The sequence below is a fragment of the Anas platyrhynchos genome, chromosome 5, assembly GCF_047663525.1.
Source record: "Anas platyrhynchos isolate ZD024472 breed Pekin duck chromosome 5, IASCAAS_PekinDuck_T2T, whole genome shotgun sequence".
NCBI classification, from domain to species: Eukaryota; Metazoa; Chordata; class Aves; order Anseriformes; family Anatidae; genus Anas; species Anas platyrhynchos.
In genome coordinates, this window is record NC_092591.1 from 2521597 (window position 1) to 2643492 (window position 121896).

General features: G+C 43.7%; 2 long non-coding RNA genes across 3 annotated transcripts; both read right to left on the reverse strand.

Moving 5' to 3' along the window:
* Positions 1-59291: 59291 nt before the first annotated feature.
* Positions 59292-106495, reverse strand: LOC119717238 (uncharacterized). 2 transcript variants are annotated; one of them, XR_005266461.2, is made up of 3 exons: positions 106393-106495; positions 105752-105824; positions 59292-60719 (listed from the first exon to the last, which is right to left on the reverse strand). It is a non-coding gene; the product is annotated as an uncharacterized lncRNA (long non-coding RNA). The 2 variants fall into 2 exon arrangements; XR_011809387.1 differs by lacking the exon at positions 59292-60719 and adding an exon at positions 104227-104440.
* On the reverse strand, positions 91079-98360 carry LOC140002718 (uncharacterized). Its single transcript, XR_011809988.1, has 3 exons — positions 98040-98360; positions 96788-96935; positions 91079-91410 (listed from the first exon to the last, which is right to left on the reverse strand). It is a non-coding gene; the product is annotated as an uncharacterized lncRNA (long non-coding RNA).
* Positions 106496-121896: the final 15401 nt, after the last annotated feature.

Below are 121896 nucleotides of genomic sequence, written 5' to 3' on the forward strand. Positions count from 1 at the left end.
TCCTATGTCTCCGATGTTTCACTAATCTTCATCTAATCTCCTATTCACAAATGGGAAATGATCATAATGCAGTATCATATCACCACTATCATAACTTAATTTTGTTAAAGCACTTCTGCGGGAAGTTTATAATTTATTAAAAACCTTTATCTATTCTTTAATCATCTCTTCATTGTAATTGATCCTCTAGAGCTAACAGAAATTCTTCCAAGAGCCTGTCTGAATAAGATTGCTTCAGAACAATGAAAGGTATAAAGGAGCCCATTAAAATTCCCTTTGGCCTTTTTTTTTTCATTAGATAGAGGTACAGGGTGGGCTTGTCCATTAGGAGAATAATGCTGGGTTGTGCAGCTGGGAGCGGGGAGCTGTGTGACAGGCAGTTCCTGCGGGACTGCTGGGGACACCAGGGAGCAAAGAGAGCATCCAGGTGACCCTTCCAATACGCAAGGGAACAAAGACAAGAAGAGGCAAGGTCTGGAAGCTCACTCTCTGAAGGGACCGAGGCCAGAAAGTTTTGGAGGCTGTAAAGAATGAGATGGAGATTTCCTCTGGTCGTATAACACCCGCTCAGGAACCCTGAGCTGTTGTTAATGGATGAGCATTGGAGGAAGATGAGCACAGGATATTGTGCCATACACCAGCTCCGGGCTGGTCTTGTAGCAATTGCAAATGTCTGCTCGCCGTAGGATCAGAAAGTAAAAATGTGTTGGTGAACTGCAGGTAGAAGAAATGCATCAAAAAGCTGTGATCCTGACTGGCTTTGAGGGTGCAGGATCATTAGCTGGGGGTGCTCTAGAGGTTCAAAGACAGGTTTCACTGAAAAGAAGCACCCAGGCTTCAGATCATTGCCTGGACCCTCCCAGACAACTTGAAAAACTCAGCTGAGTAGCTCGAGCAAATTATCTTCCCCATGAGACTCTCACTAATCCAGTTCAGGTGAGCTGTGTGAAAAATAACATCTTGTTTATCGTGCTCTTACCATTTTCAAAATCAGGTCTTCAAATATTAAAACAAAATTTTCAAAAGTGGTCACAAAGCTGATTTATCATCACATTTTTTTCAGAGAAAAGAAAGCCTCTTCAGTTCTTACTTGACTCTTAGTTCAGAAACTTAATTTATTTCTCCTATCCAAGCTCCTTCTATGGAAGAGTTTTCTTGAAACTTTTTTTTTTTTTTTTTTTAATCAAAGCCAAGCTCCACTGTATGTTTCTTGGTTTAAGAAGCAGAAACTTTCAGAGAAACAGATTTCAAGTGCTGCTTGGAACAATTGAGTCAGATTTGGTAATATTTTAATCCCTGTCCCAACTTATGTGACAGCTCCTGAATTTCTCTGTGTTTTTATACTTCTCAATCCTGTCTTTGGAGGAATCTGAAAATGTCTGAAAATGAAGATCTGCATTTAATTAGCTTTTGCACTCATTTGAATAGGGAAAAAAAAAAAAAAAAAAAAAAAAAAAAAAAAAAAAAGGAAAGAAAAGCTCAGTTCAGATTCAGTTCTAATAATGTGCTGCACCAGGAGGGGAGTTTTTCCAACTTTATTTAAATCCTCTCCTCTATCCTTGCAGTGAACACATTAATATCCCTGTAGTAGAGTGAATTCCCTTGACCTTGGAACAGTAAAACCCTGAGCACGGAAGCGCACAGGCAAGAGAAACCTCGACTTCTATTTAGAGGAGCACTTCAGCGAGCAGGCTCGGACAGAAAGTAACAATATCATCTGAGCCCTGGGCAAAACGCAATCATCCTGGCAAAAACATTGATTTTTTTTTGAAAAAAAAAATTTGCCCCTCTGATTATTATCCGCTCCTGATAATCCAGGCGGGCACTGATGACATTGACAACAGAAGCCTGAAGGCTATCAAAAGAGACTTTAGGGGACTGGGACGGTTAGTGGACGGAGCAGGAGTGCAAGTAGTTTTTTCGTCCGTCCCTATGTTGACAGGGAGGGGTACGGAGAGGACAACGAAAGCCCACCTGTTAAACACGTGGCTCCGGGGCTGGTGCCTACGCAGAAATCTTGGGTTTTTCGACCATGGGGCAGTTTACTCAGCACCTGGTCTGGTGGCCGTAGACGGGTCCCTATCCTTTAGGGGAAAAAGGATCCTGGGCCAGGAGCTGGCGGGGCTCATTGATAGGGCTTTAAACTAGGTAAGAAGGGGGATGGGGCTGGAGCGAGGACTGTTGGGGCTGTACCAGGGGGAGCAGTGGCAAGGCCGGAGGATAAGGTAAAGGCCCAGCTGAAGTGCATCTACACCAATGCACGCAGCATGGGTAACAAACAGGAGGAGCTGGAAGCCATCGTGCAGCGGGCAGGCTACGACTTGGTTGCCATCACGGAAACGTGGTGGGACCAGTCTCATGACTGGAGTGCTGCGATGCCTGGCTATAGGCTCTTCAGAAGGGACAGGCAGCATGGAAGGGGTGGCGGTGTGGCTCTCTATATTAGAGAGTCTTTCGATGTTGTAGAACTCGAGGCTAGGAATGACAAGATCGAGTCCCTTTGGGTTAGGATCGGCAGGGACAACAAGGCTAGTGTCCTGGTCGGGGTCTGCTATAGACCGCCGAACCAGGATGAGGAGACGGATGAGGAGTTCTACAGGCAGCTGACAGAAGTTGAGAAATCGTCAGCGCTTGTACTCGTGGGGGACTTCAACTTCCCAGACATATCCTGGAAGCACAACACAGCCCAGAGGAAGCAGTCTAGGAGGTTTCTGGAGAAAGTGGAAGATAGCTTCCTGACGCAGCTGATTAGTGAACCTACCAGGGGTGGTGCCCTGCTAGACCTTCTCTTCACAAACAGAGAAGGACTGGTGGAGGATGTGATTGTCGGGAACAGTCTTGGGCAGAGTGACCACGAAATGGTGGAGTTCTCTATTCTTGGCGGGGCCAGGAAGGGAACCAGTAAAACCACTGTATTGGACTTTCGGAGGGCTGACTTTAGGCTGCTCAGGACACTGGTTGGTGGAGTCCCATGGGAGGCGGTTCTGAAGGGCAGAGGGGTTCAGGAAGGCTGGGTGCTATTCAAGAGGCAAATCCTAATGGCACAGGAGCGGTCTATCCCCATGTGCCCAAAGATGAGCCAGCGGGGAAGACGACCAGCCTGGCTCAACAGAGAATTGTGGCTTGAGCTTAGGAGGAAAAAGAGGGTTTATAATCTTTGGAAAATTGGGCAGGCCACTAGGGAGGACTATAAGGATGTAGCGAGGCTGTGCAGGGACAAAATTAGGAAGGCCAAAGCTCATCTGGAGCTCAAGCTGGCTACTGCCGTTAAAGATAACAAAAAACGCTTTTATAAATACATCAACACAAAAAGGAGGACTAAGGAGAATCTCCATCCTTTACTGGATGCGGGGGGAAACTTAGTTACAAGAGATGAGGAAAAGGCGGAGGTGCTCAATGCCTTCTTTGCCTCAGTCTTTAGTGGTAAAACCGGTTGCTCTCTGGATACCCAGTACCCAGAACTGGTGGAAGGGGACGGGGAGCAGGATGTGGCCCTCACCATCCACGAAGAACTGGTTGGTGACCTGCTACGGCACTTGGATGTGCACAAGTCGATGGGGCCGGATGGGATCCACCCAAGAGTACTGAGAGAACTGGCAGAGGAGCTGGCCAAGCCCCTATCCATCATTTATCAGCAGTCCTGGCTATCGGGGGAGGTCCCAGCTGACTGGCGGCTAGCAAACGTGACGCCCATCTACAAGAAGGGCCGGAGGGCAGACCCGGGGAACTACAGGCCGGTCAGTTTGACCTCAGTACCAGGGAAGCTCATGGAGCAGATCCTCTTGGGAGTCATCATGCGGCAATTGAAGGGCAAGCAGGCGATCAGGCCCAGTCAGCATGGGTTTATGGAAGGAAGATCCTGCTTGACGAACCTGATCTCCTTCTACGACAAAGTGACGCGCTGGGTGGACGAGGGAAAGGCTGTGGATGTGGTCTACCTTGACTTCAGCAAGGCTTTTGACACCGTTTCCCACAGCATTCTCCTCAAGAAACTGGCTGCTCTTGGCTTGGACTGGCGCACGCTTCGTTGGGTTAGAAACTGGCTGGATAGCCGGGCCCAGAGAGTTGTGGTAAATGGAGCCAAGTCCAGTTGGAGGCCAGTCACTAGTGGCGTCCCCCAGGGCTCGGTGCTGGGGCCGGTCCTCTTTAACATCTTCATCAATGATCTGGATGAGGGCATTGAGTGCACCCTCAGTAAGTTTGCAGATGACACCAAGCTAGGTGCGTGTGTCGATCTGCTCGAGGGTAGGAAGGCGCTGCAGGAGGATCTGGATAGGCTGCACCGATGGGCTGAGGTCAACTGTATGAAGTTTAACAAGGCCAAGTGCCGGGTCCTGCACCTGGGGCGCAATAACCCCAAGAAGAGCTACAGGCTGGGAGAGGAATGGCTGGAGAGCTGCCAGGCAGAGAAGGACCTGGGAGTGATGGTGGACAGTCGGCTGAATATGAGCCAGCAGTGTGCTCAGGTGGCCAAGAAGGCCAACGGCATCCTGGCTTGTATCAGAAACACTGTGACCAGCAGGGCTAGGGAGGTGATTGTCCCCCTGTACTCGGCTCTGGTGAGGCCGCACCTCGAGTACTGTGTTCAGTTCTGGGCCCCTCGCTACAAGAAGGACATCGAGGTGCTTGAGCGGGTCCAGAGAAGGGCGACGAAGCTGGTGAGGGGCCTGGAGAGCAAGTCCTATGAGGAGCGGCTGAAGGAGCTGGGCTTGTTCAGCCTAGAGAAAAGGAGGCTCAGGGGTGACCTTATCACTCTGTATAAGTATATTAAAGGAGGCTCTAGCGAGATGGGGGTTGGCCTGTTCTCCCATGTGCCTGGTGACAGGACGAGGGGGAATGGGCTAAAGTTGCGCCAGGGGAGTTTTAGGTTAGATGTTAGGAAGAATTTCTTTACTGAAAGGGTTGTTAGACATTGGAACAGGCTGCCCAGGGAGGTGGTTGAGTCACCATCCCTGGAAGTCTTCAAAAGACGTTTAGATGTAGAACTTAGGGATATGGTTTAGTGGGGACTGTTAGTGTTAGGTCAGAGGTTGGACTCGATGATCTTGAGGTCTCTTCCAACCTAGAGATTCTGTGATTCTGTGATTCTGTGTGATTCTGTGATTCAGTGGGGACATGCGAGGAGCAGCCCCCTGCAGAACGGGGCTCCGATGGGTTGTGTAACCAGCACACAACCTGAGGCCACCTCCGTGACACAACCTGTGCTTGGGGGGGGGGTTGAAAATAACCTGGCAGCAGGAAAATTAGATGGAGAATGCAAGGCATGGAAGCCTTAGAAACCATCTGAAAAGGTGAAATATTTCTTATTTTAGAGACCACAACCTTTCATATTTCTCTTAGTCTCTTAACCTAAGAGGTGGCATGAGCACCCATAAAAAGATGCTTTGTGTTGTGGCTTAGTTAATAACAACTGGCAGGCATAATTGTCAAGTATCTGTTACATGGGATAAGGACAAGGAACCCTACATGTCACCGAAAACTTTGGAAATGCTGCTTCTCTGGAAACAGCTTATATTTCATGCTGGCCATCATGGTCTTTTATCTAAATGCACGAGATTGGAGTCAGGTGCCCAGACGTATATACAGACTGCCAAAAAGTCATGAGTTGCACAAGGTTTAGGTGTTGCTAGTGAAACTTTCCAAAGTAGTTTTCTCCTGCAATGGTTCTTTAAAGCATTCTCAAGTCTTTTGGAAGATATTCAGAGAAGATCAGGTATCCTACCAGAAGAACCCAGTGGGTCCCTGACTCAGAGGACCAGCACTGAGGAGTTTGTTGTGCCCATGTCCCAGCAGAGCCCCAGGGACTGGATGCTGCTATTGAAGCTGGGTGGGAGCTGAGTGGTCGTGTGCCAGCAGACGACTCAGGTTTGGATGGTGTGGGGGTGTGAAATGAAATCATAACAGGACAGGTGACGGGCACTGCCACTTTCATCAAGTCCAAGACCGAAGCAAAGCATTGAGGCAGCTCTCCTGGTCCTCAGCACAACCTGCCAGGCTCCTGTGATGACCTGCAGGACATCTGCAACCCACACCTGGACCCCAGGAAGAAGAGGCAGGATGCGAGGCAGCCAGCAGGGACTGACACAAGGCACTGAAGGCAAATGCAGGAGGTAAATGTCAACCTGTCAGCCTGTTAATTGAGCCTCAGAAATGAAAACGTCCCAGTTTGATGGCCTTGGACTGCCCCAAGGAGCTGCAGAGTCAAGTTCTTCTCTTTCTCTCAAAGCAGAGAGCAGAGTAGGCTGCAAGCTGAGCTGCTAAAAACTGCCAGCTTCTCGTTTAAAATCCCTGGGCAGGAAAAGGTGGTCAGAAATGGTGAGCTGGCTTTGGCAAGTGGCACCTGCGAATCCTGTGCTAGCTGATGCACCTCAGCTGGTTTTAAAAATATCAAACAGACGTTCAATTTCTCATCAATATTTTAAATCAAACGTCAGGTAGAGGACCTGGGACAACTGGCAAGAGGAGGGAAAGCTGCATTGTTTGGACACGGTACAACGTTAGTGAAAGAGCACTTATAAAAAGCAGAGAACATTAGGCTGTATTTTTTGTCTTTGTGTGAAAGCTTCTAACGACAGCTTTGATGCTAAAATGAGAGGGAAAGCTATTGCCAGATTTGGCATTATTTATTACAGGTATTACCGACTGAGCACTTCCAGACTCACTGAACACCTCGAGCAGATTGCCTCTTCTGCAGCTTGCTCCCCGTAATTGTTATGATCCGTATGTAACTCCGCAGTTGTCTTTTATTTACATAGATATATTGCAGTAAATGAAGGACTTGTGACTTCCACAACATACACGACATGACCTTGTGTGCAAGCAGCAGCTAAGCAGAAAGCAGAGCTCCAGCAAAGTCTTCGGCTGTTTCAGGGAAAGGAGCCGTGCCAAGAATACAGAAATAGGGGAACAATTTCTCTCCGTTCAAAAGAGGTCAAAAGCTGTGGGGCAAACCCTCTGCTATCTGAAGCCTGGTTCTGCACAGAGCTCAACAGAAGGTACCACGCAGGGGCTTCTCTGGAAGCTGGAGAGCCAGAGCTCCACAGAGGAGCTGATTCCACAGGCAAACACACAAATCAGGATCCTACGAACTGCAAAGGAGGGTGTGATTCACACCTAAATTCACCAAGGAGCATAAGGGCTTGCAATGAGTCTGGAGCCTTTGCTCTGTTGAGTTCTGCTCACACTTTTCTGCCTTCCCTCTGCAAACGTTCAATAGCACTTACACGTTCAAACATAGGGGCAACAGCATCTTCCCCTTCCCAACCTCAGAGAGCAAACCTTGGATGTTTAAAAATATCTCCATTTGCAGTGGTCCATAAAAATTTCCTTGGGGAAAAAAAAAGTGTGAAAGGCAAGATACTTGTACAGCAATTTTAATCAGACCAAACTGAGGCAGAGGACTGATTACAAAGTTATTTAGATGATGCGCTTCTGTCTACAGCTTTGTAATCAAATGGCAGCTACTATTCAGCCACGTAATAACCAGACGACTGTACATCTGCCTTGCTGTGCACAGCTATAACGAATGCATGGCTAATGTTTTTGAACTTCTGTGAGCTAAATTCTCCATAATTAGCTCAGATACCGTGAGGATTTTTCAGTGCCCAGGCTAGCCACATTTATATTTACATTGAAGTTGTCCGATCTTTTAATGTCCTTTTGGAAACAGGCAAGGATTTATCAAAAGCACAAAGTACACATGGGATAATCTCAGAATAAATGGACACATCAAGGAAGTTCACTTTCTGTGAATACTCGCTTATTGGAGTCAAAACTGTGCCTGAAGCAGAAAGCAGTGGTTTTTGTGTGCCATGCTCAGATCTAACACAGCCACCAAAAGAGGCCAGCCTTCTGGTAGACATCACAAGTAGACAAAACAGCCAAAAACTGGCAGCAGACTGGAAATCATTTTGCAGAGACTAAGTGATTTGCTGGCTTGCATATGTAGCCTAGAAGGATGAAGGACAAATGCTCATTTCCTCAGAAGATATGAGAAAGTCGGGGTGATTCTTTGGTTGTTTCTTTTTTCTTTTTTCTTTTTTTTTTTTTTCCTTTTGCTGAACCTAACATGGGTGAAAAATAATCCTTTTCAGTTCACCTGACCTAGCTGTAGGCTCCCTCCACTAACACTATTTTGATAACACTGTGCTTGGATTTATTTCAGGTGTTAAGATGTTTAACATGCGTAAAATAGCCACTACAAAAATAAATAAATAAATAAGTAATGGGTTTTCTAGAGACAGAACAAAGCACTTCACAGCAGAAGAAGCTCAGTAGGTGACCAGACACCTTGCTAGAGATGGGATTCCCAAGCTTTGCTAAAGCCAAGACTTCCCACCTAGTGCACAAATAGGACTAAGAGTTATTGATTCAGAGGAGCTATTAAAGGCTGCTTCGCCTGGGTGTATACAGGCAATATTACTGCTATAAAGGCACGTGTTAAGGTATTAAGCAGAGGCCATATCCACGAAGTCACTCACGTCTTCCATAAACTTGTATGCAGAGATGAAATTTCGCTGAGGACAGCAACATCTGTTCCTTTAGATCACATCGTTACTGCTATTCAAACACAAGGCACAAATTGTCTTCAACTTACTTGGGCTGGAAAGCAAGAGGTCTGCTGCTGCTGAAATCACCTCACAGTAACGATACAGCAGTGAGACTTTGGGATGTGCAAGCATGTGAGGCTGTGCCTCGTGGATTAACTCTCAATAATTCAGTGCTTCAGGTGCAAAAGCCAGGCTGCTAACATTGCTAGCCAATGCCTCATAGCTCATAACTCACCACCTGGATGAAGCAGAGGTGGAACACTGTGCTTCCTCCCCTTCCTCTGGAAATTGTCAGTGCCATGGTTTATTTCTAACCTCTTTCAAAACTACAGTGCATTGTAATTTCTAGCACAGCCAAAGAAAAATCCGTCTTCTCTATTTTTTCATGTTCAAACCAAGGAATCCCAAAGGGTTTCATTTTCACACCCGTATTGTTTTTCTTTTATGTGGCTCATATCAGTAGCGATCTGATGTCACATTCCTCATGGTGATAGCATTCTTTGCTCTCAGTATGGATTTAATCTATGAAAATTATACAGGGAGATTGTATTTCCATATGGAAGTTGGTTTAATTAATATTTTCTTAATGCCCCAAAGGCCAAGATCATATTGTTTAGAAAGAGAAATTAAAAAGATGTATTGAAGCTCTTATTAGCAATGTAGTATTGAGATAAAGAGAGAGTGTAGGAAAGAACCAGGTGCACAGATAAGCAAACCCAGACCATTCCCCAAAGCCCAGGTACTTGCACTGATATCAAATGACCTCAGTGTGGACGTGGTTTCTGGCATCATGGAGTACCCCACCCCTTTTCTGGCTTCTGGGAACCATGGGCATAACTGAGATATGTGGCTGGGTTGGCAAAAGGTCAGAGTCTCCACCTGATTTTAGTCTCAGATGAAATGTTGACCCAGTCCTATATGGTATGACAACAACCAGAGAACACATCACTCAGTCCGCTTCTTTCTGTTCCTGGGGAGACGATGGTCGTATGCAAAATGCCACAAATGCAAGCATCCTCAGGGATATTAGAGTCATCTAATTACTCTCGGGGTGGTCAAGGACTGCAGCATGCAGCTGCCTGGAGGACACCCATACAGACCTCCCATGGCAGAAGATACAGGCAGTTCTGTGCCAACCAGGAGCTTCCTGTCCCAAGGAGATTTTCCTTATCCAGCCAACCTCTTTTAAGCCAGTCTGTGTCCATTTTCACCTTGAGCACACACTACACATCTACCCTTAGCACTCCCTTCCTTGGTATCTCCAAAAATGAAGAGACAATGCTGTTTCACTGCTCATGGTGGTTTCCCCTGAACCTCCCACTCCAAAGAGCTGCTTTGGGCTGCAGTGAGGAGCACCTCCCAGCTCCCCTGAATATCAGCACCATGGCTTGCCCACTCTGGCCAAAGCCAAGCAATTTTTTTTTTTCTTTCCGATAGGGCTTAACAGGGCTTAGTCGAATCAAAATCTTGACTTGCCCTTATAAATGGGTGTCTCTGCCCAAAGCATTAGTGGGTTGAAGAGAAAAAATGGTCTCTTTCACTGATGGCTGGATGGTTTGACTATCTTAATTATATCTCCTAGAAATGGGAGCTTTTGCCACATTTATACAATCCCTTTCTGTAGAAGAGAAAAGCATCTTAGGGAGAAAATGTCCTTCAGCAAAAGACCAGTCCCATTTTTCCTGTTAATTGAAATCATTCGGCTGCTGATGTTTGTTAGGCATTGCTTTCAAGAGCTTAACAATGAAAGTGCATTTTAAGCCACAAATGCAATGGTCACTACAAAAGACTACATTAAATGCATGCTGATTTAGTGAGCATCTGTGGCTCTTATTTACAAAATAAATAAATAAATTGTCAATGATATAATGCCAAATGTAAAAATTAAGGAAAGATAAGAGATAAAGTTGCATATGCAGATCTAGCCTCCATGTGGAGCTGTTTCTGATGCCATTTTTAATTTCGTCATACTTTTTCATTATTCCCAGGTCCTCTGGCTCATTCCTTGCACACAGAATGGAGGCCATTGCCTTAATAAGAGAAAATCAATATTTTGCTTTTTAGTATTTTTCAATGTATCCTCTGAATCCTTAGTTATTGTGTGCTCCTCAAACTCTGTTCAAAAAATCAAATGTATTTACCTCCCCAATGAATTTTCTGTGTGAAGGAGGGACGCTTTTACAAACTGAGAGCAGCTGCATAGAGGGCTCAAGGTCGAAAGTCTCCACTAATTGACGACATTGTTTCTGAAACATCAGTTACAGTACTTTTATTTTACTCAGCATTATCAACATGTTCTGGGTCTGGGACTCTGCATGCAGCTGTAAGTGCTTGGCAGTTGTGTAAGTTCACCACCAGGGGCTCAGGATGTGCACCCAGAAATCAAGGAGCACCAAACTGGAGACTGCTCATGGAAAATCTGACTTACGAGACAAATCCACTAAAACACACTGCCACATCTCATGCAGTGGAACACAAAACCTGGGATATTCTGCTCTGCATGACGAAAATCAGGCACTCAAGAAAGGCAACTCTAAAATCCTGGTACATGAGGCAAGAAGGTGCCTCAAGCTAGTCCTAAGGAGATACCAAGCAGAGGAGTGCATCTCTGCAGCTTTGCTGAAGCTAAGGAAAGGTCTGCTGAGGAGACATCTACACCCCTCCATAATCCATAATCAAGAATCCAAAACACAGTTCTAAGGATGCTTCTTAAAGGACATGAACAAGTTTTCCTCTAAATCTCAGAAAGAGGAGGAGAAGGAAGAGGACTCTGGTGTGGTAATGACTTCCCAGCCTGGAGGTGCATCCTCCCCACCACCAGTCCCAATTTGGTCCCATTTCCTTCTCCCTACTCCTGCCAGATAGGATGGGGTTGGAGCTATGGGCATGAGAGCTGTGCAGGGCCAGCCCCACCTGCTCACTGCCTTCCCACTGCCACCAGCTGCAAGCCCAATAACAGAATTTATGGCCAGCCAGATGTCGTTACTGCCAGATGCCAGCCAAAACTGTTTGTTTTCATCCAGAAAAGCGCTGTGAAAGCTGGGAGCCAGAACCCTTCCTGCAGTCAAGACTTGAAACATCTGCTCCGTTTTGATGATGACCCCAGTATAGAAGAGCTCCACTGGTGGGTGCTCCATTCATTAAGCTGACTTACTGCAAGGCTGGGAATGTACCAATTTGCCTGCGTTGCGTCTTAATAAGATGATTAGCATGGAGCACCTTCCTTGCTTAAAGCATAAATCATGACGATCGTAATAAAAGAAAAAAAAAAATATTAGATATGAATGGTGTAAGAGGAACAAGCTGAAAAATCATAACTTTGTGCTGTTGGCTAAATGAAACGACATCCTGCTAAATGAAATGACACACAAGCACAAAGTCAAGACGTGGGCCATAATCTTAATTGGAGGTGGATTTCCTTTGGAGTGCTTTCCCAGACAGGGCTCTAACACTGCTCAGACAACAGCACAGGACAGGGACGTTGCCCAGGAGGCAGAGGCAGGTCTCCAATTCCATTTACTAGCACAGAGATATCTGTATCGATCCACTCTAGCAAAACTTTTGTGTCAGACAGATGACTGTTACCAAGTTGTTATCCACCCATAAGAGTTTGGGAAGACTTTTTCAGCAACAAAGAGGTGCTTAGTTGTTAGAGGCTGTAGATTGGATGCTCAGGGTGAAAAACTACAGTTTGTTACCATTTCTGTGAGTGGCATGCTAAAAAGCCAGGCTCTTCTTGCCAATATCTAGTGCTAAAGAATCAGTTTTGAAAGGGATAGGGGGAAAAATGGTTTGTTTTTACATTTCTGGAAGGTAATTATTTCTGCAGCTGCAGTACTTTGCCATTTATCTCCTTTATTCTTACAGCCTTTCATAGCTCAGGGACAAGGGCAAATGTCTGTGTGACACGGGTGATCGTAAATCAGCCCTGCTGTTCCATCCATCATGGCACTGAATGGCAGCAGTGTGTGTCCTGCCTCCACGCAGCCCGTTGTGGCATGCAAAGCTCCCTGGCATGCAAAGCTCCCTGTGCTGAAACAAAACTCAGACACTGCACAGCCTCTGTGAGGCTTTTAACGTGTCCATACTCTCAGGAGTTGGACTCTGTGATCTTTACAGGTTTCTTCCAACTTGCAATATTCTACAATGCTGTGGTTCTTTCACCCTCCTTCTTGCATTAATAGGTGGTTGTCAAGTTAAGTCACTTCCCAAGGGACTCAGGAGCTACAGCACGTAATGCTGTGTCAGAGACTTGGTGGGGATTGAAGCAGCCCTGAAACAAAAAGGAAAACTCTCATCTCTGGGGGAAATCCTTTTGGAACGTCTGCTCTGTGTGTGTAAGAGCACAAGTTGTTTGCAATAGCGGAGACCAGGAAAATGAGAGGTGGTGAAGTGGCACAAATACCTTTAGCAATTGAAGGGGGGAGGGAGGTATTCACTACTGTCTCCTGTAAAGAGAGACAAATTTCTCAGGGCAGAAATCTTAAGGCTTGAAGAGCGTGAATTTCTGTTTTGAGAGGACCTGTAGGTGACACCTGCATTTCTTCCCATGGCTGTGGAATTTGGCACTACAGAAGGAATAAATTTGGCACTACAGAAGAAACACTACAGAAGGAAAAAGCTTTGGGGCAAAAGCAATGAAAACTATTAGCAGTGGAGAAGCTGGAATCTTGACTGGTGCCTTATCTGCTACTCTTTCAGTAGAACTAATCCTTCATGGCTTTTAGTCTCTAAAATTCAAGCATCTAATCACAACCACGTACCTAGCCTCCCCTTGTACAGAAGGGTGGCACGGAGTTTCAGGAGCTGATTCATCCAAAGCTAAGATGCAAGGAATGAACCACTCTGGAGATGCTCCAGACAAAACTTCTTTCCCAGAGAATCCCCCGTGTATCCCTCCCAAAGTCCTCAGGTCAGTGCCTTTTTACACCAGTTGCCCAGCCCCAACAAGGCCCAGCCACTGCTGAAATTACTGTCTGCGACTTTGCAGATTGTTCAGTGGCTATGACAGAAAAGATCTTAATGGAAATTCCAGTTTGGAACAACAACAACAACAACAAAAAGACTTTACACTTCCCTGACCCTTCACTGCATCAAACTGCCTCATATGTTTCCTGTCCAGCGTAGAAATATCAGATCAGGAAATGCAGCCTGGGGTCCTTAACAGCCCAACAGAGCAAACAGGGACCTCTGGCCTGGTGATGGGAGCAGGTGAGCATCTCTGCCAAAAAGAGTGGGTGCTCAGCACTAGGGAGAATCAGGCCACAGACAGTCCCGAACTTCTCATCTCAGGTTAATGAAAGCACTAGCGTGGATTTCAGATGGCTGCTTCGTCTCAAGAGACCTACCTCCTACACAACAGATTGCTCTTCTGTATTATACATCCCAGGGTGATATTAGCCTGTTTTATTGTGAAAAACACATTACCATTATTTCTTATGTAGTGCCTCCTGAAGTTCATTTCAAGGAAGAAAAAAAAAAAAAAAAAAAGAAAAAAAAGAAAGAATGCTCGGGAGCCATTTTCCAGGCTGATTATGCTGTGTTTCCCCATTATTCCCACCCAATCTTGTAATACTCAGGCATATACAAGGGTCCAAATGATTGCTTGTTTCTCTATACACTTGGAACTGCTAAACACAGACCTTGCAGTACTATCTTCAAACCAAAATTGTCTGGGTTGTTTTAGGTGATGTCCGCAAACTTCATAACACTGCAAATTCTGCTGGTGGCAGCCAAATCCGTGTTCATTTCATGCAGGCAAGACAAAGAACTTTTGTAAGTGTCAACCAAAGGCTTTAATGAGGAAATAGCAAAAAAAGCAACTGAAATGTTAGCTTGTACAGACTGAATACTCTAGGGCTGAAGCAGTATTAAATGCCCATCAATTTTATCCTGTGTAATGGCCTCGGGGATGCTGGCACAAAAGACACTGATAATGAAGACATTCCTATTTGGATATACACCAAAATATTCATTTGTTCCCCTAATTAAACTTTCGTATAGGATTTTTGGTTTGGTCGGTTTCGAAGATTATGCTGTGCTGTGCATTCTGAGTCTGAAATATTCATAGCTGCACAGCCCAAATTCCTCAGATGCTCTGCAGTCTGTATCTTTCACAACAGCAACCACTGCCATTACGATACTGCAAATCTCCTTTATCTGCATGGAGAAGCACCAGAGTCGGATGAGTCTGGGTCTGTTGCCTGCAGGTGATCGAAGTTCAGTACAAGCACAAGGTTTTTTTTTTCCTCCTGACTAGAGTGTTAACAAAACTCAAGTTGATGGCCTGACTTAACACCCCGCTAGCCATGACAACCTTCAGCTTATTTTCACCTTCGGTGATGCTCTTTGGGAGGGAACGGACAGCAGGAAGGTTGTCATTACTGGTCCTGATGCTGTCATTTTGCCATGCCCATTGCATGTCAAAAAGTCTACCTAATTTCCCTCTTTTCTTTTGCCAGACTTCTCTTTGATTTTTACTGGGAAGGAAATGAAGTTCCACTCCCTGTGCTGCAGTCTGTGTAACTCTTCCCAAAAGTGGGAAAAACAGTCTGGGAAGGTTCGAGAACATTACAGTCCTGCTGAACGTACACAGCCCAATGGGGAATATATGGTATGCTGCCCCAAAGCTAAAATTACAGTATTTTTACTCACTGGTATGTGATTTTATGCATAACATTTACCCATGATGGTGTTATATGGAAGACTAGGAAATGTAATTTGTCATTAAATGTGACTATAAAGCTCATCCAATGCATGGAATCACAGGGGTTTCGTGATGGTTTTGAAGTGTTTGCTAGAGTTTTGCTCAGTCTAAAGTAGCGTCTCCAGTGATGAGACACATCCATCCTTTTCTTCTGGGAGATGGCATTACACCATGCATCTCAAAACTTTCTCTTTTCTTTTTCTTCTTCTTCTTTTTTTTTTTTTTTTTTTTTTTTTTTTTTAATATTCCTTTGTATTTAGGGAAGAAGCAACAGAAAAATATCAGGTTGTACAGCAATTATCTTGCTGTGAACCAGGACCTTCTGCAACCTTTCTCTGAGCTTCCCATTTGTATTAATATCAAGGTCAGATGTCTGCCTCTGAAAAATTCTGCTGCCTGTCCCTGCTAAGCCACTGGTCTCGGTAACCTCTCTGGAATCACTTTGTTGTGCTTCGTCTTTCTTTTTTACAGGTGTCGTTGGGGAATGGGGAGTATTTACCGCTCTGTTTCAGATGCGTAAATAGGGATTTTGGAACCTCTGCAATTTTTATGCTGCTTTACCAGGGGCATTGTTTGTTTATTTTTATAGCTACTGAAAGTCATACGGCGTGGTAGCTGGGAGACAGAGCTATTCAAAAGACCAGTTCACATTAACATAGCTCATGAGATATTCCAGCAGTAGAGTTGCACTCACATTAAGCGGCTGATGTGCTCCGACATGAAATGTTCCTAAATCAATTGTTAATATAATGTCACAAAAATATGTAACAAATCCTTAGTGCTGAGCAAATTCAGACAAATGTATTTGAATATGATGCATTGAAGCCTTGAGCAAAAGAGTGAGATGCTTCTGGAGAGCGATGCTTGGTAGGATTTATTGGGGACACAATGTGATATATCAAAGAAGGACTCCAAGGAGCCTCTTATGACTGTAAAATGGCCTTGCATGGGGAATGTGTTGCATGTGAAAGAGAAAAACTATATGCCACTCACCTCATAATGGAAATAGTTCAGTCTTCAATTTGGATGGCAATAGAAATAGTGGAAGGAAAGCAAGACGGCTCAGGAAAGAACATGAGCTGCAAATGAAAGCCCATAAAATGTTGCAGTTTCTTCACATGAGTAATGACTGACTGAGAGCTCCAGCCTCCCCTCTTCCCTCTTCCTCCTTCTCCTTATTTTGTTGCTGTTGTTGTTGTTTTGTTTTGTCTGCTTCAACCAAAGTTTTCTCTTACAAAAATCACAGTGAGAACAACAAAACTTCACTAGTGTCATGCTGCTGAAGGAACACACGAGCTGTCATCATCTATCACTGGCATCTTTCCTTCTCATCTGATGAAGCCATCACTGCCCTGCCTGCTATTCACACCATCTTTTAATCTTTCCACCTTGCCATTTCCTCTGGTGGTGTGATGCCACTGTTTGATCTACTCAAACACCCCAAGTGAACAGTATCCAGCTAGGAAGAAAGGAAAAGGACAATGTATCTGGATTTATAAACCCTGGGCTTCACCATGATGAAAGAGAAAAACCCAGGTTCAAGCTCAGAAATGGTTAAAGAAAATAAAGTCGAGGAATCAAGGAAAAGAAGTCGGTGATGGAAGATAAGAGGCCTCTGTCCCTGATTATAAGCACAGACTGATCTGTGTCACTGCCAGGATGTAGAAGCAGACATACGGATTAGAGTGCTTGAGCTCAGAAAAAAAAAAATAATAATAATAATAAAAAAATCACTGAATCATTTGTATGGCTATCCCAAATAACAAAATACTGAATTACACCTCGTTTTAACTCTAATAACTTGTGCTTAGGTCAAGTGTAACTTCAGGACATCCAGCCCCGGAGTAACCTTGAAGCAATACAAGATGCAAGATGGGATGCAACCGTCACATTAAGACATCCTTTGATCTCACTTTGCTTTTCCTATCACAGCACAGTGACAGAGGAGAAGCCCATATGTCTCCTTTTGACTCCAGGTACCTAGAGCAGCATGATGGCACCATAAAGCACACTGCAATTAGGCAAATGAGGATTCTTAACACATTGCAGTCTTCTACCCCTTTCATTAAGTCAACAAGGGAATAAAGTTGCATATAAAAGTTCATAAAAATCCACTGCTTGAAACCTTCTTTTAACAAAACTGTTACAGCTTAACACTCTTAGAAGCACAACATATCAATCATAAACACAAAGTAAGCTGTCAAAACTCATATTAACTCTTTTCCTCCCTCTTATCTGTGGCAAGCTGTTGCCACTTGTCATATTACAACATCTTCTTACCTTGGGGAAGGAAAAAAAATCATGGCAAAATGGGCGAACCTGCAGAGTCACCAGTGTAAGTGTACACAGGACTCCTGTAACATGGCTATATCATATAAATAGTTGTGAATCAAGCAATGGGACATGTCATGGATGCTCTTACCACTCTATTATAACTTTCTTCAGCTACTAACAGAGTCTGTGCATATTTCCCTGCCCTGCGCTGCTATCTACATTGGGAAAAGGAGGTCATGGGGCACAGCTGTGTCTTTTGCCTATGTTACGCAGAAAATAAAAGGCTGTTGGCATAAACATGGGTGCAGCATTTCATGTTTCATTGGTCAGACCTCGCTTTCTGATTCTATTTTTTTCTCTTCTTCAATTGAAGAACAAACCTAGATGTTTCATTTTGGTTTGCTTTAAAGAGGAGATAAGAGAATCTGAAAATAGGAAGCAAAAATTATACCACTTCCAAAGTTCCCGCAAATCCAACATCAAAGTTGGAATATAACATAATTTCATTTCCAAATTGTAATTGTAACAGATATTTTCATTTGGGGTATTTCTTGTCAGCATTGTATCTTCCAATAGAAAACATTAATGGCAATGGAATCAAACTTTTCTTGCCTTTTTTTTAAGTGAAGAGAACGAACATGCCTTGGTTCTGAATCAACAGATCAACATCTGAATCAATATTGCTCAGATTTTGTCTTTTCTTATGCCACTTTTACTGTCACTTAAGTGATTTCAGAGATATTTTTTTAATGCAGGAACTTTAAAAATGAGGAACTTTAAAAATGGATGAGCATACCCACATTCAGCTAAATTATCATTGAAGAACATCTCCAAAGAAGCTGGGCAAAGAAAGCCTTGAAGTGCAGTCATGTCAGTAGCTCACACAGCTCAGGGGGAACAACATCCAAAGGTCCTCGTGGAAAACAAGGGCAAGAAGAGAAGAGAAAAAATCTGCTTCCTATTTATCTCTGTTATCAGTACCGAGAGAGACCTGTTCTCCAAATATTCCATCAAAACGATAGCTCCTGCTAAATGCCTGGAGTGGTCCAGGCCTCAGCAGTGTTTGGCTGGTGGAATTACAGCCCCTTGAACTGTGCCTCTGCCAGAAATATTTTGATACGAGTCTCAACAAAACCAGACTGAAAACTTCTCTATACAACCTCCAAAAATCATCGATCCACTCCTCAAAGATGAGACTACTGTGTTCTTATCAAAAAAGTAAAATAAATCAAGTTAACACACTACGAATATAGGAAGGCTGCAGGTTTATGGCTGTTTCAGTTTATATTACTACTAATAGATGAAGATGCTCAAGCAGAGCTCTAAAAGACTAATCTGGTAAGAGCTCCGTCCTGAGGGATTTGCAGACCAAAAATAGCTGAACTCTAACATCTCAGCTGCAGAGCTAAATCTGGCAGGCAGGGAATTGGAAGTGCACCAAATTCAGCTCTGGTCCCACTGTGAACACAGGTTTACTCATTGCTGGCGGTAGCCACATGGCCAGGAGACCTGACTGTGGGTGGACAGCCCCACGGGGCCTCCAGAAGAGGTGGGGTGACACCTTCTGATGCCAGAGGTGGGGTGACATCAGAAGGACACCTCAGACACAGCCACCACGGGGACTCTGCTCCAAGTGCCCCCTTGCTCCACACGCAGCACCAAATGATTTCCAGACGCGGGGAAATAAGGGAAGGCATTTGACAAAATCATTAAGGAGATAGGAAATAGCAGGTGGCTTCCCATGAACAAATATGTTCTAATTTGGTTTAATTAGGAGGAAAGCTGCTCTTTGGTGTATTCTCACCTTTCTATTAACTGCATCAATTGAATTTGGGGAACACGCAGAGAACAAATTGTCTGGCTTGATCCAGATCGTATCATGCAGCTCACAGGATTGTTTAGGGGCTGGTTAACAGAAAATGGTTATGTGGAAAAATGGGCAGGCACCTCCCAGCCACCACAAGGACCTGGCTCTGTGTGGGGAAGGAAGAAGCTCCCGACATTCTGGCATCTGTTGAGTGAATTCCCCCTTCCAGCCAAAGATGCCACTCTGACTGCTTTAGCTCGCATCTTCCTCATCCTCTTCTCAAGCCCTTTTATTTCCTTTTCTGCCTTACACCCATAACTCTATTACTATTATTTCCTCTATTTGTAGGCTTCTCCCTTCCTGAACCTTTCTGCCCCAATCCCCCACACATTATTTCTGCTCCTTTCTACTCCAGCAAAATTTCAAGGGACTCTCCTCCTTCTCTGACATTTTGGTGGCACGTATTGACTATTAATTGAGGGTATTAACATGGATTAGAGGGAGATGACGATATAAGTCAAGAGGAATCCATCTTTTCTTGCTCAGATCACAGGAGCTTCATTGCCATGGGTTTGTACAGCTCCTGGCACCACAGTTTGCCGTCTCAGTCACAGCACTGCAGAGAATGAATGAGCACTGCAAAATCTATATGGTGGCTTTACTGCGGTGCTTCTTGTCGAAAGCCAGGTGCCTCCACTAGCTTAATGCAGGATTAACAAAGATTTCTGCCAGCTAATTGAACACCAGTTAGCTGTTGTGTGCCTTTCCCTAATCAATCTCTCTATAACTAAACCCCACAAATCTGCCGATTGCACTTTGCTAAAATAACATCCCAGCTTTAACTCAGAAACCTGAAGCAATTCATAGAGAAAGCCAAACTCGGTGAACATCCAGTTCCTTGTTAAGGATGGCCTTTGAGATGCTTTGTCACAACACGTTGAAGGCAGGATTCAGCTCACCTTCTACTGCGCTTTGGATCTGTTGGTGAGTCTGAAGTTTGTAACGTCATGGATTTGCCCACATGATCACAGGTTGGAAGACTGAATTTACACAAGAACATTGTTTGTAAATCCACTGCATGCTTTTTGCTGGCAGTTATATTCATCACAAACGATGCAGCAGCACATTGATCCAATGATAATGTTTGGGCAAACCTCTCTAGATGGTCTCCAGCCCAGGATCCGCATGATGGGTACCCCACTCATCAGTCATGCAAAACTTGCTGCTAAAGTAACGAAGCTCTGGGTCTAGGGACTTGCAGGCCAGTTGCTAGATGCTGTATGAGACAGCAGCCCATCTTCTGGCCTTTCTGGCTTCTGCATAATCTCCCAGTCTGATACTTCAGTTCTTGCATCCCTTAAATTCTTCAGTCCTCAGCTTGCTGTGACTTTGTACCAGTGTCCTGTGCCTATTCCCAGGTCCAGCCAAATATGCAGTGCCTGGGAGCAGTGCAGACCTCGCTGGGGCACAGGACCAGGCTGGAGTGAAGGACCTGCCTGGAGCTTTCATCAGGCAAATGGAGGGTTGTTGGGTTTGCAAAGGAAAAGAGCAGCCTGCCATCCAGAGGTGCTGATCCTGAGAAACAACGCTTGACCCTGGGCATGGTCCTGCAAAGGGCAACCTGCTGGTAATTCCTTGGTCAAGACACCCCTGGGAAGGGAGGCTGTGGGGATGAGAAAATGACCCTGGGAGTCCCCAGGGGAGGTGTCTGGGAGCAGACTGGTGGGCTGCTGTCTCCCCGTGCCACCCTGTGCAGATCTCCTGGGTCTGCAGGCCTGCCCGACTTCATTAGTGGACGGTGTCACGGGCAGACAGCCCCGCGTCCCAGCTGCCTGCTGGAGTTCATTACACGTCTACGATATAAACCCCAGCACAAGGCAAATATGAGGGACAGAAAGGTATTAATAGCAGGATTCATTAGCTTGACTTCCTCGGTTTTTCTGTGGGCAGCAGGTCACTGTGCTGCTATTACAGAGGTCAGGGCATCTCCATTGCAAATAGGTTCCCTTTAGAAACCGCTTTCTTCAGTTATTCAACAAAAATGCCAGCGATTACTCTGTCATAAACAAAACCACCGTGCTGCATACTAACATCAGCCTTAGGTTTCACCTCCCTTTAAGTCTTCATTCATAGCCTGGCATTTCAGGGCGTAATTTGAATTTATAATAACATCATCCAAGACCTATTTTATGGATTATAGTTCCATTTGGAGCTTTTTGAGTCATACCAGAGTAAATATTGGATCATCTTTGCAAGAAACTCCAAATTAATATATCTGCCAAACTTTCTGACTGAATAAAAATCACTTCCTACTACTGGGAAGTAGGCAACCTCTGTTCTGAGCATGAAGAAAAAGTAAAAGAGAAAAGAAAAGAAAACAAAAAAACACACAATTTTTTCTTTTTTCTTTTTTTTCTCCCTCTTCAGCACTAAATTTATTGACAGCCACTCAGGCCTGGTGAGGAAACCATCCTTTCACTTGTCACTTCTGTGCTGTCTGGGTGGCTTTGCCCATCGGCGGCCTCGGCTGGTGTGTGTCAGAGCTGCTTGGCCATCACACCTCTCCTCCCTGGCAGGAAGGCTGCCCGTGCTCTCTGCCCACCCCAAAACATTCGGAGCGAGGCCCTGGGGTTCATGGGCTTCGGTTCTGCCAAGCTGCCTGCTTTTGATGCAGCTGCTTTGATTTACAGGAGCTGAAAGGCTCTCACCATGGGCACTTGGGCAGCCACATGACAGGTATATTTATGTGGCTTTCATTCAAGATTGTTTTAGCATACCCTTTGTACCAAAGCAGTTACCCTTACTAGGTTAAGAGAATTCAGTCCCAAATATCCCAGAGGATGCATTTTTTAAACAAAAGATTATTGATTTTTTTGGTGTGGTTTTTTTTTTTTTCATCTCTGAATTTTAAAATTTAAACTTTTTTTTTCATTATTTCTCTAAATATGTGTTTAGAAAATCCCCAAGCTCTCCATTGCATGACAGGCATTTTGACCATCCAGCTACAAGCATGTCTTGACTGATATCACTGTCCTTCTGCATTTAATGCACAATCCCACAGCCCACTGCATCCTAGCAGTAGAAAATACTCAGTCTTATCAAGGCCAGATAAGGCCACTGTCCTTATATTTCCGTTATACATAAGACCCAAATATCCTGAAAAAAACAAATCAGGAAGGAGAAGGAGAAGGAGAAGGAGAAGGAGAAGGAGAAGGAGAAGGAGAAGGAGAAGGAGAAGGAGAAGGAGAAGGAGAAGGAGAAGGAGAAGGAGAAGGAGAAGGAGAAGGAGAAGGAGAAGGAGAAGGAGAAGGAGAAGGAGAAGGAGAAGGAGAAGGAGAAGGAGAAGGAGAAGGAGAAGGAGAAGGAGAAAGTTTGAGATTCTTCTATACTCTCTGGACTCCAGGACTTGTGACCTTGTGACTTGAAGAAAAACAGGCACTTATTTTACAAAGCCTAAGCAAGAACATGGGCTCACTCCACAAGCCTCAGCACTGATTTCTGGGTGAGGGGTTTTCTCCTTCCCACTCCACCCCTCTTTCTCAGGGCACTTCTGTTGCTACACGGCTCTTTACTTTCATTCTGACAGGTGATATCCAGCATATGCCTTTGTCACACCACTCCATCAGTCCCTCACGTTGTCTTGGTGTTTTTGCAAAGACCTGGGACTGTATTTGGATAATGCCAGACTAATAGGTAAAGCAAAGACTAACAAGCAAATTTTTATCTTTATGCATCTTTGAAAATTTGATCTGACCATATAAAAGTAAGAGATACCTTTAGAACACCCCTAAATTTAAATGTTGAACATGGTGAAGCAAAATTTTCCATAATATGATTGTCATGCTGCTCGTATGCCAAATCTCAAGCTACCAGCAGCTGGGATTTATTACTTTTTCATTTGCTATGTAAATCAAAGTGAAGTCATCAGAAAGAACAAAGGGAGTGAGGGGAAATGCTGTTCAGAAGGTGTCATGGACTAATCAAATGTAATCCTTTATTCAACATTTAACTGGAAAAAAAAAAAAAAAAACAAAAAAAAAACAGACATTCTGTCACCAAGGCTTGAAGTACATGGAAATACCAAGACAAGACAGTTCCCCTATAAATCTGTAGGAACAGAAGTCAATCTGTACAGTAGGTATGTACAAATGCTAATCAAGCCCCAATATGCAAATGCTACAGACACAAATCATTTTATTCTGGATGTGTTAAAAGAATAACAGAAAAATAGGACTGGATGGGACGATCTGGGGAGGTCATCTGCTCTACCTACATGCCCTAAGGCTGGGTCAAAGATATCTAAAACTATGGGATGCAGCAAGATGAGTATCACATTTATATTTTAATTTCAGATCTTGAGGCCAAAAATAGTCTACAAGATTTTGTCTGAATCTCATACATAGACAAATTTTGGACAATAAAATAGTGATGGACCCACTGGGTGGGGCTTCGAGGCATGAACATGGCAAGGATTAAGTAACAGAGAGCTGGGAACTGTCATCGGTCCTCACCCTGGGAGACGGATTGCACTGGGGACTAAAGGGACGGGGGAGATGCTGTGCTGCAGGACCAAGTCTTCCTGATCTGGAGTGCAGCCCTTTGATGTCAAAGTCCACAAATCTGTGGGAATAAAAACTCCTAAACCTGGAGGATTTTAGAGGTTGGGGGGAGGGGACTGGAAATAAATGTTCTCAGCTTTAGAGAGAAGAAGGAAGGAAAGGTTTGAGAGATGGCAGGAGAATCATGCCCTGGGAAGGAAAGATCTTTAATGAGTGGCTGTAAGGAAAGGCCAGCATAGCGAGCTCTGTAAATCTTCTCTTTTTCATGCATTTTAGTATCTCAAAACACAGGTCAATAAATACTGCTTTCACCAGGGTGTTCAATGTATAATAGAATTTCTCCTGTGCCGCTTTATTTTATGACAGTGGCATGACAGTGGAAAAGTCTGCCTGAGACCTCAGCAGAGGCAACAAGCATTTCCTATAAAAAAGTTTAAGCCTTGTTCCATATCAAGGTATTTTTTAACATGCTTTCACGTTGTATGAGGTGACCCTCAGCACCAGCAAGTGGGAATAACACAGAAGCTGCAGGCAGTTCTCATGCATTGAGCACAAGGCCACCTGAGCTGCGCTACAGCCTCTGGCAACCACTCTCAGAGGATCTTGTGCCACTGCAACAGGAGTTGGAAAACAGAAATAGCTCTGTGTTCTGCTAAGTGTTCTCTCCTGACCTTGCCTCGTGTACTCCTACCATGCACTTGATTAAGGTCCCACAGGAAAGACAACAACTGGGTTTGGTTACTAGTTTCAAGAGAGGATTTGGGGTGAAAGGCAGAACATTGGTGAGGAACTGAAGTCTTCTATGCAGACCTGCAAAATAATCAATTCCTTGGTCCCTAAGATGTTACCAGGTTAAGGCATGCCATCACATTTAATTGTGCAACTCCCTTTAGGGCTAATGGGTCTATAAACCTCCACACTAGCAGCAAAATGTGTCCTGCAGACAGTGTGAGCTTAACATGAGCATCTGTTGTAAGCCCTGTACCCCCTGTTACTATTTGTTACGGGGCCATTATTGCAATGCAGCACTCATCTGAGTGGTTTTCAAAGGAAATGAGTTTAAGGGACATGCTGAAGATAAAAGAGAACTGCCTATCTGGGAGGTCAATGATAGATTAGTAAAACCTCTCTGTGGAAGGCAGGCTACATCTGTACTATGGGGAGATGAAGAAACATGCAGCACGTGCATTGCACAGTCCAGCCATGAAGTTACGGTCATGTTACTCATATCTTCACATTCATCTTCGGTAGTAGCTCACAAAATAAGACATTAAAACAAGGGAGAAAGACTGGAGCCTCGCTATCAGGCCGCGAATCGACAAATGATTGAACTTAGCAGTAATGAACTGAAGACAGAAATTCCTAAAGAGTCAATTCCTAACACGTCTCCAACATTGCTTTGCTTTCTTAATGATGTCATATGGGATCTTTCTATCAAAAATATCTCATCTTCGGAAAGCTGATCACTGCTGGAAGTCAATGTGATGTTTTATTGATTGGCCTCTTACAAGGAAATATCCAATTCGGCAGGCATCCAAACCAAGCTGAAGAGCAGCCTTTGGCAGGACAGGCTTCCAGTTTTGACCATCACGTCTCACAGCATCAAACCCAGAGGAGGGATGGTCTTTCTATCAGGTTTGCCAGCTGCCACGGCTGGAAGTCACTACAGTTCCAGTGTTGTTGCTTCTTCATGCAGTGTTTGAGCTGGTTGAAAGGAGATTTTTGGTCCCAATGCCTTCTCTCTTTTCCTATCATTTCTGTGGCCCCATGCCTTCTTCGCCTGGAACAGGGCTCATGATTTCATGGTTGATTTGCCCTGCACAAGGCATGCTCATTTTGACATTGTCACCACATGGCACCTCTTGCATTTCCAGAGTGAATTTTAAACAGTCACTGTGCTTGCTCTAAGCAGCGTATTTAACCTCAGAGGATCTGGGTGTTGGGAAGGGAAAAGGAATATCTTTATTTTTCTGTTTGCCAGGAATTACTGGAAACCCTCTGCTCAGCTCTTATTGCCTATGTTTGTTTATCCTGCCTGCTTTGCCCCTCAGTTAGCAAAGTCCTTTATCCTGCAAAAATACTGTGTGCAGGAGAAGGAACAAAAAAAGTTCTTGCCATCTGCCAAAAGTAACCTTCTGCCCCTTCCAACCTGGTGTGCCCAGATGGATGGCTGCAGAGCCAGGGGCACATCACATGGACCTCCCCCAGGTCAAACAAGGATCTACAATGTTGCTTCTGTCTGTCCATTCTCATTGAGTTTTGTAGGAGAGGGGAGGAAATTAAACCTTTTTGTGCTTTTTCCTTATATCCCCGATCTGTGCTCCCAGCAATGCAAAAATCCTCATCCCAAAGAATCTGCCCCAAAATTAGCTCAAGAGATGCAAAAAAAATAATATTTCTCCACCTAGCTACAAATGTGGGGATTTTCTCTACAGTTATGCTTGATGGACAGAAATAAATTGTGTTAACCAGAGCTCCACTGTGGCTCTGAAGATCCGCCCCAACATTTGTCACCATCCACCACACCAGCACCATACCTCTTCTCCCTGCGAACACACTGTTTGATCTGCCACTTGCTTTGTTTTTTTGAATGCTGTGTGCTTTCTAGATGTATTTTTGGAAGAACATAGATGTGTGAAAACTTGTCTAATTGAATTTATTGAAAAATGGATCTCAAAAAAAGAACATTATAGAGTAACAATAACTGAATAACTGCTCTCTCTCTCTCTCTCTTTTTTTTTTTTTTTTTTTTTTTTTAAGGGCATCATTGACCTTTAGTTAGATCTGTCCAATTGACAGTTTGGATCCAATTTGAATTGACATCAGTTCTGTCCTAGAAAGCCAGAAGTGGGGCCTCTGATGGGTCCCTGTTACATTTGAATCCCTTGTTATCACAGCATGAAACTTTCACAGAAAGGCTTGGCACCAAATAAAAACAAACAAACAAAGAGAAAGAAAACACCAAAACATGATTTTCCCTAAACTTTTCATGCAGTAATTTTAAGTTAAAAAAAAAAAGAAAGAAAAAAAAAAGAAATTAAATCACATAAAAATATGCTGATGAATATTAAAGAGGACGAGCTTTTCCAGTGAAGAACGAAAGAGCTGAGACTATCTACTCCCAAACTCAATTTTCCATTCACAAAGATTCAGCCAAAAACAATTCAGCCAACGCCAGTTCAACCAGAGGGGAATTCCTATTTTACAGCACAGCAGGGGAGTATCAGTCTTTCACTGAATGATGGAGATGAAGGAGATACAAGTAGATTTCAGCCTTTTCTTAAGCAGCATGACACACCACGCCATATTATGTGTGCTGATGGTATTGCTTGAAATTAGGATTACACCCTCAAATTGGCCCCATTGCCACACTGCATTGCACCTCTGTGCAGAGCCCTGCAATCCCACACCCAGCCAAGCCTTTATCGCACGGTCCTGCCTTTCGCTTAGACACGCTTGTCACTATTCAAGTGATGCATCAGTGCTTGGGGAAAGACAGGGGACATCAGCCCCCCTCATCTAGCACAAAGCTGCACCCTAAAAGCCACGACCCCACCATGCAGAGGATTATCAGCGCTGAGAGCTCTGCTCAAGACAAGCCTCTGAACGGGAGGGAGTGGAAATAACATTTAAAATTATCTTTCCCCCATCCCCACTTCTCCCTCCCCTGGGTCCTTAATATATCTCTTAGCTCTATGCAAAGGTTTAACAAGCTCATGTTTTTAATCAATGAAATCACCCACTTGTAATTAACTAGGAAGCATCAGCCTTGTCAACTGACCTTTCTGTTTGATGGAACAAATATAATTACATTGTCACTTCAGTATGGTTTAACAAACAACCAGAAAATGTTCTTTAATAAGCTGCCACACTGAGATGGCAGTTTATGATGGTTTAAAAGAATGTTTAATCTTAGTTAATTAATACTGTCTAATCTACCAGAACTAATGAACTTTCAACTACAATAGTAGGTCACTGCCATTGTATTCAATGACACATAAACAGTACAAGTTGCAAATTTATCAAAGCAGAAATAACAATGAATAAAAGTAAAATGTGACCTTTGCTAAATTTATATCTATTTTAATGTTCTTATAATTACATGGTAGGAGAAAGAAAAAGATCGACCTACTTACATAAAACATAAAGTTGCCGGCGTTGGAACCCTACACATACAGATAGACAAAGCCCTAAAATTAACAAGCAATTATGCGTTATTATCAATAATCACTATTTATTAAATGATCTGAGTAAGATTTCCCCACCCACTCACCGTCCCCCTAACTGCACGGCACGGCTGTGTTATTCAACAGGGAAAGAAAATGAAAGGGATGGGGGGAAATGCTGGAGGTGCCTTCCAGGACATTCATAAGCCTAATTTTAAAAATATATATAAATAAAAAGGAAAAATAAAAGTCACCTGGGGAATATCTAATTAATCAGTCAAACCCAGGTGAATTTCAGCCAAGAACACTGAAGAAGTTGCTTGAGACAAATCTCTTCCCAACTGCTATCAAGTCTTAATAAGTATGAAAACACAGAAGAAGTTCCAGAACTGGAGAAGTCTGAATTTGGTGTTAACATTCAAAAGGCAATTGTGATGAAACAAGTAACGTACAGGCTGATTAATCTGCCCTCAGTCCCAGGCAAAATAATGAGGAAGCTGATTTGGAAATCAATAAGGATTAAAAGATAGGGATATAATTAATTCCAGTCAACAGAGTTTTATGAAAAATAAGTCATGTCAGACAAATCTGATTTCATTCTTTTATGAGCTTATAAATTTGGTGAATAAAGGTATTTGCATGGAAGCAATGTAGCTGGATTTTTGTAACAGACACGGGCTGATATCCTGCTACAATATTTGCAGTAAAAATCATGAAAGATAATGAGATTATTTCTGAAATTTTATAAACTGCTGTGGTTACCTGTGACCAGATGTCCTGGTTTCAGCAGGGATAGAGTTAATTTTCCTAACAGTGTATGGTGTGGTGCTGTGTTTGGGATTTAGGATGACAATAAGGTTGGTAGCACACCAATGGTTTAGCTGTTGCAGAGCAGTGCTTACATTAGGTCAGGGACTTGTGGCTTCTCGTGCTGCCCTGCCAGCGAGGAGCTGGGGGTGCACAGGGAGCTGGGAGGGGACAGAACCAGGACAGGGATGTCCCGTGATATGTGGCATCATGGGGAAGCATAAAACTGGGGGACTTGGACAGGGGGGATGCCACTGCTTGGGGTCTGGCTGGGCATCAGGTGGTGGGTCGTGGGCTGTGGTGCTGTGAATCACTTGTTTTGTGTGTTCTCTTATTAGTAGTATTATTGTTATCTCTTTCTTTTCTGTCCTGTTAAACTGCCTTTGTCTGAACCAATGGGTTTTAACTTTTTTTTTTCTTTTTTCTCTTTTTTTTTTTTTTGAGAGAGAGAGAGGTTCAAAGAAGTGATTCTGGAATGGAAAAGAAAGAGAAACCACTTAAGACAGGAAACTACAAGACTTGGTGATAGATAAGAAAGACATATGATAAATGGGCAGTTATGTGCAAAAGACTTCCATTGCAAGAACAGTGGTTTTATTTTCTTGGTTTCACCAAGAAAAGGAAAAAAAGACATTCATAAGCAAATAACGATATGCAAGCAGTGGGTATGATTGGATGACTACGGTGATGGCCTGGAAAATTACTTTCTGTCCCATGCTGTCTGCTGTTCCCAAAATGTGAGCCCCTTCCAATGCCTGTAAAGTTCACAGAGAGTGCATGTAGGAACGGCTACATCACAGGCTGGTACTCGTTACCACGAGGGAATGTGCTGAGGAAATCTGCAGATAACCGAGACCAGCAGAATGGAAACAAATGCTGAGGAACAGGTATTTACAGAGAACAAAGGATTTGAATAAGGTAGGGCCACTTAAGCAGTGAATTTAATTTGAGTCTTGTTCAGGGTCATATATCTGAGACAAAGAAATCTGGTCAGACCTGCGAAATAGGGACCATGCTTCGGAAACCAATGACTGGAAATTGTGATGGGTTTATAGTAGAAAATAGCAATTCAGCATAACTTTGCTGTATGCTGCTACTGAGACTGAAACCGCTAATGCAATCTTCGGGTACAAATGTAGGCTTGCAGAAAGCAAGAACAGATAACCTGTTTTCTTCATAGAGCACTGGGGAGACTGCACAGGCATACTGAGCATAGTTCCAGCATTTACATTTCTAAAAAACAGATGAAAAAAAATGGAAAATGTGCACAAAGAAAATGAAAAAGATTCCATGGGCTGGAAACAAGATTCCTTGCAGGGAGTTTTGCTGGTTCACATCAGCAAAGAGACAGGTTGAGAGGCAACGAGCTATTGAATGATTAAATGTTAAGTGTTCCTCTAGCCCAGCTGAGAAAGGAGGAACTGGGACGAAAGGAGACTGAAACGAGGCAAGGTTTCATGGAGAAGTCACCAGTTCCATTGGAAAATGAGAGTGAGTACCACAGGAACAGGGAGGAGTAAAGGCATCTCCATCCCACTCCTCCAGGCCTCGCATGAGTCTCACCGAGAGCAAAAGTGGAGTAAAATGGCCCATGGCAGACCAGCAGCCACTAGCACCAGAATCGTCTCACCAGATCTAAGCTGTATGAGTCTGCCAACAGTATGGTTTTATATTTGCATCATTATATTACATAGGAAGACGAGACATAAATTAGATATCTATATCCCAAGATGTTATATTAACAACAATCAGAAAAATACACTTGCTAACATACTGCACAGTTCCTGGATGGATCTGGAGAGCTCTGTAAAAAAAAAAAAAAAAAAAAAAAAAAAAAAAGAGAGAGAGAGATTAAGAAGGGACTCACTGCCTTAGGTGAATTAGGACTTTTATGTATCTGTGAACAAAAAGCACAGAAGCAAGAGGCAAAGTTCTGCACATATTACACACAAGGTCAGGACTGGGTAATCATTATGGATTCTTCTCACCTTAAAACTTAAAATGTGTGAAAAACAATTATTCCCTTAACTGAACTGGGTATCTGTAGGGGAAAAGAATCGAAAATAAAAGGCTTTCCTTGCAATAATTTAAGGCCAGTTTTACAGTTTGGCACCCATGTCCTGTCATACAAGCTATTTCTATAATCAGACATGAACTTTCAAGTGCTCTTCATTACCAGTTGATGCTCATCTACTTAACCATTACTGGACTACAGATGTACTGGCAGTAGATACAGACTTGATCTAATACTGTTCTCACTGAATTTGTGAGAGATTAGGATACTTGGGACATTTCCATTGGTTGGTTTTATGGTTATTGTGCAATTTTAAAAGCAATTCTGTTTAGCAGTGAGAATACTCTCCTACCACACCTGGTTTGTTCTGTGAAAATGAGCTTGAGGGAAGTATGCACATCGCCTTACATGCTCGCGGGACTGAGCTGGCAACAGGCTGTCTGAATATTCACATTAGTGGGAAGATTTGTTGGTCCTCGAACACCACCTGCTCCATCTTGATATTTATTTTTCTGCAGACATCCCTATAAGGATGGATATAGAGCTATTCCTCCACTTTCCGGCTGCCAGATGTGACATGTTTCCTTAAAAGTTAAATGAAGTTAAATTTCACATGGCCCAGCCCTTAACAGAGGACTACATGAAGACAGAGAAGGAAAGATAGAGGACTGGCTTAGGCTGTACTGGAGCAGAGGAGTTGAAGATAACTCTCTTGGCTTGGCTGACTGCTGTTCATTAGCTTCTAGACTGCAAAGCTGGAAGTCAGAGACACAGCAAGATACGGGGGTCAGCAATATTAACCAGACTATGAGCTACTTTGCAATTCTTTTAATTTTTTTCCTCATCATTTCTCCCACAGCACTGGAAAAGGACACAGATATGAGTGCAGAGAGTGCATCCTGAGAATGACATGCCCTGTGCTTGGATGAGGCAGTAAAGGAAGGTCAGCAAGCAGCATAATCAAAGTCTACAGTACTTGTGAATCAAATGCAGTTAGTTACCATCTCAAGGCCCTCAGCTGGAGCTATCATCCATGTCAGAGCCAACACCACATCACAAGTACTTTGAAGGCAGGTTTACCACAGGATCCTGGGTCAAACACACTCATTTGGAGGAGATGTGTTAGGAAAAACCTGCTCACCTTGAAAACCCAGTATGGGGCTTGACGACTCCTGGGCCAGGCTGCAAGCACAAATTTTCTTTTTGCCCCTTTGGAAGATCCTTACTGAATCATATCCCAGATATTGGGAAGCAAAGGCAAACATGGCCAAGGACATGTTCTGGGAATGACAAGGTTGAGTCCCTTTAGGTTAGGATCAGCGGGCTGCCATTTGCTAGGTCCTGCACTTTTGCCACCTAACCTCACCCATAAAAGTGGCCTAAAAGAAAGCTGGGATTCTATAAAGGAGTGTAGCCATGGAACAAGGAATAACGGCTTTGAACAAATGGAGGGGAGATTTAGATTAGGTATGACGTGGGGAAGAAATTCTTCACTGCACAAGCGCAGATGGGAATTAGGTTTGAAGATGCACCTTGCTTCTCTCCTTCTGTCCTGGTTTCAGTTAGGACAGAGTTAATTTTCTTCCTAGTAGCTGGTAGAATGCTATGCTTTGGCTTAGGATGAGAAGAGTGCTGATAACACCCCGATGTTTTAATTGTTGCAGAGCAGTGCTTACACCAAGCCAAGGACGTCTCAGCTTCTTGTTCTGTCCTGCCAACGGGCAGGCTGGGGGTGCAGCAAGAGCTGGGAGGGGACAGACCCAGGACAGGTGACCCAAATTAGCCAAAGGGGTATTCCATCCCATCTGGGGTCATGCTGAACAATATATAGGGGTGGCTAGCCGGGGGAGGGAGCCGGACTGCTCGGGGTTAGGCAGGGCATCGGTCAGCGAGTGGTGAGCAATTGCATTGTGCATCACTTGTTTGTACACATTATGAGTAGTAGTACTATTATCATCGTTTTTATTATTATTACTGTTATTATTATTTTCCTGTCTTAGTAAACAGTCTTTATCTCAACTCACGGGCTTCACTTTCCCGTTTCTCTCCCCCATCCCAGAGAGGAAGGGGGGAGGGTGAGCAAACGGCTGTGTGGTGTTTAGCTGCCAGCCAGGTTAAACCACTACATTCATAAAGAACAAAATTACCTAAAAAACAATGTTAAAAATAAACCCAGGGCACAGGATGGGAGGTGCAGGGCAGTCCCTGTGACAGAGGGGCAGCCTTTCTCACTGGCGAGCCAAATGGCCCGGGGAAGCCAGCCCCAAAAAAGGGGCCCTCAGCCCCAAAACCCTCCTTCTTCCTCCACCCGAGGGCATCGTCCAGACCACTCCCAACACAGCCCCCCAAATTCGGCCACGCACGGGCCCCTCCATCACAGGGGCTTGCTGAGGTCACAGTGGCCACCACTGCCCCGCCTTTGCTGCGGGCCCTATAAAAGGGCCCCCGTGCCGCTGGCCCGCCACTCGCTGAGCTTCGAGGCCCTCTGACAGCCGCATCCGTGGCAGAAGGAAGAGCCAAAGCAGCAAGGCGAGAGGCGGCCCTCGTTGGTGTGAGCGGACGGCCATGCAGTCGCAGCGAGCACCAGCAAGGAAAGCAGCCGAGGAGGAGAAGAGGAGGAATGGGCAGAGGCAGAGCGCCGGAGGCACAGCAGACACCAGTGCCCAGGGCAGCTCTGGCACCCAGCCCGCAGACACCCGCAAGCGGTCCCAAGGGCACCGCAACGATGCGGGGAACAGGCCGGCCCCTCGACCATCCAGCGACAGGGGGCCTGGGCCTTCTTCCAGCCAAAACGGCGGCGTGAGGCACAGGCAGGACCAGCAGCCGGAGCGCCGCAAGGAGCACAGGCGTGACTACAGCACGCAACGCAGTGCGGGGCCCAGGCGTGGCAGCGTCGGGCCCACACGTGGAGAGGAAGCGCAGAGGGGAGCGGGACCGAGGCGTGGGAGCGAACGACCCCGTGATTTGGCACCCCGCACGGAAAGGTCTCCCGATCAACAGCGTCACGTGCGGCCAGGACCCGGCAAGGGCGGGCTCATAATTCAAGTGCAAGCCGTGCGTCGCCCTTCCCCTAAACCTCACAGCGACTCGGGCCATGGGCCTTACAATGCACGCAATAGTCGCGAGGGGGGAAGGCAGGACCATCGGCCAGACAGCCGCATGCAGCAGAGGCGTGCCCCTAGCCCACAACACAGCGTGGGACCCAGGCACGGCCAGAAATGGGACGTCAGCAGCGGAGCCACAAGGGGAAATCCACCGCTCAGTGGCATGGGACCCAGGTATGAAAGTCGACGACCCCGTGATTCGGCACCCCGCATGGAAACGTCTCCCGATCAAAGGCATCGCGTGCAGCCAGGACCCGGCAAGGATGGGCTCAACCAGCAGCAGCTCCAAGCCGTGCGCCGTCCCTGCCCTCAACCTGACAGCGACTCGGGGCATGGGTCTTCCAGTTGGCACAGCGATGGCATGGGGCGAAGGCAGGCACATCGGCCAGACAGCCGCATGGAGCAGACCCGTGCCTACCGTGCAAGCCCAGACACCTACAAGCAGTACCGTTGGCACCACAGCGATGCAGGGAACAGGCCATCCCCTCAACAATCCAGCGACGGGGCACCTGGGCTTTCCCATGGCCACACCAGCGATACGAGGCAAAGGCAGGACCACCAGCCAGAACGACGCGGGGAGCAGAGGCGTGTCTACTATCCCGAACAGAGCGTGGGACCCAGCCAGGGCCAGAATCCAGTCTTCGGCGTCGGAGCCACGCATCAAAACCAAGCCGACAGTGGCACAGGACCAAGGCGCGGAACTGGCCGACCCCCTGGCTCGGCACCCTGGCCGGAAAACATGACGGATGGAAGGCAGCCCGTCTGGGCAGTCCCGGGCAAGGACTGGCTTAGCCTTCTGCCCAGCACCGAGGAGCCCATGGAGCTGGAAGACGTGGAGGAGCCGATGGAGGTGGATCCCCCTCCGCCAGAAGAGAGCTGGGACCCCCGCAGCGCATCCTTGCTCTCTACTCTGCAAGCACACAAGGAGCGGCGCAGGAGTGCCCGGACCACCCCCTACTCGGTGTCGCGCAGGCTCCATCGCAAGCATTAGCTCGGGATGGGGCCCCCAAACACCATGGACATGCCGCAGGCTTACCTGCGAGACATCCCTGCAATAAATCACTCTGTTGCTGATTCTCAGGGCTTGTGTGAGTGCTTCTTTCCCTTCCTCCAGCCCTTATGCGAGAGGGAGGTGCACAGAGCCTCAAGGGAGGGCACAAGAGAGGACCCAGCTCCCTTCGTGCTGCTGTGCTGGGATGACAGGAGGAGTCCCCAAGGGCCACCATGCACCTCGAACATTTATGAAAATAGACTGAGGGGAGAACATAGTAGTGTGTAAGCAATTCTAGGTGGCTAGTTTCTTACATTAGGAGTGAGTTTCTATCTCTGAGTAATTGGTAACGACAGCCATGGAGAAGGCTGAGGTACTCAGCAACTTCTTTGCCTCCATCTGCTCTGGTAGACGGCCTTCCCAAGTCTTTCATCTCCCTGAACCCATAGATGGAGGCTGGGGGATCAAAATCCCACCCACTGCAAGTGAGGAGCAGGTTCGACACCAGCTGTACCTAAACAGGTACAAGTCTATGGGACCTGATGCCATCACGGAGATGTGGTGGGACCACTCTCATGACTGGAGTGCTGCAGTGACTGGCTATAGGCTCTTCAGAAGGGACAGGCAGCACAGAAGGGGTGGTGGTATGGACTTCTCTTCCAACCTAGAAATTCTGTGTGACAGATGCAAAAGGAAGGCAAAAGGAAGAACATGAGCATAATACTGGTATTACAGAGGCTGTGGGACACTGAAACTAGCATGACTGTGCCCTTGGCACAGACAGAGATATTATTCATCTACATGTCTCATTGCCACATTTCTGCAGTGGAGGAGATAGCCCTTCCCTGGCCTGTTGAGACTTGGAGGTCATTGTAGAAGGGACATTTTCTTTTGGCACTGAGACAATCCAGGAAGTCACTGGAAAGGATCAACCACAAGGCCAGGTCCTACTCAGATATCTTTCCCTCAAGGTTCACTTTCCAAATCAATTATCTATTTTGTGCCAGCTCCTCGGCAGCCTCCATCCATCCTACAAGCACCTCACCTGTATGTGACACACAGCTCACACCCAGCAAGCTGTTCTTCACAGATGTCAAGGTCTCTTCACCAACCGTAGACAAAGCAAAGATTACAGATTCAAGCCAAGTGACAGCTTTTAAGATGGATAAGACAGGATGTAACGAAAGCCACCAGAGATAATTAAAGATAAAAAGGAATCAGGTATTTATGCTGAAGTAAATGAGTTGGGTTTTATTCATTCCTTTTGCCTTCGTAAAGTTCATCATTATATAAAGTTTGAAAACTCACTGGCATGATCAGTTTTGATTATTTTCATTTGATTTTCTTACTGCACTTTTTCCTCTCCACTTCTCTTATTCATTGTGTTATTACATCCTTAAAAGGTATTTTAAATTAATTTACAGCACTCTGTGAACACTAGTAAAAATATTAGCTTTCAAAGAGTTATGTCAATGAGGAAAGCATGTTCATTCTTCCTTGAAGAAAGTATATTATAAAAACTGTAACCCATAAAACAAAAGCTTAGTTGCATTTTTCTGCTCTTTAAATCCATCCCTGAGCTAATGCTATGAAATTTAGCACTTAATTTATAATAAATATGCATGGAAAAAACAGAACACCTCACCAACAGGCATATTTACAGCGTCAGCTGGGAGGAAATTATTAGTATATCAAAGGAAATGGTCACGCTCAGCAGCAAATACAAAGGGTGCTGATGGAAATTTGTATGAAAATGATTTTTTTTCTTTTATGTTACCATGGAAAGCCTTGACGCTGCACCTGACCATGCCACTACAGCTATAATATTGACATGAAAACAGGAATTGACGGCTAATCATTTTTAGCTCCCGGGTTACAAACACCTTTCAACCATGAAATGTATGACTTAAAGCTCTTTCTAGAGTACTGGCCAGAAAGCAAAACCTTTTATTTTATTTTATTTTTACTCCTAAAAATGCCACTGTCCCACCATTATTATTTTTATTTTATGGGGAGCAGAATCAAGGTGTTTTGCATGTGTTTGCCAAAAGGAGGACTAAAAACCTCAGAATCAAGAGTCACTGAGCTCTAACCTTTTTCTCAATTGTTTTCTCCCCTTTTCTCACCTCCATTTCTCTTCCACATAGGTTTGACCAGAAAAAAAAAACCTTTTCATTTTTTCCCAGAAAAACTGTCCCTGTCTGTCATTATCAGCTCTGGAAAATGGAAACAAATAGATATTTGTATAGGGTGATGCTTTCTGGCAGTTTGGTGTACCAGGTAGGAAAAGGTGCATCAGGAACAAATCTGTATGCTTTGAAATAGCTATTACCTACCATCAGGTAAAGATGTGAAGCATTCCAAAAACACAGAGAGGATGAAGTTCACTATGTTTTTGACATCCACTTTGCTTTCAAATATTATAAATGTCAAAAAACTTGTAAGAGCTTCCAAACAACAATAATAATGTGATTACTTGTGACAACCTAGATTTGAGTTAACTGGAAAGTAAAAGGCTTTAAAATAACACAAGTGTCAGAAAAAGAAAGGCATCAGAATGGCCACATTCAGCACATGGACACATCAGGATTGAAGGGACAAAGGAGCAGGTTGACCAGGAGGGCTTCTGAGAGGAAAGAAATCCACCCTAATGTGGTGATGAAGCATAAATGGCAAGAAACACAGATGTACAACCAAATTAGCCCTGAGATGGCCAAAACATGACTGTCATGGCCAGGATTTTAGGGGCATTTACTAACAGCAACAGCCCTGGTGCTCCCAGTCTGTGGGGCTTTGATTGAAAACAGTGGGATTTTGGCTTTAAACTGCTGCTGCAGCTCATGCTATTGCAAACTCCAGCACCAGAGTGGTACACAAATCAGGCCTTCAGAAATGGCTTCTGTACCACTTTTTGGAGAGTGATTTATGATGATCAACCCAGGGGCCATGTTGTGAGCGTGCATGAAGAAGGTGTATTTGAAAGTTGGGTTTGCAGCTTCCCACTGACACATTTCACTTGCTAGCTTTTAAGGTCTAAATGCTTGACCTTCACTCGGAAGTGGCAAGGTAGTGTTTTATACAGGTAGGAAAGAGCTGATCTAAAGTGGAGTGAAGGCGAAAGTTACTTTCGGTGTATTTGTAAACTAATGGGTATTGTGACTGACTTATGAAATTGCTTTCAGCAGGCTCTGCTCATGCAGTATCTTAAAATCTATCAATACGCTAAATTCTGCCTCAAGTTCCTATTCATAGCCTAATAAAGCTGTCAGAATAAAATGTTTGCAAAAGAAATTTCCATTGAAAGTTGCCTTCTGCTAGAGTTTTAAAAGTACAATTGTTTTATCCAAGTCCGTGGTAGCAAAGCAAGTAAATGCAAATTGATTTACAGGGAAAATATGTCAAGAGTGTAATTCTCGTTCTTCAAGTAAATGGATTTCTTTTAATAGGCAGAGAGTTTCAGAGTTATTAATTAAGATGCTGCAAACAGGAGAGGAGTTTATTTTAGAAGGTTTGAGATCAGCTGCAATGTATTAGACTTGACACCGGTGGCTGGAAATTTCGGCAAAAAGCTTTGAAACAGATCTCTGCTTTTCTTTATTTCTTGCTTCCTATATTTTGAAAAAGAATAGAAGACCTGTCCAAGGAAAGGAGCAACCTTTCAGTCTGCCTTTAAAACCTCGCAATATTCTTTTGTTAAGGAAAGGAAAAAATAAAACAAATAAAAAATAAATAACAGATGATAAGCCAGACAGCAAGAAAACAAAGAGAGCATCTCTTTTACTGAACCCAAAAGGCACTTTCCTTGCTGTAGTCGTGTTCATAAGAGCACAGGTGGGTGGGAGTCTGAAAAGCATTAAGACTCCCCAATGATTTTCATTGAAATGGTCATCCTGAAAGTTCTAGCACAGCCCTCACCAAGCCATATGTAAGAAGGCTTATTTTTGTTCTTATTACTTTTATTATTGAATAAAAGTATTGAGTTATAACGAGTTTAGTCTAAGTGAACCAAATCATGTTTGCTGCACTCAGAGAAAGAGGGCACCAGGAAAAAAATTACACCACGCTGAGCGCAGCTAAAACAATACCTTGAGCAAATTATATGCTTCAGTCACTGTTACCAGCTTTCACAGATATATCTTTAAAACTGCAATATATATTATTTTCTTACAGCTCCAAAAGTCCAGAATTTAATTTTAATTTTGCTTTAAACTTCAAAGTTTACAGCTTCTAGTTAAGGGGTAAAATTGGAAAATATGAAACCACAAAGCAAGAGAAGTATTAAGAACTAACATGTATGCTTAAAATACCACTTCTGTCATATTTGTTAAGCCAAATTTATGATCCTGAAGGTGTGAGTCACAAGTTTTAATTCCTATACCCAACAAATTTATGGAGAATAATAATAATTTAAAAAAAAAAAAAATCCTTCTTTGGTCTTATTACAACTGCCAATCTTTTCTAATTGGGTACCAGATATCATACCTTCCCATCTGGCTGTGATAGTTGGGCTGGAAAAGCACAAACCCACCGGTGTGGAATGAACTCTTGGCACTCCTCAATACCCTGAAAATGAGAACTAGGAATATTGATGCTAAATACAACTTTTATTGATTAAAACTGCCTTATTACTTGAGCTATGGACACAGATAATAAATTACCACAAGATGGTAATACATACACTCCAAAAGCAAGCTGGAAGCAGAAAAAATTCCAGTGTGCTTCTGACACACGCATGTCCTCATGGTGTCTGCCTCGCACGGGGCTGTGCTTCTGATCTAACAGCGACTTTGTCAACCTTTTGCTGTTAAACTAGTAACACTAATGCCACCAGGCATGCTACTTGCCACAAAGAGGGCATAGCTGCTTGACCTAAGAAAGCTTATCACTGCCATCGCAATGACAAATACTTGCTTGGTGCATCCCAGGTTTGCACCAAAAGTGACCCTTCCCTAATTTCCCAAAGGTAGAGCATTTATTAAAGACTGATGCCCTGGAGGGACCCTGAAAACTTTGAGAGATTCTGTAAGTATCTCCAACAGTCCAGCAGCTCCCACCCCATGTTATGCCACAGCCACAGCTTCAGGGCAGCCTCTATACCAAATATAACCAATGCTAAATGGGAGGGATGTCATCAAAGCTGCTGTCTTCTCCCTGAAGGCTGCTCCCTAATCTTCTTGACAGGAAATTATCTAGGAAAATGAAAAAAGACACCTACAGGGACACTGCTGAATACTGATAGTATCTAGTTCCAGAGCCACGGCAGGCAGACTTGTGATGTGCTGGGAAAGAAAGTGAGGTGCTGATGGCTCTGGCTTCACTGCACCCTTCTAAGTCTGCACCTAAAGACTGGATTTTAGGAATCTTGTTATAGCAATAACACAAAATGCCCTTGGGCATTAATTTGAAGATAGGCATTTTCATTTCCAATGCACTGTCATTGTACTTATTTTGTACTTATTTATGTCAAGCCAACACAGAGCTGAACACATCAAATAGGATAAGCCGAGTTTCTTCAGGACTGCAGAGATGCAGGTACCACCCAGGCTGCTGCTGACAATGCACCAGATGGCTTTCTGCTGGGTAGGTATGTCTCAGATGAGGTATAACGGTTATACATTAATAATGCGCCCGGTTGAGGCAATAAGAAGAATTGAAAGGGCAGGTTATCATTAGCCCCGTGCAGCAAGCAGGTACCAAAACTGCAGGTCATTATTTCAGCTTGTCCAAATGCTGCTCATCTTAATAGTAATATATAGCTTGCATGTACTTTGTGCAGCCCTGTAAAACGTATTTATTTGGGTGTACGGCTCAGCTGCTGCCATGTTGGGTCTTAGAGGCTGTAGTGGTTTTAATTGTGGGTGAAGCGATCTCTGCACAAAGCAGTTGTGAAGTCATTTTAAGGGAAAGGCGCAATCAGTCGGTCATTATCGAGCTTAAGGGCATGGGAGTTTCAGCCACTTTATTGCAGAATCTGTTCAGTTTCTCTTCAGTAACAATACAGCTATCATTTCTCCATGATTATCTCATTTTAAAGGGCTGTGTGCCTGTTGAAATATTGATAATGAGAACTTTAGAGGAAAAAAAAAAAAAAAAAAAGAAAAAGAGAGAGAAAATAAATTTTCGCTCTTTTAAGCTTCCCTTATTTTTAGTGGAATTGTTCCTTCCTTCATAATGCAAGACCGAGTATTTTCCAGAAATACTGTTAATTATGTTTTTTTCCCAGTACTTGCTATTAAACACTGTAATACTTGGAGAAAATGTAGAGCAGAGGAGAAGTGCAATATTATACCTAAATCTGCCACAGTTCTAGTTGCTGTTCAAAAATGTAGTGAAGCAAAGAAAATGACTCTCATTTTGCTCACTGAGGAATGGATGGGGTTCCTATGGAAAGCAGAAAAAAAAGCAGCCTTCAATTTTTTTCCTCAGAGTTTGGTCTTTTGTCCTTATTCCCTGCCAAGACCCTGCTCTGTCACTCAGACATATATTTTGAGAGACATTCTGCTTCAAGTTACAATTATTTTTGTTTATACATGTAAGTATTTTCTCGGTTTCTGGACAGTTCAGCAAAAAGATTAGATTTAATTGGCATGGTCATGCATGAAATTATTTCTTTTCAGGCAAGTAATGTTACCAATTGACATCAAGAGAAGAAATTATTAGCTCTAAGCTGGTGAAATGTATGAAGTTAAAACCTTTTTGACTCTACCATAGCTACAGAAGTTCTTTGGCATGTTTCTGCAGGAAATAACCAGCAAAATTTTAATTTCTGCCTGAGTCTGTAAGAGCGGTCTGCCTTTACTAAGAAAAAAACAGAAATAAAATATTCTGCCCCTGTAAGGAAACCACATGCAGGTTTGCTTTTTTTGTCTCAAGGCTTCCAAGAACCGGTCAAAAGAAAAAGGAGAGGGTCAAGAAGTTTCCTACAGACACACAGGTATGGGAGGACAGGAGCCAGACGTTGCTGCTCAGGATGTGGCTGTGCTGTCCAGCCAACTGGCTTGTGTGTTCCCATGGCACTTCTGCAAGAAAAGTCAAATTCATAGCCCGCGAGCCACATTTCAGGGGATACTGCTGAACTGCTCTAAGTTTTTGTTCAGGTCGCTTCCTCTATTAAACCCTGAGGGCTTAAAGTGTCCAGTTTCTCTGTAAATCCCCTGCTACTGACAAATACCTTAACCTTGTACCTTCAGTAAATGATGGAGCCAGGTCAGGCACATGGAAATCCTCAGTTTGGTTTTGTTAAGAGACTCCTATAGAGAAAATATGCCTTTCCCAGAAAAGACCCTGGCTATTGCATCTACACAGTTCTAGGTTATCCAGAGAGAATTTAGCTAATAGGAGCAACAGATCTCAAAACTCATTGGGAAATTGATTTGGAGATTATACCAACTGAATGCATAGCATGATCTGATTCAAAGCATTAGAGATAATGCAATCTGTCTGCACACACATCGAACAGACCTGAATTGCCAGGGACCATTCTGCAGTGATCTATGAGATGCAGAATAAATTGTAACTCGGGGAGGCACGTTCCTGAGAGTGGAAATTGGGAGTATCTGTCACAATAGTCTGAAGCTCTGAAACAAAAAAAAATGTTTCTGCAGTTTAGTCAAGAATTATCTCCTAATACTGTCAAAAATCGGTTAAATGCAAGTAAATGTACTTTGTATCAACAAAACGATGTGTCTAGCTGGCTTTCATGTAGGCAGAGACAGTTTGCATTACTATTGTTGATACAAGAAAGTCAAGTAAGATCGAGCTGTGGAAACAAACTTGTTTGCTGTGCCCTTGCTACTGCACAGTGAACACAGTTCAGTTTGGATGCGCATCCAAACAGCAGCACATCTTTGTGTTGGCAAAGAGAATGGAAATTTCCTGAAAGAGCCCTTTCCTCATGCTATATGCTATTTTTCTTGATGTTTTGTTGGATTACAGATACAATGAAATGCACGCCCCCTTTGTTGAAGAAGGCTGGGGCAATAAGAAAACAAGGGTATCCACTTTTGGAGCTTGGCTGAGTAGCTGAAGGGAGCAAACCCACTGGTACTATTAGGGTAAGGACAGTGACTTTGATGCGAGTGTCTAAGAAAAAGTAGTAGGCTGCATGCAACTAATATAAAAATTGGTGATTGGTGACAGCCAACATGGCTTCACTAGGGGCAAATCATGCCTGACAAAGCTGGTGGCCTTCTACAACAGGGTTACAGCACCTGGAGCTGGAGTACCTCTCTTACGAAGAAAGGCTGAAGGAGTTGGGGGTGTTCAACCTGGAGGTCCCTTCCAACCGAAACCATCCTGTGGTTCTATGAAAAATATAAGTCCTTTGATATTGAGGCTGGATCCAGACAGACAATGCAACAGACACGCATGGAGGACCTTGAAAAACCATCACATCTACCACAGTTCCACTTTGCTGGTGAAAACCTGCTAAGTGCAGTCACTATCAGGGTACAGGCTATGAAACTCCAGGATTTTTTTATAAAGGTGCCTGAAAAGCAATTGTAAATCTAACTTCATACTTCCTGCATCCTTGAAGACCAGGAGGCTCTGAGCTTCCTCAAGTATTTTCCCTGCACAAAACCCGTATTACACAAAGGAGTATTAATAACTTCCCAAAGTTTGTTCCAACCTCCAAATTGCAATATTCCATTTCTTTTAAGTCAAATCTTTGGAAATTACTGTAATTACTTGCCTGACATTAATATTTTGTTCTGGCTGAAAAACACTGGGCAAGTACACATAACTAGAGAAAAACAGTATTATTAGTGGTATCTAATGACTTACTAATGACAACGGATAGAAACTTTTGGCCACTACTCATGGCAGTTGTCTTTTTAGTAAGATTCGAGGTAGTAGACTATGAGCAGGAATAGAGATTCTTTTAGGATAAACTATACAGCCATTACAATCCTATTATGGAAAATCAGGCAGAATTCACACATGCAGAGTAGAAATTATCTGTGCTGTCAGCAATCGTGCTAGTTTATGCCAAACAACTTTTATGCTCCTCTAAGAATGAAGGAGGAATTAAACTCTTTATTTTTAATACTAGTGATGGGTATTCATTAATATGACTAATATTAATGAGATAAAACATAAAGATGCTCTCTAAATAGCAAGGATTAGAGGAATTTGAAGTAAAAAAAGGGGATTAAATATAAATTTAAAGAAAATATTAATGTGCTTCTCTCACAAGGGTCTTGCAGTTACTCTGGTTTAGCCTAAATATAGCTTTAGACTGCCAAACGGGGTTCATCCACTTGTCTTGTAGCCTAACGGGGATCATGGATGGATGAGTGAGAGAAATTTCCTTTAAGAAAAGTCTCTTTAAATGTGGCCATGGCTTTTGCTCTGTATTTTGCAGAGTCTGTGGGGCAGTAAAGTGGAAAAGGACTTTGGAAAGTCACATTCATCGCAGGGTGCTGGAAAGCCTTACGCAGCCTTTGGGGTTTGACAGCTTGTGGAAGGGATGCTCTGTAGATCCTTCTGGATGAGATACCCATTACCAGCTTGTCTGCAAGTACCAGGCAGCCACTTCAGAGGCCCTGAGTGTCCTGTTCAGCGACATGTACCTACCACCAGCACAGTCTTACCACTCCGTAGCCTAACAAGTCACTGTCTTCCAGCAACAAATGGAAAGGAAAAATGAAAAAGCATCACAAGGTTACAGCTGCAATCAGGGCACGCAAAACAGGCAGTTTAGGATCTTTACTGAGCTGACCTCTTTATAACCCCTGTTTTTCCCAGACACCAAGTGTGACTGCCCTCCTTAACCTGCTGTGAGATCACAGCTCAGCAGTGGAGAGATTGGCCAGGGGAGGACCTGGGATAAGAGGTCAATTTTGTCAGATGTCGTCCTCTGATTTTCCCCCTGCACCACTCATCGGCTGAGGACCACAAATGTGCTCCAGACTGCAAAAATGACCTTGAAAATATTCACTTCTTCACCTGCTTAAGACTGATGAATGATTGCATGTACCATTATTTCGTGATGACCATGCTTAATCATGAAATCCAACCTTTCTGTGACGTATTTCTTTCTTTTTACTCCAAGCCATTTGCAACAGGGGTCACCATTACCTGTCATTACCTATGTGTTTGCTAAAAGCAAGTAAGCCAGGGGATTTAAAAAGGGAAAAAAATAAAAAATAAAAGTCATTCAAGTAAGGGAAGGCATACTTTTACAGATCTTTCATGCTGCAGCTCATTCAGCTTAGTGATGTCTCACTCATATCCTTTGTCACCTAAGATTTTCTCACTAAGAAAATAAAGTTAAGAAAAGAGAAAGAAAGAAAGAAAGAAAGAAAGAAAGAAAGAAAGAAAGAAAGAAAGAAAGAAAGAAAGAAAGAAAGAAAGAAAGAAAGAAAGAAAGAAAGAAAGAAAGAAAGAAAGAAAGAAAGAAAGAAAGAAAGAAAGAAAGAAAGAAAGAAAGAAAGAAAGAAAGAAAGAAAGAAAGAAAGAAAGAAAGAAAGAAAGAAAGAAAGAAAAGAAAGTTGAAACGGAGATGAGTATCTTTTTATTTGTTATGACAGTTAGAACTGTACTTGAAAGCCTTCTGATTAAAGGTAAAGCCTCAGATTAAGCAGTTTTCTGGGAAATTTGCAGTGATTAACTATCTACATGACCCCAGCTAAGACCAAGTTGTGAACATAGACCTAGGTTGGTAGAACACTGGGATATAATGTTATTAACCTAACTGCATTTCTTATTTTTGCTCCTATTGGTGTATTCAGGGATGCTGAGCATGCTATTTCCAAAGCTCCTTCTTCACTACGGTCAGAGACAGCAAAATTCATTACAGCTGTGATGCATCCTCCTTTTGGCATGGAATTGGGGAAACATCAATTGTATACGCAGCAACACAGCGCTCTGCACTTCTGAATGCTGCATGCAGTGGTTGAGCATCAAAGCAATTCCAAAATCAATGGCACAGCTCAGAAGGAATAGCAAAGCTTCGGGGTAGCAGCATGTGGACAAGCAGAGATACTGAAGCTGAGTACTAATCACTGCAATTCAGTCCCTGGACCACTCCTAAAGAGAAGTTTCTGTAGCATCTTACACGTGGACACAGTAAAAAAATGTCCATTTAAATATAAATGACCATTTCTGTCATTGTTGTTGCTGGGGTAAGATGCAGGTAGGAGAGCAACGGGGACAGGAGCCTAAAAACGGTGCTGCCTTCCCATCATATGCCATGGAGCTTGCAGCACACTGGGCAGTGAGAAGGACATTTCACCTCTCTCACAGTAGGCATATATCTGTAAAGTGCTGCAGCCAGCTCTGAAGACCCAGCATCCTCATGGTTTACATGTTTTATTTTGGCCTAGCTCTGGTACTGTGCCCACAGAAGGAACAGACAACCTACATCTGCGACCTGTGCAGGGCTGAGTTCAGCCTAATACCTGAGAACCCACCTCCTCTTCTATGGCTGCTGTTTGTACAAGCACCACTTCGCAGCACGCCTCTAGCTCAGAATGATTTCCTTTGAATTAAATCTGTGTTCAAGGTACCAGCTAGGGATATTTTAGAAAAATACTGGAAGTCATGCGTTTCAAAGTGAGCTAATAAGAATATACTATATATACTTTCACATATGCGTCTTTATACATAATTTGTTCATCTATTTGTGTTGTCACACTGCGGTAATAACGTACTTTCATGTGTAGCTCATACAAGGATGTTTCAATATGCTACTTGTTAGCACCACAATATGATTAAGAGAAATGTCTCTAATTCTTGACATATAAAATTTCCTTCCTTTTTAAACAGTAAATTCCGTTTAGCAGCAATACATTCTCAGGGGTTTTATTTATTTATTTCTCATGTTGGGGAAAGAAGGAAAAAACCTACCAACAAAGAGAATCTACAGAATTTAACAAGATCAGTAAGCAAGAAACAGGTTTCAAAGTATTTGATTACACCGCCACACACCTCCCTCAGCCTTCATTTCTGCTACACCAACCAGATGAGCGTGCTTTGCTCCTGAAGCTAGGCACAATTAATCAAAGTAGTTAAAGCACAATTAAATTAACATTTTACAAATCCTCCTGCTAACCTATTTAACTTAATAATCCCGTGAAATATCCAGAGGAACAGATACCCAATGCACTTGCAGCATGTTCAACACCGCCATGTACAATACTATAATGCTGGAGCTGCACAAACCATGGAGTAGCAATTCCAGCAGACCAAGGATAATTTACCTCCACTGAGGATCTGGTTCAATTATCCTGACCAGAAATAACTTGCAGTCAAGAGCAGAGAAATTCCCAGCCTGGAACGGAGCCAAACACCTTACTCCTAGCAGCTACCAGCAGAGCAGACTTTTTAAGAGGAGTTACACGAAAGCCCACTAACAGACAGGTGGAATAATCTGCTTCTGACGATAAATTTCATGCTAATCCTAGAAGATGGAGGTTGGTTTAATGCATTGAAAGGGGATTCCCCCTCCTCCTTTAACTATAAGAAATCTAGTTATTTTAATTATCCACCAAAGCACACACGGTAATGCTGATTCTGGCTTTAGCTACATTTTGCAGTTCCACAGTATAAAGTGCATAAAAGAATATGTTTTTCCTTCTCAGCCTTTCAGTTTCACTGAGTTTCCTCCCATTCCGGTGCTCATACACCAGGGGAAGGATGCTTCTGTTAGCAGCCTGTGCCCCTTAGACCAGCCTTTACAGATAAACTCACACCTTGTGTCCTCTCCAAGAACAAAGGTGTTTTCAGATGCTCTTCAGAGAAGAGGTTTTCTTACCGCAGCCTTTATCATTTGTGTTGCTCTTCAAAACCCTTTCCAGTTCTGCAATATCTTTTTCACAAATACCACATAAGGCTCCCACAGAAACCATACCATTGATTTCAAATGTTTTGTGAAATTGCCCTTGAAGGTCTTTCTCACGGCCTTTTTTTCTGCCACTGTCTTGCTTCAGGGTTTTTTTTGACTGCCCTGAGCAGAGACTTTCACCGCACTATCCACACTGACAGCTTGGTCCTATTGCTGAAATAGGAGCTTTATAATATATTTATATGTATATATATATGTATGTTAAACACCACATACCATTGAAGTTTTGCATCAGCTGACACTTCAGGCTCACGTGCCAAAACTCTCCCAGAGTGTTCAGATGTCTTTGATGTCCCATCAGTCTTTCCTTAACATGGCTATCCGATGGCAAGGAATAAATAAAAATAAAAAATATTAAAAAAAATAGAAATAAAATAATAAAAAATAAAAATAAAAACATTTTGCTAGCTCAGAGCTTACCTTTCCAATTATTACCACTTATTAATATGTCCATCAGTGCTTTGGGGTGAATTACTAAAAAAACAATTAAAGCACAATCCCTTGCTACCGAACTTTGCAGCTCCTCCCTAATCTTTTTGCCATGATGAGAATGAGCTTGCTATGCTCAGCCTCATCACTGAGTCCTTGCTTGTGCTATTTCTCCCAGAAGAGGTGGCCAGCAGACTTCATGGCTAGGGAGCCACAGTCCCATGTCGCCTTCTCTCTGTTCCCGTTCCCTTTCTTCGCTAGGCAGAGGTTTGTGTAAGCTCCAAATCACAATGCAGAGGGCTCCTCTGCTCTTTGTGGCTTCTGCAGCTTACATTTCCTTTATACCCGTACCTGGGAAAAGGTCAGCCCTCATCTCCCTACTGCAGCAGGAGCTACCAGAGAGCTACAGTCGTTTCTCTGCATTTTTTTCCATTTCTGTGTGAAAGGAGAGAAATCACCCTCACAATCGATTGCGAACTTGCATAAGGTTCATGAGGAGTGGTGCACCAAGAACTGCTGAATACACAGAAGCCACATCTGACACAGAAAGTCTTTGAACTCATAAGAGCTGGAGACAGGAAGAGCTATCGGGGTAGAGTATCAAATTTAGCTAGGTTTATTTTTCATGTCCTTCTCTGGGCACTCATTTGTGGTCACTGCTGGAGTCAGGAATATTGAGGCAAATGAATCTTTGAACTTGACCACTGGACCCATTTTTGTGTTAGATTGAATTCTGCCTCCCTGTGATAAATCCTTGACAGATACGTCTCACTGTGTTGTTTTTTAACATTTCTTAGCAAGCCAACATAACACTGGCAATTTTTGAGGACCAACACCACAGTTTCCTTTTCCCTGCAATGCTGTCTTGAGACTATTTCCATCCATTAGCATCAACATTTTATTTTTTATTAACAAAGAAGTGTAGGTCAGATCAGCCAGTTTTGGAGGAGAAGACTTTCCTTTTTCTTTCTTTTTTTTTTTTTTTATTTTTAATGAACCATATCCTGCTCGGTTAAAGCTGTCTTTTCCTACTGCAGACTGTGAAATATTCATTTCTTAATAGCAGATCCAGCTCTGTTCAAACCCAATGCAGTGTTATGCAAATGAGTTCCCCTTTTTTCTGCAGACATTCTGGAAAGGAATTCCAATGGTAAAAACTTCAGAATGTTTAAAATATGAGAATATTATAATTGTAGTTTAGTATGCTAATGGGAACTGGGAAGAATTAAAGTAATTTGCCATATATTACTAAACCTGTGACAAGGTAATATGGGAGTTTGGACATCTTTATTAATTGGAAACATAGCATAGAATTTATTGGACATAACTCTAAAGTGGAAACATTCCTTGAGATTGAGTTTAATAAACTCTCCAAACGGGGTTTATCTTCTTAAATTGTTTCTTAAAAACAATTTCAATCATACACAAGCATAAAATAAATAAATAAATAAATATCTGAAAATGCCATTAATCAAAGCCACAGATTTTATTTGGTGTTTTGAATCCTTCAAGGTGAAAGAGATGGAAATTGGACTCAAAGCATCACTATTAAGTATTGAAATTCATTGCATATGCTCACACATCAGGTGCACATTTAGAGAAGCTGGAGATGTCCTTCAGAAGAGTTTCGTCTAACACTACCACACTACCACATGGTGTTCAGGTTCCCACAAGCCCATCACCATGAATCCAACTGCCTAATCCCTCTGCATTAGGACATCTAGAGCAGTAAAGGATTTACAAAGGAAATAACCCCTTTCTGAGGTCCTGATCTTTCCTGGTAATTCACAAAGGATATAAAAAAATGAGCCAAGCCTATCGTAATTTCTCATCTCCTCTTGCCCAAGGTGGGCCAGCCCAAGGAGAGGAAGAAGCAGAGCCTTGGCTGCAGGAGGAGCTCTCCCAAAGGAAGAGTTACCACCCTCCCTTGCAGGGCTTTTCAAAGTGCTCCTCTCCATTAGCAAACTCTTGGGTTATTAGAGGAAAAGGAAGACATCCAAACTATTCAGATTCATGTCCAGTTAGCCAAAGCAGGTGGGTGCTAATACACAGATGTGTCCTGTGAGTGGTTGAGAAGACAAAGAGCCAACACACAGAGAGACCCAATGCTTTTGTCAGCATTGGTGATGTACCATATTTTAACACATGTATTTTTAAGCCGTATTATCTTCATACTGTAAAGGGGAAGCATTTTCAGTGTAATCATACACAGGTTCCTCCTTATTCACAGGAACTGAAATAAAGCCTCTCTGTATTTCTCCTGTTGCCCAAGGATGCAAGACACTTTCTTAAATTATAGTTCTATCTCTGGAAAAAAAAATATATAATTTTCCTGAACATCGCAGGGAGCTTTTCTTTACAATCAATGTGCAAAAAGAGAATGCCATAACCAAAATTACAGCCACTCAAGAGGGAGAAAATGAAAGACATGAGAAAGCATGAAATCCAGGGCTGGTTCAGCAAAAACAGCCATGAATAACCTCCCCAAAATGCATGCTGCCTTCTTACTCCTGGGTGTGTGTGAAGAGAACACATGATACTTTTCTGCGAGCCACCAGGAACCAACACAGGTAAATGTATAATGCAGCCTGAAACCTCGTACATATCTGGGTAACAATCCGTATTTTCTGCTACACAAGCTAGCATCTAGCTAGAGATGGAGAAATGCAACAGAGATCTCTTTCTAAATAGTAATAAAAATAATAAAAAAGTCATACATTTCAGTATTTTTCTGTTTCTAAACGTTACAATACCCACATGCTGCTCTCGTCCCTATTCAGCACACACAGGGACTCTCCCATGTCTAAACATGCGACTCCCACTTGTCTTGTGCTTCAGATCACTGGGATGCCCATGCAAACGTAATGAGATATTGAATCAACCCAAATTGCACTGAGAATTTTCCCCTGATGCTCCGACAGTCCTGATGCTCATGCACAAGTCACCTCAGGTCTGCTTGGAGCGGAGCAGCAGTGCCGCTCTCGCAGATCAGATGTCTGATGGAGATATTGCTTCCCGTCCCTCAGGACCCTGATCAGCAGCTCCAATTTGAAGAGGTTTTTATTTTGTTTGTTTTTGTTTTTTGAAGAGAAGATGTTTGGGAGCTAACAGGATCAAAAATTGGTTCTGGTGTGTAATGTATGGCAGGAGCTGCAACTTCCACAAGCTGAATTTAAATCATTCTCCGCAGTGCTTTCCCCACAATGTGGATGCAATGGGACTTGAAACGTCCACTGACTTACACTAACAGTTCCCTCTTGTCTTTCCAAGGTTTTCCTGAAAGCTAGATCAGGTTTCCAATCACTCAAGAGCAGTGTGGTTCTTTTTAGACCACAGGAAAAAAAAAGGGGGGGAGGAGGGTGGAGAGGGGAAGAAAACACGCTGAAAACCCTGAAAATTAGGAACACCCAAATGCAAAGAACTGAGTGATGAACTAAGGAACCTTCCTCCACGTTCCCTTTCCACAGCCCATTGCGCAGCTCCTCAAGAGCTGACGTGATGGCAAGACTCAGCCTTGGGACAAAGCCACACCAAGTCCATTTTCTGCCTCCTTGCTACACCCACCCCTCTCTGCTGGTCCCCCTGGCTCTCCCTCCCCAGCCTGGCTCTGTGCCCTCTGTACAAGTTCTTGGGTGTGCTTCTGCACAGACCCCCAGATGATGAGAACAGGACCTTCAAAAAGATTACTAGCCCACATTTTCATCCCCCTAGCATTTCTAGCTACCATCTAACCCTCAGCAGAGAACTCCCTCTGAAACAGGCTTCCTTGGGAAAAATGCTGGGCTCCATCTCCAAAATAACAACTTCATCTCTTTCATCAGAGGGAAAGAGAGAGCAAGCTGATCAAGCTGATTTTTTACAAACTTTTTTTTCTTCCTTTGTTTTTTTTGTGGTGATGTTACCAGGAAACTCTCCTTGTTCCACTCAACGAGATGCAAGAAAAGCAAGTGCAATGGAATTTGCTCGCTGTCACGCTGAGAGTCAGGCTGTGGTGTGCAGTCAGCATGCTCCTGGGGCAAAGATCACTTGGCCTGAAATTATTTACAGACAAGTACAAACCAAGAGTATTTTGAATTGTTCTGAGCACACTGTGTTGTATATGGAAGGAAAGCTCTTCCCATAAAGTACAATTACAAAAAAAATTAAAAAAAAAGTAATTAAAAGGTAGAAAGCAATAAAAATGGCCAATATTTTTTATACATTATAAGCTCTGTATTGCCCTCAGATAATGAGTGAAAGTACACAAAATGCATAGCATAAGGGTTAAAGTTAAGAGCAATCCAATGCTTCAATCTCTTCCCACTAGGTTTGTTTTTTCCTGGCACTCCAGGTGCACCTCTCCTGCACACCAAGTTCAGCAGCACACTAGAGATGAAGGTCACTCCTCCAGCCCCTCACACAGGAGCCACTGCAGGGAAGTGAGGGGTTACTCAGAGGTCTTTTTGTAGGTTCACAGACCAGGAGAGAAGGAGGGGAGGCTCTGGCCACCCTTTCCCCATGGGTGAAGGGGCATCAGTTGGGCTCAGCCTGGAGGGGCTCAGCCTGGAGGGGCTCAGCCTGGAGGGGCTCTCAAGCACCCTGAGCATCACGGTGTTGTGGCAGACCTCGAATGTATTTGCAGATGGGTTTCTGTGGTTTTGGACAAAGCACTGGGATTTTGAAATTGGAAGGGATCTGAGAGGGCTGCTGATGGGTGTGCACAGGGATTTCCACCTCTCCCGAGGCTCAGTCCTTGCTGCTGAGGCAGCTGGTGTGCAGGGCTCCCAGCTAACTGGAGTCCCAGTGTGCCGCAACAAATTTGACAAAAGGAGGTTTCGGTCATTCACTCCTGGCCACTCTCCCCAGGCTAAAAAAAAAAAAAAAAAAAGGAAGCTCTCTCAGTCTGCAACCAGATGTTGGAAAACAGGGTTTCTCCAGAGAACAGAACATGCTCTCCCCCATGATTGCCACCAGGGCCACATTCGCTACCCCCAAGGACCCATCCCAGTCCAATCCGCCCTACAGTGAAAGCAGACAGCTAAGCTGCTCACATGCTGTCCCACAGGGGAATTTCTGCCTTCCTCAGCAGTTCCCTGCCAGTTCCCCAGTCACAGATCTTGTTGGAAAAAGCACTTTGTGCGTCAGCTGTGCCATGTTTCAGCTCAATGGCACATTTGTTTCAAAAACCCTGACTTTGACTGCCTTGAAATTGCTCTGCTGACACGTCCCTCATCCTGCTCCTAACAGTGTGCATCTTTCAAACCAGGACTGGCCAAAAGAGGAGGGGAAAGTATCGGGAAGCAAACCTTCAATCTTGTCTAAGTCACAGAGCACAACTGCTGACGGAGGCAGCTGCTCAGAGGGAGTTAAGCCCAAGTCTCTCTATGCAAATAAAAGGTGTGAAAAGCCCTGAGCAAACACACAGTTCTTCCACTCTGTCTGCAACTGCAAAGACATCAAACCACTTGTAGGAGAGCCTGTCCTCTGCCTCAGCACCATCTGACAACAGGGAGCCTCCTCCTCCAGCCCAGGCGCTCGCAGAGCTTTCTCCTTGGCAGCTTCGTGGGCACACTCAGCTGAAGTCTGCCCCCTGCCCCCAGTGCTGCGAAGGTTAAACCCCAGGCCAAACGTCTTACTTTCTAAACACATTTCACTCAAGTTGGGAACCTTTCACAGCAAATAAGGCAGCAGAGGGTTCAGCCGTCAGTCCCGTCACGGGCTGTTAGGAAGCGTGTCAGCGCAGGGCAGCGAGCCAGCAGGTGAGTCTTGTAACACGGCGCTCGAGACAGGGAACGTCCTGGGATTGAAAGGATCTGGATTGAAAAAGCTTACTGTGTCTGGTTCATGTGAGCACAGGTTTTGAGGCCACACCAAAGACAAGCAGGTGCTACAAGCAGGTGGGTCTGCTCTGAGCAGACCAGAACCGCCAGGTGGAGGAGGGTTGTCTCAGAAACTGGACCCAAAACCTTCCAAAATGATCATCAAACAGGGTGTGACGTATCACTGGCTCCCCGAAACAGGCGCCTATAAATGCCAAGAGCTGCCAGCAGGGTGGGATTTGTTCCAGTTCTGGGACATAGTCTGCAAGGCAAGGAAACCTGCAAGACACAGTCAGCCCATATCATCTAAAAGGAGGATTTTCTCTTCCATATTTACCCTTGCCCTTTGCGCCTAAGATATCAAAAGTGATGCCTGCAGACAAGGAAGCCACTCTCAGAAGCAGAACATTTCAGTAAACATTAAAAGTAGCCACCATTTAGGTAGAAGAAGGTGTGTCTTGCTGTTTCTGAAAGGCAGTAAATACTTGAACATGAACTACAAAGCTGAACCATAAAACCAGTGTTACGTCAAAACCCAAGTCAGCATATGGGTGGATGCTCTATCTACGGTAGCTTAATTTAAAATCTTGAGAAAAATAAGACACTTGCAGATCCGTGTGGAAGTCTCAATATTAACAAAGACACAAAGTGAAATGCAGACACTACAAGGGAGGAACCAGGACAGTAACTAACAGCGTTCAGCCACCAGGATCAAGCAATTTTGGGAACAGTGCAAGGTGAGCAGTGTGCTGAGCCACCAGCATGAGGCAGACCACCCCAAATCGCAGACAGGAGGAAAGCAAGGGTGTAAACACAAGTGCTTCCATCCTGCCCACGCAGCAGCACTGCACCGCAGACGTCTGCACAAGAAGCATGGGAGCTGCAGTGTTACCTGAGCCAGAAAAGCAGCAGCCAGCATCAACACTGACATCTCCTGACACGCAGCCAGCTCTGTGCATTAGCAGAGATAATGCACGAGGATGGCATCGGGAGCAGACAGGGGCACAGCACCGGGACCCATCCACGTCTCATGCAGGCAAAGCAGCACACAGGGCAGCCGAGACAATGGGAAAGGTGTGGTTTCCAACAGGTTTCGTGTTAACAACCTCTGACCCAAGCAGATGGAGATCAGTCGGGACTTTGCTGGCACTCCTCTGATAACCTCCTCATGCCTCAGGCTGGAAGACTTGGGGGTTGGACCCGATGATCTCTTGAGGTCCCTTCCAACCCCTACAGCTCTGTGGTTCTGTGAAGACAAGGATGTCATCTATCTGAGAGCTTTGACTCAAAACTGGCCTGCTGTGCTCAGCCCTCATCCACCAGCCCCACTGCAGAAACCATCCTGGTTGCATGAGCTTAGCCCATGGCTACGGACGCTGAAGGCACTTAACGCCTTCCTCATTGCAGACAAGGAAAAGATGAATTTTTAGTATCTAGCACAGTTTGGGTGTACAGATGGAGGCTTTAGCAGTTTGTTATGCTGCAAAAATTTAATCCGGTGTTTCAGGCCAAGGATATTGCTTAGTGGGTAGGGCTATGTACGTGCACAGTACTGTCTGCTGAAAATAATCAATTAGGGTGTTGGGTTTGGTCCGACAAGCTCTTTTATGTGAGCCAGATACCCTCCAGGAATTCCTTGCACACTAAATTTCTGCAGAGAAAGAGACACTTCATATAAATTGCCTGTATGGCTTCAGGTCCCCAAAATGGCACAGCATTCACCTAACACACCCTGTGAGCACAGCAAAATCAGAGTGATCAAGGAGTCAGCAAAAGAGCAGCGTACAAATACAGAGTTCTTTTGCTTAGTGAGGGTGAAATATGTTTTGCATACACATCTGCAAAAACGGAGTATCATGTTTTAATTATTACACTCCAATTATTACATTATTACACTCAATTATGACATTATTACACTCAATTATTACACGAAAGATGTATTTGGGGAAGATAGGCTTAAATTCACTACACTGTGTTGTGCAAGGTTCTCCACTGGCCTTTGAGGTCTGAACAGCTGAGTCAGGATATCTTTCTTCTAAGCTAAGGAAAAAGAGCATTAACTTAAGGAGTCAACAAGAAGGCCAAGGAAAAAGTATTAGCTCTGCTTCTAATCCAGTCCCAGCATGATTAAAGCCACAGATCTGCAAAAAAATTCTTGCAGCAGATCCTTAGTCAGGTTTGAGATGTACTCATTCACATGTGCTCTCATGCTGGTCCCAGTCTCCCCCTACACCCTGAATTCCTCCGATGAGCTTTATGGATCAAGAACTACTTTTTCTATCCAACAGCCTCGCAGGACAGCATCCTGGATGCTCGTGGATACCGCCACCGCTTGTTGAAGTATGTAAAAGTCAGCCCCGCTGTATTGCTGTCTATGAATTAGAGCTTAGCAGAGAATTCACCGGCTCAGCATGTAGATGCTGTCTTTTCCAGACATACTTTAGCAGTTCAATAGTGACTTTAGCAACTTGACTCTGTGTCAAGCCTTACCCTGAGTTCTCAACCCAGCGCATTCAGTTGCCAGGAGCATTCAGGTTGTCATACAGAAACACAACAAAGCAGAACAAAAAGGGCACTAGTCCTGTGTGCGTTTCCCCCCTGGTTTGCAGATCACAAGAAAAAACCCAGCCTTTGAAAACTGAGCGCAGATTTGCCCTTTTTCAATCCATCACCTTGGCAACCCGAGTCACAGCCAGTGGACCACTGTAACTGCCAGACGCCGGCCCCACAGCGCTGTTCAGACCCCAGGATCTGCTCGAGTTCTTCTTGGCCACCCCACAAAGGTGAGTTTGATGGGCAGCTCCTTCCAAGGGCACACCCTGCTCCCAACGCCATGCAGAAACACGCTCCTGGAGGCCCATCCTTCCCAGGGGTCTAAGACAGGCGGTGGGGTTTATTGCATGATAATCAACACCCACCGTCACAGGTCCTCCTGCAGGGCTGCAGTGGGAGGTGTCTCTCTGAGGTTCCAGCACCACACTGGTGGTTTTGAGTTTCTCAGCACACAGGGAGGGGATGCTGCATCTCCGTATCTGCTCGTCGGAGAAGCTCTTCAGCAAAAATCTGCCTGCTGATGAGCTGGAAATGCACCCTCAAAATAGCTGGAACAATGAAAGAAAACAAAGCCTGACACAGGAGAAACATCAGCAACGTGAAAATTTGCAACCTATCTGCTCTCTTCTGATTCAACAGACTTCATGGATTATATCCATAACATCCATTATATCCATATGATTCTGTGGAACAATTCTATGGAACAATTCTCTGTTCTGTGATTCTATTCTATGATTCAAAATGAGTCTGGGACTGAGGTTTCTGGGAGCCACAGGTCTTAGCACTGGCGTTTTTAATCTGAGTGGTTTGAACAGCTGCAGCTTTTACTGAGGTAGGCAGACAGAAAAGGAATGGGCAACAGCAGCTCCTTTACCAGTCCCATAGCACTGCTGCAGGGCTGTGCCAGTGGTGTTCCTCCACAGTGCGAGATCCCCTGGGGAGCTCCTGCTGCCTTTCAGCTACTGCAGTGTCCCCTGCAGCTCCAGGCATGGGGTTGCATCTCCCTCTTCCTCCCAGGTAGACTCAGAGATGCTACAGCTCCTGGTCCAGCTCTTCGGATGCTTTCTGCTTCCTTATGGCCAACATCTGGCCTGTCAGTCTCCAGCTGGGGCAAAGCTTGCTCTCATTCCGAAGATTTCTGCTTGATAACCACCATTCTTCTTCTTCCCCAGCTGAATTACCTGCATCTCTGCAGAGTTTCCGTATTCCCAAGCACTCGTGGTGCAGTTTCACAGGCGGTTTTTCAGGCGTAATGCAGCAGTCAATAACCTCCTAACAGGACAGCAAACAGCTCCTGAGAAAAGTTCCCCGCACCAGAGATGAAATATACTTTTTTGACAGATCATTGCCACTCAGGTGCATGAACCAGCAGGCAAAGCAAACTCCTATTTAAAAGCCAACCGAACGCTGATGAATAATATCCCTGGCTGCTCGTTGCCTTCTCCTCTGAGACCTCTCTCAGAGCTCTTTTCAGCCAGAAGTCAAAGCATTTCCAATTTTTAACCATGTTTGTTTCAAATCATTGTTGATACTCATTTTAATTTAATTAAGGTGCTGGGTTTTTTTTTCCTTTTTAACAAATACAGCTCCTTGGTCCCAAAGGGCACAGCACTGTGTGCAGACATCTGCAGGTAATCGGAACTGAACCTCCTCTCTGTCCTGCTCATTTTCAAGCCTTTCAAAGATCAAAGGGTTATTTTTAACCCAGAGCTTTGTCATTATTAAAATGGCATTAATAGCTAAAGATGGCTGTTTCCAAATGGTTGGGTTTGTATCATGGCTCCGTAATATCCTCACTGGAGGCAGCAGACGACTCAGAGAGCAGATGACTCTGAGTGAAACCTCAGATTTATCCAGATCAATATCTGGATGGACAGCACAAAATGATCTGCTGCTGAAGGAGGTGCGAATACCCGTGAATAGGCATTGCCTGCTCTGCCAAAACTTACAGTAAGGAGTCCCTGAGCACAATGAAAGAGGAATTAAAGCACTCGTTAAACAAATTCCCATCCCAAGTTTTGCTTGCAACAGAGCAGCCAGCCACCCTGACCCCAAAGGCAACGAGCTTGCCACCTCCTTTGCTTATTTGTTTGTTTGAATGGACTCAAAAATGTTTTTTTAAATGAAGCAGCATCTGTAACCACAGCTCTGCTCTGCTGGTACCAGCCCCTGGGGCAGGTTTGAATAATGCCATGTCCTCCCACAAAACCAACCTCTTATCAGTGTAGCCATGTCCACACGCCAGCCCCTCCTGCAGCAGCCACTGCATCAGCTATTCACATCACATCCTGACGCTCCTCGTGCAGAAACGTGTAACATTGACCTAGTTTTTCCTGAGGACCTTCATCATCATACGCTTTGGATGGTGCTTTAGAGCAGTGTTTTGGGAGCCCAGTCTGCACCAGGTAGCAAACAGTGTCATCCTGGACTAAGGAGGGCTCTGAGCTCCTCTGTGCCCAGAATCAGCACTAGGACAACAAGAACAGGACAGGGGGTGGGGTGGGTTGTGTTAACCATCTTGTGACTGCATTTCTCATCACTCGACCTACTCCTTTTTCAAGCATCCTTTTCGTATCTTCCTAATTTTCTTTTTCTTTTTTTTCACAGTTAGAGATTTTCTTCTTTGTTCTCACTGTTCTCAGAAACTCAGTATTATTGTACTACCTTTATGGGGGGGGGGGGGGTAGAGGGGGGAGAACAGCAGAAATTGGAAGCTGCCTTGCCCTTTTGGCTGAGAGCTGTTGCTGTATGACAGTAGTGAGAAAACCTGTTTGGGATATACAGGGAATTTTTTTAAGCCAGTGTCCCATTAGGCCGTAGGATCCCATTTCTGTGATATATCTGGGTTTTGTCTGCCCTGACACATACCATCTATCCCTATTGTCTCTGCATTATGTCGCTGTTTATCATCCACTCACATATTTATTTCCCCTTTCAAACATCATCTAGGAACTGGGCTAGAGTTCTGATAGAGAATTTGCTGCTACGTGTGACTGCATAGATTGGCTCGAGGTAGTGATCAAGGATATCCATCTGGTATTTTAATCTGGGTACAGTCATCCCATCTCTTATTTTCATCCAGGAGAATTCTCTTATTTTTTATTTTTATTTCCTCCAGTCAAAAGCTGCAGCTTTGCGGAAAAGCATTTTTTTCCCCTTTTAACTGAATATTTATTAAATCTTATGTCAGCTCTTTTCAAAAATCATGGGCTGAGATAAGAGCAAATAACAGCATCTCTTTTCCAGCCGCTTCTTTTTCATGGTTCTGTGCACTATGTACATCCTGCAAGATGATGAAGAAAATAAACAGATGTATCAGCTCCCTGCAAGCTGAGTATCGACCAGGCGAAAGAAAAATGAAACCTTCTGCTAAGATTTATTTGGGATATACTCACAGATTTCAGGAAAATAAGTATTTAAAAGGTTATGTCCATCCCCATTGACTCCGTGTGTTTATGTGAAGGATACAAAGCTTTCCTATAGAAGCAATGAAGCCACGCATTTACTAAACCCAGTGTCCCATTAAGGCTTACGTGTGAGCCACTCGAGGAGGCAACGGTGACGTCCTCTATCTTGTCTCACAGCAAAAAAAAAAAAAGGGCCAGGGAGTATGAGGTTGCCCTCAGTTTACAGGATGCGAGGCGTCAGTCGGTGCTGATGAAGTGAGCTGCTTCGCTGACTCACACCTACTGGCCAGCGCAATTCCCTCTTGGAGAGTGCCCGGGAGCCTGTGTAATCCATCCTGCCTGAGGCATCGTGTCAGAGCCCTGAAAGAGCTTGTGAAGCACCATGAGGAATTCTTATTAAATTGTCAGGGATCTTTGTGCTGGAGTCAGACTTCCAATATTTTACGGCTGACACTGCCTTTTTTTACATGCAGCAGATGGGGAGTGCACTGTAAACCAAGGCAGTCGTGAAGACATGACAGATCTCTGCTGCTACAGCTATTAGTCTGCGGAGGAAAAGCTGCTGCTTGCCCTCCATCATCCTCCAGCCTTCAGAGCTACAGATGCAGATGAGGGTAAGTGAACACACGGACTGGGGCTGGCCTCGCAGGCAGCGTGGGCTGAATTCACTCTGGGAGCACGGCCTGGCTCTGAGCAGGGAGACAGCTCCTGGAGGGGAGGAAAATCATTCTGTTCAGCTTCTTGTGTGGAATCTGAGTGTCTGAACCAAACGTGTCACCTACACGATCTCTACAGTCAGGGGAGCACAAAGACCTCTGATGGGATATGCTTTATGCCATCTGTATGTGATACCTGCTTAATGAATCACTCTTTAGAAAGGGATGACCCCTGCTACAAGCTGGAGAGGGATGCAGACAACCAGCTTAGACTGGGTGCCCATTTTCTGGATGTCTGCTGTGAGCCGAGAGCTGCCTTCCTTTGTGCCTGTTCCTGGATGAGTGGCACATAAATATATAAATATAAACATAAATAAACATATCACAGAATCACAGAATCACAGAATTTCTAGGTTGGAAGAGACCTCAAGATCATCGAGTCCAACCTCTGACCTAACGCTAACAGTCCCCACTAAACCATATCCCTAAGCTCTACATCTAAACGTCTTTTAAAGACTTCCAGGGATGATGAGTCCACCACTTCCCTGAGCAATATATATATGCATAAATATAAACATAATTATACATAAATATAAACATAATTAAACATAAATATATATATATATATTTCATCAAAAATCTTCTCCTTCTCTCCCTTCCAATGACAAAGTGTTCAACATTTCTGCCCTCTTTCATCCACCTGTAGCACAGGCTGTAGACCTCTAGCAGGCAAAGCAGCAATTTGTCTCCTGGCTGGGAAATTCGGGGTTGGAAAATCATAGAAGAGATGAGGTAAGAAGGGACAGTCACGCTTTTGATGGCAGAGTTTCTAACCACTGAAGCAGCTTGTAAAGCAGAGCGGTAAACTCTCCAGCCTTCACGCTCTGGGTGATAGAGTGTTTTTCAGAAATAGCAGGTCTGCTTTAATCAGAAGTTATTGGGTTCCACGCAGGTAGCATTGTTAATGACAGACGGCCAGTGAACCGAGGATGTCAGACTGAATGTTCACATGATGAAACACTGCCGTGTTTCCTACTTCAGCCCGGGAGCATTTGTATTGTTTAAGATGCATCTTCAAGATGCTGACTTAATCAAAATTCTCTGCTTTTGCCTTGTTAGGGCTCACGCCTTAGCATTCTAAGAAAGACATACTGCCTGTGGGAGTGGTTTTAGCTTCAATAAAAGAGTTCAAGGCCCAACATTTTTTTTTCCAGAAAAAAAAATAATAAGCAGATTAATAGGCTGCATATGTATTGATTTGGTTATGGCCTACGAGCACCCCCAAATTTAAAAAGTAAAAATAAAATGCAGTAGAAAAGCAATTAGTCTTGCTTTAAAAGACATCCTGAATTCTAGCAATGGGGGATGGAGCACAGAGAAACGCAAACTACAAATAAGACAGGCACTGAAGGTAACCAAACACGAAGATCAGCCTATACCTTTAGAGGTTACCTTTCCTGCAGTCCTGCTGTAGCACAGCTCCAGGTGCCAAAAGGCACCCAAATACATTGTGAAGCCATCAGAATACTAGTTCAGCAACATCGAGCCAGGAGGATGATCCTGAATTAAGTCCAAATCTGATCTTTGCCAGGTTAGGCTCCAAGAAACATTTCCATATATTTTAACCAAAAGCCAATGCATACACACACAATGCCCAATAGATATGACTTTCCCAGTGGAGAAATCTCTGCAGGGTTTCTCCAACAGAAGAGATGAACTACCCCTAACAGTAGTGATGTGATTTCCCACTGGTTTCCATTTGCAGCACCTCCAGTAGTCTCTCCAGCCAGGTTCACCACATATCCTGGCAAGCGGTGGTACTGCTTTCAACACTGACAATATACAGATTTTCACTGATTCCAAAAACGCCCACAAATGCCACGAAGCAATGTAAATCCAGACACAGCAATGAGGGGAAAACAGCGTTCTTCTTGTCCAAAGCCATCCCCTGGTTACAGCCTGATGCACTGCACCTCGTTGTTGCTTGTTTTTTTCCCCACCAAGCAGTTACTGCAGTGTCCATAGGAGAAACCCTTTCCTCATGTTTTCTGGACAAGACAACAGTTTTTATAGCTCCTGAATTGATAAGCCTCTCATAGATTAAAAGAAATTACATTTCGGGTAGGACAAGGAGTCTCAAAATTGCTTTTAAGCTCACCAATATATTTAAAAATCAGACTTCAGAAATATCTGGTTTAACAAATTGCTTTGGGGGGAAGGAGCCAACACTTTCCTAATTTTCCGAGGGAGTTCACTTTGTTTGGCTACATCTCCTCCTTGTAAGCATTGCAGAACACGGGGTGTTTTGTGAGCCTGTGCTTTGCTGTAATTCACAAAACACAGGTGTAAATTAATGATGGTCTAATGAAGTAGACAAGGGAGAGACATGCCGCTAGTGAATCACCTGCTAACGCTGTCTGCAGCTAGGGAAGGAAACCTGTTTGTTTATGTGCCTCACATTTCCTTATGCACCGTGTGGTATAATTTAAGAGATTTTATTTCAACTGTTTGCTTATCTCTAATTACCATATGCTGGGGTTGTGTATTACTTCAGCAACAAACCCTCGCAAATCGCTAACCAGGAGCCATTTTGTCGGCAGGTCGCAGTACAGGCGCTCTGCGTGCTAGCCTGTAATAACAGAGCAGCAAGCTGGAGGTTTTTAAAGGAAAAAAAAACCTTCTTCACATACACCATCAGGTGATAACACTCCTCTTTTCACTACTTGCAGGGTCTCAAGATTTAAGACAAAAAAGACAATAAGCATGAAAAGGAGGGTGAGTTCAGCAAGAAGGGCCCTTGGATTCAAAGAAAATTGGCTGGAGGTACCCACCAGCAAGAAAAGGGCCTCCTCAGCAACGTCCTCAACAGCTTCCTGGGGTGATGGTGGGAACACAGGGACAGCTGAGCCACCCCAGGGGTCTCCAGGTCCCCTGGGAGCCTGTGGCCTCTTGGGCAAGGGGAGCCCCTCCGCACGGGACAGCTTAGGGGCCCCCAGTGTGAGATGAGGGGATCCGATCCTTGCATTGTAGTAGCTTTTTTCTGCTACTGATTTTAAAATTTGAGACGTATAAGAATCATTGTGCTCTTAGAAAACCAGGCAAGAGCTGCGGGCAGACACTGATCTGAGAAGAAAAGGTAATTTGTTGCTGACTGTAATGATGTTAAATCACCAAAGGAGAGCGAGTCTTACCTACCCAGGTTATTGTGCCTGTCAAATTAAGCCAGGAATGTCCTGCACAAAATTAAAAATATAAAACAAAAAAGTAGGTAAACAGAAGCAAAACATGGCAGACAGAGTCCAAAGAGCAATTGTGTTTCATATGCATGATTAATTATCAGAGGAAGCATGCTGAAGGAGGCCACTTGCTGCCATTTTTTTTTAATCAGTTATCCAGACCAACAGCAATGCCTTCTCACTCACCAGCAGCTGCACCCTCCCGCACCCTAGCTTGTACTCAGGAGCTGCAGGACCGTGGTGGCTTCTGCCACCCAGAGCCTTCACCAACCCTGGCCGTGCATCACTCTTCTTCCCTCATGTGAGACACGTTTGCTTAATAATAATAAAGCATAGTTCTACTTCCCCAAGGTGCTCACACACTTTACTTCTACGATCTTAATCTGAAAAAATAAATAAATTACAGCTGACAGAAGAGGGGTTGGAAAAGATTCACCAGCAGCTTATCTAATCTTATTTCTGTAATTGTGTGAGGAGTTTAAGGTATTGTCATGTATGAAGCCACGAAGAGATACCAAACTTCCCTCTGTGACACTGCTTCATTTTAGTTCATTGCATGCTTAACTGTGCAGAAATCAGCACTTGTTAGCCCTGTGATCCACTGCAGCTCACTCTGCTTTGCTCCATCTTTCAGCCAACACGCGATTTGGAAATGAGTAGTTATTTCCTACAGCAGCCTTCCTCTCAGCCAGGAGCTGAGCAGCAGCACTTCACTTAAGTCCCCACTTGCACAGCTGGAGTTAAATCAAAGAGCTGCTTCGCTGCCTTTACATCTGCTGCCATTCCACACCCCGGTGGTGCCGGATGCATACATGAAAGCAGGTTCTGTTGTAAGCAAACACTGCACAACGTTAAAAGCAGAGACTTGTTTGGGAGCTAAGAAATCTTCCACCACCCAGCTGCGATAACAGTTCCTCTTCTCAACTCCCATTTCTTGATTTTCATCTCGTTTTCCACCACAGCGAGAACCGCCACGGGATGCACTGAGGGTGGCACGCAATCAAAGCGGAGTTTCTTGTCACAAGTGGCTGTTTGGGTTCGGAGCAATTAGGCACCGAATGTGGTTTTTATATGTGGGGGGAAAAAAAAGGAAAAAAAATCAACTCAGAAGCTGGAGCTACTTCCAGGTTTGGTTTGTAATTAATGAGGTTTTGGAGTGGACTTCAACACAGCGGTTTCCTGAACGATTCAGCTTTTCATTTCCAGGCAGGTGGCAGCTGTCAGCCTGTTAGCAAAGTACAGCACCTGTGGATATCTTCTTAATAAGAAGAAAAGCAACAAACTTAAGCAACAAACTCCTCCATTATCAAGCAAATCCACCCAAGAAGAGCACCAAGTTCAGCCAGCTCTCAGGCCAGGCAGGGGAGCCACCAACCTGAACTAATTAATTACTTGTTGCAAATCATGATCCAAGCTAGATCTGAGCCTACAGGAGGATTTAGGCTGCTTTTAGGGACCTCCATGCAAATATAATCTAGAAATCATTTCCTTGATAGGAAAACAACCCTCAACATTTTAGTGAAAGTTCAAGATGTAGAAAAACAGATTGGTTTGGGTTGGAAGGGACCTTCAAGATCACCTAATTCCAACACCCCTGCCAAGACATCCAGCCAGGTGTAAGAGCTGATGGCTGGTGAGTTTGTCCAGGGAGCTGAAGACTCTTCAGCTTTGGAGGTGAGAAATCAGGCACATTTTTTGTTTCCTGGCTGCCTCATGCCTAACATGCCTGACCAAGTGTTGCAGACCACGGCAGAGCTGCTGTCCCCAAAGCAAAGTCACAGGAATTGGTCAGGAAAGTGCTGCAGGGGAGCAGAGCAGGGCAGACCCCACCATTATTTGCAGAGCTGCTGGCAAGGAGTCCCACGTTGCTGAATGGCCCATCATTCAGAAACGTACACTCTATCTCCTTAAAGTCCTGTGGTTCCCAATATTTTTGTTTGTACACTTTTATTTTTTTTTTTCCCCAAAACATAGCAATTATTATCAAAATGGGCTACAGTTTTCTGCTTCTTAGCCAACAGTGCAATTTTTTAAAGCTGATCAAGAACTAAGAAGAAAACCCCCATGGAAATGATTTGCAAAGAACTGTCAGGATTTTATTTTTTTTTTTAAGTATAGTCAAAATTTCACTGAAGTCCTACGCAACAGATGGTGCCACCTTACCTGTGGTGGACTTCACTTGCTCCAAAAGGAGCAGTGCCGGGAACTGGAGAGCCTTACTGGCACAGGCTGTTGGTAACTCACAGCTTGCACCCCATGGACCTGAATAAGTTTGCCAAGCTGTTTGGACAAAGGACTTCCAGCCCATGTTAAGTTTCTAGACCACTTCTATAACTGTTGCTGAAGCACCGCTAGCTGCCAAAGTACACAAAATTAGTCCTGACCCTTAGCTGCATCGCTTAAAATATTTCCAAGCAGAAAAATAAAACAAGTCTCCAAACACTAGGTAAATGCATATTTCCATTTTGGAAAATAGATTTTCAACATGCGGGTCATGCAGGGCTCGAAAGAATCACCAAGAACACCCGGTGGCTGTGGGAGCACTCACAAATAACAGGGGGGAAATGGCAGAACTTAATGCTGTGCTTTTATTTCTGTAAACATTGCCGGATCTGTATTTCCATTATTCATGCAGCATGAGGTGACCAATCCTCTAATGCTACATTAAGTAAGACACGGAGTAGGAATGTGTTCCTGCACTTATTTAAACGACTTAAATATTTCAGGAACATGATGCTTCCATGAAGAATCAAACTGAGGCTAATGCTGGCTTTTTCAAGGGCACCTATGGACACCGAGCATCCCCTCAGCCATCCCTGGGAAGAAGACAGCTTGCTTAGCACCCCGCAGAATTAATCCCAGAGATGTATGTGTGAGCATTAAATTGTCTTATTCATTTATTAACCTTGATGAAAAATTATTTTAATAGCCCTCATTATCCTATTCATTTATAATTCAGGCATGATCAGGAGTGAATAACTGCTTAGCTTACAAAAATAGAGCTCTGTATTTTTATTGTGCAGGAAGGTAAGGCATTGTCTCAGTAGCCCAACTCACCCAGACGCTCGTCCCTTTCTCTTGGCCTACGAGGACAAACAGAGCACCCAGCATCTTGAAAATTAAAGTTTCTTCTGGGCATCTTGCAGGAAAACATGCATATTTTGAATGGTCTTGTATGTCCTGGCCTGTCCATTCCCATACAACTCCCTGAACTGGGAAGGAATTCAGGCATTTCTACATTGTGCATTTTCCTCAGGAGAAACTATGATTCAATGAAAGAACATACCACTTTTTATCTCCCCAACCTCACCTCCCTTTTACTCAAATATGCCTTTTAGGAGTACATCCTAATGGTATATCAAACTCCTGCGGCCCCAAGCATTGCATTTCTGTGTTCTGGAAACTCCTGGTGTGCCCATTGCAGAATCACAGAATTACAGAATGGCTGAGGTTGGAAGGGCCCTCTGGAGATCATCTGGTCCAAAACCCTACCAAAAAGGGTAACCTAACACACATTGCACAGGATCACATCCTGTTTTTGAATATCTCCAAAGGAAACTCCACAGCCTTTCTGGACAACCTGTTGCTCTGTCACCCACACAGTAAAGAAATGTTTTCCCAGTACACTCACCCGTACTCCATTCAAGCTCTTGAAACCATGCTAGGCTTACTTGTAGCCCATCTACAGCCCTACCAAATGCATCGACTCCAGGTAGAAGTGAAACTTCTTGAGTTTGGATCTGCATGGTTTGTTTTGGTTTTGTTTTTTCCCCCAAAGCAAGAAACAAAGAAGGTTTTGATTTCTCTATCAGTAAAATTTCTCATTTTAGTTAAAAGAAAATAATAATAATCTGACTTTCATCTCCTACAGTGAGGCATGCAGACCGCAGCCCTGCAGGGGAAGTAGCAGGAAAGATGAAGGGTCTTGTTTTGCTTAAACACAGCCTGGCAAGGAGTGGTGAGACTTTTACTGTGATCTTTTGTTTGACTTTCCTATCACTAAACCTTACCCTGCTCTTGGGAAAATTTACAAGAAAAACAAAAGCTTTCTACATTTTCCATGGAAGAACAAAACCAAAGCAACAAATGGCATTTTTCAGGCAATCCAAATTGCAGATTATTATTCTCGCCCCGTAAGACAAAAGGAAACTTGTGGAATCATTCCCATAACGTGCTGCAATTGAGTTCAGCTCTGGGTAAAATGGTAGAGATGCTCAGGATCACCTCTTCACAAGAGCAAACAGCAAAGAGAACAAGCTGTCTTCGAGCCCCTTTATAACACCAATAATTAAGGTTTCCTATTAATGCAGAAATTCTGTAGGATCACAAATGAAGGCTCAGTATGGAGATGCCTACTACTGGACCCAACATTTATTACCAAGAGAAATCTCTGTTCCCCGATGGGTGATAAGTGTTGATTGGACTCCTGACTCTCGCAGATGCTTTCTGTGTTACCCATAACCAAGAGATTGCTCAGCTCCAGCTGATGAGGGAGCATATGGAGAGACAAAAATAGAGAGCTCTAAAATTGGAAATCCACACGGAACACTGGGGGGTGCGCGGAGAACAGCATGTTTCCACGATCCCATTTTAATTTTCTGTCTGACACCTGTCAGCATGAGCTATGTACAAAAGTAAAAAGCCAAGAAGAAGTAGGGTCAGGGCTCACAGCAAGGCAGACGGATCCCTGTGATGTGAATAATACCGAGTCTTCTCTGACCCAAACCGAGCCTCACCCAAATATGAGCTAATGAAGGGTTTAGGTCTAAAAGATGCCAATCTGCTGCTTTCTTTTGATATGGAATTCATTGCGAAAAACTTAAGGAATGCATTTATCTTTTCACAGTTTAATCCTTCGGGAGGCATAAAGCTGTCATAAAGGCTGTGTGGGTTTTAAATGACACCGTAATGACTATAGCAAAAGATAAGAATCAGACCATTTCAAAAGACTTCCAACATTAAAAGAAAGATGGGACTGAATTATTCAGCCTGCCTGCAGTGTTATTGGATAACTGATTGCAGGTTATTGAGTTTAAAAAATGCAGGTATTGCAATAATCATAATTTATTGCTGTACAGAACTTTAGTTCAAGTTCCTGGGGGCATTAAATCAGCTGATTATGACTAACTTTAGTTTGTTTTTATGTTTTTGGGGCACTTCCTCTAAAGTGAAATCTACATGGGAGACGTTAGCAGGATTCTTTAAGTGGCTTATGTTTTCCCTTTGCACTCTTTGTCTGCACTTGTATTTTCAAAGTTCCCACTCAAAAAAAGAAAGGTCCTTGAAATAATTTTAATAGCTCCTTCAAAGAAGAGCTAACTCATTTTTTTTTAAATAGTAATGAACAGCTTGTACTCTTGTTAAGTACCAAGACAGAGGACTTATTTTTTCGAATATTGCATTTTAAAATCAAAGCGATTTAACATTATATTATATGAATTAGAATGAAACAAACTTAGAAGTATGGGAGGGGTGTTTTCATTTTAAATACCAAAAATTTCCCTTTCTCTGTTTTTGGTGGTCGCTGTTTTTTGGCATTACCATTGTGCCAGCATTCCCACCACTGCTCTCCATCCTCCCTGCTGGGCAGGGGTGAAGACAAGGGAGGGGACAAGTGTGACACTGCTGTGTCCCTATCTGCTGCTCTGCTCTCCAAGCCTGATTTCTTCATGCAAAAATCTCTTCTACAAAATCCCTGGAAAAGGGGAAATGTCAGACCTCCACACAGTATACTTAGAGCCTTTGTCTACTGGAGACAAAATGTATTCATATAATTAATTTTGGAAGAGGACAGATGCCATTACTCTCTGTCCCACGCCAGACACTTTGTTCTTAAGAGTGAAAGATGAGAGCTGAATCTGCACAGATTTTTGATGGCTCCTTTTTAGGGTCTGGATCTCTCAGCAAAACAGCAATTAAACACAGACTATTTATTTCACTTTTGAACCCAGCCTTATTATAAACAGGGGGAGAGAGAGAGGGAGCATCTCTCCCCTCTTCCATACACGGCTGCTCATTATTGAACTAGAGGTCGGTGAGACCCTCCCCTGAGATGTCCCCAAAGCCACCAGCACACCTTGTGGTATGGCAAGAAGCTGAGCCAGGCAAACAGCAGCACGATCTCAAGCTGCCAAGCTGTGGTGATGGCAGCAGGAGATGTAACCCAGAAGCTGCTGCCCATCCTTCGCCCCTGTTGCAGAGCCAGCGGGATGACATATTCGGGCTCATCATCCAACTGTCAGCTGAATCCATCACCAGCTCCTCCAGGCAGAAATCATCTCACTATTTATTAATTTATCCTTGGCTGAGGATACCTCCAGCAATCCGAAAGTTATCCGAGTTACCCCCAAACTTCAGACGTTCTTTGGCACTTGCAACTGCACTGCCATCGATGTGGTTTTCTACCTGTGACAGTCTGGCACCCAGCTGCTTTTGTAAGGAACTGGGACCCCCCAAGGACTTGCATCAGGTGCAAACTTCAGTGATACTGCAGCACCAGCCTCACACTGCTGAGCCTGCTAAGAGTTGCCAAGACAGGATGCAAAGATGACTCCTCAGTCCACATGATTCTCAGTAAGAACAGACATGACGTGACACCTAACGAATCTAGAAAATAATTGAGGTGGGATTTTGCCCTAACTGGTCACTTTTTGAGGTTAGGAACCCACGGAAAGCAGTTGTGATCACCACAATCTTCAGATCAAATTAATCTCATAAATCAAGTTTTTAGACTATTATATTATCAGAATTGCATGGGCATGCTTCTACTTTATATTGGAAGTTAGAAGATGGAAGAGAATGGCAAATAGGAAATATATAAAATAAGAAGAAAAGGCTTCTCGTGCTCTTCCACCAGGTATGAATAGCACATAACTAGAGATGCATTCCCTTCTCTTTACAAATACAGTGGGATATTCACTCAGAATAAGAGACCCACCCAGCAGAAGGTTTCATATTTCTGATACCCAGCTAAGCATCTTAAAAACACACAGGAACCAAAAAGTCATCTGCAAAATCTTCGTACTTTTACCTTGCTCACCATGGGGAAAGCCTTCATGTTCCATTTTCCACATGAAAGGTAACTGCACAAAAAGGCTTGTGCACAGTCTGTATAGACAAAAGCGTCTAAAAGGCAGAAAAGTGGATGGATACATTATCACATTTTATTTTTGCAATGATAGAGCAGAAATTTGTCTGCATTTTAGAGAATTTTAAAAGATAATTGACAATGGCTTTATACCCACAAAGCTTCCAGAGGATAATATATGCATGGGCTTTGGGAGGAGACATTTCCTTTCATTTACAGTTTTTTGTTATATTTATCTCAAACTAATGAAAGCTTACTGGAGTTTCCTGCTGTTACCTTAGGACAAGTCTCAAGTGTCAAAGAATTGCTGCCCATAAAAAAAAATCTAAATCTGTTTATACTGCTTCTGAAACAGCTTTTATAACCTCTGAGTGCCTTCAATTTTCTATATTATTCGCTTTACTCTATATATATTTTAGAAAGTGTGCACACAACTATAGGATGTTCAAATAACAGTTTTTTTATAATGTCCTTAACAAAAATCTTCCATGCCAAATGGTACGTGTACTAATAGTGACAAACTGGAAAACTAAGACAATTTGGTCAACAGCCATTGCATGAAGATAAGGAGCCTCCGCACATCAGAGTATCTTCTACAAGACACATATATAAATATAAAATATATAAAGTATCTTCTTCAAAGCCATGAAGCAAGCCTTCTCCATCCTTCTCCAAATGTAAAATTTAAGACTATCCAAAGAAGTTGAGCATCTTTAAAAATAATAATAATAAATAAATAAATAAATAAATAAAGGAGAAGAGGAAGAAGAAGGAAAAAGGGAAAAGGGAAAAAGGGAAAAGGGAAAGGGAACCTCTGCAGAAGTATTTACATCTGTACAATTTTAGGAACAGTGAGGAACGGGAAATATCCACCAGAGAAGACTGGCTCCTTCCAGCCCCTATTTTCTTGTAGTAATGTAAACCTAAATTTTTGATGGCAAGTCACAGGCAACACGACTGTGACACTCTCGTGCAGCAGCTACCTGATACTTGATCCAAATAGAAAAGATGACTCTGTACAACACAGCAAGGTCACTCGATGCCAGTACTCACTATGAATGTAAGAAGTCGTTTAAGTGATTTAAGTGAAAAAATTAATACTAAACTGGGAAATCAGTTATCTGGCAGTGCTGCAGCTACTTCCTCACCAGTCTCAGCAAGACAAGAAATACTTCTCCAACAGTCATTAAAAAGAAAAGGCGATGACTGCTTTATTGGCTCTTACGTTATGAACTCTTTAAGATTTAATTACATTTCAAAAGAGAGCTTGCAAGACATAGTAGGAGCAGGGTTCTTATTTAAAACAAGATTTTGACTCCTAAGAAATTGTGAAGTTAACTCAGTGCCCCAGAAAATGAAACAAATAGTTTGAATACTAACTTTAAGGATGTTCCAAGAATTCCCTGTCATAAACAAACAAACAAATAGGGGCAAATAGAAATGTGCCGTGTATGGATTAAATGGACTTTCTGCTCAGGGAGCAGACAGGCTGGCGAGATGAATTCACAGAGATGGTGAGCAGGAGAAAAGGATGACAGGAGCTAATTTCAAACCTACCCAAGCATGGCAGCTGGGTGGTTTTCATCCTTTCAGGAAGTGAGGGAGAGAACAGACGATATAATGCACCTGATCTGAGCAGACACACTTCTCCCTTCGTCCTCAAATTTCAGCTTTTATCACAAGTCTCCCACAGCGCTCACACGAGCGAGCAGCAATTAGGCCAGCAGTAAGCAAAGGGAAAAGCAACGTGGCATCAAGGGGATTAAACCTTCAGGTTCCTCCATCCTCACAGCTGCGGTGAGATGAAGTTGTCAAACCTCACCCAGACAGCAGACTCGTGTATGTCCCAGTGATTGCTTTAATGGGATACTGAAATCCAAGCAACACTTCTGACTGCTGGAGCACGTTGCCCAGGCGAGTTGTTTCAGAAACTGCCTCGGGATCCCCCAGAAAACTATCCAGAGGATTCAAAAGAAGCTCAAACTTTGCAAAGCACCAGAAAACACTGGGCTTGTTGGCTCTGCTCTAGGTGGTGGCAGAGCGAGGAGCAGCCCCAGTTGCTTCTCTTAAGGATTTGTAGCCACGCAAGGACTGCCAACCTCCTGGGCCACAGCCTGGCCCCCTGACATCTCCAGCTAACACCACAACGTGTTCAACTTCCACAGCATGTCCTACTGAGAGAAAAGAGGGTAGCCAACTTTCCTAAACAGAGGGCAACAATGGGATTTGCTTCAGCTTTAGGATTCTCAGTAGCCATTGATTTGTCTGCTTCGAGACAACTTGCGTGGCTTGTGGTAAGTAACTGGCTTAAATGCTCCCATCGGTTTCGGGAAGCTTTAGAGAAGATTACCTGCCTACCAAACAGGATTCTCCAGCTCTTAAATGGAAATCTTTGCTCCTCTGTAAAGTGTTTTATCTTTAGCAATGCTTCACTAAGACAGGATTCACTAAGAACTTGGGGAAAAAGATGCCCCAAAGACAGACCTCCACTTAAAAGCATAATCTCTCTTAAAGCTCTCTGAAGAGGGACTTAGAGAAGGAACTGCAGACTGAAGCAACCTCTGCTTAATTCCTCCATGTTACTACTAACACCCTTCTCTTTCCTGACTGAGGAAATGGATTTCAGCAATCTCTGAGGTAGATTTTCATCCCCTACCACCTCGAGTGACTGTAACAGCAGGTCAAAGCCCCGAACCAGCTCCAGGTCATTGCTGTTGGCAGCTGGCACTCGCTGGCCTTCATTTTCTCCTGGTATTCAGTACACATATGGCTTTCAGTAGTTGAAGCTCAGGTAATTTGTCCCTCCACAACCAAAATCTTCCCTTGCAACTTTGATGTGTTTTCAGAAAATTAACAATACCAAGTTACAATGAGTAAAAGCATACTGGAATGATTTCTATAAAAAACTCTTTTAAGGTACCTTAATGTAATGGTTACGGTCCTGCTCCAAGGAGGGGTGAACATGCCAGGTATCTGGTCACAGGTAACCACTGCAGTTAAAGAAGGTCACTAAGATGAACTGCAAGAATATTTTTTCTGTAGACATTTCCAAGCAGACTGATAGCAATCTAGCAGCCGCTCCCCTTGATTCAGCAGCTTATTTAATCCCTGGTTTACCTGTGAAACATGCGTCCCTCTGAAATCAGCAGTTATCTGCAACCAAAATATCAAGTTGGGGAAGGGATCTTTTAAAAAATACACAAATGCTATAAGCTTTCAAATGCTGTAGATGGCTTAGGAAATGAAGTCTGTTCTACTGATATCTGAAAAGTTGATTGGCTCCTGGCTGTCTTATCCCTTGTGGGAGGATAACTTGATCCTGCCTGGATTTGGAAATTACAGCCAGATTTGGAAATCTGGGGGCACAGAGGCTGAAAAATCACCACAGCACTTGTTCTCCTTTTATATCATGTGGAAGAACTAACAACTCCATCAGATGCTGATGGCCCCATCAGCTCCAAGGCAGTGGCTCTCTGACGGCACCTCCAAGGCAGGGCTGGGGACAGGGTGAGCACAGGGCCTGCTACCAACACAAGCAGCCCCAGCACCTTGATAGTATCTGAAGACGAAGTTCATCATCCTCAGAGGACTTTTCTGGGATCTCATCGCCTAGTGCAGCAGTAAGTCATTCAATTTGCTGAGCATGTGGGTAGACACTTCCTGGCAAAGTGAACTTGAAGTACCTAATAATATTCCAGCTTCCAGTGGAATTCCTCCAGAGTCTGAAGGTAAATTCCCTTCCTCTTTGAAGTGTGTCCTATTTTTTATTGGCATGCATAATGCCTGCTTTCACGGTTTCCACTCATCTGAATGAGTTTAACAGCTTGCCTGAGTGCAAGATAAAAGGTTTGGAAATTCAGAAAGCATTTTACAAAATGTTCTCTTTTATTCTGCAGTAAGTTTGGGGAACAGGAAGCTTTTGAGCTAGGCAAGGTACTAAAGTCAGCGCAGACAAACGAAGCCAAGATATCTTTGCAGGGGTGTTTCCAGCAAAAGGCCGGGCTTTTTAGCAATTTTCTCTGAGGTATCTGGTCTCTAGAGCAACCCAGGGTGTTGTGGGCTTGGGGGAGGCTCCAGGGAGCCACCTACTCCATGGGGAGCCAGCACCCGGTACAGCATCCCCAGGCATTCCCCATCCACGTGGGTACTGGTTTGCAGCTGGGGGGGTACAGGTCAGCATTTTAACCTTGTCTGGACCCCCTCAGCCAGCTGCAGGAACTGAACTGAGCCTCCCCACCGGGCCTGGGTATCCAGCCAAGGCTCAGACCAGCAGAGCCCAGGGGAACCTTTTCGTTTGCCTTTCCCCGTCGCCCCAAGCAGAGCCTTTGGATTACATGGTGCAAGAGTGAACAGTACCTGAGCCTTAATGGATCCAGAAAGAGCCATGCACATCTCCTGCCCACAGACCCAGGGGTTGTGCTGGGAAGCTGGAACAGACCCCAAGAGATCACACCCAGATTGCTGCACAGACAAGGGCATCTTGGCAGCTGCTGGGGCAGATCCAAGGGCAACCATCAAAGGAGGATTTTAATCTCTCTTTGAAATGCCAGGGGGGCATTTTGCCTGTTCTCCACCAGCAGAAGCAGAGACATTTGCAACGGGAGCAATAAGAAGGCTGTTAACAAAAGTCAGGTGAAGGATGCAGGGAGGGAAGCGGAGGAGGACCTGGCTCGCGGGAACAGCAGCCCAGAAGGTGAGGGCCAGCACCATTTCCAAAGGCTACCTGCCAAAACACATCTGTTTTAACACCCCTGAACAAAGCAGTGCTGCTCCATTTCATTTACAACCCGTTAAATAACAGAGCAGTGCTATCTGCTGTGTACAAACACAGTCATAAAAGCAGATTAATGCACAGCCAACCAGCAATATCCTTTTTTTCCTTCAAAAACACAGTATCTGTTCCCTAACAATGACAACATTCTCTCTGAATCTCACCCTGTCGTGTATTTCAACACCTTGGTTAAGCAAACCACAGCTTTGTACTCCCAGGGACCGCAGATTCTCCTTAGTCAGCTGGCAGTCCCAGCGACCCCGCACATCAACACGCACATCTGCTTACAGGGCTATAATATTTGCTTCTTGTCAACAGATTTCCAATTGCAGCTCACAAAGAATGTTATTTTTTCTTACCCACACATCACTATTTTGTCAGAGAGAGAGAGAAGCTTTATAAATCCTCTAAATAGTTTGCATGGGGTAAAGGCCCCAAATATGCCAAACCGTGCCAGACCTCTTGGAACGTTTTCACACTGCCTTGTGGTTTGGGTAACACATCCCATAGTGCTTCTCAGGAGCTTTTTATTTTCAGTGTCTACATTTTAGAAAGAATTTGCTATTTCAAGCTAACTTGGTTTCTTTCAATGCTTAATTCACAAAACCACTATTCCTCTCTCTACTTTATTATTATTATTATAGTGTTGTAATAATATGAAAATTAATATTAATGATATTATTGATATTATTATTATTATTATTAATGGTGATAATAATAATAATAATAATGATATTTTAGGTGGGGTAAAGGGGAGAAATCCCATTAAGTCTTATTTTGGAGAATTCCTGAATCCTTCTCTTCTTTTCCCTAGGAAAACAACACAAAAGAACAGCTATCTAATAACTTTAAAGGGACTCTGTGGACTCAGCCCTTTTCATGAACAGACTTGCATAGGTTTTGTTTGGTGTTTTTTTCTTAAGCTTCAATTATTGAAAGCACATATATTTTGTAGGGATGTGAACTACTCTTGCAAGCAGATGCCCAAGTGGTTACAGTGCAGCTAGAGTAATAAATATGCAGAGCAGCTCCACATATTGATTTCAGACCGTGGGAGAAGAGTGCATCAGCATAGCCTGCAGATATTTGAAAGACTTTTGCTGTCAAATTCAAAGCCCAGGAAGCTGTTGTCGTATCTTTGAGGGCTTTTGTCCTGCCCAGCCAGACTCTTGGCTCACTGTTTGGCTGGGAGCCCACATCAGGTTTCGGTAATTGAACTTTTCCTCGAAGAATAGCACCAACCCAGCCTTGAGGCCAGGTTCTCCTAACCCCAAGCAGAGCTTTGGATGGAGTCATGGCTCCAGCACCAAGGTGAAAAGAGAAAAGGTTTGCTTCCAGGTTTCCTTCCACCCTCTGAGCACCTCCTGTGAGCAGATGCCACCTTCCAACGGGGTGACCAACACTATCCCACCTCCCTTCACACCCTGGCTGCTTTGACAGCTCACTCTAGAAACACAGTGATACACACACAGGTGTCGGCAAACCCTTGATACGATGGAAAAAAGGACCACTCAGAAGCTCAACGCTAAAGCAGCGTTAGCAGATTTGCTGGACTCGGTCAGGGTGCTTAGCTTGTAGCATGGTAGTGCTTTAGGCTTCATGGACAACAAAACCACTAGATGCTGACTGCTGGGATAAAAGACCGCTGACAATATTTCTAATTAAAACTATGCCATTTTTAGCACCTTCTAAATACTCTTTTCTAGCAGGCACACCAGGACTGCTCAAAGGCTGAGGGAGATGAAGCCCAAGAAGTGCTCTATAGAGAGTCAGAGCTGGTGGTGCCATGGGGCTCATGACCCACGAGGCTGCACCAAGACACGTAGGGCTTTCTGTCACTTTGCTGCCCTGCCAGCACTCCTCGGTGTGAGGGGATGCTGCGAGATCTGGCACCAGAGGACACTCCACAGCATCCACCTCAGACACGCTGTTTAGCAAAATGTGTGCTCTAGAGGGAGCTGGGAAGTCCGAACACATCTTGTTTAAACAAAGAAAGCTTGTTTGATGTGGAAAATTCTCCAGAGGTGATGGTGAGGGAAAAAAAAGAAAAAAAAGAAAAAAAAAAAAGAAAGAAAGGAAAAAGGTAAATAATTTAGAATATTAATTATAGAGGGGGAGGAAATGACATGACAATGCCTCAGACATAACGAAGCAGTAATTAAATCATTCATGCATTTTAAAATTGTGTTTGGGGGGGATTAAGAAAGGGTCTGTGATTCAAAAGACTTAGGTTTTCCTCCCAGTTTTGGCATGTGCTTTTCTGAGGAAACATGTTTTGAGGAATGACGTGCCTAAGTGCATTAACCTTCATTTGCAAGTGAGATGCTTTAAAAGGCAAACTCACACAAATGCCAGGAGCCTCAATTCATTCCAGTCTGCATCCTAAGATCCAAAACTAGGTGGCCCATGGGAAAGCATTATCTTGAATTATTATTTTTCAAGGTACAAGACGAGCTCTGCATAGATCATGCTAGAAAAGTCAGATCTCCACAGAAGACTTCAAAGCTGAAATCCTTACAGGTAGGCATGAGTAGGAAAGGGAAGGAAAGAGTGATCCTGGTCCTGGCTTTATGGCATCCACAGCTGACATCCAGTGGGTGATTCCTGGTTGATTACTGTGTTACAGCAGCATGAACATTTCAGGCACAACTGAGTTGGTCCTCCCTCAACTTGGGTAAGAATCTAGCCCAAAAGTCAGAATGAGGAGATGAAGTAATATTATGGTTCAGTGTATATAAAATGGTTCGGTAATATATGGTTTAGTACTCCCCCATTTCCTAACCTTTACTTACTTTTTCACTGAAGTCCATCTCGCACAAAACTTTAATATCACAGAGAGCTAAACTCCTATGAATCTCACACAACATATTAGAGGGAAGAAAAAAAAAAGTATATATTTGCATCTGTATAAATGTAATATTACGCAGATGTATATTAAAGACACGTTCCTAAATAATACACGACCTCCACCCAGGCAGAGCTCCCCATGCACAGCATTCTCCTCCAGCCACAGCCAGTTTTTTCCCCATATTCTCACACAATGCATGATTCTGCTCCTGTTCAGGGATTGGAAAATGCATCAAAAGGCAAATGACACAGACCCTACACCAAGAGACATGCATGCAGGTGGGTCAGGACAGCACTTGAGAGCTGTTCCTGGGAGGACAGCCACTTGCAACAGGAGTAGAAACAACGCCATGCAATTAGTTACCCACTCGGTTTTTTGCCCAGACCACTTATCAGCCTTTCCAACAGCTTCCAGATGATGTTCCCAAGATCATTTTTTTAAAGACCATCCTACCTACCCTATTTGGGGTGATTAAAGGCGCTTGGTAATACAGCCAACCTGGCGCAGTCAGCCTCGATGCCAAAGAACTGTGCCAGGAATATTTTACTACGAGTATAGTGATGGCCTCAGGACCCTGGACAAGAGGCTGAAGGTTTTATCCAGCCCCTTCAGCACCCAACATGTGCCAACAAAGTGTTCTCACAAGCTGAAAATTGTTCATGGAAAATATGCAGAAAGTGGGAATAATTGTGCAGCGGTTTACAGACCAGCGATAAAAAAAAGGACCTTTAAGGGTTTTATTCCTGTTCTACCACAATCTGTAGCAAATCTAGGGAGAAAGGGTATAAAATAAATTACCAAATGTCACTGGAGTGCTAAATGTCTCATTACACCACTGTTGAGACTTGCAAGGTCTTTTTATAAACTTATTCACATCCTATCAAAGGATGACCTCCCAGATCAACATCTAAGACAACTGCAGCCTCCCTATTTACTGAGCATTTATGCAGGCATGTGTGGACACTTCCCCTTTTCCCCCAAACCTCTCAGCAGCTGCACCTGCTTAACAGAAACAGAACTGTGTTTTCCGTGCAACGAAAGCTTTTGTGGTCTTTGGTTACTGGGGTAGACTGTGAGACATTTTGAAAAATGAAAAGGAGCAATAAATTTTTCATAGAAATTCATAATGAGTTCTGCTTGATAGCTGTTAACACGGCCAATATGGATCTCACCTCATTCAACAGCTCCCGTCTAAGTTGTAAAACACTGTGTGCAACAGCAAAGGCACGGATACCAAGGTACCCAAGGAGGTTCCACTCCTCAGCAAGATGTGCAACAGGAGGGAGTTGTTTTATCCTCATCTTCCTGCCTCCTCGATGAATTAAATCCCTTCCCCTAAGGAAAATCACAAGGCTGATACAGCCATAGATTCTTCTTCCCCTGCCTCAAGTATTTACGCCGCGATTCTCTTAAAAGGACATAATAAAGACATACAACCAGAGGCTGCTATAGGAAAAAGAAAGACTAATACAGCCAGATGGCTTTTTGTAGCTTTTACAGATGAGTCAGGGTGCATTTCATACAGCGGCAAATGGACAGAGCAGCCAAGTAATGACTTCTTTGTGCCCTGAATTCAAATGCTGGTTCTCGTAGGCTGTTTGCTCGAGTACTCAAGCGTGGTCTGCTCTTTGTCGGATGATTCCTACAATAATTCAGAAAAAATATATATATGTATGTTAAAATAAAATGCAGCAAAGGGAAGAAGCAGGTGGATGGACAGGAGGAAAATGCAGTGTTATGCAAGCAAACTAGCATTTCTGTCCATAACATTGATGACCCCTACTTCTTGCTTGTGTCTCCAATTACTCCGGCTTTGCAATGGCTCCACGCAGAGGCAGCACAGCAGAGGCAGCAGCTCGGCTCCTCTGCCCTCATCATAACCTTGCACAGCTCTTGCTTAGCATTTATGGTCTGGTACATCTCAGAGCCAAGCTCCCTGGGCCTCTGCCAAAAGTTATTTTTTTCTTTTTATAAATCAGTTTAATGCCAGCTTAATTATTCTCATGGAGTGTGAAAGAAAACATTTGTGTCCTATGACAAGCACTGTCAGTCTTGGAAGCAGCATCCTGGTGTATTTGAAGAAAATACAAACTAGAAGCAACAAGTTGAAAGGAGCCAACAGGACTCTGATTTCATTTATCCCTGAAAATTCAGATTTACTCCTTTCTGCACAGCTCCTGCCTTGAATCTGTGCTGCCACTGGCATGCTGAGCAGACATTCACTACCCAAAGTTCTGGATTTCTTATGCAGCTTGATGCACGGAGCACGCATTGTGCACCAGTGCCAGGAGATCTGAAGCCTGTTCAAAAGGGAAAAGGAAAGCACCTGGAGAACTTTATAAGAAACATATCAGTTGTGACTGAAATGGAATTCAGTCTGTACCCTCTCGTAGGCTGCTCATAGCGCAGGGCTCTAGCACTGTATTTACATACAGGCTTCATAAGGGCTAAAAAAATTATGTTCACCTTTAGCTTGCCCACATCCAATATCTCCTTCAAAATAAAATAAATAAAATTAAATAAATAAAAAAAAAAACACTGGCAGAAAAATCAAGAAATTTAAGTATTTTATTATCTGCTTTGGATGTATTGTTGGGGTATTTTGGCACATAGGGGTGTCGGAGTGTAAATCTACCCCTTGAAAAAACACAGAACTTGCACAGAGCTTCAGATCTTATTTAAAACTATTGTATTACTGAGCAAAGAGGTTGTTTCTCCTCATCTTTTCTCAAGTTTCTTCAAAGGTTGCTGTGGACAAAGATGTTTCCTGCACCATGCTTAAATGTCCCCTTCGTGCTAAAGTCAACGTCAGTGGGAATTAATCCCTGATTTTACATCCCATGACGACCCCAGGCAAAGGAAACTCAAGCCCCAGTGCAAAAACCCATCTAAACCAAATGAAAGGCTGAACTTTCACATCCTACCTGAGCAAACCTACAACAGCAAGACAACATTTCAGCAAAGGAAAACTTCTCCCTGGTTCTTCCATGGGAAAAATGTCAACAGCAGTCCAACTAGCTGCCCAAGCACAGCAATACAGCCTGGGGAAGGTAAGGCTGCTTTGTCTGGACTTTAAGGAATTGGAGTCAGCAAGGAATGCAGAACATTTTCTACCCCTAAGAGAGACCAGAAGCCAGAAGTTCTGACGTGTGCTATCCTCACTCATCTGGAAATAATGACCTTCACGTCAAATTTAGGGAATTTTGGTTTTAATTTACCACTAGTTTCCTTGCATAACACTGCATTTTCCTCCTGTCCATTTTTGTTATTATTATTTAGGGAATTTTGTTCTTAAAGACCAGTCTTATTGAAAAAAAAAAAAAAGGCAATGCTGATTAGAGGTGAAGTACAACAGGAGCAAATTCTTCTTTTTGTCTGCCACCAGCTTGACTTGGGTTTGAGGGACAGCATCCAGGATCTCCTGAAGTATGTGGGCTCTTATTATCTGATTATTTTATACCACACAATCAAGCGGGACCAGTCCTAACAAGGCCAAGTCCCCCTGAAACAAAGCAGAACACCGGGACACCAGAAGAGGCTTGAGAAGAAACAAGGCACACATCAGCACCACGCGTGGCTCAGACAGCTCTACCGAGCAGCTCAGAGCTGGCACACGGCTCCCAGAACCCTGCCCTAGAATCCCTGCATTTTGCCTCCAAAAAAAAAAGAGGGGGAAAACCAGCTGGCAAGCTATAAAGCACTCCCCTTCACTAGCTAATTTGCAGCTAACACCCACGGCCTCCCTGGCAGCAGGGAGAGCAGAGCTCCTCTCCTCTCCCTCCAGCCATCGCAGGGCTCGACGGTGGGGTTGAGCCTGTCGCACCAGCTCTCTTGATGGCAGATGAAGAGGGAGAGACGAAATGAATCACTGCCTGCAGGCACCTGCCGAGGACTTATTTTAGGAGGGCGTGAGTCACTGCCTGGCTGTGCCTCAGACCAAGCGCTCGCCACGCACTGCTGATGTCAGACGGGAGCAGTGACATCCACGGGGCCAGGAATAGCCCAACGCTACTGACGCATGGGCAAGGAGCGGTGCTCAGAGCTGCACAACAGCCCCACGGTGGTTTTTGGTAGGGCTTCACGCATGAATCCAAGCTGTAGTTGCCCGCCTATATCGGGAAAATGAAATTGTGATGAGAGAGGAGCTGTCGTGGTCCACGCGACCACAGGAGAAGGGCCAGCAGGGGAGTTTTGATGGTGTTCCCCTCAAAGTTAACAGCATGGGGACAAGGAGAGGCATTTCCACCAGCAACCCGTCACCATCTCCATTTGCAGCCACCACCAAGAAGCCTCCCTCACTGGATTGGCTTAAACTGAGTAATCATTACAGCAGCAAGGAATCCCCCATCCCTTGTCACCTCACTCTGCTGCAGCCAAATTTGCTCCTCTTCTCCAGCCCATCATAAACAACAAATAACAAAAAAAATTTGCGGTCTTTTTTCCAGCCGAACAGAAGTTTCATTAGTAATTAATGTAAAGAGTGCCCACATTTTAAAACAGGTAGAAACCATTCAAGAAAGAAAATAAAACTCCATGGTTCAAGTTTATAGTTATAATCTCCTCAGCAAGAGGGGGAATGACGAGTCCCTGTCTGGTCTGAGATGTCCAGAAGCAGAAGCATATTCTCAATATCAAGAAACTCTGAAACCAAATGCAACCACAGAGTTCACAACATGGTCTCTGCTGGCTTTAAGCCCATCTTCAGCATAATAGATGGGAAACCGTGCACCACAAGCTAAATATCACTCCTTTATTCTTTAGACCTGTATTTTATTATTTTATTATATCTTTCCTCACTGGCAATGGATGTCCAATACCACAAATGATGGTTGTAAAAAAAAAAAAAAAAAAAAGCCTGAAATGGAGCATTTTCACAGAGGTGAGCCATACCTGGCTGTTAGGTGTGCCCTAAGTGATGCACAGAGCTCCCGACCCCATCGCCACCACACCACAGCCCCCAAGCAGCACCTGGTTGGGCAGGGAGCAGGCAAAGCTCGTGCTTGGTGCTGTGAACCCCAATTGTGTGGGACGTGTGCTGGCAGGGCAAATGGAAAGGGAACACCATTGCCTTTGTGCACCCTTAGGGAAATGGATTTTCCTTCACATCCAGGATGGCATCACCCTTATGGCCTTTGCAACCCTTTCCATGACAACGTGGTCTCTGCCGCACGTCCCTCCCCACGTTAGCACGCTTCCATCGGTGCAAGGAGGCAGCAGCAGCTAACGTTTCAGCAGTTGTTTTCCAGACTCTTTCATTAAGCACTTCTGTTGATGTTGCAAGGAGTAATCACACACTATTACCAGGCCCAGTCACAACACGCAGCCACACACTCCTCTTTCCATCAACAAACTGATTTCACAGCAACAACAACATCTGCGCGTCAGCCTTTCAGACCCAGGGACAATTACCATCTCATTTCTCTGTCTGCGAGGGAGAAGATGCAGAAGGGCCAGCTAGGCTGGGGACATCAGCACCTGGAAAGGTGCCCGCGTGGCTTTTACCGGGGACATCAGGAGAGATGCCACCTCCACCCACAGACAGACAGAGAGCCCTTCGTGCCTCATTGCCAAGCAGCTGTGTGTAAGTGCAGGGAGCAGCACCCAGCTCGGGGCATCTGGATTCACCCCAGCCGTGGATAGCAGGCAGATGAGCACGCTGCACAGCACCACTGCCTGTGCCTGGGTCCCACAGCCAGCTGGGTCAGGATGTGGGGACACACAGCGTGAGCACAGGGAGCCTCACTGCCGGCCCTGAAGTCATGCCATGTTCAGGAAAATAAAATACTTCGTTTTGCTTTGCAGCCATGCAAGCCCAAACTGCTTTTTGTACACGACGACCTGCCTGTGCCTCAGAAATCCCCAACACCCAAAGCCCCCCCGGTTCAGAGATGAGGACGAAGCACCGTCACCTTCCTGCAGCTCAGCAAGTTGACACCAGCACCAGCACCACGAAGGTCACCCACATCCGTCCCCCTGGGTCACAACAAAGCCCAGGGATGTCACGTAGCACAAGCCTTGCTTGTTGAGGCTTACAAATGGGATGTTGCCACTCTGCAGCGAGCTCCGCTTCAATCGCACGGCTGCCTGCTCGCACACAGCACCGCAGGAGCTGCGTGGTGCCCCTTCCACACGCCCGTGTTTGCAGATGCTTGTTAGCACAGCGGGGAAGGCGAGCTGGAGCGTTTTCTTTCTTTTTCCTTCCCTGCCATAGTCAGGGCTGGTGAAATCGTAGAAAAGCTGCGTGAAGCCCCAGTTAATGATTTTCGCTTTAATCACAAAGGTTCACCAGCAAGACACTCAAGCAAAAAGCCTTTATCATCACAAGAAATGTAACACAAATGGAAACCCCAGCTTTGCTTTGAAAGGCAGCGCGCTCTTGGACTGCCACAAAAGAACACAAAGTACAGGCTTGCTTGCACAGCCCATGTATCTTCACGTAGAGGTAATTTATTATGGTATCGTGTCCAAAAAAAAAAAGAAGAAGAAGGAAAGGCATTTCTTGGAGCAGATGATTGAAGCATGAGCTACAGCTACAGGAATACACATCCTACAGGTTCTTGTAAGCCACTGCAATACTCCAAGCTATTTATCTGTCATGGGCTGGATGTGTCTGAGCTGTTGCAAAGAGTGAGAAACCACCTGCGTTTATGGCACTGCCACCTCCCAGGCTCCCTCCCCTCTCCTCATACCTGTCCCAGCACACCAGCCCTACCTCAAGCCCACCAACCCTTTCCCATATTAATACAGGGGATTTACCCCACAAGATTCTCCAAATCGTTCACCGTCCCCAGGTCTGTTCATTCCCACCCACCACCCAAAACATCCCCAGGTCCTCCCTACACCAAAAACAGGACTGCACAGACATTCCCCTGCCCTCCAAGGAGCAGTTTCCCCTTTCTTCCTCCGAGCCTTTCCTTCCTCTGAGACAGCTGCAGGCCTGCTCAGACCCACCCATCTCTTAATTAGGTATCTGAGATAATTACGTCCCCATAGCTTCCTCCTGCATAATCTGCTCCCAACAGTACCTTTTAGAGAAGCACTGAATTTTCATGTCTGAATCACTTGTTTGTTCTCTTGTTTTCTTACGTTTCCTCTCCCAGAGAGAAAGTGTTAAAGTGAAGGAAAACTCTTCCCTAGCCTCAGCTCCATCTCCACCCCTCTCCTGTCTCTTTGAGCACCCCCCCAGGAGGTGGCAGGCTTCAAGCCTTGACCCCTTCTGAGCTGAAATTCCTCTTAATGTTGTCTTGCACCCAGATTTGCCCAAACCCTGCCATTTTTTGCAACTCCAGCAGCCCCAGCCAGTTACCTGGGGAAGCCTCCAACATCCGTGAGATGTTTGTAGAGCAGCTGAATAAAAACACTCCTGAAAAACACACCACAAGGTCCCAGGCCACAAGGCCCCTTGTGCAGGGTGCCTTTTAGGTCCATCCGGAGGTCCCACAGTGCAAGAAGGGACACCAGGGTTTACTGCTCCCCCTCTTTTATGCAGTATCTTCCTCTCTTGCCAGATTAACTGTGCCTGAAACTTCGTGTCCTGACATTGTCTCTTAACGAGCTTCAAGTTTTAATGAAGACGGGAATTTTCTCAGTCATTATTTTTCCTTCCTGGTGGTTCAGGGTTTTTCCCCTATAGCACCCTATTAAGCTAAATCCATGCATTCATGCAGTAAACAACCCACTAACCAGGTCAATGCACATTATTCATTAATTATTCCAGAGCTCTGCTGCGGTCAAATTGACTTTTTTTTTTTTTCCTCCTATTTCCCATCCCTCTGCTCCCCATTTAAGCAGGGAAGCCAAAGCTCCCCTGCTGCCGGCCGCCAATTAAGGGCTCCTGCCCCATTACTGCTGGAAGGCACAGCACCTGTAGCCACAACAGGGCCTGCACAACCCCGTTTTGTAACAGCAGGGAATTCCTGCACTGCCTCTGGTGCCTCTTTGCAGTCCCACTTGGGAAGCCAAAGGTGGGACCATCACCTATTTGCTGCCCCCGTTCCTAATGTGATGGGGTCAGGTGTTGAACCATCCACCCCAGAATCATCTCACAGGGCAGAAAGGAGCCTGAAGCTTTGGTGCTTAATTTTCAGCTGGTTTTCTCTTAGAGAGCAGCCTAGGGCCTTGGTTTCATCAGCTGTAAGTCTGCTCTGCCTCCCAAAATGTCTTGAAATTGGCCCTGACAGCCCAGCACTGACCAAGCTCCTTACTGCCACTTGCCACTGGTAGCATGTTCGGAGGGAGCCAACTGCTTGAGAACGCTCCTGCTCCTTATCCATCCTCCTTTCCTACACTGCTTAGAAGTTTTCACCTTCTCCTGGCAGGCTCTTTATTCACCTTGCCTTTCCCTCAAAGCTGCCTCTGTGACTTGGCATTTCGTCAGCTTCCGAAGGAGACGAGCTCCTGCTGGAGCTGCTGGCCTCCTGGCCCCATCACTCCATTCACTTTACCCTCCTTTTTGGACTGCTCCTGCTGAGGAGCTTGTCTGAGAGCTCACCCCAATTCAGAAGTCACACCTGCTGGCTTTCTACCAGCACCAATAAGCGGTCAGCCCAAACTCTTCCCTTGCAATGATTATTTTATTTTTTTTCCTTTCGTGCACAACACTGGGCTTTGAGACCCAGAGCTGGGCTACACGTCCTCCTCCCTCTTTAATTTCTCGACCTTTCCATGCTGGACAGAAGAGTGCTGAAGGTGCTGATAGTGTACTTTGCTTTCACCCCCGAGGCGTTTGCACAGATTGTGTTTGATTGCAGCCCTGTCCTCCTGTCCACCAGGGTTCAGTCTCCTATGAAATCCTCCTTCCTAACTCACTGCAAGAATGGTTGATTAAAAAACAAATCCAGTTTCTCTGTGGGGTTAAACCCTGGCGTGTTGCCTACGGTTAGCACTGCTCTCTTTCCTATAGGCTTTTCTTCTTCCCTGACACTTCCTATCAGCAGCGGAGACTTCTCCTGGCTTGTTATTTCAGATGGGCTGGGACTGGAACATCTATCCTGCCAGGTGCCCTTGAGTACTCAATAAATTAAATGGCAGATATACCTTCATGTAGTCTGAACACGAGGGAACCACACTCTTTTTATATTTTTTCTTGAAGTATTGCCTCCCTGCACTTGTAGAAATGATATCGCAGCACCAAATGACTGTATTAGAAGTGCTGTGATTACTTCATTGGGACAGACTGCAGACTCAGCCTCAAATAAAGACGTGTCGTTTTGGCACGCTTAGATTGATGATGCACCGAGTGCTAGCACGGGCACCACGTCCCCACAGCACTGCAGCTCAGCAGTACTGCCAAATGCTAGATGGCTAGGGCTGGGTAAATAGAGAATTCAGACTCTTTTCGTGGAATTGCCATTAAATTTAAATATAACTTGAAATTCAAAGCCTTGTGCAGCCCCGACTTACAATCTCACCAATTGTTTGATCTTCCTGGATGGTGAAGTGGCCAGCTCCCACCAACATCATAGCCATGGCAGAGGAACATATCCAAACGCAGCATAGATGCCTTGCATTAGTAAGTGGGGAGGATTTTGAAGCTGTGCTGCCTTATTCTGTCCTTTCACAGATTTTCTAACAGCACCAATTGACCGAGTGATGCTGATGCAGCACCAAGCTATCTCGGGACACTTCTGGATCTCATTTTTTTGATTTGCAGTGACCATCTGGCACTTTTTCCTCCAGCAAACTGTCACTCCCAGAGTCTCAGAATGGGTTTCCTTACCTTTTTTGAAGAGCAGTTGGGGGATCTGTAAGGTCTTATGGCCTAACTCTACTAAAGCACCTAGACTAGCCAACAAGAGGTGTCAGCAAATGTTAGCTGCCTGCATATCTGTACAGACGTGGCACCATCAGTTTTAATGCTACCAGTGGAGGAAAAAAAGAGTGATCCATTGAAGCGTTTGCTTCAGGGCATCACATAAAACCATGGGAAAAACTGTGTGCTTTTAGCCTAAAGCTTCTGTGACTTGAAGGATGAAACAGGGTGCCTCTGATCCACAAGAGACAAGTGAAATTAAAAACTCTCTAGCAAGTCAATATCTGTAGGAACAGTAAAGGAGCTCCAAAAGCAGAAGACCAGAAAAAGCACCAAGTACATCAATAGCATGGGAGGGATCTTAATCAGCAACTGGGGAAGTTGGAGGAGGCCTTTCTCTCTCAACAGTCTATGTTGACTCTTGCCCTTATTACCTGCTCAAAGCCTGTCCATCCTCATTACACCAAATCAGACTGCTCTCATGAATCCCACCAGCAAAGGGGAATAAGCGTGTCCATATGTGTGCACACGTATATACAAATGCACTAGGAAGCCACCAAAATCCTTCCAGGACAGATGACATTGCCCAACAGGCCACCTCCACTGGACTGCCATGTTTTGGGATAGGAATTATCCCTGCTGCATCTAACACAGGATAAGTTACAAGATTAAGGCTGAGTCAACATGCAAATCCATAAAAATGAGTAAGAGGAGAAAAGCACATTTAATTAGCCCCAAACAAAACCTTCTCTTTCCTTTTCCTTCTCTTTTTCCTGTGCATTTTGAAGCATGTTGATACACCCATAAATTGGAAATTTTAACCCTGGGTCAAAAAAAGAAAACTCAGGTTTTTATAAAAATAATAGGCAAAGATGTGAACTGAATAAAGAGCTACCCACAGGTGAGCACACACTACATGCATATGGGTGGCTGACAGCATTCACTTTGGGAAAAAAAAAAAAAAAAAGAAAAAAAGAAAAAAAAAAAGAAAAAGAGATCACATTTTATCTCTAAAATCCTCAGTAATCTCGCTAATCAAATCTTACCAAAAAAGAGAGAGAGTGAGAGAGACAATAAACCTCTTGCACATCTCCTGGCTATAGCAGGGAAGCTGAACACCCATCACAGGGTTGCAGAAAATGGCATTTGCATTCAGAATCATCAGTCACCATCTCAACTTGTAATCAGGAGATACTTGGGAGAGATTTCCTGGACCAGATATTCTATTTAAAAGGATGTTCGTACCCTCTGGATTGCAGAGAATAACAAGTGAATCAGTAACTGATGGCCATTTGTTTTAAAGTCTTGCCTATCATATTTCTTTTATTTCCTTTTTCCCTCCTCTGGAAAACTGCTTACACATTAATTTTTTAAGGATTTAATGAGGCTTCTTTTGTTGCGCTATCCATCACAAATAGTTATTAAAAGAGACAGAAAAATCTCAGAGGGACAAGAATGAGTCAAAGGAGTTTGCCCCAGGAAGCAACAGATGGAAATCCTCTTAGCCACAATCCCCAGCGTATTGCTCTCTGCAACTACCTGAAAGGAAGGTGTGGGGAGTTGGGGGTCGGCCCCTTCTCACAGATAAACAGTGATAGGACCAGAGGGAATGGCCTCAAGTTGTGCCAGGGGAGGTTCAGGTTGAAAATGAGGAGACATTTCTGCTCAGCAAGAGCAGGCAGGCGTTGGGACGGGTTGCCCAGGGAGGTGGTGGAGTCACTGTCCCTGGGGGTGTTCAAGGAGAGGTTGGACGTGGTGCTTGGGGATGTGGGTTAGTGGGTAATAGTGGTGGTAGGACCAGATGATTTTAGAGGGCTTTTCCAACCCTAATGATTCTGTGATTCTATGATAGGAGCATCTCCCCTGTGAAAGAAGGCTGAGAGAGATGACACTGTTCAGCCTGAAGGAGGCTCAGGAGGGCTCTTATCAATATATACAAATACACTGCAGGTCTTGCACAATGGTTCAACGGGAGCAGATGAAGCTCTGGCTGTAGGATCTGGCAATATCAGGCTTGAACCTTACCTTCCTTAACTGCCTCCCTGAGTCAACTACTCTGCTCAGAGTTCCACCCCTTAGCAGGGACATGTTTTCAATCAACTTTTTTTCTCTCCAAAAATGGCCTCTCTTCATGAGGTTTCAGTTTCAACAAACCGGCATTTTCTCACACATCCATTTTGTCAGGAAGTTTAACACGACTGTAATGGTGAATGATATGTTACCTGCTAAAATATGTTACCTGCTAAATCAGTACGGAAAACTTTAGGCTAACAAGTACATTCATGCAGATTTGAGCACGTGCATGGCATATTTCTTTAGACTATTTTTTCCTATAAGAGGCTGTTTCTTTTATTTGCCCAGAACTGTTAGAAACCCTAGCTTCTGCAGCTTCATCTGTGATTGCCTTTTGCAGAGCAGAATATGATATAGCCTAACATGATGCATCACAGATGTTCCAGTTGCAATAGCAAAAATAAAGGTTTATAATCCAGGGCAGTCCAATGGCTGGGTCTACATTGCTAAAGGCATCTGCCCTTGGAAGCAAGCCCTGGTACCACACTAAACGCTGGGGAGATTTACATCAGCATGTCAGAGCTGACCCTCTCTGGAACACTGCACAGCTCTCACCTGGACCTCTTGCAGCACCCCTATGGCACCGATAATTACGATTCTTTTGTGATTATAGAACCCGTACAGGGCAGAAGACTTCTACACTGATGGCAACAGAGTGATGGTGATAATGTAGCGCTGATGTCAATAAGACACATCCCTTTGTTAACAGTATGAACCATATAGTGATTAAAAGGCAGCTTTTTGCTGACAGTATCAAGAGAAGACTTTTATTTTCAGTGAGCAGCTGCTGCTTTTTCATAAAGTGACTTTCCAGTAGAAATAATACAGCAGACTGGTATTGCCGGGAACAGCCTAATGCCTGAAGTTTGTGGACTGGCAAACATAGCCCTATTCTGCTAGTATTTGAATCGCCAATAAACCAAATGGCCCATCTCCAGTTTTATGAGAACTGCAAGTTAAGCCAGGCTGGAAAAGAGCTAGGGAAAAAAAAAAAAAAATGGGTCGCACAGATTGTTCCATTTTAATGAAAGGATCATTTGCAAACGTCATTTTTCCCCCCATCCACCATGAATTCTTCTTCCCCCAGATCTTCTCATGCTCAGCTTTAATATCTGTGACTCCATGCTTTCATTCCCCAAAAGCAAAAGTATATGGCCCACTCAGAAATAAATGCAAAGAACATCATGTAATGATGCCTGCACTAAGCAGAGGCCATAGCTAATAGCACATATCTTCATCTGGCATAAACCAGCGTTTTAATGCCTTCTGCTGCACTGCACTGCTCTCCGTGGAGCTGCCCTGCCAAAGGTACTTGAATTTCTACATTACTTTACACCTGAGCAACTCCGCGCCGTGGAGGTGCTTGTTGGTGGTGAGCAGGTTAATGGAGAAGCTCGAGGGAAACAACTTCCAGATCCTTTACAAAAGCTGTTTGGTTGCCCCTGACAAACACACAGACAGATATGCCCTGTATTTTCTCCCAGTGCGAAACAAAGCTTGATACAGTCAAATAAAAGAGCTGGCATCTAAATTTCAGTTGAAAAACAAATAGCGTCGAAACACAGCACACCAGGACTCAAGAGATAATAACAGAAATAAAGGGAATAGGGTAGGTGTCTGGGAATAACATTCCTCACTGTACCAAACACCCAAGATTTCCTTCCTAAAATAGTAGGGTAATGAGCCCTCAAATATTACCTATCCCCCAGCAGTCCAGGCTCTAACCTCTAATCCTAAAATTGCATTATTCCTGAAGCCGTATTGATTCACATTTTTTACCACAAGGCTCTGCATGTTTCTTTGCTGCAGGAGGTGGGCAGCAACCTCTGCCACTGCAGGCTCAGAGCACCAAGCAAGGCTTTCTGAAGGTCTTTCAGAAGCACAGGTGGGGAGCAGGGGTAACTCCAAGGTGTTAATATCACCCCTGTAGCACTCTAAACACAGAAGGTAGGAAGACATTTAAGGTGCCCTACTAAGCGCCCTAGCAGGGCTTTTGTTGGGCACAGCCCCTGATGATGCAGGAGATCTCTGGACCTGCTCTCGTTGGTTCTCAGCAGGTCCCAGAGCAATGAGAAATGTGATATGGCAAAAGGGAAGCTGCACCTGGGCTAACGCTCAGAAGCAATAGCAGGGCTTCCATGGGGAGCTTGGGCAACTTGCCATACGCCTGCCTCACTGGGCCAGCACAGAGCTTCATGTCAGCCTGATTTGCCTGGTAAAGATGGATGAGGATGGATAAAGATGGACTGTGGCTCTTCAGCAGTCATGCACATATGAGAAAAAGAACACTGCTCCTACTGACAGGAGCCAGGACTTCTTTGGAAAAACAATTATCCATGTAGCTACTCGTGTCTTCTCAAGCAGGTAGCCACCAACTCACAGGGTGACACTGGATCATGGTGCTGACGTGGGAGGCAAGAACAGAGCCCAGCTGCTCCCCACAGCAGGCACAGCTGTAACACCAGGAAGATGCTGGAAAAGGGCAGAGGATGACTACAGAACTGTGACTAAGGAAAACTTTCTTTACAGAGGAGCCAGAGGTGTATTAACTGAAGGAAGCTTGATGACATGAGATGTGATGAACACAGGGTTGGTTTAGTTGCAGTTAATAAACAGAGGTCATCAAGCTTGTAACCCGTGAAGTGCACATCAGATGGTTACATCTAGTTCTATATTTTAATAACCCAGAAGTGAAGATACTCAGAAAGGATCATAAGAATTACTTTCTCCAAAATCCTTGCAATCTACAAAATACGTTGTTATTGCTGCTGGCTTAATCCGAGAGTGAAATCCTCCTAAACTCCCCCACACAGCCGTGGTTCTGCCAATAGCAAGGCGAGCATCCGCACACCAGCTGCACATCATCCCTGGCTTCATGATCAACACCAGCAAGAGCATCCTTCATGCTGAACATCCCCACAAACTACATTTAGTGAACAACATGTGGTAATTTGACATGTTGAAAAAGCAGAAGTGTTTTATTCTGAGACTGATTTTCCCAAGGTATGTTATATAGAATGATACCAAGTGTAAGAAGGAAAAATATTATTTTTTTCAAATTTACTAAAATTTCATTGGAGTTGGAATTGTTCTCTAAAAGCTTTGAACCTGCAGAAACAATATTTTCTAAGAAAGTGGTCCTAACAAAGAGCACAACAGATTCTTAATAATACCTTGTCAGGGATTTTGCTGTGCGCTAAGAGCATGTTGAATGAAATACACCAGTGCAAAGGCAGGCAGGCAGTTTCTAGGGCTTGGAAAGCTGCAGGACAACCTCCAAAAGCTGCCACATGCCAGTAAAAGCAAAAGATATTCACTTGAATTATGCTTCTGTCTCCTTGAAATTAAGTTTAAGAGAACTTAAAGTCCTTTTCAGAAGTAGGTCTTTTCCCTAAGACCACAGCATAGAGAGGGAGCAACTTGCTGGGGTTTTGTATATATTTTTTTTAATTTATATTCAAATATTTTATATTTTAATATATTTTGTTCACAGACCAGTCCTGTGTGCAGTGCCTCTCACCTAGAAATTAACTATGGCTAGACTCTGCACTACTGCCACCCACCAGGTCAGTGCAAAACAACCCCCTTAACACTAGTTGAGAAATTATTTTATTTCCCTATTCCTACCACCTCTTGTGCATCTCTCAGCCTGTCCAAGGGAAGGCAATTTAGATATTAGGTTTAACCTAGCATAAGCATAACACTGTGTATTTTTTACTGTCACAAATGACCACCCAGTCCTCTAAAGAGTTCCTGTACTTTATCCAGTTACTGTTACACAGAGCATAATAGATTAGACTTGCCTGAAGAATAATTAGGTTTTGGATCAAGTATACTTCAGGGATGTTTTTACTAGTGCTGGAAATGCTGGTGCTAGAACATTTCATAGCATCTATGATTCTGTGAAATACATCAACAGAAGCCAACATTTACAATAGCGGTTAACCACGCCTGTATATAAAGAATTGTGTCTAATTCTTTTTTATTTTTTATTGCTCCAGTTCCCAGCAGTTCATTCTTTCTCTCCCTTTTTACTTTATTAAGACAACTGTAGGAGCCAACATTTCTCACTGGGAAGTCACTTACACAGATCAAGTCACATTAATCTCCTTTTCTGATTGACCACATGGATTGTGTTCCTGAGTTATGTCCTACAGCCCCAAGGAGCTCCCCTCCTTTCAATTCCTGTGGAATCACCCAAAGAGTAACAAAATTCAGCCTCATTTTCCTAGTAAGGAATTGTGCAATACACAAACTACCTACTCCAGTCTTTGAAACCTACCCAGAATGGCAGGTTGTTTTTTTGTTTTGTGTTTGGTTTTTTTGTTTGTTTGTTTTTTGCCAGCAATATACCAAAATTACAGACAGCTCCTCAAAAAAAGATGAAAAAAAGTCATCCAGAAACCAAAACTTCTGAGTAGTGCTTTTATGAATACAAGCTTCGTAAGAATGAATCAACATCATGACTTTGTAAAAATAAACAGCCTGTGACGTTGATATCTAACAGATGAGATTTATGACTTTTGATAAGTTTTGCAGCCATTACTTTGACTTATTTTCATGTTCAAGGATCATTACCTTAACAGTGAAAACACCTGCTTTACTTCTGGGCCTAAGCCTGCCTGGACAACACTTAAGACAGGACTGTGTCTTTTTTAAGATCACCTGAAAACATCGTCTACATTAAACAAGTCATCAATCAAGTCCATATGTAACCAAGCTTTGTCACTCTTTGTACTTCTTTCTATAGAGTGTTGGAGAGAGAGCAAGTACGTTGCTTATTTAGAAGGAAGGATGAAATTTGGGAAAAAATATTAGACCTAAACCAGAACTTCATGCAAAAAGACATTAGCAAGTGGTTCCTGGCATGGAAAACAGATGTTGACTTAAATGTCCAAATGCCCTTTACATTAACTGGGGAGGACTGGGTACCTAAGCACCAGGTGCAGAGCTCTAGAACAGAGAGGATTTTCAGTAGAGAGTGGCTCACGTCAACCAACAACAAAAAAAAAAAAAGTGAAACTGTCTTTCACTCAGACTTTAGTGGTTAATGCTAGACTACATTTAGACATCTCTTCCAAATATAGTTTCAGAGCAGAAATCCCCTGCGTTTTGGCATCTAAAGCATCATATTTAGGTTCAGACAAACAGCTCAGCTTTCTCTTCGTGGAGACAGAAGCTTACAGCTAAAGCAGATTAGAGGAAGAGGGGAAAGAAAATCTCAAATAAGGTTATTTTCTGGCTTGAATATATAAGCCTCAGACTATATTTGTCAAAGGCTTCAGTGTTTCTTGAGATTACATGGAGTTAGATTCAATGGACTTGGAGTTTCTCAAGCTTTTGGTTTTTAGCTACCGAGCAGTCCCGATTTTCACATTGTCCTTAACTAGCAAAGCATCACAGTCTTGGAAGACTGGAGGAAGATCTGCAAAGGCACTTGGACAATGTGCAACTAATTTGTGCAATGGAAGTTTGATGCATAGAAGAGGTCCTCAGAAAACCTGGGTGACAGATTTTAGATAATGAGCAAATCTTGAGGCTGGCCCCCAACACAGAGATATGACAGTTTGTTCCCCAAAATATATATATTGGAGACAAATATGTATATGCATCCACACATGCCAGATTGCAGGTTGAAAGTTAAGATTGTAAAACTACTAGCAAACAAAAATACCTCTTTGAAATGGAAACATTTTTGAGTTTCACTCAAATGAAGTACGAGCCTTCCAATGAACATCTTGATTATTTCTTTTTTAAAAAAGATATGCAGCAGATTTGTTTACACTACATGAGATAGACTATTTCTTTTTTAGAAATGGAAACTAATACATCTGTTGAATGCAGATACAAAACATTTGCAGTATGTCTGGGCTCTAACTCCATTTAGCTATGCAAATAGGTATTTGAGTGTGCATGTCTTGCACACAGAGGGTGTTTACATATATACTTTCTGCATAAGTAAATTCAGTGTTCAAATTAATATATATTCTCAGTGTGCAAATAGCATTTATTTGAGAGATCAGTACTACATGAGTGAAGAATATCATACTTTTTTTATAAAAGTATAACTTGATGCAAACAGGGAGAAATAATGCATAATAGATGTTTTATTAAACATCCAGACTCTAGTTATGGCTAAACCCACCCCTGAACATATTCTGAATGCCGCATCACTTCATTACAACTCCTACTGATAGGCATTTCCTAGGAATTGCTGCTAAATTAATAAAAATGCGTAAGACTTCTACAAAATGCCCAGTATTAATTGAAGCACTCAGCAACTCATTAATTCTGAGAATATAATGGACTTTTGATTAGGCAGTTTGTTAAGCATCTATTCCCTGGTGTTCTCACCTGATTGCAGTTATCACCCCATCGGGTGTTGCAGCCATACCTGCAGAGCATGAACTGCTGGTGCATCCTCGTTCCAGGAAAAACATATTAAAGTAATCTGGAGCACCACACTGTCTGGGTTTCCCATTCATGGGAAACCATTCAGTTCCTACAAGATTAAATTCAAAAAATTATTAATTGGCTTACATTGCAGACCAACAATGTACTCTACATAAATATCCAGATATGACTGTTTTCTAGTGTGCTACCTGATGATTTTCTAAGATGAACACTGTAATATCATATTTATCTATCAATATCGTCCTACTTCCAACTGGTTTACAAGACCTGGAAGTGAGATTTAGTGATCTGTAATATCTCAGACCTCCAGAACCTTTTTAATTCATTCCCCCAATACTAACTTATATGAAAAATAATCTATTACTTTACTGAATGGGCCATTTAAAAGTCATTTGAGGTTGTTGTGTGTACTGAGGAGATGATAGGTACCCAGACCTAATGACTAATTTCATCATTTCCATCTAAATATTTTTATTGATACTTGATTTTGAAACCCTGTTCCTTCATAGAGAAAGGCTCCAAAACAAGAAATTCTCAAAGCTCCTTCACATGCAAGTGAAACACAAAAAAATCAAGCTGGATTTTCTGTTATAGCATTATTCACCCCCATGAATTCATCTTGCATCATAAGCACTGCCTGGACTAGATACACCTCTACAGCTTCTGAAAAAGCCTTAGGGTTTTTGAAAAGTGTGGATACTTGTGCTTCTTGCAGGGGAAAATTTCGCCTTTTATGAAGAAGCTGGACACATTTGTCCCTTTGTGCCTCTCTCCTATGGACTATAAAGGAACCCTGGAAAGCTAAATTCGAGATTTCTAAAGCCTTTTTTTTCTTTTTTCAGAACATGGTATACATTTGCTGTAAATGTCTAACATGGCAACTTTAAAAACTATCTATTCTACCTGCAAATGTTTTCCCTTTTCAGCTGTTTCTCTTTTTCAAAAAGTGTCCTATCTGTATATGTAATAACCACAAAGCACTGAATTTGAAAGCATTACAGTCATTAAAACAAGAGTATCTTCAAGATATCCTGAATCTGCACCAATGCAGTCCTGCATGCAATGGAAATATTTCTGAAGATATTAACATTGCAGTCCACATCTCTATAGTCCAAACCCCTACAATTTATGTCCCCCACTCAGACCATGAACATTTACAGTTCTCATCACTCTAAACAAAAAACTACCTCACCTCACTGAAGGTCTTCTGCATCAAGGTGGAAAGCCACAGGTTTTATGAATCCAATTATTATTCCATGCTTGATAATATCATCTAGCGCTGTATTCCTTCCACTCATGAGCTTGGGATTGCCCAAACCAGGGACATCAGCATCCACTATGGCCATCATCACTTTGTCCCAAGATGTTTCTTTTCTTCAGTAGCCAAGAGGCAGCTAGCCTAGCTTCATCTCCAGGCTATGACATTTTTACCAAGTCTCAACATACTTATGCTCCAGCAATTTAGACAACATGAAGCTAGGAGGCAAGATGTTATGCCTTAGCACCATCACTTCCCTGCATAGATGCATATAAAGATAACAGTCACCTATAGGGGAGGTAATCATGTACAAAGGCAAGTAATCATGTAGTAAGTCAATACACTGCCTGGAGAAGCCTTCACCTTCCTTCTAGGCTTCTACGTGAAGGGAGGTTATTTTTTTCCTTACTAATCAGACAAAAAATGGCAATAGGGCATTCTATCAATAATTGATAAGTACTTGTGTGGTTTTAGATTGTGTAGAAACCCCTGCCTGAAATCATACACTGACTTTGCTGGCTAGCTCAGTAAGGGCTCTGACCATGTTTGGGTTCAGTTTCTCAAGCTCGAGGCTCCCAGCTGTACCCTTGGTTATGTGAACACCTCTCAAAGCCAACACATCTAATGGTTGTGATGCTGACTTTACACCAGAAACAAGAGGATACAATGATTGACAATCTACTCCAAGGCTGCTAATATCGTGCAAGCCTTTAAACATCGTGTTCCTGGGCTGTCAGGGGAGAGCTGTCTGCTTTGGAGGGCTCTGCTTTCAGAAGTTTTAGAATCCCTTAGGAAGTAACCAACCATATAATGATAATACAATTCTCCAGCTGTTAGACATGAGCAATAATACTTTTTCCCAATATTCATCGGACTTGTCTACCATATGTTACATTTCAGTACAAACAACCTCATGCTATTTGCACCACACTTTAAACACTCTTAAGTGATTTTGGTTGGAGAGCGAAGCATGTTGCGCCCAGTGCTGTGAGAATAATTGATTTCTTTGGTTTGTTAGTCAAACCAATGACACTTGCTGAGGGCCAGAGAGAAACTTACTCCAGGTTAAATAAAACATTGTTTTGATAGTCGATAAAAGCAGAGGAAATCCAGCGAGAGTTGCTTGAGCTAATAGTGTCACTTCGGTTCAAAACCATTTTCTACTTGATCAGTTCAGGAGACATTTTACCCAAACTCTTCACACTTTCCTCAAAAGACAACCCTAAAAAACATTCTGAAATATTTCTACATCACCTCTCCCAATGGCTTTTGTTTTACACTGTTTGGAGTCGTGACCTGCATTGCCTTATGCCTGCTTATTGCCTTTGCCCAGTCTAGGAATTACTCATCCTCTGTCAGTCTCAGTGAACAATTGCTGTGCTTCACAAATAAGCAAAAGAGACAGTGTTTTAATGGCTAAAATTTACTCCTACAGAAAGGAAAGGTTGTCGTTCAGAACCTGCCTCTGAAGTGTGGATCTGAAACAGGACCCAGTACAACCTGGATGGATACCCAAGCCACAGGAGATAGGAGGGGGAAAAATAAACATCCTCACCTGGGTTTTGAGAGTCACAGAGAGCCTGTATTTTGTGCAGGTCTCCATCTGTATAGCTCTGCGCACTGGCTGTAGCTCACTTAGTGAAAACACTGACCAAAAGGCTCAGTTAGAAGCTGAACATGAATGAAATCTACCCATGAACCTCACCTGACAGTTGCTGGAGGAATTTTCAGATAAAGCTTCAAGGTAGGTCTGCACTACTATACAGTGGCCAGACTCAAACCAAGTGCCAGCCTTTGGAACCAGCCTTTTGCACATGCCACTGAGACATCCAGCTCTGCCTACCACCAGGCTGCACAAGGGCACAGGAGTCGTATCGACATCTACACAACATAAATGACTGCAGAGAAGGGGCCAAAGCAGTCCTCAACCTCTTTTGGTTATTGACTCATACAGACTTGGTGACTAAACCTAGAATCTAGACGAGAACCAGACATCCAGAAGCTTCTTCCAGATTCTTGGCCCCACTTACCCAAGGAGCCTTACTTAGTCTTTAGGGTCCAGAATGAGCCACTCTCCTCCAACACCAGTGGGACAGCAGACATGCCTGTGCTTCACACATGCCCATTTTATACCTTCTGTTCAGAGTTATTAACAAAAATATTGAAGACTTTCTAAGCCACCACCCATACGTGGCACTCCCTCCTCCTCCTCTTTCCTCTCACCTGAATCTAACAGCAAGGGATGCCCACCCAGCACGATCAGATTAATGTCATGTTCAGCTATGGTAGAGACCCTTGACATTTCCAGCTCCCATGCAAACGAGCAGGCTTGAGCACCATTTAGTAACTCTGAGGATGTCCAGAAAAATCCAGGTGTGGAAGGCCCTGGAGGTGCACCTCCAGCATAAACAGGTACCCTGGCACAAATGGAGGAACAAAAAACAGCTGGGCATAATAAAACCTGCTCAACACAAAAGAAACATAACTAGACTCCATTAACTTAAAGAAAAAGTAGGAGGAAGCATAAAAAGCAACACCACATATCAGAGCATCATTGCTCCTGGGTGTCTTAAATATAGATTTCTGAGCATCCTAGGGCAAGGAGGAAGTATAACAGATTTAAAAACAAGATTGGAAGTGCTTTAGACTTAAATACTCAACTTCGAGCAAGGATTTCAACCATAGCAGAACCACATTTAGAAATAACAGAAAATAACTCACAATGAAAGAAAAAATAAAATAAAATACATGCCTTAATTCTTCAGACTTGCATGGATTAAGGTGTGGGTCTGAATAGTCACGCTGAGACTGAACAAAAGCAACTCTTCACATTTTTCCAGTTACTAGCATCAAAGTCCTCCACATGGTAACATTACAAATCCTGTGTTTAAGAATATGCTGGCATCAATTTCTCTCCCATTTCCACCAGATCGAGATATTGAAAATAGGCAGCTTTGTGAGCAGTGGAATTTACTATGTCCTACAGCTGAAGGGAAATTGACCCATATATTCCACAATGTTTTGGATGTAGGGGAGAGGGAATAAATGTACCAAAATTCCTGAGCATTTCTTTTTTCCTGAGGAAAAGAAGAAAAACTGTATGCAAAATTCATGTGCAAAATGTCACATGGCTACCTGAATACATCACCTGCTATATATTTGCATGAGGGAACCTCAGACTGGTACATGAATTAAGATAACTCTTAAACCTGAATAAAGAAATCAGATTGGCTTAAAACATTGGTAATTGCTACGTAGATTTGGGAAATTACTCGTTCCACAAAGAATTTCAAATCTTTGCAAATATTCAAATAAGAGGGTCAGGCTGGATTTATTTATTGCAGGAGATCCAGAAGCTGTTTAATACCTTGCCAAAAACAAAGCACCAAAAATAAAAACAAAAAGAGGCAAATGAAATATGCTAGTAGAATTGTTCTGTACCCTCAGACAAGCAAAGCATGAATATTTACGCAGTGTATGTTGTTTATACACAGTTTAAATGTAAATATTAGAACTTCAAAATGAAACTGAAGACGCTCAAGAGCTCACATGTTCAGCATATAAGACCAGGCACTAGATCTTCAGACACCAAGGCAGACTCACATTTGGGGGAAGAAGAGACCTTTGTCCAGCAGGAAGGAGGACAGAGGTCTTTCCATCACTGGAAAGCATAAAAATAAATCATTTTCTCTCCCCCCTACCACCTCTGCAGCAGCACACAAAGGTGACACAAGCATGGCAGCAACACTTTTTAAGCCCTCAAGAACTAAAAGGTGTTTTATTTGTTATTTAATTCAGAAAAGCAGCCTCCAGGGCTGTTGAGCACATGCACTTTGCACTCCGACACAAACACAGCTTTACCCAGCCAAGTGCTCCCTGAGGTTCGAGCAGGCGAGTCAAGGTACAGGCTATTTTGGGATACTGGAAGATTATCATCCTTTTATAAATTTTATTTTTTTATAAATAGGATCGAGAATACAGGATTTAGGAGTACCCAGATGGATGTCTTTCATATCGTCTCTTCTTTTTTCACAGGCACAGCAGTCATTAGAAATAAGTAGCCCGTCAGGATTTAGACTATCGGTTGCCACTATATGCCTTAAATTAAGGCAGCACAGGTTTTCTTAATCTTCATCACGTACTCCACAGCTAACATAAAACCAGTCAGAACTGGGCCATGTAAATTTCTAGAGACAGGAAAACCTCCTGGAGTCCAAAGGACAACTTCAAGTGCTGTAAAGGAACCTAACCACCAGAACCTCAGAGGAACAGGCTGCCTTTGTAAGGTTGTTGCCGATGCTTTTAGGTATCAAAGCAAGAAATAAGAGCTAAAACTTTCCACTTTTTCTGTCAGTTTGCAATTCTGGTCTCTGGAAAACACCAGGAAAAATGAGTAACACAAGTGTGGCTAGAACACAAAACCCTGTCATTGAGTCATTTATTGGTATGAAAACAAATGCAATTATTAAGAATGATCCTGGATGGGTTTCTATGACTCTAATGGGCGGAGGTTAGAAATTAGTTTTATCTAGGTTACCCTTGCCAAAGAGATGAACACATAGGTCCAGATTTGCCAGAAAAACATGCCCCCAGAATGTGCCACTATTTCACATGGGAAGTAGCTAAGTGACCCATAAAGAGCCAGGTCCTGTCACACAGTTGTCAAAGGGAAGCAAGAGTGTTTAAAGAGCATACAGGAGAACTAATAGATATGATGGTATTTAGTTTACTAGCTGTACTTACAGAACAAGAAGTCTTTTCCTCATTGCAACACCCAGGACCCAGGGAGATTTGCATCGTGATCGGAGCACCAGTGAACAGCACAGAAGCAGCTACTCAGCATACAAGACTCATTGCTTTCCAAGTAGAAACAGGAATTATGTTTAACTCCAACTGCAAAAATCCCAGGTTCCTAAAACCGGCCACCCTGCCCTGTGCTGGGGGATGACGGACTCGTACTGCATCTGCCTGCACTGCAAGCTGCAGTCCCTCCCCACCCTGTAGCAGGGGGCAGCCCCCTCCAGGTGGACTAATTACTCAATCCAGCCTCTGCATTAAGGGCAGCTGGCAGATCTGACAGATTGTAGCCCAATCTCTGGCTGCTGGATAGTGGCCCAGCAGCCCCTGACACCCCTCTGTGAGGCAGCACCCTAAGGTGCCCCAGTCTCTGAACGCCAGCTGGACTGCTTGCACTCGGGGGCTTTGTATAAGGCAATTATTCCATATTCTTTGCTTTAGAAAAAGCTCCCAGAATCATTACCTCCTCCAAAACCACATCTCCCATAAGACCAGCCAATTAACAACCTTTGTACCTGGCAGTGCACGTCTTTTCTCTGCTGCTAACATTTGGTTTCTTTGGGCAAGGCCGTCAGCAAAATTACAGAAGAGGCTCTCGACAACAGAGGCCCTGACACCTGCATGCATGCAAGTTCTTAAAACATGCTGTAATCAATCACCCAGAGATATTTGAACACCTGGACTCAGGCAGTTGTTGCGAGAGGTGCCGAGCTGCAGCAACATCCATGCAACCAGGTGCTTGTGCTACCTAGCACGCCCCAAATGTTTGCTCCTGTCCCCGCACCAAATCCTGCAGGAAAGAACAGCTAACGAGCTCCTGTCACACCTATCAAGGAGCCAAGCAATGCTACTGAACACGAGAACCAGGGCTGCATCCGAATTGGTCTTTGCTCATGTTAACTAGGCACGTCAGCCTGTAATAACTTGTTTCTCTATTAGCAATTACACTCGGTTACATAATAAACAAACTAAATTAGAAATCTACTGCTTTGTCTAAACCAGCTCATTGCTTCAGAACTTCAGGATCATGCCAGAGGAGAAGAAAAAATAAATAAAGACAACGTTCATTCACTCTGCTAACACCAAGCAGGATTGGATTAACTTTTAAAAATCTTAGAGAGAATAAAAAAAGAAGCTATCAATCAGGTTTATCTAAATTTGTGCTGAGATTTTATCACTGCCATCAGCTGGCTTTCTCACTTGCTTTCTCTTCTGTATATATTTTTAGGCTTTTATTGTTAGGTGATTTCCTGATTGAATTCAAAGATCTCATGGAACAGCATATTAGCATATTTTGAATATAAATGCAGGCTCTGTTATGGGATTCAATTTCTCTCTGAATTTTAATTCCAAAGCTGTTCTTTTCTACATAGTTCATATGAGTAATCAGAATTTTAATCATATTCATGCACCTTTGGGTGTAGTGTGAGATGGGACAGCAGAAAATACAGGACAAGGGGGAAAAAGAAGTTTGAGAAGTTCCAACTTTCTCCCCAAGACCACATTAGCATCATAGGCAGCATGTTCCACAGGGCATCCTAATGCAAAGAAGGATATAATGGCCATGAGATACTACTAGAGATATATGAGATACTACACATCAATACCCATAAGCATATGCCAGCAACTCATCCTGAGTATACATTCAGCATGCAGGACAAGTAAGGACACCCCAAAGTCACTTGTGTGGATGCTCTGCCTCTTGGCCCAACAGGTCACAGCAGTGACAGCCTTAGCCATATACAAGCAACTGTTGCTGCCTCCCTCGTCTACAGAAAATATATGAATAAAAAAAGGGTGATGGTTAGTACTGGGAAATGATGGTTCCTACAAGGTGTGTTGAATGGTGAGGAGCCAAGGGAAGAGCCAGGGCAATCTTTCTCTTTCCACTGCCCCAGACCCATATACCCAAGCAAGGGCTTTTCAGGGGAATTGGACATTCAAGTCCTGTCACATCCCCAGTTGAAATTATCTCCCTTGAACACTGCTGTGTCCATCCCTCAGAGGAAAAAAAGACAGTCACTAGTTAAGAATTTGCCATTTCTGATCATCCATACAGGATGATTAACCCAGAACCGAGGAAGAGGAGAGAGACTTCACTGCTATCTGGTGCAAGGTTTCTCACTTCATCTGATCAAGCTGATCAACAGCTAGTTAGCAAAGTCATTTTAACCAAAAGTGGCTCTTTTCACCTGATAAATCCAAGCTGAATAAAAATACAAATCAGTTTTCTTAGCAAGATGACAGTCTTTGAGCACTTTCAACAAAAATATTTTGAAGAAATAAGAGGCAGAAATTCTAATTGTGTTTTCTTTTTGCTTTCCTTCAGGGTAAGAAAGTACAGTGGTAAATACATTCATTACTTTTTCATCAATCCTGTATCTAAGGGGTATAGATTTCACTGGGAAAGCATTTTTGGAAAAGAAGACTAGGAAACATGAGAGGAGCTCTTGTTTCCAGAGCCAGCTGAAATCTGGGGGAGAAGCTCTCTCTAATACTAAGAAAAAAAATTGCCTCTTGAGCATTACCTAGCACACCAAGTTCACCGTTAGTAAGAAAATATTTCCCACCAGCTCAAAGATCCCCATCCGACCCAAAATTTTAACACATTCCATGCCATCCCAGGTTTATTAACACTCCAGTTTCCTGCACTTAGAGCCCAGGTTTCTGAGATGAGTCACAGCCTCAGCCCAAGGTGGGGGGGAATAAAATAAATTAGTAATAATGGAAAATATATTTATTGATTTTGAACTTGCTACCAGGTAATTATGCTCTGATCCTGTTGGATCTTGCATCCAGCCAGGCAATGCTAAATTTCTCTCTGCTGCCGACATCTCTAAGCCACTTACTTGCCAGAGGATTTCCTAGGTAAAAGAATAATCAGGTGGCCAGGCTATTTCGGAAAGGCACAGCACAGCAGGCCTGAAAGGAAAAGGTAGTTTGGCAAACCACTATCACCAGTTTTTATTGAAATTATATCCGAGTACTCTAACAAGGGACCAGAGCACCATTAAAGGAAGTGCTGAGCAAATGAGATGCACCAAGATAATATCTGCTCTGAAAATAATCTTCACAATTTGGAATTTACATAAGTGGACAAGTGGTCTATAAAAACTGGAGCTCACAGTGCTGTAGGATGTACATTTATACCCACACCAGCCAGCAACTCCAGAAATGGAGAGCATCTGAGACAGGACCAGAGTGGTGTAGGAGGTAGGTTTGTTGGTGTTTTGAGGATTCAGCACTTAAACTGTCTCAGTAAGATGCAAACTGGCTCTTTGAGGATCTGTCCCTGGGTCTAGGCTTCAACCTCAAAACATGTTTATCGAGGTCACCAATGGAAAAGTAATCAAGCACTTCCCCGCTGGATTCCTCAATGCTGCAGAAAATATCAAGCAAGAAAGAAACAGCAGAGCCCAGGATGTCAAAAGCAAGCAAGGCAGAAGTCTGACCCACAACAAGGGACACACACCCCCCACCAGACCCTTACCTTCCTCTGCTCCATACCCAAAACACCTCCTGGTCCCCCAAGAGCTGCGTACTGACCCTTCCCAGCCAGCTTCAGCCTAGGTGAGCTGGCTGGGCACCCAGTCTTTAAACAGCAGGTCCTCATTAACCTGATTCAATCTGTCTGAACCAATTAAGGAGGGCTCACAGAAATCATTTCTGTGGGAAAAGCAGCAAGAGCAAAGGTTCCTTTTCCCCTTTTCCCCTGGGGAGTGCTTCTGTAGAAGCAAGCACACTCTTCCTAGGGGTCTGGCAGCGCACAAATGTGAGCTCCCCCCAGGAACCATGTCCACGACTTTGTTCTGCAGTACCTGTGCCACCAACACCATGCCCTGAAGGAGACTGATAGGAGATGAGAAATAAAACATGTCAGGTTTTGGTACTAGTCCAGTGACCTTTTCTGGGAGTTTTTTTCAGGGCCCAAGCAAGCTGTGGGGCAGCAGTAACCATCAGCACCTCCAACTGCAAAGTTTGGTGCAAGGCCTTGTACCCTGTTAGGCTTAAATTAGCTCCTGATCCCATCGTGGCAGCTTGTGAAGCTGAACTGAGGCCATAAACTGTCCCCTTTTCTCTGCATCTCTGGTCTCAGAGGGTCGGGAATGATGCAGGGGATGGCTCAGATCCCTATGGCTGCAGCTGTGTTTCAAGGCACGAGGCTCTGCGTGTGGCACCCCTGCAAACAGAATCCCCCACAAAAAAAAAAAAAAAAAACATTTCTAGGATATCACCAAGAAATCAAGGGACGAAGGACGGGGTAGTCAAAGGAGGTGAAATTATTTTCTAGAGGTCGATAGGTGGCTTTAGCCTCATAACCAAAATCCAGCACAAATGCTAGAAAAACTGCAATTCCAGAAAAGGCTTCAGGACAATTTTCACCATAACTTTCACCATTCTTGCCGACAATCAGGTGTGCAGCTGCCCTGTCTGTCGAGTTAAAAGCTGCCTCCTGATTTTACATGATGCTGTCTAGAAGATGTTATTGCATCTAAGTGCATTCTCTTTCATCCACGCGCATTTTCTCTGCAGCCATTATTTTTTCCTAACTCATCTTCTGCATTAACATCATCTCTGCCAGGTGCAATTGAAGTAATAATTCAATCTGCATTAGGTTCCAGGAAGGACTCACGGACTGGGTCTCTGCCGGGGCTTGGGAAATTGATTTATTGGCTTGCAACAGGCACTAAATTTTCCTTATAAACCACTGAGCATCTTCTTATGGGATGTGAATGGCTGGTGTCACAGCAGGCGCCGTTCATCTGATAAACATGATCACTCTCAGCGTTGGACAGCAGAGGCATTTGGACAGGAATCAACAAGTCCAGTTATTTGTTGATTTCCTGAGCTCGGGCTGTGTGCTTTGGAGACAAAGTGTGAACAGGCAGAACCAGAACAGTCTTTTCTTATGGCCGAGGGATGGAAGAAGGATGAGAGGGGAAGGAAGGAAAAAAAATATATAACTATCACCTCCTTTCACAAAATATTTATGAAGAATCCAGCTTAGGAGATGAGGCTTTGATATGTAGGGTGAAAAGTGCCTGCTTTACCTGGAGACTTGCAGATCCCCAATGTTTTCCAGGATCTGCTCAAAACTCAGCCGAAGTTATCTTTATTCATGATGAAGCTCATCAAAGAGAAGCGTGGGCGACCCGTCAGATAAACTGGGGTTTCCCTTTGAATATTTTGAATGTAAATATATAAAGCCAATTAAGTTTCATGGATCCATTTCCCAAAATGCCAGATAAACTGGCAGATATTGTTAGCCCGCTAAGCTTGAATGATGTGGCTTCCAATAACCAGACCTTCAGAAAAAAGCTTTTATTGTAGGTAAGACAGCTTTTGCCACTTGAGGTGAAGTTGTTTTAATATGCAGAGTGGAAGCTTGTTTCTAATAGCTTATAATGCTGCTGAAAAATATGTTTTGGACAACTACAGACTGAAGGTCTTATCTTCAGAGAGATGGCTGGGGTTTAGTTGCTTAAAACTGGAAAAGATGAGCTTACACCATTCTACGGAATTTGAGCAACAACAAAGCAAATCAAGACAATAAATTTCCCTAATAAACAGCTCAAAAATGCCATCAGGTTTCAAAAAAAATGAAATATGGTGAATGTTCATCCTTTAATGAGATATGGGTATTTTGAGGGTAGTACTTCCATAACCAGATAGAAAACAAAAAGGATTTGAGAGTACGTCTGTACTTGGTAGCTTCTTGAGTAACTTGTTCATCTCCCTTGGCTTCACCATTTACCAGACATATACATTTATAGAACTGATTGGTGTTCTACAACATCACTCTATATTTTCATTTCATCTGAAATCAAAATTAACTTTCCCATTTTGCAATCAGGCTTTATTTTTATTTATCTGCTTAGAACTAAGGACATCGAGCTCCGAGGTCCTGCAGAGGTACGGAGCTCTTCTACCCACATTACCAGTGCTGGTTTAGCAAGAAATCCAGTATCACGAGGACACTCTTGTCCTACTGGGTTCAGCTCAGGAGCAGCAAGAGAACATTTATCTCTGAGCTGGAGAGTAGAAACAGAGGGAAGGAGGGTGCTCAGAGGGGAATGCTACAGGACACCTGCTCAGGAGGAGAGGGGCTGAGTTTCATGATGCAATAGAAGAACTAAAGCAGCTCTCTGGCTTTTAGCTCTGCTTTACCACACTTTGTCCGCAGAGAAGACAAAGCCCACAGCTATTATTTCACACATATCTTAAAATTAGTTGCAGCAGTTTTTCAACGGGGAACAGATTCTGCTGGAAGGACACGGGTTTGCTTCAGCCAGGGAAAAGCCAGGCTGGTGGTGGAGCTCCCAGCTCCCTCCTGCAGCCCTGGGAGATGTTCCCCTCCCGGACAGACAGCAGTGCACGTACAGACAGACAGACAGCTGATGGCCCAAGTGAGAAGAGACCTCTCCAGGCTCTAGACACGATTCATGGTGCCCCCATGAGGCAGAAAAGAAAGGCTTCTGGGGGCGGCTTCACTGCTAGTTTCCTCTAGCTCGTTAAATTAGCTTTTGTTTTAATGTGCTTCCAAACCGTAAATACTAATGCCGTGGATAGCTCACACTGTGCATTGCTTGCTTTGAAAGATAGTGCAGTGTTTTTATAGGAAAAAAGTATGTATATACTTGATATGACGAATATGTCTGGAAATTTTGAAATAACAGGGAGAAAAGAAGGAAAAGAGAGAGAGAGAGAGAGAGGGAGAAAGAAAGAAAGAAAGAAAGAAAGAAAGAAAGAAAGAAAGAAAGAAAGAAAGAAAGAAAGAAAGAAAGAAAGAAAGAAAGAAAGAAAGAAAGAAAGAAAGAAAGAAAGAAAGAAAGAAAGAAAGAAAGAAAGAAAGAAAGAAAGAAAGAAAGAAAGAAAGAAAGAAAGAAAGAAAGAGAGAAAGAGGTGATAGAGATGAAAATTGTCATTCACTAATAAGAACTCCTGAAAAAAAGTCCTTTAATATGCTATTGCACATAAAGATGGAAAACATGCACTGCAAATTTTCAAAATACCTGTCTATAGCTATTTACCTCTCTCTATACACACATATGTACATGTTGCTGTTAATGTTTAGGGAAAGACTCCCCGTTATCTCCTGGCTACAATGGCACTTTCCCATCGCTTTCAGCTGCTGCAGGAATTAAAACCAATTGAAAGCCTTAGCATCAATTAGAGTTATCTTGAGCACTAACACAGTGCTTGCTCCTGCCAGTTTTTAAGTGATGCAGTGATAACATGCAACAGCCTCACTGTTAAAGCATTTCAGTGTCTGTATCTCTAAATGTTAATGATTTGAAGGGCACTTCAGATTCCTGAGCTATGTATTTCTTAGTGTTTCATAGATTTCTCTTAAATATAAATGCCAGTTTAAACTTTCCTGGGTTTATAATTTTTGATTACGAAGTGCTTACTGAACTCCGTAATTTAATGTGCTTTTCCTGGTTTCTTTTCTGGATTTTCTTATAAACACGATCCAAGAAAGGACACCCAGGAAACTTCAGAGTTCACCTAGGAAAACCTGGCGACAGATCATCACCAGAAGAAAGTCACCAGAGCGAACACCCTCAAGGAAATAGACCCCAAAAAAATATGAATATTAAGATGAACTATTTCTGAGAGTAAAAATTTCCAGACCCCTCTTGTTTATTGTTAATGACTTGCAAGTCATTAAAAACCAACAATGGTGAGTTCCCCATGGAGGAGGGGATGGGAGGAAATTCAGGACAACACACCCAACAGAAGGGGGGGTCTCAGGCATCCCATCAAAGCAGATTTAGCCGATGAAACAGCATGCAACATGTAGAGGGGAGGAGCACTGTGCTTCATGTTCTGCCCTCTCCAGCATTTTTGGGATAGTTCATACCAGGCTGATGGAGGGATAGTGACTGAGGGATAGTGACTGATGCTGTCTGCATGCAGGCAGGAGTAAGGATGCCCGCTGTTAGACGAAAGGACTGTGAACAACCAGAGAGCAACCCAAAAACCTCCCAACCTTCCCATGCAGGCACTCACCCTTCTGCTGATGAGGCAGCTCTGCACAGTGAAGGATTTCTCAGCACCACATGCACTTCACTCAAACGCCAGCTTCGGGAAGCAAGAAGAATGGCTAATTCTTCTTTTGGAAGGCCCTGAGGATCAAATAGGGTGAGCGGCCAAGGGCCACCTCAAAAGCAGGCATTGCCCATAAATTGTCAACGCTGAGGAGCAGTGGCTGCCTGCTGTCCTAAAGCAGCTTGGTGGGGAGCTCTGGAAATGTATGGAGGTGAGTATGGGCACGTGGCACATCCCCACCCAGCACTGCACACCACGACCCCACAGCACGGAGCAGCACCCGGGGTGTTGATCTCGGTGCCCCCAACAGCATGCGAGGATTTATACCTGGGGTAATGGGCCAAGCTAACAAAACACCCGGTCTCCGATTCCCTACTGCAGAACAAACGCAATGCGGGGGCTGTTGTAGGAGAATACATATATATTTAAAAATAAAAAGGCAATTTTCAAAGTCCCCCAGTAAGAACAAGAGCTTTTTCAAGAGAGGATTTCTGCCTCGGCTGCCTGGTGCACAGGGAGCACATCTGCAATCCTCAAGCCACAGCATTTAATATTAAAATGTCATTTTATTTATTCTTCCTCTGCGATATCAAAAATGGTAACTAGGCAACACCTCAACTACGGAGTGGACTCTAAATCTCAAAACACTTAAATATGAGATCAAAGAGAAAAATGGCAAACTAATTTAAAACCCATTCCTTCTGTTTAGACCCAGCATAGGCAGTGTGCTGCCCTCACAGTCTCTGCACCATAATCTTCGTGTGCACCGAGGCTCTCAAACACACAAAAAGTGCAGAAAAGTGAGGCAAAAGGAACTCACGGGGTGGTTCGGAGACATGGATAAACACCTGGAAACGGACACAACCCAGTGATATTGACCCCAAAATAGCTGCCTGCTGCTGTTGGGAATCTCAGCAGCCCAACTGTGAGTTTCTACATGAAACAACACAGAAGCAGCCGTAAGATATTGAGCTACCATGATACTGCCACAGCGTATGGACACTTCTGCAACCCAAGCATACAGCACAGTGCCTTGGTCACTGCCCCTCTGCAGAGATGGGGCTGGGGCTTGGGGACACCGATGCATCCATGGGGCACTGGGGTCTCACACATGCCCCCACTAGGTCTGCACCCCCGGTAGAAGACCCACTTCCAATTTTTCCTTCAGGAATTCACGTGGGCATCACACATGGGAGCATTCAAACCCCCCACTTGTTGGTTATTTTAAGAAAGGCAACCTCAAGGTCTATCTGGCCAGAGGAACAGGGAGAAGGAGCAAAAGCTGCATGCCTCAACTCCTCCTGAAGCCTCCCCTACAGGTTTTCCTGTGCTTATTCTGCTCTGAAACACCTCTGCTTCATTTGGCTCTAAGCAACTCTGCTTTGATTTCTCTTTACCTGTTTCATAACGGCTTGAATAATTAACACAAAAATGAGGAGATGTGAAAAAAATTGGAGATTCCAAACATGCATACCTGTTTTCTCTACAGCGATACCATTTAGCACATGGAAATGCCACCTGCAGTATTTTGAACGTAGCTCCTAACATTTTCATTTAAGAATTGAGTTCCTTCCCACAAGTGGGCAAGGTGGCTGAAGCAGATTTTGTTTGCTGAAACGTTGGGGACAACTGCCGTTAATATATTTTATTAAAAAATAAAAGGAAAATCAGCTAGCTGTATTTTCTGATGGCCCCAGAGATGTCCATGCTAGCTTATAAATCAGCTACTGTAAAAGCTATGTGGATGGATGGATCAAAAACAGTGTGAATCTGAGAGTCCCCCATGGGAGCCAGGACAGAAAAGGCAGCTGTGTGGAAGAGCCAAATTGCCCCCTTTGCTTTCAGCAGCCTTTCCAAGTGACACAAAATGCCACCAAAAATGGTTTAGGGGCAGTTTTTGTCTTCCTAAAGCACTGCTGACATGTGGGAATGATTTAACCCGCTAATGACATTACTCCTGTGAGTTGTTATTTTCCCTCTGACACGTAGTATCCTAGGTGCATAGTGAGTAACTCTCATGGAGGGGTTAAGACCTGGCTGGGCTGCTCCCAGCACAACCCAGTCAAGGGGCAAACACTGCCCCACGGCCAGGAGAGGCACCTGAAGGATCAGGGCTGGGCCCGGGTGCGGGCAGAGCTCACAGCCCTAAGCCACTAAGCCTCTTAACCGTGACCAGGTCAGCTGGGACATTTAACAGTCCCAAAAAGGACTGATGAGTTTTTAACAAATTAAGCCTCTTTCTTCATTTGGTCATCTCCTAACAGAGCAATGTGCACATTAAAGCCCTTAACGTTCATGCAACATTATGAATAAACAGTGGGGTGGCAGTATAGAAGCCACAAGCACAAGAGGACACTGATGCTTTACTAAGCAATAAATAGTAAACAGGTGCTTAGAAATTATTGCCACCCTTTGCTTATCAAAAAGCATTTAAGAGATGGATTTTCCTGCTAATATTCTTGCAACGAAAACTGCATTGCCTGTGTGTTCTGTACAGTGTGCTTGTTTGTATTGGATTTAAAACACAGTGTTGATAAACACCCAAGTGCAGTGAGAAATGCAGAGGAGCTGGAGAGCATCTAAACAAGAAGTCGTCCCCAGGCATTTTTAAAAGCTGAGCTCACCCTTCGCGCAATGACCGTACCCAGCGCTTCAAATGTCCACTGATAATTCGCAAGTGAAGGGTTTTCTTTTCCCACGTATAGAGCTCAAGTTATCTGATAAACCTTTAAAACACAGCTTTGCCAATTAAGACAGTTCTCACCTATCTTAACAGTGTGGATATATAAACTATATACTATATACATGCATATATAGTATATAGTATATAGACATGTATAAATAGTATATACACATATATATAGTATATATAATATATAGTTTATATACCATATACTGTATATATAGTATATAGTATATAAATACTATATAAATATAGTATAGTATATATATACTATATAAATATAGTATATATAGTATGTAGTATATATACTATATACTGTATATATAGTATATAGTATATAAATACTATATATACTATATATAGCATAGTATTGTATATATATACACTATACAGTATATATATAGTATATAGTAAATAGTATATATATGTAAATACTATCTGTATTTACAAATAGTAAATACACACAATGGCCCTCTTACAATAAATAAATAAATAAATAAATAAATAAATAAATAAATAAATAAAAGCTACTCTTTTGGTGCAGGCACGGAACTACCTTGCAGGTACGTGTGAAAGCATAAAAATTGTGTCTGCTTCTGGATAACCCACAAAACCGAGAAAGGAATTAAGTTCACCGAACAGTTCACAAACCTTTGGTCGCAGCACAAAAGTCAGTGGGATGTTAACAGTAGTAATTCTACTAGCACTAGTAACTCTGCTCGTGGCTGGGACACCCCAAAAGCACTGTAGGTGTTCCTCTCAGGCCCAGATGATGGCACAGATAGGTGCAAGGGAAGGGCGATGTCAGGCAGCACACATCCCTGCCCTAAGCTTGATTCATTTTGATAGCTCGGTACGAGCTGATCTTGAAGAATTTCATTTATTTTTATTTGTTTATAAGCCGCTAAAAATGCAGCCATCATATTATCTCTGGGTACACGAGCACTGCACCACAAAAATTAACTTGCTGCCAAGTGCAATTTCCAATTAATAGCTCAAATATTAATTTAAGTCCATAATGCATGCACATATCATTTTAAACTTAGGGAAAGAAGCATGTATAATTGAAAATCTTTAGTAATTTTCTAAAGAGTCCAATATCAGCGTGGTGGATCCATTTGTTAGGTGAGTTGTCTCTGGGAGGCACAGCTCACATGATGAGGGATTTTAGGAGCTCCAGCAGCTCAGGCAGCTTTTTACCCTTTAAATTACTTGAGAGTGAAAAACCTGCAGTGAGTGCACGAGGGCACTTCTCTGATCCTGTCCCCAGCTCCAGAGCAGCAATGCAGATGAGGATGCAAGGGGGTTATCAGGGATTTCATCCCCCAGGAGATGAGGAAGCCAAGGCTGGCAGGGCTGGGCGCTCAGCCCCTGCCCCAGGGTCCCTCACACAAACCATGGACGTGAGCAATACCCCAACGAGGCCCTGCCAAAACCCGCCTAGAAAAAGGAAAAAGGAAAAAAAGGAAGAAGGAAAAAGGAAAAAGAAAAAAAAAAAAAAAAAAAGAAGGAAAAAGGGAAAAAGGAAGAGGGAAAAGGGAAAAAGGAAGAAGGAAAAAGGAGAAGGAAAAAAGGAGGAAAGAAAAAGAAAAAAGGACAAAGAAAAGATGAAACCTTGCTAGAAAATATCAGGCTGCCCAGGCAGCCCACCAGCATCACGTCTTTAGTTTGGGAGGGGGAAACCTGGGACATTTCTGAGCTAACAGCGACCCCAGGCACCCCACACCAAACCGATCCTGCTGCTGCAGTGGGGTAGGAGACGCACAAATTCCCTCTTCCCACCTCCAGCAGCCTTCCTTGCTGGCTCCGGGCAGGTCCGAGGCCACCACCCTCCCCTCCCGGAGACGCTGCTTTTTCCTTTGCACTGAAATCATAACTTTTAATGCATTAAACCGTTTAAATGCAATTAAAACCACTAACCCTCGGAGCACAGGAGGCGATTAAATTGTTTCTTTGCCATCCATTAATGTAGCGGGGCCTAAGCGTGGCACTGGTTTCAATCTACAGCTTGCAGTGGTAGATCTACAAGAGGCACGTTTCCATCTCACATGACAAACATTTATTTGAGAGCATCTCGTTTGCCTATTGTACTATGGGCCAATAAAAAGAACAATTTAAAAATAAATCCAGAGACAGAAACTCTTCTTTAATATCCCTGCATTTTCTCCCTATAAACATACACCGCAAGCAAATGACTTTAACACATCCTCCTGTTGATTAAAAAATGATTTATACTGAATTACACCTTCAGGGTTGATTGGATGATGTGTTTAATCCCACTCCCTGCCCTCCTCCAGCCTACTAATACACAATATCACCTCTGTGATAACGCGATTACATTAATGGACCCAGTATCGACGGCGGGTTTGAGAGCAATCACTGTTAGAGGGCTCGTGCTTCCCAAGGAGATCGATATTTTTAATTTTGGCAAATGAGGAGCGGAGGAAAGTTAAGTCTTGGAAACAATACAGCACTTCCTATGGGGAACAGTGTCCTGCAAACTGCTTCCCATGCGTGTATTAAAATTGCAGCACGGCGACAAATAATCCATTATACCCTGTTCCTGTCTACCACTGAGAGAAACAGGCGACAAGTCGCTGGTTCATTCAAGTGTGCTACAGCTGTAATTATTCTCTGCTGTAATTATTTATACCTACTGTTCATGTGCCAGTGGGACAGGTCTGGTAAGAAGATGCTGAGCCAAGATGAACCCCGGGCTGGATGTGGCTCTCCGGTCACATCAGTGCTGCTCAGCCTGGAGCGGAGCAGGGAGCAGTCAGCATCCTGCTCCTGTTGGACATGAGCAGAGATTTGGGTGTGAGCTGTTATCAGCTTGTGCAGCACAGCGAGGGCTTCCCATGTGATGCATACCAAAAGCTGGCAGGTTTTCAGCTAAATAGGGAAAAAAAAAACACAGAAAGTCAACCCCTTCCCAACACAAGGACTCGCAGACAAGCCGTCAGCACTAGTTCCATCCCAGAGCTTTCTGATATGCAATGCTGATGAAGATGACAAAATTATACTTATTCCCTGCTCTGCTGTGATACATGCCCTTGCCACTTTGGAGTTTGGAGATTGCCTGAGAAAAATGCGCTGATTTTGCTGCTGTGGTTTTTGGCCGCCTCTGTGCAGAACAATTTAAATCTTCTGGAACCACTTCACTGCCACAGCAAAAAAAAAATAAAATTAAATTAAATTAAAATTAAATTAAATTAAATTAAATTAAATTAAATTAAATTAAATTAAAATAAAATAAAATAAAATAAAATAAAATAAAATAAAATAAAATAAAATAAAATAATGAGACAATAAACTTCTAATCCGGACCTCCTGCCCTTTTTGATTTTCGGTGACACTTCCAGGTGGATGCAAACCCTTCCAGTGCCATAATTTGGGCCGAGGAAGCGGCCACCTTCCCGAGAGATAAGGCCGGTGGTTACATCGGTGTCACACAGCACGAGGCTGGTGGTCAGCACTGATGGAGCCCTGCACAGATAACACTTTTAGAAATGCATGTAAAAAAGGCACCTCCGCTACAAACTACCCATCGGTATGTTTCTTTGATGGATCCCATTTTTACTTCCAATTAATTTCCTTGCAGTAACCTCATTAATTTGTTTATAAACCACTTTCTGTGCGCGTTTCCTATCAGCGTTCGCTGAAATGTCAGGCCTTTTGTTAAAAACGTATTGAGTTATAGATAAACAAAAGTCTGCATTCTGAGACTGGCGAAATAATGAAAAATGACTGTTTTACGGTTTGGGAACCATGTAAACATCGTCGTGCTTTTATTGCTGGGATGGTGGTGTGGGGGAAGGGCGAGCCACTAAAGTCAATGCAATCTTTAATTTAAAGAGTATTTTTATGATGCTTTCTGTTAATCTTCTAAAGCTGTTTGCAGAGTATAAAAATATGTTTGCTATAGGGAAGTCTTTATAGTATCAGTGATAAAATACTCTTATGTGGGTTTTGCATCCGTTGCACCATTCGAATTTAGTAAACCTTGGTCCTTATGAGCAGAGCAATTATGACTATTATGATATTAAACTGGGAAAATATTCTGTTTAATGAACAGCGAAGAATTACAATGCATCACCGCCCTTGGGAAAAGCAATGTGTTCGGCTCACAAATAGCACTACCAGCCTCATCGACGCCAGATGTCCAATTTTCCAAAGTAGCTTCCTAAACTCTAAGTGCAGCGCCGAGGTTTCCGCTCCAGTGCAGCCTCTGGTGCGAGCAGAAACGGGCTCCTCACCCAGCAGAGAGCCTGAAAAATCAACTGGGTGGTTACACCGCAGCCTCCTTCTGTCCAGTAATTTGGGGTTTTTATTCTGCTGAATAAAAGGAGACGAGACTTTCGCTCAGCATCTGCATGGTCCCAGACCAGCTCCTGCCTTGTGCTTGCAGAAGCCACATCCTTCACCACCCCCAGTCCGACCACCACCACTTCCAAACCTTCAGGGCTCTCACGTAACAGCAAATTAAAGCAGAGACCTGCAAAATTCTCCTTACATCTGGGCTTGCTATAAGAGAGGGCACGGGAAAATGCACTGCTCGGCTCCTTCTCACCAGGTTCAGCCCAGAGCCAGGCGGAAATGCAGCGTCCCCTCTTGCAGCCATGGCCAGGAGGGAGGAGGTCACGGTGCAACAAATATAGACCTATATATTTAAAAAAAAATAGGCCTGGGAAAGGATGATCCAAGCCCAGTGGGAAAGCTGCTTCTAAAAGCATTGGAAAAGTGTGTAAAAACTATGTCCTCTAGACCTAAGGCACTGCAGGGACGTGCTGGTTTCTTTTAAGTGCATTAAATAAATATTAGGAAATTCTTTCTCAGGATTTAGTCACTTTTTAAGTGCCCTTCTCAGAGTTTAAAAGGCAACATAAGAGGACTCTGAACAGGGGCTGCACGTTGGTACTTTTGAACCCTGTCCTTTACCTCCCAAATTGTGCCTCACCCCAAGAGCAGGAGCACGGTTCTGCCACCTTATTTCTCTCCTGTGGCATTCTTCTACCTCCTCCACCCCACTGGAGTGAGCTCTCCCACAGGCTCTTTCTTGGTGTGGTGTCACTGATCAAACATCAGAAACCCAACAAGGTGCTCGTGATCAAACAAGAGGGAAAATGCAGGAGGAGTGCAGCAGGGAAGGGAGACCAACGGAGGACAAAGCCCGTCCTGCTGGGGCTCCATCCAGCCACAGGGCTCAGAACTAGGAGGAATATTTCCCATTTTTTTTGCAAATTGGCACTTCAGTCCACCAGGTCCAAAGGGACCCTTCTTCCATGCTGGCTCAGTCCTAATGAGCTTGCCTGGAAGGAGGATGAATGCAATGGGGGAAATTATTCCCTACAAACCACGCTAACTTCCATAGCCTGATGCGTGTTTAAATCTCCATGTAGGACCCTGAGCATCTCCAGCCTTGCACCCAGCAGCACCCTGCAGGACTGAGCAGGCTGATGGCAGAAGCGAGGTGCCACACAGAGTGGAGCTGGTGGCTGGGACTGGCTTTGTGCTCCAGGGACAGCCCCAAAACCTTCAGGAAGCCCTGCAAGTTGAGCACGGCCACGTCAGGCAACATCCAACCCTTGTTTCCCCAGTACACTGCTCCCTGGGTCTTTGGCTTTCAGGTATTTCACAGCTTTCCTCACATCTTACCCGATATCTAAGTAATGAAAACAATATTTTATTTTTTTTTTTAAACTTTTTTGGGGAAGACGGGGGAAAAAATGTGATTGTCTTGGGAGTGAAGCCATTGCAGGGGCTGAGAACTGAATGTTCAACTTGCAATTTTTGGGTAATTGCACCTGTGAGCATCTTGCTTTCCTTAGCCCCAGCACATTTCTGGCTCAGGGGCATATCCTATCACAGGAATGTCTGCACATTAGTCTTGTGGAAGCCAAATCAAGTAGGTATAAAATCTTTGAAGCAGTCAGTGCAGCAAGCCAACAAGGAAGCTGCCTAGCTGGCCATGGCTCTTTCATTTTTCAGTTAGCAAAATAAGCATCAGAGATACTATGCTGGAGACAGAAATAAAGAAATAATAAAATAAAATAAAATAAAATAAAATAAAATAAAATAAAATAAAATAAAATAAAATAAAATAAAATAAAATAAAATAAAATAAAATAAAATAAAATAAAATAATAAAATAAAATAAAATACTGCAAAAGCCATCTCTTAACAGTGGTGCTTTCCCCCCAGTTCACCTATTTTATGCATTATTTTTTTAAGTGAAAGGCAAGGAGACGATGTCTGCAAATGTGTGAGCTGCAAATTTGGACCTTAAGAATGGTCTCTTTTCACCTGCAGCTCAGTTAAACTGCTACTAAATCCCGCAGGTTGCTTCCTTGATGCTGCTCGGTCTTGGTTTCAGGTCCCTATCACCCACGGCTAAGTGGATGGATGTGCCCAGAGCCATGCTGCTGCTCACCAGAGCCCTGCACAGTGAGCCAAAATCTCTCCAAAACAGAAATCACCCTCGGGAATCTGGCTATGGAAAGGCTGAGTGGAGAAAACAGAGGGCACTGTCTGGTCAATGGTGAAGTCAAAAGTGACTTTAGAAAAGCCACAAAGCCAAGGAACGAGGATGAAGGAGAGAGGGGGCTGCTGGGCCAACAGGCACGTTGGGCAGAAAGGAGCCAGAAAACGGTGGGGGGACAGGAAGAATTTCAAAGTTTTGACTTCACAAAAACAAATCAATGAAACAAAAGCCATTGCTGACCTCTCCAGGCTTCACAGATGGCACTGGAGCAGTCACACAGCTTAGCTGGTCTGAGTGATCCAACAGCTCCCCGAGGAGCAGAGGGTGGGCTGTGCGACGAGACGGGGATGGAGCCCTGTGGGTCCTGCTCCTGGGGTCTTACCATTGGCTGCGAGCAGGGAACGCGGCTCAGGCACATTTTAGAGCCATTCAAGTTCACGTTCTCTAAGCAGAGGGCTATTTTTTAAATTCAATTATTCCTTAGCCTTTTTTTCAGTTCTAATTAACATAACTAGGCTTTCTTCCCACTTAATCTCCTTTCTAAAAAGACCGGTTATCTCAGGAAGATGCCACTGGCTGTGGGATTCACCCAAATCCCCCATTATATTACTCTACGCCCAGGTAAATTTGAACTTGATTGTATTAAATAAATGCAAGATAATCCTTATTTTCTTTCTGTGTTTACTTTGGGCTCCACCGCATTGACGGTATTTCCTCCTCCTGAATTTATTCTGAATTTGAGCCAGCAGGTTCCTGTGACCGAAGCGAGTCAATGAATTTCAATCCGGGGTTTCTCTGCTGTGAATAGCAAATTTACCATGGAGTGGAGTTTTGGTGAAACTGAAGCTGTTTCGAACCCAGGTCAAACTCATCAGAGAGCTCCGACTGCAAATTAGCCAAGGAAACATTTTTCTTGTTGAAACACTTGATTTTTTTTTTTTTTTTTTTTTTTTAAGTGAAATGCATTTCAGCTGAGATTTGTTCAATGGGCTTCAAGCACAGGAAAGGAAATTACGATTATGCATTGGGAAGAATACTTCTAAATGGCAATCTAAACAAAACACTAGAGTAGTTTGACAAGAAAAGCTACAGAGTGTTCATCACTGGAGATGTGTTACCTGCATGGGGTGGGACGAGACCTCCCGAGGTCTCTTCCAGCCTCTTTCCAGCACCATAACCACTTCTTGCAGTCAGATCTCATTCGTCCTGCGTCCCAGTGCAAAGTGTCTTTCTGTCAGGCTCCACAGTGTAAAATATCCTCATCTCCATAGCAGTTTTTAATACAAATAAACCCAATATGTCACTATTTTGATTAAGGACCACAGGTTACAAATGGACCTTGGGGTTGTTCATCCCTACCACCAGAAGTACAGCTCCTACAAAGCACCCAGCAGGAGCTGGAGGGTGAAACCAGGGGTGAAATCTTGCCAATTTCTTCTCTTCCAATCTATACACAGGCAGGAGTCACAGGAAGTCTCCCTGATAAGATCTGATGGAGCACATGTGGGAAACAATGAAGTGCAGCGGTTTAGCATGGAGTTTGCTGAGATGGTTGGTGCTCATGGGTGAACTGAGAGAGACCTGAATACAATCCTTTCCTGCAGACAGAGCATATCTGTCAGGCTCTCCATGCTTAACCAGATTTGGGCTGCTACCTTCTGATATTTGAAGGAACGAGGCCTCAGATATTTCCCTGCGGATGTTCCCAACCTGTAATTCATGGATTTTTTGTGTTTCTTGCAAACAGAGCTGAAATGGTGATTAGTTATCCCAGGTGG